Source organism: Rhododendron vialii, chromosome 4a (assembly GCF_030253575.1).
Source record: "Rhododendron vialii isolate Sample 1 chromosome 4a, ASM3025357v1".
Lineage (NCBI taxonomy): Eukaryota > Viridiplantae > Streptophyta > Magnoliopsida > Ericales > Ericaceae > Rhododendron > Rhododendron vialii.
Genome location: NC_080560.1, coordinates 36,157,229 through 36,301,407, shown reverse-complemented (window position 1 = coordinate 36,301,407; position 144,179 = coordinate 36,157,229). Strand labels below are relative to the sequence as shown.

The 144,179-nt window shown below is 41.6% G+C and overlaps 6 protein-coding genes, 3 long non-coding RNA genes and 1 other non-coding gene across 11 annotated transcripts in view; 3 read left to right on the top strand and 7 right to left on the bottom strand.

The window, feature by feature from the left end:
- Positions 1 to 38,208: 38,208 nt before the first annotated feature.
- LOC131324093 (L-arabinokinase) lies at positions 38,209 to 77,323 on the top strand. The gene is made up of 29 exons (XM_058355920.1): positions 38,209 to 38,468; positions 40,586 to 40,693; positions 40,953 to 41,021; positions 41,221 to 41,304; positions 41,532 to 41,608; positions 43,517 to 43,583; positions 45,595 to 45,652; positions 45,777 to 45,844; positions 48,830 to 48,892; positions 51,316 to 51,369; positions 51,460 to 51,562; positions 51,646 to 51,755; positions 51,854 to 51,973; positions 56,489 to 56,545; positions 58,635 to 58,807; positions 58,931 to 59,099; positions 60,286 to 60,369; positions 61,367 to 61,492; positions 64,617 to 64,747; positions 64,824 to 64,905; positions 65,971 to 66,058; positions 66,325 to 66,368; positions 66,460 to 66,555; positions 66,645 to 66,721; positions 67,430 to 67,627; positions 69,784 to 69,949; positions 71,851 to 71,922; positions 75,250 to 75,453; positions 77,037 to 77,323. The coding sequence occupies exons 1-29, from the start codon at positions 38,361 to 38,363 to the stop codon at positions 77,157 to 77,159; spliced, it is 2,979 nt and encodes a 992-aa protein (XP_058211903.1). The 5' UTR covers positions 38,209 to 38,360; the 3' UTR covers positions 77,160 to 77,323.
- LOC131324095 (uncharacterized) lies at positions 55,171 to 55,875 on the top strand. Its single transcript, XR_009199227.1, has 2 exons — positions 55,171 to 55,311; positions 55,345 to 55,875. It is a non-coding gene; the product is annotated as an uncharacterized LOC131324095 (long non-coding RNA).
- LOC131324094 (uncharacterized) lies at positions 72,020 to 75,243 on the bottom strand. Its single transcript, XR_009199226.1, has 2 exons — positions 73,889 to 75,243; positions 72,020 to 72,262 (listed from the first exon to the last, which is right to left on the bottom strand). It is a non-coding gene; the product is annotated as an uncharacterized LOC131324094 (long non-coding RNA).
- A 3,038-nt stretch (positions 77,324 to 80,361) lies between the features above and the next one.
- On the top strand, positions 80,362 to 91,766 carry LOC131324092 (uncharacterized). The gene is made up of 4 exons (XR_009199225.1): positions 80,362 to 80,456; positions 80,538 to 80,649; positions 81,101 to 81,219; positions 86,959 to 91,766. It is a non-coding gene; the product is annotated as an uncharacterized LOC131324092 (long non-coding RNA).
- LOC131324940 (small nucleolar RNA snoR100) lies at positions 88,198 to 88,305 on the bottom strand. Its single transcript, XR_009199523.1, has one exon. It is a non-coding gene; the product is annotated as a small nucleolar RNA snoR100 (small nucleolar RNA).
- Positions 91,767 to 95,208: 3,442 nt separating the features above from the next.
- Positions 95,209 to 96,076, bottom strand: LOC131324091 (early nodulin-75-like). The gene is made up of 2 exons (XM_058355919.1): positions 95,904 to 96,076; positions 95,209 to 95,813 (listed from the first exon to the last, which is right to left on the bottom strand). The coding sequence occupies exons 1-2, from the start codon at positions 96,073 to 96,075 to the stop codon at positions 95,464 to 95,466; spliced, it is 522 nt and encodes a 173-aa protein (XP_058211902.1). The 5' UTR covers position 96,076; the 3' UTR covers positions 95,209 to 95,463.
- A 10,583-nt stretch (positions 96,077 to 106,659) lies between these two features.
- On the bottom strand, positions 106,660 to 107,709 carry LOC131324090 (proline-rich 33 kDa extensin-related protein-like). The gene has a single exon (XM_058355918.1). It carries the CDS (start codon positions 107,637 to 107,639, stop codon positions 106,905 to 106,907), a length of 735 nt encoding a protein of 244 aa, XP_058211901.1. The 5' UTR covers positions 107,640 to 107,709; the 3' UTR covers positions 106,660 to 106,904.
- A 5,460-nt stretch (positions 107,710 to 113,169) lies between these two features.
- Positions 113,170 to 122,212, bottom strand: LOC131324089 (repetitive proline-rich cell wall protein-like). Of its 2 annotated transcripts, XM_058355917.1 has the most exons (3): positions 121,466 to 122,212; positions 113,771 to 113,872; positions 113,170 to 113,569 (listed from the first exon to the last, which is right to left on the bottom strand). In XM_058355917.1, exons 1-3 carry the CDS (start codon positions 122,147 to 122,149, stop codon positions 113,387 to 113,389), a joined length of 969 nt encoding a protein of 322 aa, XP_058211900.1. In that variant the 5' UTR covers positions 122,150 to 122,212; the 3' UTR covers positions 113,170 to 113,386. The 2 variants fall into 2 exon arrangements, with proteins under 2 accessions (XP_058211900.1, XP_058211899.1); XM_058355916.1 differs by having other exon boundaries at positions 113,170 to 113,872.
- A 4,573-nt stretch (positions 122,213 to 126,785) lies between these two features.
- Positions 126,786 to 130,575, bottom strand: LOC131323960 (proline-rich extensin-like protein EPR1). Its single transcript, XM_058355794.1, has 3 exons — positions 129,867 to 130,575; positions 129,438 to 129,501; positions 126,786 to 127,002 (listed from the first exon to the last, which is right to left on the bottom strand). The coding sequence occupies exons 1-3, from the start codon at positions 130,573 to 130,575 to the stop codon at positions 126,786 to 126,788; spliced, it is 990 nt and encodes a 329-aa protein (XP_058211777.1).
- A 13,070-nt stretch (positions 130,576 to 143,645) lies between these two features.
- LOC131324088 (uncharacterized) overlaps positions 143,646 to 144,179 on the bottom strand; it is a 1,159-nt gene continuing 625 nt past the window's right edge. Inside the window, exon 1 of the mRNA XM_058355915.1 lies at positions 143,646 to 144,179. This exon is cut by the window's right edge and continues 625 nt beyond it. Coding sequence (XP_058211898.1) covers positions 144,081 to 144,179 — 99 coding nt within the window. The 3' untranslated portion in view covers positions 143,646 to 144,080.

Here is a 144,179-nt window from a genome sequence, read left to right as displayed (position 1 = left end):
GGGCGGACCACTTCCGGGGATATAAATGTGCTTTGGGTTTAAAAAGACATTGACTCGCGATAACCCTCAAAATCGTTGCAGAGCCAAAGTGAGAACCTACGGGCTCTTAAGGGTGGATAAGCATGATTGGGCCAGTCTAGAAGCTGCACTGGGCCTGGAGGCCCAACCAAACCATCGCGCAACATAGCCACTCCGTCGCGCGAGTGTTATCTGTTCAGGCCTTGGTCTGTCAAAAGCCCAGACCCGGCCCGGACCTGCTTTCTTCCATACCATCGACGGGGACGCTACAGAAACTGATATTCAACGGTTTCAAAACTTCGAAAACTCTCAACTCCTCTCAAACTCTCCAAACCCTAACTCTAACCCTTTGATTTCTTTGCGAAAATCGAAAGGAACCCACGTACAAACACTCACCCATGGCGGAACACGGCAATGGTGGCGGTGGAGGAGAGGCAGTTGGTCGTCGAGAGGACGAACCTATGGAGGTCGGTACAAGAGAACAACAGCAGTTAGAGGAGGCCACGGATACTGGTGCAATGGCCACGGGCGGCGGCGATGGCGTTCAGGGCCACGAGCAGGAGGTGGTTGGCGAAGAAGATCGTCGCGCGACGCAGTCAGACCGTCGCGCGACAGTGGAGGTCGGGGCCGTGACTGCTGGAGTCGTGCAACTGGACCCGAGCGAGGCCGTAAGTGGCTCGGTAGTAGTTGGTGGCACTCCCGAGGGTGTAGGCAGTGGAGGCGCCGAAGATGACGGCGCCGGGCCAAGTGAGACTCCGTTAAGGGATCCGGCAAAAGGCAAGGGTGTGGCGGCCGAGGAGGAGGGCACCGCAGAGGTTCCGGAGGAGGAGGTACTGTTTCGGTCGGGGGCCACGTCATCGGGCCACAGGCCGATCACAAGACAGGATCTTGCGGAGTTCCTGAGCGACGATAGATTAGCCCGGCTTCTGGAAGAGGATCCCATGATTGGGGCTGCCGTGTTAGAGGCTCGAGAGGAGCGAGAGCGGGAGATAGCCGCTTCAGAGGCTACGGTGAGGGCCGAGAGGGCGAGGGCCGCTGAGGAGGAGGTTTTGAGGGACGCGGAGGCCGAGGAGCGGGTTGGAGCGAGGGGGCAGGGACCCAGAGTGACAGCAGTGTCAGAGGCGGAGGGCTTGACTCGCGCCCCATTTTCAGCAGTGGGATACAGGCCACCAGTTCCACACCTGTTTGTACCGTCAGGTTTCCGTCAGGTTTTGCGGCATACAGGCCACGGCAAGCGGAGTACGACTCCGAGCTTGTTCTGAGAGACCCCGATACCCACATTTCGAGCAGCTGGGCTGAGGTAAATTTCTGATAATCCCTTATTTACTTTTGTGATTGCCATTTTAATACAATGCATGCTGCTTACGGATCGACAAACATAAGATGATCCTTTGAAGTAGATACGAATAGTGACACTATAGTTTCACGTTGAATGCCATGCATGAGACATAATAACTTGAACCAACCATCTACTGCCAAGTTGTATTGATTACCTAGAACTTGAGAATGAAAGCCTCACATGCTGATATATCTCCTGTTGCTTGTTTCCGTGTCTAATGCAGGAGAGAGCGAGACAGAGGGACATCCGGGGTTTCGGGGGCGCCTGTAGTTCTTTGGCGTTGTACCAGGGTTTGCCGGAGGGGGTGAGGCAGTTGGTGGACATGGCAGGTTTTGGGGAGTTCATACATACCCTGACTCGGGCCAGGAATGACCACGCGGTCTTGGTTGCGCTTGCAGAGAGATGGAGAGATACCACCAACACTTTCCACCTACCGCTCGGGGAGATGACAGTGACGCCTATTGACTTCGCGGCGATTACTGGTTTGAGGGTTGGAGGCGACCCTATCCCGTTTGACTCGGGCATTCAGGAGGACGAGGCGGCCTTGGAGTGGTTCTTGGGAGAGGTACCCAAGGTTGAGGAAGGGATGGCGAGATATGGCCAGTTCACGAGATACCTTGCAAAGGAGGTGGCGACTGAGCAAGAGGCGGAGCAGATGGCCCGGGCGTACCTGTTGTACCTTTTTGGTGCCACCCTGTATCCGAACAGGCGCAGCAAGGTCCACCTATCGTACTTGCCTGCACTGAGGGATCTGAGGACGGCCTCACGCTTCGACTGGGGAGGAGCTGCGCTTGGTGCGGCTTATGGTTTCATGGGGGACTCGTCGAGGACTGAGATGAGCACTGCTGGCTACTGGCGGATTTGGGAGGTATGATCATAATTGAGTAAAGCACATTTTCCATTATGTACTTATCTGTTTGAATACATAAACTGCTCAAATATATTCCTGCATTGTACTAATGATTTGAACCTTGATAACTGTGTAGCTCTGGGCCTATGAAGTTCTGAATATGTGCCGTCCAGTGACAAAGAGCCTGGACTTGGGGATCCTCCCACGTGCTCATATCTGGAGCAAGAAGAATATGGGAGAGAAAAGAGGGCGAGGCGACCTGAACGGCTTCAGGGTATACCTAGACGAGCTCCGACCCTCACAGGTATGACACGACTTCATCAAATATAAATATGCGTCCCTTTTATTGCTTTAATGCTGTCGCTGACCGACGTTTGCATTGCTTGCTTGCGCAGGTAGAGTGGGATCCTTGGAAAGTGGCAGAGTCAGAGCCTGAGTACTTGGCCAGGAGTAGGGCCGTGACGGCGAGCAGAGTGCTGCTGGAGTCGGCTTTTGGTTGGCAGTGGTACTTGGGTGACCGAGTGACACGCCAATCACTGGGCCATGCAGGGTTCCAGGTGCCCGGACCGCTTCCACCACGGGCCTCACACACAGGGGAGTACACGTTGGCCGAGCTAGAGATCTTCACGCGGCCTGACACCGACTTGACACGCTACCTGCGTCCCGGCATGGACTATGCAGCCTACCAGAGGGAGCGTTTGGCGGGGCCATTGAGAGTATGAGAGTTCAGGGAGGTCCGGAGTCAGGCCCGCGAAGCTGCTGAGGAGAGGAGGGCCGTCACTGCGAGGCAGAACAGTGGTGAAAGTCGTGCGAGGCGGGGTCCGAGTGGACCTGTGAGAGGTGGGCCACCAGAGTTGACATGGCGTATAGCTGTGGTGGATTCTCAGGGCAATCCGGCCGAGCTACACCTAGTTCCTGCCAGAGTTGAGCCAGCGCCTGTCACTGTGCCGGTAAGGCATTGTATCCTTCATTATTGTACTTCCATAAAAATCTTGAAACATTGCTCCATTGCTCATATTCAAATTATTCTTGCAGGTGCCCAATGAGTGGGCGAACGAGGCCGTTCGGCGTATGCTTGCATTGGAGAACGTGATAAGGCGAGCGGCAAGTGGCCTGCCTTTGGATTTGCGCTACCCACTACCGGCAGCTCAGAGATCTCAGGTATATCCTTCAGAGAAACGATACATTCCCGCATTCGATACTTGACATATGCATGCTTTGCTCGATACATAGCGTACTATAATTGCCGTCAACTTTGAAATTGATTGTACGTGCTTGCAAACATATGATGCATAGAATGTATACTGAATGTGCAAAATTTTACAATGCAGACACAGGGGCGGGCGGCTCCTAGGAGGAAGAGTGCGAGAGAGCCTCCACAGAAGAAGCTAGCAAGCAGGACTCCTGCTCCTCCACCTACTACTAGACCACAGACACGGGGCGTACAGCCACCCGCCGCGAGCGAGGAGGCGGCCCGAAAGGCCGTGGCGCGCGCAGAGGAGAGGTATCAATTGAAGATGCGCCAAAGGCCCTTGCAAGACGAGCCGGTCCGCAAGAAGCGGCTGATCCTGCCCGAGGATTCTGAGGAGGAAGAGGAAGAGGAGGGAGAAGAAGAAGAGGAGGACGAGGAGGCGCCTGACAGCAGCGGTTCGGACGACTCAGCCGATGATCCTGGTTTTAGACAGGATCCTAGAGAGAGAGACGACGACGGAGATGGCGACTGGTTCGGGGAGGACTGAGGGCTACTAAGAAGCCTCATTTGTCTTTCCACATCTTTGATTTTTGCTTTTGGGCTTGCGTGCCCGCGTAGATAGATGGAAGGCCGGAGTGCCTTAGTTGATACTTGATACATGTTTTTGGGGCCTGTGCGCCTTTTTGATTTGATGGGCGAGTGTGCCCGCACTGACATGATAACTTTGAGCGGCCGAAGCGCCGTACGCACAGTAGTCTTCTTTACTTTGACATGGATAGATATGGATTAGCTATAAAATTTGCATTTTCAGTTCATTTTACTCTTGCAATGAACTTAGAATAAATAAACGCTCGCCACTAATACCATGCTTGCATTGATAATGTACCGAGACTGCTCACAAACACACACATACGCACATACATAATTGACTCGGTGGAAAAACAGAAATGCACCCCGGGATACGATCAGGATACGAGGATACGAAATATAGGACATTCAAAAGCCAAGACCCAGAATATTTTAACTTGGGTAAAAAGAACACTTTCGTGAGGTCATGTATATACAAAATGGCCTACGAAAGCCGACGGATTCGAGAAACACCTCCCGAAACGCAAAATTGCCCAAAATCCTTACGAAGGACACAAAAGGGACACGAGATGGGAAGACATGACTCTATTATGTCCCGGACTGAAACCGACACCTCCGTACAGTCACAATAGATCACCATGACCTGTACGGCCTGAGAGAAAAGGACACGCCCCTCCAGAACGAGTTTCGACCTTCCGAAACACACATTTGGCCTTGAAACGAGCCACCGAGGGTTCAAAAACCTCGTTAAACGTGATATCTCGAATCCGATGCTTGGATATGGTTGCATATGCTCACATTGACTTGCCGGAACCACAAAAGTTGCAAAAGTACCCTTGGAATAGGACGCGACCAAAATTGGACAGTAGCTGGTGAAATCTGTCAAAATGTAGGCTGAACCATCGCGCGAGGGAGTGAGAATGTCGCGCGATGGAGTGGATGTTTCTTACTCGCGCGATGGACTGAGACCATCGCGCGATGGTTGGGCCGTGCCAGGCCACCTTATTTTGACCGTCTCAGATTTTTGGACGTCTAAGCCTCGTCATCAACCTTTAACTGCTCAGAGTACTTCAGGGGAGGGGGGCAGTGCAGAGATGCCCTCACTTTGGAGAAGAAAACGCCACATGGCATGGATGTTTGTACTGGGAAGGGACGACACTCTATGCATTCTGCCTATAAAGAGGCCAATATTCTGCAAATGAAAGGCATTCCTCCCATAGTTTGAAAGTCCCACGAGGAAGCAGAATGGCAAATAATCTTCCGGCCTTGATTAGCCCTTGGCTCACGGCCTTTGTTGCCGGAGATTGGTTGTCATTCCGGTTTCACGGGCTGGCCGCATTCCGTTTCCTGCGCAATGTGAGGGTCCGTCCTGAGTTTCTGAGGGCAGCCCTACAATTCTGGGACCCAGAGGTTCACGTGTTCAGGTTTGGGGTTAACGAGCTGTGCCCAACCGTGGAGGAATTCCAAGCATACCTCCAAGGAGTTGCCTCGAGCATGATTGTCGTGCCGCCTTATAGGAAGAGTATGCCAAAGCTGTTACAGTCAAGTCTCGATATTACTAGAGGAGCGGCCGAAAGTTTGCTAACTGGAGGGCAAATCAACATCATGCGCCTAATGGAGTGGTATGGGCCAGAAGGGGACGTAGGGAATATAGCCGTGCAGGCTCGACGTCGATTTGCCCTGGCGATCGGCGTGTTGGCTGCTTATTTACTGGTATCTCCAAATGGGCAAGTCAACCCCATGCTGGTGAGCATCGCCGCTCAAATGGGCGCCCGAAGAAATGTGGTGCCATTGGTTCTGGCAGAGACACTCATAGGTTTGGATTTGGTTTCTTCCGGCCAAACAGACGTGTTCGGCGGTAGTCCACTACTACTGCAGGTTAGCTTAGTTCTCACTCAGCTCACCTTTTTTCGGCTTTCACACGTTCTGTTTTTACCTCATCTCTCAGCTAAGGCTATATCGAAGCTTCTTACTTGTCTTTTCTCTCAAGCTTTTATGTAACTTCTCACTTGTTTTTCCACTCATGCAGCTCTGGTTATCTGACAAATTGGGATTGCTCACAGCACCGGAAGCAAATTGGCATCATCTGCCCGGTCGAATGCATCGGCGGGGTATGATCTATCCGGAAATGACTGTGCATCAATGGTGCGCATTTATGAGAGAAATGCTGCCGAACGAGATCACATGGCGGCATGAAGCTTTAAACATTCCAGATATGGCCCTGAGTTCTGCAGGATTCGAGAGAGTAGTGATAGCTGGGCTGACCGCTTTCACATTCTACATCCCCGGACGCATCCTTCGTCAGCTAGGAATGAGCCAAGGACTCCACCGAGCTGGGACTGAAGATTTCCAAGTCCCCGCTTTCACTGCCCAGAATCTGAGAGGGTATGAGCACGACTGGGGCCTGCGGCAACTCAGAGGAGCTGACCCAGACTTTAGTACGGAACTTACGCATCGATATCAAACATGGCTAAGAAGGGAAATCGCAAGCAGGCAAAACAACAATTGACTCCTGACGGACCTTGATGATCTAGAATAAACTGTGAGCCTGTTAAGGCCTCGAGCACTTTATTCTGTTTTCATGCTTTAATCTTTTTAAGACTGCTCAGCCTGTATAATAGAAGTTATAATTTGAATAAAAATGAAAGTTCGAGAGTTTTCCCCTTTTGATCCAAGTGTTGAACCGCCGTGTCAACCAAGTATCGAGCCAACTCCTGGTAATGGGAAACCGTGGATCAAGTTGATGGATTGTGACCGAATCTCACAGAGAGATTGCCTACGTATCCCTTTTCAGAGAATCAGGTCAGCACGTAGTTCAGGTTAAGGTTCACTCGAGTATTTTAACTCTCCTTTTACGCTCTAAATTTTGCCTAGTGCCGCCACTTCGGGTTTTCAGCCTAGCGAGCTTTGATTGATGCCTATTTATTTTTGCCTAGACCGCCTTCTCAGGTTTTCGGTCTAGCAGGCTTGCTCTAATTTTTGCTTGGAACCGCCCACCCTTGTGGTTTTCGGCCTAACGAGCTTCTCTCAGGGATAGTATCGTTTGAGTTGATCCAGGTTAACCAGAGAGCTGAATTCGTTGCCGTCAAGATCAATGAGCTGAGCCGCTCCGCCAGAAAGGATGGTCTTGATGATGTAAGGTCCGGAACGTTTGGGTCGAAACTTGCCACGGGGGTCAAAAACTGGTGCCCGAATCTCTTTTGTAACCATGTCCCCTTCAACCAGGTCTCTAGACTTCACTTTTTTGTTGAACGCCCGGGCAATTCTCCGCTGATACCCCTGAACATGATACAGGGCCCGAAGCCTCCTTTCATCGAAAAGCATGAGTTCAACAAATCTCCCACTGAGCCATTCAGATTCCGATAGTTCCGATTCTACCATGATCCTCAAAGATGGCACCTCAAGCTCTATAGGGAGAACTGCTTCCATCTCGTAGACCAAGGAATAGGGGGTTGCCCCCGTTGATGTCCGAATCGACGTTCGATAACCCCAAAGAGCTAAAGGCAGTTGCTCGTGCCAGTCCCTGGCGGACTCTGCAGACTTCTTGATGATTGTCTCGACATTTTTGTTGGCCGCTTCAACTGCACCATTTGTTTGGGGACGATAGATCGTTGAGTGATGGACTTGGATCTTGAATTCTTCGAAGAGCTCCAGGACCCTGCCTTTGAAATGACTCCCGTTGTCTGATACGAACGCTTGCAGAACCCCATATCGGTAGATGATGTTTTTCCTGATGAAGTGAGCGACTTGAACCGCCGTTAGGGTTTTATAAGATTCGGCCTCCACCCATTTGGTAAAATAATCTATCGCCACAAGGATAAACCTATGACCATTTGATGCAGACGGTCTAACCATGCCGATGACGTCGATACCCCATACAGAAAAAGGCCAAGGCAAAGCCATGCCAAATAGGTTAGAGGGTGGAACATGCATTAGATTAGCATGAATTTGGCATTTGTGGCATCGCCGCACATAATCTACACACTGAGATTCCAAGGTAGACCAGAAATAACCCTGGCGCAAGATTTTCCTAGCCAGCATGACGCCGCTCATGTGAGGGCCACAGACCCCCTCGTGGATCTCCTCCATGATTCTGACGGCCTCGGCCCCGTTGACACAGAGCTTGTGCATTCCGCAATGAGACCTCCTATATAACTTTCCCCCACAAATAATGTACTGGGCGGCTATCCTTCGCAATGCAGTCTGATCCTTCTTGGAGGCCTCAGCCGGATACGTGCCATTCTCGACGAAATTCCATATGTCATGGTACCAGGGTAGGCCATCATCGACATCATCGATGGCGTTGACGTATTGATAAGCGGGGCGGTCCCGCTGTTCGATTAAGACTGGGCGGAGTTTGACTCCCAAAGGTAATTCGACCATGGAAGCCAAAGTTGCGAGTGCATCGGCAAACCGGTTCTTCAAACGAGTGACATGGGTGAAAGTCACTTTGTTAAAGCAAGGAATTAGCCCCTCCAAATCCTGATGATAAGGTTTCAACCCCTCTTCACGTACTTTCCAGTCCCCATTGGCCTGAGATACAACAAGATTAGAGTCCCCGATGACCTCGAGTCTTTCTACACCGAGCGTGAGTGCAGCCTCCATGCCCACGATACAGGCCTCATATTCAGATTTGTTGTTTGTAACATCGAAGTTAAGCTTGAATGCAAGCGGAATATGAGAACCATCGGGGGCGACTAGCAAAACCCCGATCCCAAATCCTTTTTGATTGGCCGCCCCATCGAAGTAAAGAGTCCAAACGTCTTCGACAACTGTTAGCACCTCCTCATCTGGGAACACGAAATCTGCATCTTCCGGTCCATCAACAGGGTGATCAGCCAAAAACTCAGCGATGGCTCGCCCCTTTACCGACTTTCTCGTGACGTATTCGAGATTGAATTCTGCCAAGAGGAGCAACCAGCGTGCTAACTTACCAGTGAGAGCCGGTTTCTCAAATAGATACTTGAGTGGATCCATTCGAGAAATCAACTTCACTGGGTAAGCCAGCATGTAGTGTCTCAACTTCTTGGAAGCCCAAACCAAAGCCCAGCACGTTTTTTCCAAGGCGGTGTAGCGCTCTTCAGACCCAACCATTTTCTTACTTAAGTAATAAACGGCCTTCTCAACTCCCTGGTCACCCTCTTGAGCTAGCAAGCATCCCATGGATGTAGAACTCACAGATAAGTATAGAATCAAGGGCTTCCCGGGCACCGGTGGCATCAAGACAGGCGGGTTTTGCAGATAGCTCTGAATGGACATGAAGGCCGCCTGACATCTGTCCGACCATACGAACGGGGTGTCCTTCTTGAGTAGACGAAACATCGGCTCGCAAGTTAAGGTTAACTTGGCGATGAATCTGCTGATGAACTGAACCTTCCCCAAAAAGCTTCGCACTCCCTTTTCAGTCTCTGGTGGCTTCATTTCAAGCACCGCTTTGATCTTGGACGGATCAACCTCAATCCCACGCGAAGTGATCATAAAACCGAGCATCTTACCTGCTGTGACCCCAAAGGTGCATTTCTGTGGATTGAGACGCATGCAAAACTTTCGGAGCCTCTCGAAAAACTTCCTCAGTACAGGGACATGCCCTTCCCGAGTTTTTGACTTAGCAATCATGTCGTCTACGTAGACCTCAACCTCTTTGTGCATCATGTCGTGCAGAATGGTCGCAGCGGCTCTCTGGTAGGTGGGACCAGCATTTTTCAAACCAAACGGCATGACCAAGTAACAATAAGTCCCCCATTCGGTGATGAAAGTCGTTTTCTCACGGTCTTTCGGCGCCATAAGAATCTGGTTATATCCGGAGAAACCATCCATGAATGAAAGCAGGGCATGGCCCGCCGTATTGTCCACCAGTACATCGATATGTGGCAGAGGAAAATCGTCCTTGGGGCTTGCCTTGTTCAAATCCCTAAAGTCCATGCACACTCGAATTTGTCCATTCTTTTTAGGAACTGGAACAATGTTGGCAACCCATGTAGGGTATTGAGAAACCATGAGAAAACCGACGTCGATCTGCTTAGTGACCTCTTCCTTGATCCTCTGCACCCAATCTGGTCTCATCCGCCTTAACTTCTGCTTCACAGGTTTAGCATTTGGTAGCAAGGGGATTCGATGCTCCACTATTTCTGGGTCGATGCCGGGCATGTCTTGATGAGACCACGCGAAGATGTCACTGAATTCTGAGAGCAGCTCTTTGAAATCGTGATGTTCCTCTGGAGATAAAGTGGAGCCCACCTGAACCATTCGGGGATCATTCTCGTCTTTCAAGTTTATTAAAACTATTTCTTCTTTTAACGGCTGAGCATGCCTTTCGTCTTCCCTCTCGATGAGGGCACGGATTTCCTTGGGAATATCCCCATCGAAATCTATCCCCTCATCGTCGGGGTCGACACAGTTTATATAAAGATCATTCAAGTAGCCAGAAGAGGATTCCTTCATTTCATAAGACCCTGCAGGGTCGCCAAGTACAAGGGAATCAAACTCAAAATAAAAGCCATGACGTGGAGGGCCAAGAGGCACAAACTCCGACTCAGAGCTAGACTTAGACTCAGACGACTCAACAGACTCAGTGTCAGACTCTGATACATCATCAATGCAAGTAAGGCGCGGTTTGAAAATGCAATTTTTAAGGCTACCCTTTGCTTCTGTGATGAGGGAGAGGGGATCCTTGAGATCGTCGGAACCGAGCATGAACACTTCGGCCTCTTCAGCTTCCTTGGCCAAACCCACCTGGGAGAACTCATAAAACAGCTGCTCCAAGCTCCCGTGATCAAAAGACATCAGCCAATCAGTTTTCAGTTTAGGCTGGCTGAGCTTCCTCTTGAATTCCGTCCTTGCTGGTTCTTCATCACTGGAGGACCAAGTGTCATCAGCGAAAACCTCAAACCCAGGCAGCAAATCCCCAGTGACTGAATCGATAAAAGGCTCAGGTTGTCCGGTGTAGACGTCATTCCCCACTTCGCGCACAAAGTAGCTGTCAGGTTCACCATAAAGAGATCGAGGTTTTCCCGTGCATTTCCTTCTTTTGGCATCCTTGGCAGAGGAGGGGTACCCCAGACCAAAGCGGCCGTCGCAGGAAGGAAAGGCAGGGAACTCCGGGATCCCTTGTTGGTGAATCCCAAGGCCAAGACCAGGTAGATAGGACATCCTCCTCATGATGTCTAAAGCAACAGAGCTTATGATGAAGTCCCCATCCACGTTGATAGCCAAAATTGACCCAGAAGTGTCGAAAGAGAAACCCCCGAGATCAACATCTTCCTCGCCGTGTGCAATCCCCAAAACAGGCGTGCCATCTTCCTTAAGCGGGCGAATGCTCGAGTCCCCGCAAATAGTCAAAGTTCCAGTAGGGAGTCCCAACATAACCTTTTGGTGAAGAGTAGACGGTACAGCCATGATGTCAGATCGGTGAAGCCACGGCCTTCCCAGCAGAAGATTAAAGGTGGCGGGGATGTCGACCACATGGAACTCAACATCCATCTCAAACCCCTCAGCGTCAAGTTTGAGCACGAGCGTGCCCTCGACCACGCGACGAGTGCTGTTGTATGCCTTAACAGCCAGATTGGAAGGTGCGAAGTCTTTCTTGGCCAGTCCCAAACGGTAAGCCACTCTCAACGGGCAAACATTGATTGCCGATCCGTTGTCGATGAGAACAGTGGAAATCCAGAGTCCTTTACACTTAACAGTGATGTGCAAGGGGCGATTGTGATCAACCCCTTCGATCGGTAGATCCTTGTCGGTGAAGACCACGGTGTGCCTAGAAGTAGGCGGGAGAATTATAGATATCATTGCTTCAGGCGTGACATCCGGTTGGATCTCAAGGCGAGAGAGAGTGTGGCAGAACTTCTGACGATGTTCGCGGGAGGAACAGATTAGCCCCCAGAGTGATATAGCAGCAGGAATCCGCTCCAGCTGCCTCTGAATCATGTCATCATTCGGGGAGCTAGGAGGCGCCTCAAACGGTGCAGACCTTGAGAATGCAGAAGGTTCGCTCCTTTTGTTAGAAGAATTGGACGAGCTCCCAGCCTGAAGATTGGAAGGCTGAAAAATTCGTCCACTCCTCGTAACGTTGAGAACGTTCTCTAAAGAGGGTATCGCTTGAAGGTCTTGACGGTCATCCCAAAAATCAGCAGGGACCTCCCCCAATTTGCGTTTTCCTTTGTCAGAAGGCAGTGGGGCTACAGGTGCTTCCATGCATAGATCGAGGTCTTGAGCTAAATCGTTCCACAGCAGCGACTCCCAGAAATCTGGCTCCTTAACAGCTACAGCCTCCCCAATGGGCTCCGTGTTAGCAATGAATGGGACGTCCCGGAGTCCCCAATCGGCAAGAGAGCGGTTGACAGTCCAAACCTCGGACCCAACTTGGATATTAACCACATCATCAACATCCCAGAGGTCTGCTGGCGGAACAAGGTCCGTAACCATAATGTTGTGATCTTCCTCGGTCGGATAAGGCGGTGCGGGGCGCGAGAGTTCCTCACTAATGATGTAGAATGTAGAGTCGTACTCAGTGTTAGTTACAGAGCCGACCAGCCTGTCAAGAGTAGAAGGGAGAAAGCATTCCCCCAAGACGCGAGTTTCCTCCTGAACGAGTCCCTCTTCTATGGACTGAATCTCGTGATTGGGCAGAGCATATCCTTGAAGAGGATTAAGGTCGAACTCTAATGGAAACTGCCACGCGGGCTCAGGATCCCAATAGTACTCCTCCTCAGGCAGAACGGGTTCAGGCTGTTGAAAAAGCATGTTCAAAGAGAATCCATCCAAAGGGTCAAGCATGCCTGCCTCATAATTAGCCATCCAGGCGTCATACCAAGCATGGTTAAATGGGACATATTCGGGGTTCTGGGGGAAACCGTCTAGCTCTAGCTCCGTCCATTCATTGATTATGGGGGCTGCATAATCATCATTATCGGCGATAGCCCATCCTACTGCTTGCATATCAACCTGCCGTTCCGGTAGAAAAGGGACAGCAGACCTAAAGCGGCTTATCAAATTCGGAGAGGAGTTTGGATCCGTCACATCAAAATACGGGCTGTCCAAGGAAGAAACAGAGTTGAGCTGCACGGAAGGAATGGACTGATGAAACAGGTCGCTGATGGAGGCATTGAACACAAACGTTCCATTCTGCAGGCGTGCGAGAGGCACATCGGGTTTGGACGACTGTCCTTCTTCAAGATGGATGTAGAAAATCTCAGCTTCGGGCTGAGAAGGGATGGGCACGACCGGCCTGGGTTGGTTTGTTGAGGTTATATGGTCAGTGGGGTTGAATATAGTGGAGCTAGGGTTGATATAAGTGGAGCTGATGGATATTTGGTTGATGCGGGGAGCAGCATTGTGCTTTGGCAGGGAGTTGGAGAGGATGTTTGGTTTTTGGGTTGGTGGAGGTGGAGCGTGGAGAGTTCCTTCATCTATGAGATCCTGGATCGCATGTCGGAGACGGAAACAGGAGTCCGTAAGATGTCCAGCCCCTTGGTGGTAGGCACAATAAAGGTTAGCTTTGAAGTTGGGTGAAGGGTTCTTAGGCAGAGGAGTCGGGTCAAGGGGTTTCAGATGCCCTGACTGGATTAACTTCTCCATGACAGATGACAGTGGAGCTTCAAACGCGGAGAAACTGCGGGACTGACCGCGGAGCCGGTTATTTTGTGGGGTTTGCACCTGGTTAATCTCAGCGACGCGATTGGTTGTATTGGAAGAGGAATCATTAGTGCCGCTAGTTGCTGTGTTGGAAGATGTCCCACTGCCAAACAACGCATTGGTGTTTCCTGAGTAGACCCGAGGCTTTGGTTTCGAAGGGTTAGAAGACTACCCTCTTGACAGAATCCCTCTTTGTAGCGCATCCTCGATGGCCATTCCAGATTCGAAGAAAGTATCAAAGTTCGAGGAGGCTTGGACAAGAACCAAATGCCTAGCATAATCAGGCTGAAGATTGCGAGAGATGATTCGGAGCTGATCTCTCTCACTCGGGCGATCGGTCATCTGAGCAGCCTTCGTCCTCCATCTTTTGACAAAATCCGCGAAGGATTCCTTAGCTTCCATTTTCGTGGACTCAAGCTCTCGGGTTGTCATCTTGAGCTGGGAGTTGTAACTATACTGCGAAATAAACGCAGCACCGATATCCTCCCACGTCCTCCTTTTAGCGATGTCGAGCGACAAAAACCAGTGAAAAGCGGGTCCTGAGAGAGTCTGAGGGAACAGCTGGGACATCGCCTCGGGTTCAACAGCCAAGAGTTTCATGGCGGCATGGTAGCCATAGAGATGAGTCTTCGGGTCGCCACTCCCATCAAACTTGGCGAGATCAGGCATTTTGAACTTGTCGGGGAGCTTAGCATTGGGATACAAACAAAGGCGATCTAAATCAATTCCCCCGGCACTGATCTTTTCAGACTTGGACACAGATTCCTCCAGCTTGACGATCTTCGCCATGAGAGCAGTCATGTTAGGATCCAGAACGGGTCTTGCCACAACGAGATTCAGATTCGCTGCCTCCGGGTGAGCCTCTCTCGGGTTGGGCTGAATTATGATCCGCCCCGCATGGTTAGGGTCTTCAACAAAGATTGGTTCCGCATGGTCGTCCTCATCGACCTCGCCTCCCACTTCTGCAGCTGGCGGAAGACGAGTGTTGATAAGATCATTGAGCCTAGTGAGGTTTGCATCAGTCTGAGCACCCCTTTGCTGCATGGTGGTGATGTTGTTCTGGATGTTCATGAGCATGGTTTCGAGACTCAGTGGTTGCGGATGATCTGCCATAATGGAGGTCTCGGATGAACTTGACGAGGACGGGGAGGTTGGTGACGCCGGAGATTCAATTTCCTGGAGAACTGACGGTGATCCTGATTGTAAAGTGGCCAAAAGGGAACACGGAGAGTCTTCCGTTGTGACTGACTGAGCTTGCAACCTGACTAGCCTTTGAACGGAATTCTGATGCAGACGTTCCCAAGTGGGTTTGGCTTTCTGCCTCGATACTTTCCTTGGTGGCGCAATGGTTCAGAATTCTGCTTTGCTTTGCTATAAGAAAAGGTTCGATAAGGGCCCTGCAGCAACCTTACTCTAAGCAAAAGACTTTAAAGTGATAATGCAGCCATCGTCGTCAGTGTCGCCCTTAGACTCTAAGACTACAGACGAGTCTGTCTCATGATGTTTGGACACTGCCAAAATCCTCGGATTTCTTTTTGAGAGCGTATCCTCGTTTGAATCGAATAATACTAAGAGATGTCAAAAATAGCCTAAGCCTCTGACTTTTCCGTTCTTGAAGTTTCAACTTTGAACTTGGAATAACTCGGGGTGAATGACGTGATACCTTAACCGGGGCGGCGTAGGCAACACAGTGCCATAGCCTGAGCGGTGTACGTGCTGCGCACGATAACCAAGGTGGTGTGAGCATCACGGCATTCTCTTCGTTGTTCCTTGTTTTCTGTTTGAGACTTCAATCGGGATACGGCCAAGGACTTAGAAAGTTTTGATTTCCCAAAGTCTTGTTGATCCTAGGACTTTTGAAAATCTAACAACATGCACCGCGAAGATGCATGACTCTTCATCGGACCTGGCAGCGTCCTAATAAACATAAGACAGACTCGAAAGAGAGACAACCTAGAAGCCGCCCTAAACATGCCCCTACGCAAAACGGTATGTATGTACAGTGCATGCGATAGGGAAAGTAGTAACACGTAGACAGTATATGGGGGTTAGATGCAAGTAGATCCTACCCTGCAGGTACCTGTCCTAGTTTGGAGAGTTCTAGTGCTTTGTACGTGCAAAGGCTGGTTTTGGCTTGTAACGGGTTCCTCGGACTAGAGCCAAGATATACCTCCTGCTGCCCGCGTAATCGCTAAGCAACAGTCGAACGGTAGAATGACTCATCATCGTCGAAGGTTGTTGGTCATTCGGGGTCCCCGAGCTCCGGTAAACCGTGCCGGATTGCCAAAACGATCCAACGAGGTTTATCCCACATCGATGCAAATGAAGATGCTAAAGAAATTGATTAATGAAATAGAATCGCAAATTCGCAAATGCCTTTTTTCAAATTCGGCTCACTTTATTTAGTCAATGCTTAGAAGAAACTACATAAGAGAACGAACGGAAAAGTTCCAGATTGATTTGGCCGGACACGAGGTCCTGTTAAATCACCACTCCAACCTTCGGCAGCGCGAAGCTCACCGTTTCGACAAACTTTTGTGGGATCGTTCTTCAAGTGTATTGAAATCTAAGCATAGACAAATATTGGTTCGATCCCCAGCAGAGTCGCCACTGTGGGCATGCGATGCCCGTTTTTCGGAATTTTCGGATTCCGAGTCGCGAGGCAAGGGGCCCGGGTCGAGGGAGCGCGTGCGGGGAAAGCAAGCGCTCGCAAAATACAGAGTCGCCACTCGGGTTTGAAGGTTCGGCACCCAAGGAACCGCATTTCGAAGCACTTGCTGCGCTGTTTGATTTGAAAAAGTTAAGGAACCAGTCCGTCATAACCATATCTGGGTTCGGGAGCCAGGTTACGAGAGGGGAAGGGTTTTATGGCACCCCTCTCGCCCAATCCGGAGATCGGTCTCTATTTAGGCATTTGCGAAAAATGTTTGTTTGTGATTCTGTTTGATTAATCAATTCTTTAGCCATTTAGGGCGGGGGAACAGTTTAAGGGATTAAAACTGTAACAGTTTGCAAGACGTGATAGATAGCATGGATGAGTGAGATGACAAGTAATAAATGGAATGGAGTTCAAAACGTCGATCATACATCAAGACAGCGCTGTGTATGATTTTGGCACAAACGAACAGCCAGCTTGCATGCGTGAGTTCATCCGCATGCAAGCAAACCATCGCGCGACATAACCATATACTCGCGCGAGTATTGACGCTTCACCAATAGTTTGAATTTCACCCCCTTCTGGGCTCTGGAAGGACCAGTGCTCACCCAGGTGCAAACCAAGCAGTTTATAGGTACTTGAAAGTAAATAATATTACAACAAACAGATGGAAATATTATAAAAACGCAACCCCTAAACAGTGGGGGTGTCTAAACAGAGGCCAAGGCCAAACTGCTCATGCAAGGGCAGTCCCTGGAAGACAGAGAACCATCGCGCGACAGAGTGACACAGGCGCGCGATTGTTCAGACTGGACTTCCAGGAATTGCTTTGCATACTTAGGGCTCTGAGACATGTTCAGGAGCATCCCAAGAGCATTCCAAACCAAGAGGTGTTATAAACTAAGCTAAACAATGATTTTCAACATGCAAAACAGCAAAGCAGTGAGCTAAAGCTCCTTAAAAGACTTTAAAAAGACTACAAACACAATAATAAACTTAAATACCAGGGGCCCTTCCCCACGTGGTCCAATCTCACGCAGACAGAATTGTCGCGCGAGTATATGGGACCATCGCGCGAGGGTTTCCCAGGTAACAGTTCTTGAAACCCTGCTAGCTTTAGGGCCAGGACTGGTATCGATTACCAGCCTTGACCCTGCCAGCCCCCCTCAGGGGTTCGAACAGTGAGCAGAAAGATATTATACCTTTGCTTGAGTGTCTTGGAGATGGCTTGAATGATGAGATGGTGAGATTTGGAGGGTGATTATGTGGGAGTGAGTGGGGTGTGAGATGTTTGTGCTTTGAGTTTTGCCTTCTTCTTTCTTGGAGAGAGATTGGTAACCCTTTGCAAGGAAGCATGGGGGGGGTATTTATAGAAAAAGGGGTTAGTTGGTGGCTAGCCAAGGCCTTGTAACCAGCCAACAATGCTGGTTACAATTGCTTGGTGGAGGAGTGGGTGGCAAAGGTGATGGGAGAATGGGGGGTGAGGTGGTGCAAGGGGAGCCCCCCCAGAACGCTGTTCAGCCGAGAAAACGGGGTCACATAGGCCTGTAGCCCCCTGACCACCACGCAATCTGGGTGAAAATGACAGGTGTTGACCATCGCGCGATGAAGTGAGAGCATCGCGCGAGGGTCCAGCCAACCCCGCGAGGGTCAATGGTCAAAGCTTTGACTTTGACCACCACCTGGCAAATGGACCATCGCGCGAGGGTCCTAGTGTGTCGCGCGACATTCAAACCAAGGTCCAGGTTCTGATTCAAGGGTTTAAGGGCTAAGAATGGGTTCCTCACATGCCAAACTCAAGCCATTCCAAGTTCTCGAGACTGTTTTCGACCTGATTCATCATCGGGGAATCAAGAAACCGAAGAACAAAGTAAAACGATCGGGAAGTCAGATCGAGGTGTCTACAACCTTTGCCACCCCACTTCTCCACCAAGCAATTGTGACCAGCCTTGTTGGCTGGTTACATGGCCTTGGCTAGCCCAACCAACCCATTCTTCTATAAACCCCCCCCCCCCATGCTTCATTGCAAAGGGTTACCATTTTCTCTCCAAGAAAGAAGAAGCAAAGCTCAAGCACAAACATCTCATACCACACTCTCTCCCATATAATTACCTTCCAAGCCTCACCACCTCATTCAAGCCATCTCCAAGACACTCAAGCAAAGGTATAATACCTTTCTGCTCACTGTTCGAACCCCTGAGGGGGGCTGGCAGGGCCAAGGCTGGTAATCAATACCAGTTCTGGCCCTAAAGCTGGCAAGGTTTCAAGAGCCGTTGTCAAGCACTCCCTCGCGCGATGGTCCCATACACTCGCTCGACGGTTCTGTCTGCGTGAGATTGGACCACGTGGGGAAAGGATGCTGGCCTTTAAGTGTCCTGTTGTGTTCATAGTTGCTTTCAAGTCTTTTTTTAAAAGTATTAGTTCACTGTTTTGCATGTTAAAAATCATCGTTTAGCTTAGTTTATAACTCCTCTTGGTTTGGAATGCTCTTGGGATGCTCTTGAACATGTCTCAGAGCCCTGAGTATGAAAAGCAATTCCTGGAAGTCCAGTCTGAACAATCGCGCGCCTGTATCACTCCGTCGCGCGACGATTCTGGGTTTTCTAGGGACCGCCCTTGCATGAGCAGCTTGGCCTTGGCCTCTGTTTAAATACCCCCACTGTTTAGGGGTCGTGTTTTAACAATATTTCCATCTGCCTGTTGTAATATTGTTTACTTTCAAGTACTTATAAACTGTTTGGTTTGCGCCTGGGAGTGCACTGGTCCTTCCAGAGCCCAGAAGGGAGTAAAATTCAAACCATTGGTAGGGCATCAATGCTCGCGCGAGTGTATGGTTGTGTCGCGCGATGGTTTGCTGGCATGCAGATGGTTTCACGCATGCAAGCTGGCTGTTTGTTCGTGCCAAAATCATACATAGCACTGTTTTGATGTTTGATCGATATTTTTGAATTTTATTTCATTTATTACTTGTCATCTCGCCAATCCATGCCATATCTTATCACATCCTGCAAACTGTTACAGTTTTAATCCCCGATTAACTGTTCCCCCGCCCTAATTGGCTAAAAATTGATTAATCAAACGGAACCGCAAACATTTTTCGCAAATGCCTAAGTAGAGACCGATCTCCTGATTGGGCGAGAGGGGTACCATAAAACCCTTCCCCTCTCGTAACCTGGCTCCCGAACCCAGATATGGTTATGACGGGCTGGTCCCTTAAACTTTTTCAAATCAATTAGCGCGGCAAGTGCTTCGAAATACGGTTCCTTGGGTGTTGGACCTTCAAACTCGAGTGGCGACTCTGTATTTTGCGAGCGCTTGCTTCCCCGCTCGCGCTCCCTCGATCTGGGCCCTTGCGTTTTGGAATCCGGAAATTTCGAAGGGCACGCTGCCCACATCGTCGATGGAGGATTTTGGGACGTTCCATTTGTTACCAACCCAGGGGCACCCTTCGAGGAAGAGGCTACACAGGATCCTACCTTTTGGGAAGGGCTAGTTATGGAGGATTTGGAATGGGACACAGCTCTGGGAACAGACTCGTCTGCAACGGTGGCGTCAACGGACAAAGGAAAGCGCAAGCTGGAAGAAGTACCGGCCGATCTGTGGGATTCCGTTGACTCATCTTCTTGGTGCGATGTGGCCAACGTCACTAGGAGCGGCCGAGTGTTTCAGCCATCCAATCTCCAGGCTGGAAGCTCGTCCAATCCGCCCGGTCAAAAAACCACCGCTCCTGCTGCTCAGAGGACTGATCCGCTCTTTCCGAATGGGGTTCCAGAAGAAGACGCCATTTTGAAACAGCTCGAACGGATCCCGGCCGCTGTCTCTATCTGGGGTTTGATATCGTCATCAAAGGAGCATCGTGAAAAGCTGTCCTCCGCGTTGGCCCGGCTCACAGTACCGATCGACATCACTCCCGAGGCCATGATTGCCCTCGTGCTGCCACTTCTCTCTAAGCACTCCGTCACATTCACCGAAAGGGATCTGCCCGTCGAAGGAACCGCTCACAACCGCCCACTGCACATCACCGTCAAGTGCCGGGGACATTGGGTGCCAACCGTGCTAATTGACAACGGCTCGGCCATCAACGTTTGCCCAATGAGGGTTGCCTATCATTTGGGGTTCTCAAAGAGTGACCTAACGCCCTCCAATCTGGCCGTCAAGGCATACGACAGCACTCGCCGCATGGTGGAAGGAACTCTGATGCTGAAACGGGATGCTGAGGGCTTCGAGATGGACGTAGAATTCCACGTGGTCGATGTCCCTGCCACCTTTAACCTGCTGCTGGGCAGGCCATGGCTTCATAGGGCCGATGTCATGGCAGTACCTTCACCCCTGCACCAGAAAGTCATGCTGGGGCTTCCTACCGGAACTTTAACAATCTACGCGGACTCTGGGATCCGCCCGCTCACAGATGACGGTACACCTGTCTTGGGCATAATGCACGGGGAAGAAGACTCGGACTTCAAGGGATTCTCTTTCGACACATCTGGCTCAGTCCTCGCTATCGCCATGGATGATGACTTCACCATAAGCTCAACTGTCCTCGAAATGATGAGGAAGATGTCATTCATGCCGGGCCTAGGACTCGGGGTCAACCAACAAGGGATCGCTGAGTTCCCTGTCTTTCCTTCCACCGAAGGCCGCTTTGGTCTTGGTTACACTCCGCCGGCCAAAGGCGCCCAAAAGAGGAAAGACACGGGAAAACCTCGAACCCTTTTTGGTAACCCCGACAGCTACTTTGTGCGAGAGGGAGGAGGCTCTGCTTATTCGGGACAAATAGAGCCGTTTTGGGACCCGGAGACTTCCACTTGGCTGCCGGGATTTGAAATCTTTGCTGCGGACACCTGGTCCGATGAGGAGACGGCCGAAGAGAAGCTTGCCAAAGGGGAATTCGAGAAACGGCTGGGTCAGACCAAGGAAGAGTTTGATTGGCTGAAGGCTGTTGATCAAGGGGGTCTGGAGATGCTGTTCTCCCAAGTAGGTTTGGTTGGCAAGGGCGAAGAAGCTGAAGTGCTGATGCTCGGGCCCGACTCCTCAAATGCTCTCGAGGATCCTACCTCTCTCATCGTGAAGGCACAGGGAAGTCTCAATAACTGCATTTTCACTCCGCGTCTAACATGCATTGACGATGAGTCTGAATCTGACACAGAGTCTGTCAAGTCTAAGTCTAGCTCAGAGTCGGAGTTTGTGCCTCTTGGCCCTCCATGTCGTAGCTTTTACTTTGAGTTCGAGTCTGTTGTACTTGGCAACCCTGTGGGGTTTTATGAAATGCATGATCCTACTTCTGACTACTTTGCTAGCTTCTATATAAACTGTGTCGACCCTGACGATGAAGGAACAGACTTCGACGGGGACATCCCGGCTGAGTTGCGTTCCCTCATCGAAAAGGAAGACGAAAGGCGTGCTCAGCCTCTAAAAGAAGAAGTAATTTTTGTAAATTTGAAAGACGAGGATGACCCCCGCATGATGCAAATCGGTGCAAATCTATCCCCGGAAAATCATGCCGGAACAATCGAGCTTCTCAAAGAATTTCCCGAGGTTTTCGCGTGGTCTCACAAGGATATGCCCGGCATCGATCCTGAAATAGTGCAACATCGAATCCTGTTGGAGCCTGGGGCTGTCCCCGTCAAACAAAAACTCCGCAGGATGAGGCCGGATTGGGTTCAGAAGATCAAGGAAGAGGTTACGAAGCAGATCGATGCGGGATTCATAAGGGTTGCAGAATACCCCAAATGGGTCGCCAACATCGTGCCTATCCCCAAGAAGGATGGAAAGATCCGAGTCTGCGTCGACTTCAGGGACTTAAACAAGGCAAGCCCCAAAGATAGTTTTCCCTTGCCGCACATTGACGTGCTTGTGGACAACACGGCGGGGCATGCCTTGCTCTCTTTTGTCGACGGATTCTCCGGATACAACCAGATCTCTGTGGCGCCCGAGGACCAAGAGAAAACGACGTTTGTCACGGAATGGGGCACTTACTGCTATGTGAAGATGCCGTTTGGATTAAAGAACGCCGGGTGCACTTTCCAACGGGCTCAAACAACCCTGTTTCATGATTTTATCCACAAAACCGTTGAGATCTACGTCGATGACATGATCGTGAAGGCAAAGGAGGAAAAGGACTATCTTCCGTCACTCAGGCAGTTTCTTGAAAGGCTTCGCAAGTACAACGTGCGTTTGAACCCATAAAAGTGCGCATTTGGGGTCACGTCAGGCAAAATGTTGGGATTCCTGATCACCGCAAGGGGGATTGAAGTGGATCCTTCCAAAATCAAGGCAATTCTCGAAATGGAGCCGCCAAGGTCTGAGAAGGGTGTGCGAAGTTTTCTGGGGAAGGTCCAGTTCATCAGCAGGTTCATCTCCAAACTAACTCTAACCTGCGAGCCGTTATTCCACTTGCTCAAAAAGGGGGTCCCGTTCGAATGGACGGAGAAATGCCAGGCCGCCTTCGAGTCTATTCAGAGATATTTACAGAACCCACCGGTACTGATGGCGCCAACGCCGAGTCGACCTTTGATTCTCTATCTGTCCGTTTCGTCAACAGCCATGGGATGTTTGCTAGCACAGGAAGGAAGCAATGGGGTCGAGAGGGCTGTGTACTATTTGAGCAAGAAGATGGTGGGATCTGAGGAACGTTATACCCCTCTAGAAAAGACGTGTTGGGCGCTAGTTTAGGCTACCAGAAAGCTTAGACACTACATGCTAGCCTATTCGGTGAGACTGATTTCTCGGATGGACCCTATCAAGTATCTGTTCGAGAAGCCTGCACTCACCCATAAGCTAGCGCGTTGGTTGCTTCTGCTGGCTGAGTTCGAACTCCAACATGTCACGAGGAAGTCTGTAAAGGGGCGAGCTGTGGCCGAATTTCTAGCCGATCACCCGATTGACGGCCCGGAAGACGTGGATTTCACTTTCCCCGACGAGGAGGTCCTAACTGTGGTCGAGGAAGTATGGATGCTCTGTTTTCATGGGGCTGCTAACCAGAAGGAATTTGGGATCGGAGTGTTGTTGATCACGCCCGCCGGCGCTCACATTCCGCTCGCTTTCAAGCTGAATTTCGATGTTACCAACAATCAAGCTGAGTACGAAGCCTGCATCGTCGGAATGGAAGCAGCCATTGCTCTAGGGGTCGAGAAGTTGGAAGTAATTGGCGATTCGAACCTGGTGGTCTCTCAAGCCAACGGAGATTGGAAGGTTCGTGAAGAAAAGCTGAAGCCTTATCACCAAGACTTGGAAGAACTGATTCCTCGCTTCAACAAGGTGACTTTCACCCATGTCCCACGCTTGAAGAATCAGTTCGCCGATGCTTTGGCGACTTTGGCTTCAATGATCGAACTTCCAATAGGTGTCAAGCTGCGGCCAATTGTGATTGAACAGAGGGACTTGCCTGTTTACAAGTACATCAACGCCATTGATGATGTCGATGATGGCCTACCCTGGTACCATGACATTTGGAACTTTGTGGAGCGTGGGGAATTCCTACCGAGGCCACGAAAAAGGATCGGATTGCTTTGCAGAGGTTGGCTTCTCAGTACATCATCTGTGGGGGAAAACTGTATCGAAGGTCGCACTGCGGGATGCACAAGCTCTGTGTCAACGGCGTCGAAGCAACAAGGATAATGGAAGTCTGCGGGCCTCATATGAGCGGCGTCATGCTCGCTAGGAAAATCCTTAGGCAGGGCTATTACTGGTCCACAATGGAATCTCAATGCATCGACTATGTCCGGCGCTGTTACAAATGTCAAATCCACGCGAACCTGTAACATGTCCCTCCGTCTAAGTTGTATGGCATGACTTCACCATGGCCGTTCTCTGTTTGGGGCATCGATGTTATTGGGATGATCAAACCGTCTGCTTCAAATGGCCATAAATTCATACTAGTGGCGATAGACTACTTCACCAAGTGGGTCGAAGCCGAATCCTACAAGACGCTGGCAACGGTTCAGGTTGCTCAGTTCATTCGAAAGAACATCATTTACCGGTACGGAGTTCCTCAGGCATTCGTATCCGATAACGGAAGTCATTTCAAAGGAAGGGTTCTGGAGCTCTTCGAGGAGTTCGGTATCGAGATCCACCATTCAACGACCTATCGCCCACAGACAAATGGAGCGGTCGAAGCTGCAAACAAGAATGTCGAGATGATCATCAAGAAGACTGCCGAGTCTGTAAGGGATTGGCACGAGCAGCTGCCTTTCGCCCTTTGGGGGTACCGGCCGTCTATCCGCACTTCAACTGGTGCAACTCCTTTCTCTTTAGTCTATGGGATGGAGGCAGTACTTCCCATCGAGCTTGAGGTACCGTCGTTGAGAATCATGGTCGAAAGCGGTCTTGAGGAATCTGACTGGTTAAGCGGAAGATTTATCGAGCTGATGTTGTTTGATGAGAGAAGGCTCCGGGCTTTGTATCATGTTTAGGGTTATCAGCGTCGAGTTGCTCGAGCATTCAACAAAAAGGTGAAGTCTAGGGGCTTAGTCGAAGGAGACATGGTTACAAAGGAGATCCGGGCCCCAGTGTTCGATCCCCGCGGGAAGTTCAGACCAAAGCGATCCGGGCGTTACATCATCAGGACCATCCTATCCGGGGGTGCTGCTAAGCTCATCGACCTCGACGGCAACGAATTCAACACCCTAGTCAACTTGGATCAACTCAAGCGTTATTATCCCTGAGAGATGCTCGTTGGATCGAAAACCACAAGGGTGGGCGATTCCAAGCAAAAGTTAGAGTAGCCTGCTAGACCGAAAACCTAAGGAGGCGGTTCTAGGCAAAAATAAATAGGCAAAATTCAAAAGCTCGCTAGACCGAAAACCTGAAAGGGCGGTTCTAGGCAAAAGTTGGAGCGTAAAAGGAGAGGTAAAATACACGAGCGAACCTTAGCATGAACTACGTTCTGACCTGATTCCCTGAAAAGGAATACGTAGGCAATCTCACTTTGAGATTCGGTCACATTCCATCAAAACTTCGATCCAGGTTCGGCATTTTGGGTACACATCACAGTTTAGGAAGGTCGAGCATAAGTCGAAGGCTGCATTGAGGAGAATCAGAAAAGGGAAAACCCATCGTCTCTTAACTTTATTGCAAATTACTATTTCTAATACATAAGCTGAGCATAAAAGCCTTAAAACAGTGAAGCGTGAAAAAAAACAGAACAAAATGCTTAAGAAGCCTAACGGCTCGCAGTTTATTCTAAGCATAGCAGAGTGGCCCGGAGTCAGTCAATATTTTCCCTTGCATTCACATCTGCTCTAAGCCACTGTCTGTAGCGGCTCCTTAGCCCCGTTGCGAATTCCGACATCTCAGCCTGGAGGGCTCTAAGGCCCCAGCGCCTCTGGTAGCCGTTGAGTGTTTGGGCGTTGAAATTCGGGACACAGAAGTCCCCAATATTAGTACGGTGATTCTCTTGAGAGGCGCCCAGCTGTCGAAGGACACGGCCGGGAATGTAGAAAGTGAAGCTCGACAGTCCTGCAATCACCATCTTGTCAAATTTGTCAGAATGGACAGCCATGTCCGGGAGGTCCAGCCAGGGGCACCTCCAGGCAATCTCGTCAGGCTGCATTTGCTGCATGAACTCGTACCAGCCTTCTGTGTCCATGTCAGGGTAGCGCATCTCCCTTTGATGAATCCTCTTGGAAAGAGATTCCAGCCCGCCACCGGAGGATGCAATAGATTCAACTTGTCCGACAGCCACAACTGCATAAGAGAAAAGACAAGTAAGAAGTCAGATAAAACCTGAGCGAAAAGACAAGTAAGGAGCTAGGGAGCAGCCTAAGCCAAGCGTCGAGGTAAAATGAGAACGTTTGAAAAACCGGAAAAAGGTGAGCCGAGTGAGGTTACCTGAAGCAAAAGCGGGCTCCCGGTGAAAACGGCCGACTGGCCCGTATACACCAAGTCCAAACCCGAGAGTGTCTCAGCCAGGACCAAAGGGATCACGTTCCTTCGTGCCCCCATCTATGTAGCAACGCTCACCAGTGAAGGGCTAACCTGCCCGTGGGCCAGCAAGAGCAAATAGGCGGCAAGCAAGCAGATTACCAAGGCGAATCGGCGGCGCGCCTGAGCGTCATCATTATCCAAATCGCCGTCCGGGCAGTACATCTCAATCAGCCGCATGATATTCATTTGGCCACCCTCAAGGATAATATTCGCCAGGCCCCGGGAAATGTTGAGTGAACTGGCCAACAGTTTAGGCATGCTCGCTTGGTAAGGCGGAACTACAAGCGTAGGGGACGAGTAGGTCCGAAGGTACGCCTAGAATTCCTCGACAGTGGGGCACATCTCGTCGTCGCCAAACCGAAAGACATGGACGTTAGGATCCCAAAATCTGAGGGCAGCCCGCAGGAGCGTCGGGCGGAGCGGCACATGTCGAAAAAAACGAAACGAAGCCAGGCCGTGATATTGGAAATTGAGCCAATCGACGCTTAGAAATTGCGCCAACCAAGGCCTAAGCAAAGTTGGGAGGGGGTTGTCCATGGAGAATGTGAAATATATTGAGGAAAAGAGGAAATGCAGCCGTGAAAGGATCTCAATACCTATGCCTCTGCTTTATAGGCCTTGGCCTTTCCTTTCCATCACCAATGAATCATTCAAGCCTTATGCTAGCTTCCAAACCATGCACCTGCAAAGGGCACTGCCTTCTGGGAGCTCAGAAACCGTGTGCAAACCGTGTGGGGGTAAAAACAAAGTGGCCCCTGAAAAAGGACAGTTGGTCAGTCAAAAGGATCTGGCGTTCAGAAACCTGGCGTACGCCAGTTTACAACTGGCGTGTCCGTGTCCCCCACTTACTGGCGTACGGGTCTCAACTTCTGGCGTACGCCAGTAGGTTTCACTAGAAACCAGTTTGCAGTAGCTACTGCCTCCGCATGGTCATTTTCAATTCCGGGGCTGGCTTTGGCTGTTTGTTGGTTCCTACAAGTCACAAACATCATTTAAGACTATGGTAAGGCGTCGGATTCTAAAAGCCATGCCCGATGAAGATTTTGGACCATCGGTGGCCCATTTCAAGCTAAAATCAAGGATACGGGAGGTCAAAACTCGTTTCCGGGGCTTTTGCCAAGTTTTGTCATACCATACATGTTACATAGGCCTTATGTGACTGTGTGGGGGTGTCGGTTTCGGTCCGGGACCTTATCGAGTCTTCTTTTGCGTCTTATGTCCATTTTTGCTGCATTTTTAGCTTTTCTTGGTATTTTCCTCTCGTCAGGGCAATTTTGCCGGTTTTGATGGTTTGTGCAAGACTCTATACACCTATGTCACCTTTTACAAGGGTCAGTTTCTTTCCCCGGGGAGAATCTCGGAGTTCGGCCTACCGGCGCCCAAAACTCCCGTATCCCCCGCGTGTCTGGGATACGTGTCGTATCCTAGGACTTTTCTGTCCATCTTTTCTTCGAGCTAAGTCAATTGTGTGTGTAAACAAAGTGTCTATTGTCGATTCAGAGCATTCATCAATGCATGTTAGATATTAGCGGATATTTTGTTCTTTTCCTTTACCAAGTCTCACCAAAGTAATGGAAAACGATAAAACAGAAAATGCATATGTTATATACTACTGTGTCCAAGTGTAACGGTGGAAATGTATCAAGTATCAAACGGCATAACGGCCCAGGTAGAACTAAAAGTATCAGGGCACACACGCCCACAAAATCAAGAGGCACGCAGGCCCTGTCAAAAGCACCAAGTATCAAAGTATCTACTCAAAACGTCAAAGTATCTGGCAAAGCAAACTAAGGCTCGGTGATAGCCCTCAGTCATCAAAAAGGTCCTCCTCGTCGTTGTCGTCCTCGTTGTCCTCTACCTCTCGAGGGTCTATCCAGAACCTGGGGTCGCTCGCTGAGTCAGAGCCGCTGCTGAGGGACGTCCCCTCTTCCTCTCCTTCCTCTGCTTCTTCCTCCTCTTTCCTTTTCTTCTGTGAGGGTCCCTCGGCAGGCCTCTTCTCTGCAGGCCTCTTCCTCAGCTCTCGGCGGAACTGGAGCTCCTCGCTAGCCGGAGTGATCTGCACTCCCCGTTCCACCCTTGCCGCTGGCCGAGAGGAGCTCGAAGCTGCCTTCTTTTCTGGAGGAGGCCGCATGCTCTTCCTCTTAGGAGCCGCCCTAGCTTGTCCCTGCATGGTCATTCAAAGTCATTTAGCATACATTGTGCATATTGTATATATTGAAATGCTGAGTGCAAGAAACGTCAAAAAGCAATTCTAGTCAAAAGTAAAAGGGAAAGTTATACCTGAGGCTGCTCAGCGGGAGCCGGAGCTGGAGGTGGGTAGTGCAACTGCAAAGAAGCGCCGCCGGCTTTCCTGTGAAACTCCTTCTCCATGGCCTTCATCAGGCGAGCTGCCTCCTGTACCCATTCTATCGGAGCCTGTGGTACAGTTTTGGGGCAAAATCAGAATACAAGCCAAGTGTACATACTGAAAGCGAAATACGGAAACTACAAAGGGATAAGGAATGTCTTACCGGCCCTGTGATCTCTGCTGGGTCTGTCCTGGCAGGCTCGAACCGAACTACGGCCTCCTCTCCTTCCCCGTCCCGCACTGCTAGAGTCCAAGAAAGCCGAGGCAGCCCAGTCGCTGTGGCATAGTCACTCCTCTCTCTCGGCCGAGCTGCCCTGCTCTCTCGGCTCCGCCTCTCCTCGCCAGCCTCAAGTGCCTCACTCTGCACGGCAACATGCTCTAACACTCCAAGTGGCCTCGCCAAGCGCTGCCTCCTATAAACAGCATAATCTCGCTCGGGCCTCAGAAAAGCAGCAAGCCCGGGCGGAACAGTGAAGCGCCTCAGCTCGGCCAGCGTGTACTTGTCCGTGTGAGAAGCGTGAGGAGGCAGTGGCCCTGGAACCTGGAAGTCGAGAAAGCCCAGTGACTGCCGTGTCACCCGGTCACCCAGGTACCACCGCCACCCGAAGGCCAACTCCAACAGCACCCGGCTCGCTGTCATCTCTCTGCTCCGTGCTAGGTACTCAGGCTCAGGCTCGGCGTTGCTCCATGGGTTCCACTCTACCTGCAAGACAATGGCACAGATTGTAAGGCATCAGCGACAGCATTAAAGCAATTCTAAGGGCAGAATAATCAACTTGACATGTTGCTTACCTGCGTGCCGGACAGCTCGTCAAGGTACGTCCGGAAGGCTAGGAGGCTCCCTCTCGACTTCTTCTTGCCGCTATACATAGGGCCCCAGATCATGGCGTGGGGGAGCATCCTCAGGTTCGAACATTTGTTCTCCGGAGGGTACATCTTCAGCACCTCATAGGCCCACAGCTGCAAATGGTCAGACAATCAAAGCATCAGAATACAGTGTACATGCAAATCAAAGACGAGTACAAGAAAGAGAAAGCAGGAAAATGAATTACAAGCTGTGTTTGTTACCTCCCACACTCTCCAGTAGCCGGCAGTCGCCTTCTTCCCCCGTGAGAACGCCCCCATAAAACCATAGCAGGTACCCAGAGCTGCTCCTCCCCAGTCAAATCTCGAAGCTGTGCTCAAGTCATAGAGGGCCGGCAAGTAGGACAAGTGCACCGTGGATCGCTTGTTCGGGTACAAGGTAGCCCCGAACAAGTACAGCAAGTAGGCTCTCGCCATCTGCTCTGCCTCCAACTCCGAGTCCGGCTCCCTCCCGTGCAAATACCGTTTGAACTGGTCATAATGGATGGTCTCCGCCTCACTCGCTGGCGCCTGCCCTAGGAGCCACTCCAGAGCCTCGGGATCCCTGTAAATCTCTGAGTCAAACGGGATAGGCTCTCCACCTACCCTCAAGCCCGTGAGCGCTGCAAAGTCAGACGGGGTCACCGTCATCTCCCCAATCGGCAAGTGGAAGGTATTTGAGGAATCCCACCACCTCTCGGCCAGTGCTGTCAGCAGAGCGTGATCGCTCTTCACGGCAGTCAGCGTGAGAATGAACGGCCGGAACCCTGCAGCGTCAACCAGAGCCCTGACTCGCTCGGGCAAGCTCCGGTATAACTCAAGTGAACTTTCTGGACCTCCATGGCCCCGAGTGTTGGCTGCTCCCCTCTGCATGACAAAGACAGACGACAAAAGGAGTTTCATCAGTAATTGTAACTCAAGCAGTTAGTCGAATTCAGAATTTCAGAAGTAACTCTATAGTCGAAACCAGTATCATGAAAGTCGAACAAAGCTACCGAGCACTCGCGTTGCTTTACCCAACTCTGCTATCAGTCGAATCAATTCAAAGGCATTTCTCAGACAAGTTCCGAGCCACAAGGCCTTATTTCTTTCGAGGTACACCTCTCAGTCGATTTCACAAATGTTCTGCTATCAATGTGGTCGATTCAAACTACGGGGCACGCCATTCGGGCGTCCAACATGTCATGGCAATCTACTTAGTCGAGTTCAAGTTCAAAGGACCATCTTATCAAGTCGAGGCCACTTATGATTGATTCGAGTTCGGCACTAACGGTTTTGTCGAAGTCATGGGCATTCTACAAGTCGATTCAACTACTTCAAGTGTTACATCATTCAAGCCAAGTTTCGGAGTCGAGGCATGCTATTCAAAGTTCTACTTTCTCAGTCAAGTTACAGTTCAGGGTTCTAGTCAACATGCACTACAAACTAAGCTACAACAGTTCAAAACTATGTATTCGTACAAAAGACAAGGCATGCATATCAAATTGAATTCAAAAGGGTACCTGCGCCCAATCCACGGACAGGTGTCTCTGTGGGTCTCTCAGTATAAGCTCTGCGTCGTAGCTCTCCCTCAAAGGTGCAAGGCTCTCGACCCCAGACGGAATGAACAAGTGTGGCTCGGGCAAAGCATAGGTGGCCGCATCAAACCTAGCACGGGGTGCTAGCCGTATGGACTCTGCAAGCGTCACTGCCCGCTCGAAAGACCACACCTCCCCTTGGGCCTCCTCGGCCGCCTCGGTCTCACGCACAAAAGCCTCTTCCTCGGCCCTGGCCCTCTCGGCCTCCTCTCTTAGTCGCTCCTCCTCTTGGGCCCTCTCCACCTGCCGGAGCCTATCCTCTCGCGCTGCCAACACTGCAGCCACAACCCCCGGGTTCTCCCGGAGCAAACGGCCGAGTTCCTCCTCCGACACAAATTCGGCAAAATCCCCCCAAGAGATGGGGACATGCGCCGAAGACCCTACTGCCGGCCTGAACTCAACCTCTCCCACGGGTACCTCTCCGGATACGCCCTCCTCAACCACGGGACCTTTGCCCCTTGCCGGATCTCTCACCTGTGCCTCCGGCTGGCCTCCATCATCACCACCGTCGTCACCACCACCACGGCCATCACCGCTGGCCCCAGCCGAGCCCAGGCCTGTCACCACCAAGCCTTCTACACTGATCCTAGCATCCAACCGACGAACCCGTGGGCCCACTATCACAACAGAACCTGGCGTACGCCGTATCCCTCCTGGCGTACGCCCCTCGCCGTCGCCACCCGCCTCTACTGCATGATCACCACCGTCGCCACCGCTGCCTGCAACCACTGCACTGACACTCGACGAGGGTTCGCCCGTCGTCTGATCGTCGATTCGAGACTCCGGAGTCTCAATGCTACCCCGTGGCCGATTTCCCTTTTCGCCGGCATTACCATTGCCGCCTCCACCACTGGGTTCTGCCATAGATGAGTAAAGAAGCATGGGTTTTGAGAAGGATGAGAGATTGAGTGAGAGTTTGATGAGTGTTGAGAGAGTTTTTGGGATTTGGAGTTCAAAACTGAACAAATGGCGGTTTCTGCACTGGTTCGGCAACTCATACGACGTAAGAGGGCGATTGGGCCGGATCTGGGCCGGGTTTGGGCTTGGATCTGTGCATAAAGTGGCGCACGCCAATATTACTCTACCGTACGCCAGTAAGTCCTGGGCCTCAGGCCCAATTCACGCCTTGTACTAGAATTCATCCTCAAATGAAAAGCCCAACTCATTCTGGGGAGTTTTGGACTCATCCCCAAGCAGAGGCCTGTCCAATCTCAAATCAACGGCGATCCCCTCGCCCAATTTCAAAATCAACGGCGATCCACTCGCCCAATTTCAAATCAACGGCGATCCACTCGCCCAGTTTCAAATCAACGGCGATCCACTCGCTCAATTTCAACTCAACGGCGATCCACTCGCCCAATTTCAATTCAACGACGATCTACTCGTCCAATTTCAAATCAACGGCGATTCACTCGTCCCATTTTCAAATCAACGGCGATCCACTCGCCCAATTTCAATTCAACGACGATCTATCCGTCCAATTTCAAATCAACGACGATTCACTAGTCCCATTTTCAAATCAACGGCGATCCACTCGCCCAATTTCAAATCAACGGCGATCCACTCGCCCAGTTTCAAATCAACGGCGATCCACTCGCTCAATTTCAACTCAACGGCGATCCACTCGCCCAATTTCAATTCAACGACGATCTACTCGTCCAATTTCAAATCAACGGCGATTCACTCGTCCCATTTTCAAATCAACGGCGATCCACTCGCCCAATTTCAATTCAACGACGATCTATCCGTCCAATTTCAAATCAACGACGATTCACTCGTCCCATTTTCAAATCAACGGCGATCCACTCGCCCAATTCAATTCAACGACGATCTATCCGTCCAATTTCAAATCAACGACGATTCACTCGTCCCATTTTCAAATCAACGGCGATCCACTCGCCCAATTTCAATTCAACGACGATCTATCCGTCCAATTTCAAATCAACGGCGATTCACTCGTCCCATTTTCAAATCAACGGCGATCCACTCTCCCAATTTCAATTCAACGACGATCTATCCGTCCAATTTTAAATCAACGACGATTCACTCGTCCCATTTTCAAATCAACGGCGATCCACTCTCCCAATTTCAATTCAACGACGATCTATCCGTCCAATTTCAAATCAACGACGATTCACTCGTCCCAATTTCAAATCAACGGCGATCCACTCTCCCAATTTCAATTCAACGACGATCTACCCGTCCAATTTCAAATCAACGACGGTCCACCCGTCCGAATTCAGATCAATGACGATCCACCCGTCCAAATTCAAATCAACGATGGTCCACCTGTCCAATTTCTAAATCAACGACGATCTATCCGTCCCACGGTCTTCTTCCCCCAACAGAGTCGATACTTTTGCAAAAGGATCTTTCCCCAGGAGAGTTCACATTTTGTGATCTGTCCGTCAAGAGAACGAAGCGGCGATCTATCCGTCCAAACTTCGAATCAAACAGGTCCTTTAAAAATCACGTATTCTGAATAGCCTCGAAGAGGGTGTCTAGAAAAACCTTTGACGTTACTTATCTCCAGTCAATGGTGCTTCAAGTGCCGTCAAAGGGGGGCTTCTGTAGACACCCCATTCTGGACTGTCCAGATAACGTTATTTGTCGATTTTTTATTCCCCCAATGATGATTATGGTCGCAAACAGTCTAAGGACGAAGGTGCGTTTGAGCTCTGAGCGTCCCAAACCCCTTTCAAACCCATTTCAAACCCTTCAAACCAGAGCCAAACAGCCCCAGCAAAACCCAACTGGCCTACGCCAGTGCCTTGGAGGCATATGCCAGTTATCTGCCATGTGTCAGTCATCGAACGTTGACCCAGTTAAAAGTGGCGCACGCCAATCAATGTGTGGCGCACGCCAGTTAATGTGTGGCGCACCCCAGTCAAATCAACTTTATTCAGCCACATGCACGAGACTTTTGTGCCACCCTGACGTCGGCCACAGTAGCCCCTGATGATTATATCGTCCAGGCCGTCCCCCTTCTCTCCTACACCCCCCATCAAGGCAAGTCCAATGCATTTAATGCATGGGAGGCTCCCTTCCTCAAGCAACCAGCCAAATAGGGCCTTAGCACCAGACTGATCTCAGTCTCTCTCCCCTATAAATACCCCCCTTTGCATTCATTTGCAAGGGGTTAGTCTCATTAAGAAGAAAAATCTCTCTTCCTCCTTTTTTCTTGCTCTTCACCTCATTTTCTTCCATTGAAAGAGGAAAGCAAGCAATCCACTTCCATACACCCTACTGATACCCAGTCTCTATCTTAGCTTCCATCTCCAAGCTTTAAGCTCAAATACCACCTTCAATCCTCAAACAAAAAGGTATACCACCTTTGTGTTCTTTACTGTTTTCAACTCCTGAGGGGAACCAGTAAGGCCCAGGCTGGTAAACAATACTAGTCTTGGCCTTAAACTGGTAAAATACAACGATCGTATGAGGTGAAACGTGGCGCACGCTAGTTCTTTTATGTCGTACGCCAGTCATGGCGGTGCGAGCACAACTGGCGTGGGGAGCATGGATCACCGTTTCTGTCGTTTTATCTTTCTGTCAATCACCCTTGCATGCTAAATAACCAGTTTACCACTTTTTGTGTGTTTAGAGCTGTTTAGATGTAGTAGTTATTGCCTACTCTTTGCTTGTTTAAAAGGCCTCTAGGATCCTTCTGGTCATGTTCCAGAGCCCAGATGATGCAAAGCCAAGCATTGGATTAAGGTCAAAGTGGCGTACGACTATCCATAAGTGGCGTACGGCAGTTTGGCCCAAGATCCAGTGGCTGGCCCTTGCATCTTAAGCTTAATCTTGGCCTCTTTCATGCCCCCACTCTGTTTAGGGGGTTTCTTGTCTATTTTCGTGGCTTCAAGCCATTTCATCTGTCTGTAAATATATATTCTGCTTTATTTAACTGTGTGGTTTGTCCTGGGTGTGCGCTGGTCCCTTTCCAGAGCCCAGAGGGTTGAAAACAAAGACTGAGCAAACAAACAAGTGGAGTACGCCAGTTGTATGGTGGCGTGCGCATGTTCTCACAGCATGCAGTGGCTCGGCCAGTGCATGCTGGCACAGAATCTGTTCACATCCCCACAGGGCAACGTACTTCAAATTATCCAGTTTGCTCAGTGCTTGTTCTCAATCTATGTTTAGCATTGCAATCAAGTCATCCATAAACCATTTTGCCACATAAATCTGCAACTTGTTATAGTTTTAACCCCCGTTAACTGTTCCCCCGCCCTAACTGGCTAAAAAATGATCAAATGAGAGAAAAATGCAAACGTTTTATAAAATGCCCGAGTAGAGACCGATCTCCGGATTGGGCGAGAGGGGTGCCATAAAACCCTTCCTCTCTCGTAACCTGGCTCCCGAACCTCAGATATCGAAGGTGACGACGGACCAGTCTACAAGCCTTTTTCAAAATCAAACAAACGTGGCAAACGTTTTCGAGTTCGGTTCCTTGGGTGTTTTCACCGCTAAAATTCGAGTGGCGACTCTGAATCGAAGCGTTTCGCCGCGCTCTTCTAACAAAAAGGGCCGCACCCAAATTTTGCAAACTGAATTTCCGGGGGAGCGTGCTCACAGAAGTCAACTGAATCACTACTGCTACTAGACTAAGGGGTTGTTTGATAAAACTGAAAACTGAAAAGTTAAGTACTGAAAACTGAATGCTTAAATTTTTAACTGAAAAACTGTTTGATAAATATATTAAATACCGAATTAAAAAAATGATGAATTAATTTTGTTCAAATTCTCTCTTAATTTACTAACAGTCACAATATACTTATGGTAATAGTGGAGGAGTGATGGAGGTGGTGGTGGATGTGGTAGAGTGGTGGTGTAGTATTGGTAGTGGTTGTGGTGGAGTGGTATGTGGGAGTGGTGGTGGTGGTGGTAATGGTGGTGAGTAGTAGTGGTTGAGTGGCGATAGTGATGATGGTGGTGGATTGGTGGTAAGAGCGGTAGTGGTGATGTAGTGATGGTAGTGGTTGTGGTGGAGTGATGGAGCTGATGGTAGTGATGTGGTGGTGGTGGTGGAGTGGTGTAGGAAGTGGAAGTGGTGGTGCTTGTGGTGGAGTGGTGGTGGTGGTGGTGGTGGAGTGGTGGAGCTGGTGGTGGTGATGTGGTGGTGGAGGAGTGGTGGTGGTGGTGAAGTGGTGGAGATGGTAGTGGTGGTGGAGGTGGTGGTAGTGGTGGAGTGGTGAAGGTGTTGGTAGGAGTGGTTGTGGTGGTAATGGTAGTATGATGATTGAATATAAGTACACAAAACTTCAGTCAAAATTAAGTAGCTCAAAGTTACTTAAATTTTTTCAACTTTTTAGCCTATATTTTAAGTGGTACTTAATTTGTTAAGCAATGTAAAATGTGGTTATCAAACCTACTGAATCACTTATTACGTAATTGATTCAGTTTTAAGTGCTGTATTTAGGTTATCAAACAAGCCATAAAAGAAGTTACAATTTACTTATTTTTTTGATCGGCAAAGAAGTTGAAACTTTTCTAACAACCTATACTTCCTTCTATTCATCAAATTAAGAAGATCTCTAATAATCTTTGAAAATTGTTACAAAGATTAAAAAGAACCGAGGCAACAGACATCACAACGCCAGTAAACATCCCAACTATTTGCCAATAACTTTTCAAATATGAAGCTACTTTTAGGAGCAAAATGAAAAAAATAGCTACATTTTTTTCACAAATTTTACAAAACGGGCACTTATTAAAAGACAAATCCGAAATAGAATACTGAACTTTAATAAAGGGATGGTGGGAAATAGAATACTTGACTCTAATAAAGGGATGGATGGGTTACTGTCTAGTAGCAGTGGTTCATTTGACTTCCTCTTTTTATTCTTGGTGTAGTTTTTGATCATTTATACCGTTATGATTCTCCCTGTTTAATAGCAGCATCTTATCATCAATGAAATAAAATTCGACCTTATCTTTTCTGATTACTTGAAGGAATGGAGTTCCTTTTCTGGATTAAACTTTACTCGAAATGGATATTCTGTAGAATCTATTCCCACGTAGTTGTGGATTTGTACAGTGAAGGCAGCATCTATAGTGGGATGGTTGCGAAAGATGCATTTACGTTGTACATTATATTAGCATCTCCAACCAAAGACGTTAAATTTTATTACTTGGCATGCCAAGTGAGTGAATTGTCGCTTGAATCAACTACGTACTCCAACTAAAATAAAAGATTTACAATCAAGATTTCTCATTTTGTGATCTCGTGCGCTATCAGAAGTTCTTCAGAGAGTGCATAAAATCTCGTGGGCTATCAGTATACAATCAGAGACGCACTTTGATCCTCGGATATAACAGAGTATTTGACATTTCTTCTCGATCTCATGTCAAATTTCGCATGGCAAGCCAAATTTTTTCTTCCTTTATTTTACTCACCAAAACTTACTAAAATGAAAGATAACCATATTAAAGGGAACATAGACTAAAATAACAATTTGGCATATTAATTTCAGTGGACAATTTAAAAAAGTCAAGTTCTCACGTGTTAAATTGCCACATAAGTTTTCATTTTTTTAAATTGCCACATAAGTTTTCATTTTTTTTTGCTGAAAAGATGAGCCTTCAAAAAAATTTAACCTCACAAAATTTGAAACCAAGATTGGAGATGCACAATTGCACATTTATAATATTTCCCTTGTTTTGGCGGACGGTATAGGGTCTAAATCACATTAAAAAAAGTCTATTAAAAAAATTCCAAATTAGTATGAAAACACATGACAAATTGATTATTGGTCAGCAAAGATAGGGTGCTGCTACAGGTACATACACTCATGTACATATACCACGTACATGCGCACTTTAGACCCGTCTCGGGTTCTAAAAAAATGATTCGAGTCGCTCATTTTGTTCAAAATAATTTGTTTACGGTCTCTGTAAAAAATCAATCCAATATTGGTACAGACGTTAAGAAACATCGAACTTTTGCTATAGAATCCAGGCCTGAATTCTAAAGTAAAGTTTAATGTTTCTTAAATGTCTTTACTGATATCGGGTTGAGTTGATATTTTACAGAGATTATAAACAAATTATTTTTAAGAAAGTGAGCGGCTCGAATATTTTTTTTTAGGATCCAAGATGAATCTAAAGTGCGCATGTATACTTGATATATGTACATGAATGTATGTACCCATGGACTTCTCGGCGAAGATAGGAGCAAAAAACAAGAGGGCAAGTGGAGCCCAAACAGACTCAAAACGCTGTCGTGTTGAAGCAGCTCCTGCTGGCGAATCCCTCTTTTTGCGTATAAATCCAATCTGTCCGTTGAGACTTGAGAGAGACAGAGAGAGAGAGGGAGACGCGGAGAGAAAAACGGAGAATCGGAGACCGCTCGGCATTGAAAATCTTCTCGTGAGAGAGGGAGGGAGAGAGGGTGAGAATGGGGACCGAAGAAGGAAACGAGCAAGTCTCGGCATCAAGGAAGCACCTAGTGTTTGCCTACTATGTCACTGGCCATGGCTTTGGCCATGCCACTCGTGTTGTTGAGGTCTCTCTCTCTCTCTCTCTCTCTCATACACTGATTTTCATGTTTCTTTCCTATCACTTGATTGATAACTTTTGGTGTTTATATTTATTTTATTTGTTTCAATTTGGAAGTTTAGTAATGGTGTCTGTGATTCTTAGTGATCCCGCCTAATTTGCTTCAATTTTGAAATTTTATTTGACAGAATCCGTAGGTACCGTAGGTTAGTCAAGAAAAGCAATTTCCCATGCCCATAATTCCAACTGTGTGCTGGTTTTCAAATAATTGGGAAAAGTTGAATATGAATGGAATTGATGAGGACCTTTTTCAATATCGTACTTCAGTAGGATTGGTTTCCCGGGGAAAAGTTTTCCTTTTTTTCTTTTTTTGCAAAAATGGTAGGAGTTGTATTATATAAGAAAACAGCCAAATACATCGAGGTTGGATAACGTCTCAAAGGGAGTAAATAACCAAACAAGAGGCCGATTTACCCAAGATCACCCACTAGAGCCTCGCAACCAGGCTTTGCCGGCTGATCGGTCATGACCGACCTCCGAACAGAGAGAGTAGCACAAACCCTCAACTGCGGCAAAGACAGCCAAACGAACACCAGAAACCGTAGACCGACCTTCGAATAGAGAGAGTAACACAAACCCTCAACTGCGGCAAACACAGCAAACGAACACCAGAAACCGCACACGGGAGGGAAAACTCCCATTAAAAGGAGAGAACCAAACCAACAAAACCCAAAACAAATGAAACCAAAAAGAGACAGAAAAATAAAAAAATAAAAAAAACACGGCTGAGGATGCTATTGTCGGAAGCCACCGCACTGGATCCGTCGACTTATTCGCTGGATGAGTAAAGCCAAGCCATCCCATCTTCAAATCTTCACCAGATCAGCCCATCAAGGCCGGCCAAGCAGATGGAGGAAGGAGGTAGAGGGTGGTGGGGGAGGGGGGGAGGATGGAGGCGGAGGGTGGAGGGGGAGGGGAGGTGCAAGTGGAGCCCGACAAGGCTAGGAGGTGAAGAAGAGGGAGGCCGGAGGAAGGGGGAGGTGGAGGTGGAGGTGGAGGTGAGGAGTGGCGTCCACCCCCACCCCCGAAGAAAACCCTAGAAGGAGAAAAGTTAAACTGATTGCGAAAGTGCATTTTTGTTCAGTTATCTTGGTAGTAAAACAGAGGGATAATTGGCGATTGGTGAATTTGCTGGAAAAATAATGGTTGTATAAACCATGAAGTGTGAAAGAATATTATAGAGTTTGATAAATCTTAACATTAGTTTAAAAGTGGCAGAGCAGTTCAAGGCATTGCACCCACTATTTAGCTCGTAAATCTGAATATGTCTTTCACAAAGCAGGTTGAAGGCCACAAGCTAGCTATCCTCTGCAGAAAGTTTCACTCACACTCACTTTGTTGTTTGCATTTGTTTTTGATTATTTATCTACTCAATTTTTTCTTCTTCATGTGGGGGCTTGTTGAACAAAATATGTCAACGAACCATGAAGTGGGAATGAAAATTAGAGTAGGAAAGACCTCTTGGATTAGTTGTTCTTGGAGTTGTGTCTATTTGTTGACACCTGTTCAGATAAACTTTTGTGTCACTTTGTTTCGTGACTGTTCGGAGTAGTCACAAATTACTCTATGAGTATCGTGTTCCTCATTGATTTTGGGAGTAGACTGTATAGTTTTGGATTGTAGTCCATACATCCTTTTGAGTCTTGAGTCTTCATATGAGAGAGTACAAAACTTGAGTTGGATTGCCAAGCCCATCGGATTGGCATGCGGCTTCAGTGGGATATCGATCATTCTATTATGGGAGATAGACATTCAAAGATTGTGTAAGCACCATAGTAGGAACATATCTTTTGTAAGGACATAGTGTTGCCGCTAGCCTTGATCACCATATCAGTTTTTAATGCAATTTCTAGGTTCTATCTATTCATGAGTTTATCAATTTCAGTTTCATTGTTTCATACCGAAGTTTCATATCACAGTAACCCAAGAAGTTTGCAATTTTTGCTAATAAAATCTGCAAATTGGTTTTTGATTCATACTTGTTTTTACCTTAGGAGATATTGGTTTTTTGGATTATGTTACTCTCTATTTGTTGTTTACTGGTTAGTCTCTTGTGCTGTTTAGGTAGTTCAACACCTCATATATGCTGGACATGATGTTCACGTAGTAACTGGTGCACCGGACTTTGTCTTCACAACTGAAATCCAGTCTCCTAAACTGTTTCTTCGCAAGGTCTGTCTTTTGACTGCTTATGTTGAAAGAATCTGTCTTTTGTATAAAGTATTCAGAGTAAGGAAAGAAACTTTTCAACCTTGATACTGAAGAACAGACCTATTTCTTTATTGTCAGCTTTTATCCCTTAACTTTGTGTCTTTTATGCACTTAAGGGTTGCTAACCTTGTAAATCCTGAAACCATTATTTTGACACCTTGTGTGCACATATATTTCTTGTAAGCCTTCCCAGTTATAACAATTTATATTTGGGACGCAGTTGGTACTAGACTGTGGAGCTGTCCAAGCAGACGCTTTGACAGTGGATCGCCTTGCCTCTTTGGAGAAGGTATAGATGTTTCTGATTATAAGACCTATGAAAATTGTTCTCATCTATTAATTATTAGAATTAGTTAGAAACTAGATTGTTCTTTGTGGATTCTTCTTCTTTTCCAGCTAGAAAGTTATCTGTAATTTCTTTGTCACTTCCCTGCTTGCCTTGCTAATGAGTTTTTTTTTCAATATTTATGTGCATGTGGCTAAACCAGTATTCTGAGACAGCTGTAGTACCTCGTGCTTCCATTTTGGCAACAGAAGTGGAGTGGTTGAACTCCATCAAGGCTGACTTAGTGGTAACTAGATGCTTTGTGCCTTATGAACCATATTTGGATTTTCCCTTCCAATTATTTTGACCGTCTAGTTGGAAAGGGTGACTTGAGTACATAATTGAATATTAGTGCACTTTGAAAAGTGAATTTCTGCTGTAGTGAAGTCTTTTCTTTGTACGACTGGAGAGAAATTTTGGTCCACTTGAAGCTAGGTCCTTATGTGATGTTTATTAGTATTCTTGTGCAAACAGGTTTCAGATGTTGTTCCAGTTGCATGCCGAGCAGCAGCTGATGCTGGTATTCGGTCAGTTTGTGTCACCAATTTCAGGTAGCTTGTCATTGTTAGCATTCTTTTTTTGCTTGATTTAATGATAGAAAAGTATCGATGTATTCTCAATTTATCACCTTTAGTGTGGATGCAACGTTTGTAAGTTCATGAGGAAGTTGGTATCAAACACGATTTATTTAGGGGAAGATGCCTATTTTGGATAGTGGAAAGGAGACTTGATCGTTATAGTGGGACAAAGGATTTCCAGTTTTCCTGTATTTGGTGGCCCCCAATAATGGTTGTCAGGGGATTCTGTGACTTTTGGGTCAAAACTCAAGACTTTCAGTTTCCCTAATGGGTTTTCAAGTTTTTTTTCCAAACATGTAGGAGTTCAATCTAACTTTAACCGGGTTGAATTTTTATATTTACTGGGGAAGCGACAAATCTTCGAGTATGCTTTATAATTGGTGGCATCAACTACTGATGTTAACTAAGATTGGTGTGTATATTGCCATCGTCGAATTGTTCGTTTAACCTTGGAATGTGTCTTTAGCAAAACATGTAAGTTTGTCTGACCTCATACAAATTTAGTATTTTGAGATGTTGAGATTCCTGACAAAGATCATCTGGTATTTAAGATGAGAAGAGAAGATCCACTCAGGTTACTTGTTTCCCTGATATAATTACTCCAATCATACAACATGGCTTCGCTGGCTTACGGTTTTCTTGATTATGTCCACCTCAACTGCTTACCACATTCCACCTAAAATTGAGGAGTACTTTCGTTTTCTCCTTCTACACTCTTGATTGACTAAGCTTATCGAAGGAGATAACCAGGAAGAAAGGGAATAAATTAATCACCCAATCTTGCTTAAAAATGGATGCTATCATAAGCTGCTGGCTCCAGCTTTCTATTACTCCCTCCATCCCATTTGTTTGTCCAATTGTCGAAATTCGTGTCTTTCAAAAATATACTTATATCTTACATTTTATAATATTTTTTTATGATTTTGAAGATTTTGTATAATAAAACTAATTGAGATCTATCAAACAAGATCCATATTGCATATTAAAAACATTACGAATTGAAAATTATAGACAATTCTTTGAGAGGTCAAACGCTCTCAAAAAGTCAAAAAGGGGACAAACAAACCAGGACGGAGGGAGTATAACATAGAGGGTACAATTGGCATTGGATGCCCTTAAATTTTTGAAACTGGAGCAACTTACGTGATGAGACTGGATAGATGTAGTTATTTTGAGGTATCCATAGAAATTGACTGGGGTATGCCATGTGTCATTTCATGGATTCTTGGGTACAACTTACCCCTACAACTCTTTTGGTATAGCTTTTTCATTCCATTCTAGAAAAGACTCACGATGTCTGAGAGACAGTTGCAGAATGACGATGAATATGAGGTCCTCGGTTGTTTGGAGAAGCACATTTTTAAGGAAATATGCTTTATTAAGGTTTTTTGGGTATCATATACTTCTAATTACAGTGTAGTGAATGTTGTGGCTAATTTATCTGTTAGCTTGAACTTCATATCATAATTGCTTCGGTTTCCCTGAGGGTTCCCTACGGGTTTCTGCAGCTGAGATACACTACCTACTGATATGCAAGTTATACTGCTGGAGAATATGATTTGCAATATCAAGCTGAGTTTAGCAGTATTATGTCTTAGCTTCCCTATCGTTTTTTTGTCCACATTCTGTCTAGGAGTAATCCTATTTACTTCCACTTTTAAGTAGTTGTTTTCCTCTTCTATCCAATATAGGCTATATTTTAAGGAGGTTTCAAAGGTGTATTTGCATCTTGAATTCTGATCTCATGTGTAAGCCAAACAGATGTACTTTGAATGTTTGTTAAATACGACGAATTAGCCTGGCCTGCGTACTCTTGTCCTGTTGATAAAAAAGGAATATATGATGGTGTTATCAATTGAATTAATATTTTTTCCTCCGTAGTTGGGATTTCATCTATGCAGAGTATGTGATGGCAGCTGGTCATCATCATCGAACAACAGTCTGGCAGGTGGTCCTTTATTTATCTTCTTGTGTTGCGCGTTTATGTTTATTCAGATCTTCATTCATCCTTTTCTGGTGATAACTGATACAGATGGTGCATATTTAGTACCCTTTCTGGTGATAACAAATTTGTTTCCATGCAAGTTTCTTTCCTTGATTAGTCTTTTCTTCATAGCATAATGGCACTTCAATGGGATAGTTAAGCATGTACAATGGTTTTAGTGGCTGGTGTTCGTACCACAACGAAGAAGTCTTTTTGGCCAGAAGGAAAGTGTCTAGGAGTCCATGGTAGCTTTTGCATGATCTTTATTCACATTTACACCAAGTTAGTATGCCACTTGACGGTTGTTTCTCCAAATTTTGTACTTGATGGACATGAGTGTCTGTGTTTAGTGATTTTGTATCCTAGTTGTTAGGAGCTCTATAGTATTAGTGAGAGGGTATTTCAGTGATTTTAGAGTACGACGATGAAGATCTGACAAAGGGTCGACTACGTACGGCTGCGGTGGGTATGGTGGCTGGTTAGGGTTTGGTTGATGCTCTGATACCATGTTATGAAAGAGAAGAGTTTAAGGTGTCAATTAACCCTAATACGCAAGCGTTATTGATATCCTATACTGTGAGAGTACAATGAACACATACATAAAATGACTGAAATACCCTCTCACTAATACTATAGAGCTCCTAACAGTAGTCATATACTTACTATTCGGTCACCAAGTATGCCGTTCGACTTGTCCTACTCATACATGTGATTAATTAGGATTTCGGTTTAGCGGTGACAAAATTGTGTAGAAAATTTTTACAATGCAAAACTCTATTTAAATGCAGATTTTTATTTAATTAAAAATAAATTGAGATTGATAAATTTTGTTTTGTTGTCATATACTTTCTATTTACTCACAGATTTAAGTAGATTTTTGCTTATATTGGCTATGCACGAATGACCAAGTGCAACAATAACAAAGAAAAATCAAATTATATTAAAAAATATAAAATTTTAGTGTATATATATATATATATATATATATATATATATATATAAGTTAGGTTCCGGTGAGGGATCCCTCATTTTATTAAAATGCGGGACTCCCCTTCCCGATTGAATTTCGATGATCCGAGCCGCTCAAAGTTATCAGAACGTGATTTTAAGGGTCCCCGCAAGAAATCAGCAAAAAAAATGACCGGGAAGGGTTTCATTCGAGCAGTTTTCATTGAACGGTTCAAAAAAAAACTGCTCGGATGATGCCCTTCCCGATCATTTTTTTTGCTGATTTCTCGCGGGGACCCTTAAAATTACGTTTTGCACACATTGAACGGTTCGGATTTTCAAAATTTGATCGGGAAATGAAAGTCCCTCATTTTGTTAAAATGAGGGATCCCTCACTTGAAAATTCCTCTATATATTTAACCCAATGGGCTCGCATGAACCCCCGCAAATACTAGTAAAGCCACTTAAGTTATACGATATTACGATTGGAGTGAAGATTTAGATGTATTCCATCGTAAAAATAAGGGAGAAAGAGGTAATATTTGTTGCTCTTGTAAAAAAAGAACAGTACTCTACCTGTTACTATTTTTTTTACACCGCTTTAAGTTTTAGATTCTTAAAACGTCAAACTTATTTGGGGTGGGATTATTTTGTTTTGTTGGGCTATAATATTTTGTGTCCAAATTTAGTTGGACTTTCATATTTTAACCTTGCACGAGTAACTTAGTGCCCACAATACTAAGGAAAATTGAACTTATACAAAAAATTAAAAAATTTCAGTGCATTTTTTGAACCTCTGGAATAGCAGTGGAGCCGCCTCTGATTAATAGTCATACAGAGATGGAGATTCATATTCTTCGAATTGAATATGGGTTTATGTGAATGTGCTTGGCCCTTGTATGGGAATGGTCTTTGGTTGTGTTTGCTAATTATTTCATTATCTTCTCTTTTTTCGTCGATTATTGTTCTTTTCATTTTTAAGTAATAATCGGGCATATTCATTTTTGTTGGCTGATGATCTGTACAGATTGCTGAGGATTATTCTCACTGTGAATTCTTAATTCGTCTCCCCGGATACTGCCCAAGTATGTTGTTTACTATATTGATCAGACACTGAACATCTTTTTTTTTGTTCAAATTTCTCCACGCATCCAGTGATGGGAAGTTCGAATGATGTTCTTTCTGCAATTTGTTTCCTTAACATTGCAGTGCCTGCTTTTCGTGATGTGATGGATGTACCTTTGGTTGTGAGGAGGTTGCACAAATCCCGCAAGGAGGTTTGACTATTCCTATGTCTTTTCCATTGGTATGCTAATTCAATGTGTAGGTTTGATGATTCTGGTTGCTCATGAAGAATATCCCACCTTGAAAAACCAATGATCAAAATTGGTGACATTACAGCTTTGCCCTTCTATTTTGAAGTTAATTGATGACTCAAAAGAGGAACAAAGAGTAATATGGAAACTTAAAAGTAATGATGGGACATTGAAGCTTACGAAGTATAATCACTATGTCTCGTTGATAAGTTGGATTCTGCAAAATGGGCCAACAAAGAGGGACAATGAAGTGTGTAGAGTCACTGTAAGAACCTACTAACTCATGAGAAGAGGAAGGATAATCAAAGGGGAACACCATCAAATCCCAAAATCTTGGGATGAAAACTCTCTAAGAGTATCAACAAACTTGTCATTAGCTAGTCTAGCATGGTCAACAAACTCACTAGAGCTAGTATGAGACAATAGACAGCCTTTAAGGGAAAAGGATGCCTCAACTCCACAATTTTGCAAATGAACCAAATCTGTCATCTCAAACTCTAGAAAAAAGATGTTTCACCTTTGCAATGACAATATAGTCCAAGCCAAGTAGTAATCATATTCTCCACACTGCACCGATAATAGCACAATGACCACCAAATGCATGATGATTAAAATAGCAGAATCACTGAGTGCTAGGATGAAAACCAACCTGCATAACTCAAAATGCTCAATTTATCCATGAAGAGACTTTTTAAAAACCGCAAAGGGCTCAACGCAGTGTCAAAAATAACAAGCGCTGTGAGACAGCCTTAGAGGAGGAAACATACAATCTTTTCACTAAGATGCCCATTGAGGAATGTGTTCTTGATATCCAATTGAAAAAGGGGCCATTGATGTACTGCATCGACTCAAATCAATGTGCAGAAGAATTGTTCTTGCGAGAACGAACCAAAGGGATAGAACTTTAGAAGGGACATTCGAACGCAAGGGTTGAAGTAAACTTCTCACACAACATATTTTCTTAAAAATGGTCAACATTAAATCCCCTTATTGGAGGGGAGCTATTTAGGAGAAGGATAAAGTTATGGGAAATGCAACACATCCAAAGTCTTAGATACATGATTATAACATCTATACCCTTTCTGTGTATGCCATATCCTAAGAAGATACTCCCTCCGTCCCTAAATAAATGTCTGGACCGAAAACCTATGCCTTTAAAACATGCATTTTTTTTTTGTTCAAAAAATTGAAATAAATGCATGTTTTTTCCAATCTTTTTCAAATTTTGAACCAAAAAAATGCATGTTTTAAAGGCCTAGGTTTGCGGGCCGGACATTTAATTAGGGATGGAGGGAGTATCAGACTTGTAATTAGGAACCTGAACAACCAATTCCTTGTATTTTGATACCAACCAGAAAATCCCTATGCCAATAAATAGTAGGAATAAATGAGATCTATCTGTTTCAGTGATGTGCCTATTTTCTCTTCGGCCTACGGATTTGTGTTGATGTGTTTGAGCACAAGGATTGATGAATAGCACCCAAATGTATTTAGAAATCTATTGATATGGTTAAGATATTCTCCCCACCCAAATATAAAGGAGAATAAATGTAAAGTTACAAAATTGAGTCTGAACCTTAGTAGCAGGATCCTTCTAAAATGGGTGCGCTCCCTAGACGGAACTCGAATCAGCGATCCCAAGAGCTCACTCCTCTAAAGACGGGAGCTTGCTCCTAACTAATATGGGAGCTTATCGGGCCGTTAAGGCAGTTATTCTCTTACTTTTAAGGGAGTTATGCTATTGTGAAAATTAGAATATGAGAATCATATTTAGTCAAGAAGTTTTGCAAATTGAGAATATATAACTTCCAATAATTACACTTTAAGATCGGAAAATTTTTCAGTTATCACTTTTCCCTAGATTCCCCCTACTTCCAACATTTTTCTCTCTATCTCTCTCCACTTATTACCCCTACTATTTTTCAAAAAATTTTTCAAAACACAAACCAAACAAAGCATTAAGTTTTTAAAGTTATTTTTATATAATCTATATACGCTCCTTAGCCGCTCCCAAACTTAGGAGCTTCTAGGTGCCTTCGCTCCCCGCACCCGCTCCCGCTTCGTGCTACAATGGGCTGAACCATAGAACAAAAGCTACGACATGGAAACTAGTCAGATTTTTATGACCTAAGATATGCCCAAGTTAATTAATACGGAACATAGTATGAAGATTGACTTTCGGTGGCTTTTGACAAGCCCCCCACGCATCGATATGGCTTAAAAGAAGGGAGACGTAGAAACATATTCACTTTTAGCTAAAGGCAAGGTACATGTTTTGGAAAAAATTTCAGCTGGGCTTGGTCCATTTTCGGTCTGGGCTTGGCCTGCTCTTAGCTGTTTGTTGTAGATTTGGGTTTGAGACCCATAGGTTTCTGGGCTTGGCCCAATGGGTGTAATGGGGCTTTGCCCCAATGGGTTTTTTCTTGGGTTGGTTTCTTGCTAACCTAGGGTTTGGGTCTCGGGTGGGCATAAGACAGTTCTTAGCTTTGCTTAGGATTTGATGCTATCATCCCTTGTCCTTTTAATCTTTGTAACAGTTTCAAGGAATAAAAAAAAAATTGCTGTAAAAAAAAATTGTTTTGGAAAATTTATGGATGACTGAACAGTCCTAACCTAGACAACCAAAGATGGACTGAAAGGGGAATTTTGATCTAGACGAAATAAGGATAATGCTGGCAAGGAGGATGCCACACGAATATGGAGTCGTTGGCAGCTATAGTTATGGTTGGGGCTCTGATACCATGATACAAAAGAGAGAAACATAATATTATTGCATTATGGCAACTAATGTGACACTGCACAACTACATTAATGAATTAAAAGGAATCTTTAGGACTTGCAAGGGACAAGATTACCCTAAAGTAGTGAACATGCAACAAACAATTCTACACATATCACATTTTATTTGCTGTTTTTAGTTCCTTAATTTTACCTTTGGTATTCCAGGTGAGGAAGGAGCTTGGTATTGGAGATGATGTGAAGGTCGTTATCCTGAACTTTGGTGGTCAGGTGCGTTATAGATTAGTTGTCCAGTCCAGCCCATGCCTCTGTAACTGCTTTCTCTGTTATGCTTCTTTCTTAGGTTAATCTGCACGTGAAATAGGTGTATACATAATGTTGTAAAACCTGTGATCTCGTTCTTACTAGCTGCTGTATTAGACCAGTTACTTTGAATCAGTACATAAGTCCAACGGCAAATTATATGGTCTGCTTGATCCTTTTCATCCATTAGTCTTTCTGTATCAAAGAGTGAGTTAGGTGACCAATTGTACAAATCCGTCATCTTCCAGTCTCTATTGAGTGGATGAAGCTGGTGTCTATTGGTCTAGGGTGGGTGAACTAGCATTGCCTCTTTCATTATATTATTTTATCCTCCCTCTGTGTGAATTTGTGGGTGGGTGGGTGTTGAGTGGATTTTCTTGTTTTAGGATTATTACTAGTGCAAATGCTCCTATTTCAGTTTGTAACTTTTGACTTCAAATGGCATACTATGCCCATATCTTAAGACGATATATCTGCTTTGTAACTATTTCCAACTGCTTATGAAAAATCACTTGATTGATGCACAACTATGGACTAGTTAGGCAGTTTATTTCTCTGTTTCTTTCTCAAGCATTTAGTAGCCAATTCAACACATCTGTATTGTAAGTTAAACTAGTCAACCGTTAAAATGGAGAGATGCAAATGCTAATGAAGAAAATGCCGAGTGGGGCGATGACCATTGGATCTAGTCCAACAAATCCCGGCACTTTGAAATGAATGATTACCAGATGCTACTATTTGCTTGGGATTCAACTGATTTGAATCCACAACATATGGATTTATGTAGTTCTGGTTGAATCTGCGTTCTATGGTGGCATGGATGAACATTTTCGTGTTTAGTGATGAGAAACTGGAGGAGAGTGAAATGTGGAAACACGGGGCCAAGGAGCAGGGGATGAAATGATGGGGGCTACTAGGGCTCTTGCTTTGCTTCTCTTTTAATTCATAATAATGCAACCGCATTCCCATTACATGTAAGCATAAGACTTGAAAGGACTAAAAGAGACATTAGGCTTTATAACAATTACGAAGGGACATGGAATGAATTTTAAGTTTAAAGTTTAACACATACACCACTCTTTTGGTGCCTGATCACCATGGTCTCGGATCCACAACATGATCTCTCCACCCATGGAACCTACCAAAGGTCTTCACTTATAGGAGCGATGAATCATAGTAGTGATGTATCCAATCAGAAGGTTCTATGATCTATGGACTCTCTCTGAGTGTGCAAGCCACAAACAATCTTCCATTTTTGTTCTATGGACAATTATTATTATTATTATTTTTTATAGAGGAGTGCTTTGGCAGAACGGCCTGCCTTTCACGATATCTCACGCTCCTTAAAGTATCTCTTCTGATATAGATGGAGCGCTGTGACCCTTCTTGCAAGTGTTTTGTAGTACAAACTGCTGCGAGCTTGGTTTTGTTGATAGAGGACAGCTTCAGCGGTTTACGGAATTTATAAAATGAGTTGTGTAGATTGACTTCTTGTAGGGACGTAAATTTAATGTGTCTAATGGCTCCACTTCTCGTGCTATAGACACATACGACTTAAAGTGGAAGCCAACTATACTTCTTAAAATCATCAATTTATCCTTGACAGATTTGATGTATACTGAAGTTTTCCTTTTCGCTTGGACGATATGGCAAAGTGACGTTCTCTTTATATTGCCACCAAACTCAATAGACAATAAGCAATTTATATGGGCCACTCCTATTCTTTCTTTGCGATTGCTGAGGTTAGCAATTCATTCTTCACAAGTTGCAAAATATTACAACTCGCATTACTCCTACTGTCCTACATCTCTTTTGGATTATATTAAGGTTTGGTGGATAGACGGTACATACATAAAAGATGTTACAGGTGTAATCATATTGTAACTGTGTTTACTGTTTACTGGCCGTTATGGGTGGTGGTGACCGTGCATATTGTTACATCACTGCGATAAATAGTGGTAAACTTGTTACCATCTCATCTAAAGGCTTAAGCATTTAGAGCAAGAGATGATTATAACATCACCATGTGCGGCCAGGTCCCACCGTAAGTAGGCCAAACACTTGAGAATATTCAATCGGTAGGTAATGGGATGTGAACACATGATCTTGTACCTGAGGCTGTTAGAAACATTGTACCATAGTTATTTATTGCTTAATAAGGTGAAAGTAACTCCCTATCTGATTCTCAACCTTCCTCATTATGCACTTCAACATCACAGATAATTTTATGTTCTTTCATCAATAACTAGGTATTGGCTCATTTGTTCTTTCTACTTCACGTCGTTTTTTTCCCTTTCAAAACCACCATATTTGTCCTTTTGCTTTGCCTGTGGATCTCTATCACTTGGTGGATTTTATTGGAGCCTTGTATTTCTTTTTGCCATTTGCAGCCAGGAGGTTGGAATTTAAAAGAGGAGTGCTTGCCTTCGGGGTGGCTGTGCCTGGTATGTTTTGTTGTTATCATCCATTTCTAGCCAGGATGTTGGAGTCATGATCCATGCTCTCGCTATTAAGTGCTTTTTTCTGTTGTTCAGGTTTGTGGTGCTTCTGATGACCAAAATCTTCCTCCAAATTTCATAAAGCTTGCAAAAGCTGCATATACACCTGATCTCATAGCAGCATCTGACTGTATGCTTGGTCAGTAAGATTATTTTAGCTAATCCGGAATCATTAGAGGAAAACAAGAATTAGAGCAGCCTAATCATAAGTTCTTGTTTTAGGGAAAATTGGGTATGGCACTGTCAGTGAAGCCCTTGCATACAAGTTACCATTTGTCTTTGTACGTAGAGATTATTTCAATGAAGAACCTTTTCTAAGAAATATGCTGGAGGTACAATTAACTGCTGTCTTGGTTTTTCTTTGGCCCAATTGGCCATTCAGTCCTTGGTGTGATTGATAAACATTTGATAGTTGTCAATGTATTAACAGTACTATCAAGGTGGCGTTGAGATGATTAGGAGAGATTTACTAACTGGGCGCTGGAAACCATACCTTGAACGGGCAATTAGTTTGAAGCCATGCTATGAAGGAGGCATCAACGGTGGTGAGGTATTCTGTTCTTGCTTTGATGATACTTAAAAACTTCATTATTGCATCTTTAAATGTTAAAATCATTTAGAGACTAGGGAGGTGGAACACGTTCTATGGAGTGTCGGGTTTTTTGTTTCTCAATTAGTATTTCCTCTACGCCAACGTTTGTTTTTGCTAACAGTGAAGCATTAAAATTCGTAATAGATGTCAAATTCAAAGGAGGTGAAACCAGCGCAAGTTGGCGTAGCTGATGTAGCAGCAGTAAAAGTTTCAGATTGAAACTGCGATGGAATTATATCATACCACAACCAATTTTGGCTTGCCAATTAATTTTGAATCTATCTGACACAAAATGGAGCTTAGTGGCATGTTAATATTTTGAATGAATGTATGGGATTTTTCGTAGTGGTAGTTAAGATAGCAGCAAATTACCTCTAAGGATAGAAAAGTGCATGTTAATTCCCAATAAGGATGGAATCGGTTTTTATTTACCTCTAAGGACGACCTCATTATGAAAATTATCGTTTTACCCTTCAATAAATACAATTTTATACTTCACTATTTTTTCATCACCTAGCAACTTTTCCGGCCGGCAAAATTTCACTAATTTTCACAAAAAGTTAGTGAAATTCACTAATTTTGAAATTTCACTATTTTCACAACTTGGCTTCGGCCTCGTGAATTTCACTAGCTTTGAGCTCGTGAATTTCACTAGCTTTGAGCTCGTGAATTTCACTAAGTTTTACTAATTCTGAAATTTTGAACTCATGAACATTACTAGCTTGGAGCTCGTGAATTTTATTAGTTTCAAGCTCGTGAATTTTACTGGATTTCCAAACACAACAATCGTGAATTTTATTAGCTTCGAACTCGTGAATTTCACTGCGTTTAAAAACACAACAAAATAGTGGATCTTGTTAGGAATAGAAAATTTCATTAGCTTTGAGCTCTTGAATCTTACTGGATTTCATTAGCTTTGAGCTCGTGAACTTCATGAAGAACTAGTTTCACTCACACAAATCATCGATGATGATTGAACACTTCACGTGCACAACCAAGTATACTCTGAAGCAAAAAATTAACCCGAAAATCAATACAAATTCCAATGTATTCCTCCAGAGAAAGTAACAATTACACTAGTTGATTAGATTTAGTTTCATCACTGACGAACCACATCTAATTCCTTTGTCTCCTCCTCCTCTTTCTCTCTCTCTCTCGGCCTGCAAAAAAAGTTGAAATTATCGGTGGTGTCATCTAAATCTACTTCGTCCATCGAAGAGAGGTTAGCATAGATTGAAGAGAGGTCGATCAGAGCGAAAGGGTTGGATGCGAGAGAAAGGGAGAGGAAAAAAAGAACAATCGAAACAAACTAACCTTACGACGGTATAGTGGAGAAGGAGTGAGAAGGCGAGCCAATGGATGCGAGATAGGAGGCGAGCTTGACAGCGGTGGGTGGTTGCGAGCTTGACGGCGGCGAGCTTTACAGCAGTGGGGTGGTAAGGGGTTTTTTGGTGGAGAGAGAGAGAGAGAGAGAGAGAGAGAGAGAGAGAGAGAGAGAGAGAGAGAGAGAGAGAGAGAGAGAGAGAGAGAGAGAGAGAGAGAGAGAGAGAGAGAGAGAGAGAGAATTTGGGAGAAAATTCTTGAAAAATCCTTTTTGGTGTATTTTGCTGTTGGCCTGGAGTTTGCGGAAATAAGGGCCTCTAAGTTGGACCGGCCCGTACTTTTCCTGATAAGATAGCACAATGAAAGTGCTGTATTAACTATTTAACAAGGTTGTAGAGAATTTTGGAAAGAGAGTTCAGAAAAATTCTTGAGGATTCTTGTTAGTTCTAGAGGATTCTAGAAAGTTCTTGAACAATCCAGAATGTAGGAGAAAATGTAGCATGTCTTGGAAGGTTCTAGAAGAGAAGAATCTCAAAGAATGCAGAGTGTGTTCCAAAGGATTCTAGAATGCTTCAACACTCTTAGATTTGAAGAGAAATCAACCATGTACATACTAGTGTGGAATTTTTGCAAGACTTGTAAGGAAGTATTTGTGTAAATATCAATGTTCTAAATGGCGCTTGGCGCTAGTAGGGCAGAGACCCACCTCCAAGCGCCAAGCCGCCTAGGCGGCCCCAAACAATTCGGCGTTTTTTTTTAACAAACCATCATCCAATCAAACTATATTCTATGTATCCATAATGCAAGTTCAAAGTTTCTGTATTTTTGATTGAGGTTTTTTTTTTACAATCTGTCATAATCTGTTTTTTTTTTCATTCTATTTGTCGTTATACAATCTGTTTTTTTTTTTTTAAATACCCAAAAAAAAAAACTCAATCAGAAATACAGAAATTTCAGAAAAACTCAATCAGGTATGTACACTTCTGAAAGCTCTCTAAATCAGGCAGATCACTAAGAGAGAGAGTGAGAGATAGAGCGAGAGAGAGAGAGCGACTCAGAGAGCCGAGAGAGAGAGAGAGATTGCACCGAGAGAGAGAGTGAGAGACAGAGCGAGAGAGAGAGAGACATACCAGCAGGAGAGAGAGAGAGAGAGAGACGATGGCGTCGACGGGAGCTCTGGTCGACTGGAGTTCTTCACTTCCCGCCTCTGAAGCTCTGGAGTGTGGAGTGACAGGAGTGTTGAATGGGGATGTAAATGTAATTGTAATATATATAGATATGATTTTGTAAAATTACATAATAAGCCCTTTTAGTTTTTGTACTTTTGATCCTAGCCCTTTTAAGTTAATAGTATACAATTTAGGCCTCCAAAGACGCCACCAAGGCCGCCAAAAGCCCTTTACCCTAGTAGAAATTAATCTAAGACCTTTACCCTAGTAGAAAACAATCCATGTATATGTCCTAGAGTTTTTTTAATTAGACATGGACTTGAACCTTTAATGAAAAATCTAAGACCTTTACCCTAGTAGAAAATAATCCATTGTATTTTCTTTGATGCACTTTCTTTTTATTTAGCACTGTTGATATCTTTACGCATATATATGACAATTGTCATTGTGCATTCGGACCTTGATTGAAAGTCCATGGAATTTCACCCCTTGTGCGTGGGTGACCCCACTATGGAAGTGAGACTCTGGTGACTTTAGTGCTCAGGTTGAAGGGAATGTTTCCGGTGCGCCTGGCGACCTTCACCAAATTGCCATTGGGAAAAGTTCTCGGGCACCAAGCCATGGTGACGCAGTGACGCGAAGTAACTTGGATCAAATTGGGCTATGGGCGCCCCTAGATATTTTGGCAATTGATACGTGCTTTGCTATGGTTCACCAAGATTATTTGATGGTATTGTGTGTCTCCACCGCTGTGAGATGATTCGGTGGTTCCTGAAATATTAGTTATGGTTGGAACGTGTTCTTGTATGACCACTGGTATAGAGTTACTCTTCGTAGGCCATGGATATTTTCTCATTACCAATTAATTTGAAAATTTCCCACGTTCATGTCTTTCCGTCACTGAGCTTTGTGCTCATGCCGGAAGTTCTCAGAGAGTTTGTAGAGGACTTTGAAAATATTTGGCGGACCTCAGGATTTGCATGACTTTTGAAGGACAGTTGACATATGCAACACATGTTGATATAAGTATTTTGTTGTAGGCTTGCGTGTTCCATGGGGCAAGGCTTCTTGGTTCACTACTGGTCATGTCTCCGGAATTTGTGACAATTAATTTTAGTAAAATTGAACTAGTGGCTGGCCTCGGAAGCAATTTGGACAGATCCGGTAAATTGTAAAGAAGCCATTTTTATCCCTTTAAAACTCATTTTTGGCCTTAGCTGAAATTTGGGGAGGGGTTTGGACCAGAATAAGGGGTCTTTATAGGAAGAAAAGTATCTTTCATATAAAGTTAAAAGTCGTTCAAGTGCAGCGCTTATAAAAAAATCTGAAACATATGCATCATGCATCCATCTTCCAAAAAAAAAGAAACCGAAACATCTCAAACATTTCTCAAAACATGCAATAACATATTAAACATCCATTTCTTACAAAAAGAAGGATAGCTAAGCATTTTTCAACAACTTAGAGTTTCTGTCGCCAAATAGAAAGTACGTCATCGTCTTTTACACATTCCATGGCCAAAATTTCACATACTCACATGCCCATATCAATGACTTAAAAGCCATTTTTTCAGATAATTATTGTTGAGTTTTATTTTTAACAACTCAAATGGCAACAAATCATTCCGTGTAAAATGAAACTTTTAAGAATGGCTCCTTAACATTTTAGGAGAAGATGGACAACCTGTTGTGAAGATTGACAGCCAACACCTTTATGCCGACTTAATGAAATAGAGAGAACTAGTTGCCGTTTGAAATTTCTCCATGGGTGATCTTCTATAATGGATTTTGAAGCCTATTTTATTGTAGCAATATAGATTTATTGCCGAGCATAAGCCAACATTTTACTGGTAGTTTGTTGCCTATGTTATTATCTGAGAAGTTAGAGTTTTTTATTGAGTCATGAGCATCCCTATCATGGTTTCAGATGGTTTCCACCCTTTCAAGTGTACCTTACCTAATATGGATTGTCAATCAATCAGGTTGCAGCTCGCATTTTACAGGATACTGCTGTTGGAAAGAACTATACTGCAGATAAGGTGAGCAAATTTATTTATCTGTTGCATGGCCACTTTGATTTTGTATTTTTGTTTTTCAGTTTCACTTACCTTGCTTCTGATGATATGGATGTGGACCAGTGGTAAATCAGTCCGCAGTTTATAGAAGAAGGAACTACTATAAAAGCTGTATTTGACGTTTGACACGAAGTGTGACATAAGTGTTATTCTCAAGTTTGTCTAATCGTGAATGGGATCAAGCATCGGGTTGGCTTTTTTGCGAATTGTGAATCAATTGGAACCAGGAATCATAACAATTGGTCAAAATTTGGAAATAGATTGGAAAATGTATCTACGCTTTTGTTTAATTAAGATACATTGTAATTAAGCTTAAACCAAAATAGAAGTTTTTAACTAAGTTTGTTATAAAAGATATAGGGCCTTTTTTGGTTGTCGTCCTTTTGTGGAGTGTGTGGCATTAGCTTGATACCCTCCTTTTATCTTGATTTATAAGCTAGGATGCACCGACACGGACACGGACACCGACACGGACACGGACACCGAAACCGACACCGGGACACGGGAATTCTAAAAAAATGGGGACACGGACACGGAGGGGGACACGCCACGTGTATATTTATTTATTTATTTATAGCACCCAGAAATTTAAAAAAAAAATAATTTGGCCCCAAATTTTTTTTAAAAAAAAATTACAGTTTGGCCCCCAATTTTTTTTTAAAAATTGCAGTTTGGCCCCTGCCGTGTCCCCATCGGTGTCCCCACCGTGTCCCCAGCGGTGTCCCGCCGTGTCCCCAGCTGTGTCCCCCTCAAAATTTAATATTAAAATATGGGACACGCCACGTGGCGTGTCCCGTACGTATCTCCAAGGTGTCCCGCGGTGTCCCCGTGTCCTGACACTGCGATTCTTCGACTTCTAGAGGTGTCGGTGCTTCATAGTTTATAAGACTCAGTTAAAAACAAAATCCTTTTCATTAGTCCGAACTATGGTTTTGTTTGCTTGAAACATACATGCAAAATGCTAGTATTGGATGGAGGAATACCTTTTGATATGAAGGCAGGGATAAAGTGGTAATATTGGAAATAAATAGCTTTTGATTTGAATTAGAACATCCCGTTAAAGAGTTGGAACTATCGAAATGGACTAATATTGGAAGGAGGGAGGCAAAAGTTATGCTGCCCCATCAGACAGTATATAAAAGTGTGACTCCTCTTGGTCTAGTGAGGTTAGAAGCGTTCTATCAACCTCTTCTGTCCATTCATGTATGCGTTCTTTTCCCTTTTCTTGTGAGATTCCATGACAGTGAGTGGTGGAGGACATTGGCGATGACATCATGTACCTATGGGCAACCATCAGTAATACATGAAAAGCAAGTTCTGGTTTCGCTTTACTTTCCTTGTACTTCTACCAAAGAAGTCAGGAAATAAAGTTTCCTTCTTTAGTTTCCTTTCTTTCCCTTTACATATTCAGCATCCCATATTATTCTTTCTTAGTTTCACATCCTTATCTACCATTTTGCATAATTGGTGACTTTCTTGCATGCTGTTCCTTTGTCTTCTCTAGATCTCTGCTAAGACTTTGTAGTTGAAGTCGCAGGTATTCACATTTCCTGTAGTTTCACCGGAAAATAAGAATTATTAATCCTGATGTCACCAGTTCACTATACGACATTGGCAACAAGCATCAATGGTCCAATTTATGTCAGCAATAGAATTTCGAGGTTGCTCGTGTCAAGCATCGGATGTAGTTTCAGATTTCCATACATCCTAACTTAGAAATTTAAATTAAGTCAATGACTAACTGCACTGTGCAACTTTTGCATGGATTAGGCATAAAAGTATTCTGATTTATTCTTCATTCGTATACATATAACATGATGGTAACTTCAAGTTACTTTCTGCAGATTTAAGTTGCGATTAGCATTTATTTTTTGCTTCATAAAGAAACATTTGGATGTGTCATTTTAGGTAATACTGTAGTTTTATCTGTCCAAAGTCTTGAAAATAGTTTGTGATACGTGCAATCGTTTATAGAGAGTACTGTATTGCCAATGAGAAACTGTCCAATGCCCTTATTTACATCTGAATCGATTTCTCTCCCCATGGATTGTAGCTTAGTGGCGCAAGGAGATTGCGGGACGCTATAGTTCTAGGGTACCAATTGCAAAGAGTCCCTGGAAGAGATATTTGCATTCCCGATTGGTATTCGAATGCTGAAAATGAGTTTGGTCTTCGCACTGGATCACCTACTGCTGAAATGACTGAGACAAGATCCCATATAATGTCGTGAGTGTGTATTTTTTTGTCTGCGTTAAACTTTTTTAACGCGCTTAAATTGAGAACACTTTCAATGAAATGCTGAATGTGAACTCTTTTTTTTGGCCCCCCTCTTTTTTTTTTCTCTCCTAGTTACACGGAAGACTTCAACATTCTTCACGGAGATCTTCAAGGTCTTTCGGATACAATGACTTTCTTGAAGAGCTTGGCAGAACTTGATGCTGTCTACGATTCTGGAAAGACTAAAGAGAAGCACTGGATGCGTGAACGCATGGCTGCTGCTGGCATCTTCAATTGGGAGGTACTTTTTGCCATTCTGCTAAAACTCACTCTGTTTTCTAACTTACTATTGTTTGGGTAGTTCTGGTAGCAATTTACTAGGTGATCGGAAACTTGTGAATTGGGTCTGGTGTATTTTGTTTCAGTCCCCTTGGAACTACAATAGCAGGATCACCCAAAATGGATGCTTAGGTATTTGCATGTGAGGGAATATGTCTTAAGCAATGCACATCAGGTTGCAGTCCGAAAATGTTCAATGATATATGGGATGAATTTATTATTTTGCTTTCTTTATTTCAGCAATTCTGCATGTGTGGGCGATAAGCATACAAATTAAAATTTGAAAATCTATTTTAAAAGAAGCCTTCATAGTTGTGGTTGTTTTCATGCAGGATGTTAACTTCTTATCATTTATTATCGTCTTCTTTCTCACTTCAATTCTCAATTTTTTTCCCAGGACTGGTTGGGTTTGAGTAAACATAGCGTTCACTTTCTTTCGTCAGTTGATCTTTTTTATCAACATTCATACATTTATAGGAAGAATAAGTGATTCTATTAATTGTATTTTGTTATTAATATTTCCTTTTTGGTGTATTATAGTAGCTTTGGCATATTTTCATTTCATGTTAGGATATTGATTTATCTCTACTATTTGAATAGACTATGTAATAATAATTTGTCAAGGGTGGTGTTGCAGTAGTAAGAACTATATTGTACACGCACACGCACACACACATGTTGCATTATCTACGATTCAGTCGAACATTATCTTGAACCAAGAATCTTCAAATCTCTGGTGGCATTTGTTCTACTGGCTTAGTTATTACGGCTGTATAAAGTTTTGAAATCTGGTTTTACTCATCTCATGAATACACATTGTTTTAGGCTCTTCCTCCACCTCTAGAATTGATTGGGTGGCCATAGTTGTCGCATCTCTGGGAAGATTTACAGACCACGCTTTTGGTTTAGACGTGCATGCTCAAAGCTTTACAGCCATCTTGTTTCTACTTCGAACCATAGCAGATCCCGTCCATCGTCGTGGACTTCTCGGGGATTCATGATATTATACACACTTATTTGATTTTTTAGATCTTCATTTGTCGGTTTGGCATACTTATTTATGAAATTGAAGGGTATACACAATCATTTTTATTTGAATTTTTTAAATTTATTTAGATGTCTCACTGAAGAGCTTTAAACATATATAGGAAGAGATTTTTGTGGCAAGAGCACCAGGAAGATTGGATGTTGTTGGAGGAATAGCAGATTATTCTGGAAGCCTTGTCTTACAGGTGAGTTTCTTGTATTTTCTAGGTTGCTTGATTTGGTCTTTCTACATAATCGTTGCTATGGGTTCAATTCACGGAAGTTAAATATTCTCACGAATGGAACATTTAAGGCCTAGTGTTTGACATATCTAACAGTGAACGGATATGTGTAAAAGTAATTCAGGTGTCAAAAACCACATGGGATGCGTAATCAAGTTGGCCTAATAGTGAGGGGATTAAAATTACCAATTCCCCATGGTATTCCATACTTTGTGGAATTTCACATACGGGAGATATATAATCCTGACCGTAAATCCCCTTGAAGTTATAGAGAAAAATATCATATTCAATTACTCTACGTTTGCGAGCATGATGGCGTATATGTAGTCATAAAACCAAAGAACTTGAATGCCAATCTCTAAAGACCATTTTTAGATTTTTGTCTCCGTAACTCAATGGCTCCATGGGCTACATTGGCTTTCGTGATGATGAATGCCTAGATGCTTCATCTTTTGTAAGTGAGAACATGGAAGGTAATTTTCTCCATGTGTCTATGCTTAAATGTTTCATTAACTCAAGAAAGATGACTCTTGTTAGTTGTGGCTTGTTATTATTATTGAAAAAAGCCCAAGAGACGTGCTAAAGATAAAAGCTCAATTGTTGGGTCGTTAACCTCAACCAATGAATGTTTTAATAAACAAAACAAACACCAAGATAAAAGATAATTCACATGCAGTTCTCCATTATTGCTATTCTTGTTTTCTTTGGTTTATGACATCTCATTTTCCTCTAAATTTAAAGTTGTTCTTGATGATTGAAAACTCATGAATTTTGACTTTATCGTATTTGTACTTGTAACTTGCTCAATGGAGTGATATTAGGTACCGGTGATACTTTCGTGCCATTCACCATATTGGACATAAATCATAACAATCTTGATATTTGTGAGCTGATTAAAAAATCATTTCATCATTTTGTTATCTTTCATTTTTTCTATAATTTTGTGTTAAATACATCGCAGATGCCTATCAGAGAGGCCTGTCATGTAGCTGTCCAAACAAACCATCCGAGTAAACACAAGCTGTGGAAACATACGCAGGCTCGGCAGAATGCAAAAGGACAAGGCCCAACACCTGTGCTGCAAATTGTGAGTTCTAGTCCTACAATTCATTTTTGTTCTTTCTTTTTGATTATTTCATTGAAAAGACAACTAGTTGGAAAGTATTGAATGTGTAAGGGGAAAAATCATCTTATGGTAACACAACACTCTTCGAGATCAATCTGCACGTGACAATCTCGTCGGAACCCCAGTACTTGCAAAACAAACACGGTGAGTGCACCTTTGCCTCTATTCGGCAAAGTCCCTCCGATGCCTAACTTAATATCACGTATGCTCAAAACCCTAACTTCGTAAGGATGATAGTAATATCACAATTGCATAGAGCGTACCTTTGCTTCTAGGTTTTACTTCGTATTTATAGATTCCGCGTAACTTGTTCTCCAAGCACCCTAATTCGTTTAGGAAACCCTACCTCGTTAGGAATCTCTTTCTATATGGAATTTGTTCCATATTATGACTTAATCTTTGCCCATTATGGTAGAATATATTACTCCCCTATTCGTGGGATCCACCCTTATCACGTAAGGAACTTTTTCCAGAACATTCCAGAATGACCCAGCAGCCCACCTTGTTGGTCGGCATAACTCGGTCCACACTCATATGGTTATTACATTTGCTTGGCTACATTGCCGAGCAGCATGACACAAGAACTTTGGTCGGCCTTACGTGCCCTGATGCGGTACTATCTTGCTGCCACGTGTTTCTCTTTTACACATCCTCTTGTGATGCTCCCAACCTGCCACGTGCCTCGTACGTTGGTCGGTTCTATTCTTTACGGTGCACCTGCACATGGTGCTATGTATAGTGCACGTGCCTGGGCTTGATTTCCCTTGCTTGGGGAAAACCTCACTACATGTAGTGATGATTCTTCATGTTGGATAAACTCTTGTTCGCCAAAAGGCAGCATGATATGACGTTGCACCAAATAATTTGAAGTGGATTTGTTATGCCGCTACATCACTAAAGCAATCTAGTTTATCATCTCACCGAAGAAACTTTACTCCCGATAAATAGAACGCTATATCTGGAACAATCAAGCTTCTCAGCGTTCACTTTCTATTGTGTTTGGACACCTCATCTTACATTGGTTTCCCATGTTGGATTTGTAATAGACACAATATATGACCTTTATGCAGAAGACCTTCAATAGATCATGTCTTAAATAGACCCCAAATCCAAATACATGACCAGTTGTGAACCAAGGATTCAATCCCATAGAAGATATGCAAAGTGTCATACGGAGGTCACAACATCATTGGATCCACAAATTTTTTCAGAGTCCACTCCGATCAGTCTCCAAGAAAAACATATCTGCGTTTGCGTTCAACTTCAGGACCTCAAAATCCAGTTAGTGGAAAGCTTGACATAGGAAAAAGGAGAAGATAGCGTACAAGTAAAGGCGATTAGTGGAAGACTAATGATATGTTTGGTTTCTCAAATTGCTTAAACTAATGTGGCCTTCTCCTGTTTATAGGCTTCCATGCCTGCCCAAGAATATTTTAGAGCATGTATGCGTCAACATTCCAATGGGGTGGGCAAGCTTCCTAGATTCTTCCTCCACCTTCTTACTTAAACATTCTATTATGTAAGAGGACATTAAACACATAGAATGCTTCTCCAAAATCTTCTACATGAGTTTCCACTACTCTAGAGTATGGTAGATTTCTCTTCAACTCTTCAAGATGTTTTGGAACATCTAGAATCCTCAAAACACCCTAAGTTCTTTGTGGTTTGTTGCAACGGTTTTAACTTTCTTGGATACTCTAGAACCTTCATAAAAAATTCTGGTCTCCTCTAAATTGGTTAGAAGTTTCTCTACCCCTCTTGAACTTTCGCAATCCTGTTGATGTATATCACCTACGAACATGCTAATGTGCTAGCCTAACTACCGTTATCAAGATACCCAACATCCATCCCTAACTTACTAACATGCCACTACCATTATGTGTCATAAAGATTTTGTCACCAAGTATTAAGCCAAAGTAGGCCACGGTTAGCACAAGAGCGGTTGATCAGTGAGCTATTACACACTTTTTCAATGGTGAACTTGTACATTGGGCAGAAGAAGCCTAATAAATAACTTAATTTTCTTCTGTTACCTTTTTTGATGTTTGTAAAACTCGAATAGCATGTTTCTGGCCATTTAACGTCACAACATGGAACAATATTTTATGAGCCTTGTTTGGATTGAAAGTTGAGGTTTTTTGGGTTTGGTTTTTGGGGTAGTGAGTAGAGAGAGAAATTAGAGTAATAATTGAAGATAGGGGTAATGAGTGGAGAGAGATAGAGAGAGAAATGAGAGTAATGATCGGAGATAGGGGTAATAAGTGGAGAGAAAAATGAGAGTAATGACTGAAAGTATGGGTGATGAGTGTTTTTTGAGTTGCAATTTTTTTTCCAAGTTTGAATCCAAACAAGGCATAAAATTAGTCCAAGCAAAAGTATCTTTGAGTTTTAGAGCTTAAAACATTCACGTCTGCTAAAGCTGGTTCCAATGCCTACCCCTCTTTATTCTAGATACTGTTACACCTTATCTGTCAGACTGTTACTGTCCTATATCTCGATAGAACAATTTAAAACCATGCAGTAAAGGTATATGGGGTACCATTCCAACTCTATATCAGAATCAGATAGTTGTCTGTTGAATATCTGAAAGCCTTGGAAGAAGATCATATTTGATTGCGTACAACAGTTTGTGGCTTCTTTCGTGGATACTTGGATAGAGGTCCCATTTTATTGAATCTCATTTAATTTCAAGCATATCCCCTAGGAATAGCATTCTCGTGATATTGTTGTACTCGATGGGATGTATTCTAATGTTACAGTTGTGTCTGTCTACCAAGATAACTTTTGCATACGTATCTAGATGCCTGGGATTTGGGTTTTACGGTGTGAGGCGCGTAGACATACTCCTGCACCTGGTACTCATGCCCAAGTCCCATGTAACATAAGATTCTTTTCATTCGTTTGGGGAGCTGCATATATCATTCTCAAATTATAATAGGAAATCACATAATGAGGGACCTTAAGATTCTTGGAGACAGCTGAAAAGCTGCTCAAACGAACAATATTTGCATGGAATGTATGTGTATTAGTTAATTCTGTTGCTTCTAGTTGATCTCTTACTTCATCTTATATTTTGGCAAATCAGGTGTCATATGGTTCAGAGTTAAGCAATCGTGGTCCAACATTTGACATGGATTTAACAGATTTTATGGATGGAGGGCAGCCAATATCTTTTCAGAAAGCAAAAGAATATTTTGCCCGAGATCCATCGCAGAGGTGGGTTACTTTCTTGCTTTTTATTTTTCAGATATATCGTACTTCATATCCTCTACTTATCTGGTTCCAACTTTAGATGGGCAGCATATGTTGCAGGTGCAATTCTGGTTTTAATGACAGAACTGGGCATGCGCTTCGAGAATAGTATCAGCATGCTGGTACATGTCTCTCCCTTTTCAGAAAGTATACTGAACTTAACTGTGCCTAATGCTAGGAAATCTTTTAGGCATCAACATCCGTTTCTGTTGACAATCGAGCAGTTTAATTATGTATACCTTGCATATTTACCAATGTTAAGCATGATGTTAATGTCACATTAGCACCCTTAATTTTGAGATGATTGAAAAAGGATCTATGGAGCAACGTTCACTTGCACAAACAACCAAGGATGCCTTTCTCTTTCTGAATTGGACAGGTTCCAACTCTCGGCTTATACAATGCTTGGAGGTCATCCTCATGCATCCCAAAACTAGGAAACAAATTGAATTCAGAGGAAGATATGTTGTTTCCATACATGTGATACTTGATGGGGATTTTGATTCACCTCCACCCAATGTTATGCACTCGGATATGTTGGAATGTGTCCCACATCACCTGGATATGCCCCATTTGTGCTGGTTATAGGGCCCCAGTTTCCCTCTTCTTAACATCTGAGTTTTTCCCTCTTCTTAACACCTGGGTTTTAAGGAGTAATGTGGGCTGGGCTTTTCAACTGGGTAAGGGGTGCGCTTATATATTGGCTGGAACCCTCAAACTTTAACTAGATTGTATACAGACTCGGGAAACAAGGGATCATAGTTTCTATGATTCTAGATCCATTTGGCCAAATAAAATTCTGTAGATAACATGAGTCTTAGAAAAGACACTTTACTCATTTTATAGTAGTAACGCAACAAAATTTATGTACGATGCCAATGTTCCATGTAGTTTATAAAAAGTCTACAATGTGAAGTTTGGGACATGTATCCCAAAGGTGCCAAGTGTTCGTTATGGCTTCCATGTTCCAGGCTTCCTGCTTAATTGAGGAAAGGATACTTTTATATACTACACCATTTTGAGAGTGTCACTAGTCTAGTGCAAAGTTTAATTGTCATTTCAGATAACATTTCAAGCCTTCATATGAGATAAATATCGCTTGCTATTTTCATAGACGGAATCGTCAAAATTTTAGTGAGGATGTACCATTGATAATTTAGCATACTTTTTTTTCTGTGAACTTCCAGGTTTCTTCAGCTGTCCCAGAAGGAAAAGGTGTATCTTCTTCTGCTTCTGTGGAGGTTGCTAGCATGTCTGCTATTGCTGCTGCTCACGGTGATTACAATAGTTCCACTACATCACTTTAAATTCTTTGATATTTGATTGCTTTTTTTGGTTAGCTACTTGATTGTTATTTCATGTTCTGCAATTTCATTTTGTTCCTTTTGGGGTTGCAAAGGTAGTTATGACAATATGAAGAGCTTTGAACTTGGGGGGCATTTTCACTCTAAAATAGGGGGTGCGTTGTATATGAGCTTACAGATTCACAAATGATTGAACTAGCGAACTAATTGAGTGGTACTTTCATATACTATTTGAAGGATTGGACATCAGCCCCAGGGAGCTGGCCTTGCTCTGCCAAAAGGTGGATCAATTTTGTTCACTTTTCCCCCCATGTATCATTTCTAACAATTCATCTGCAAAGTTCATTTCTAAGTTAACAAGTTATTTCATAGGTAGAGAATCATATAGTTGGAGCTCCGTGTGGTGTGATGGACCAGATGGCTTCAGCGTGTGGTGAAGCCAACAAACTTCTTGCTATGATTTGTCAGGTACGTGTCATTGCTAATCTTAGAACAGGTCTACTGAAGTTATTTTGATGAGAGGACTCTGGCCAAACTTATGCTTGATACCTATGCAGCCTGCTGAGGTAATAGGGCTTGTGGACATTCCTAATCATATACGATTTTGGGGAATCGATTCTGGAATACGACACAGGTACCTAAGTTGGTGTATTTGAGGAGTGATCACAAATAATTTCATTGATGCTTTACTTTTTTTAATTCTTTTACAACATTAGTATTTTCTTTATGCTGGTTTATTGTTGATAGTTGAAAGGATTTACCTCTGAAACTTGCTAATTATTTGTCCTCTTCGGATCCCAATTTTCTTCAGCAAAGCTTCCATGCTTCTCCATTCTTTTTGTTGTGCTATTCTTCTTCTTTTAGACGAAACTCTTATGACTAACTAGTGGCCTGCATGGCTCAACCTTGAATAATAACCATTATTCACAGGCACGTTGAGAATCTGTCTTTTCTTGTATTTCCGTTTCATTATGGTCTTTGTATTTCTTTTTTTTTTTATGATCTTGAAGGCTCACACTGCATTAGTTTTGGACCTTTATTAAGAAAATAACTGCTTTCTACAAGAGTTCCTCCTCTATAGTTTGCTTGGGAGCAGAAGTCCAATAGGTCATTAACAATGCCGCTGTACAAAAGCTGAGGGGTATCACAATATTCGTCATATCCAAACTTATTTTCTGCTCCATGTTTTGAATGAGTATCATGTACTTCTCAATGCATGTGTTATCCCCTTTCCTGCTCCACAGAAAGAGGAAAATGGTTAACCAGCTTACTTTTCTTCTCTTATTTTCTGATTTATACCCTCAACAACTGTGATAATTGGATTTTTTTGTTTTTTTTGCAGCATTGGTGGTGCAGACTATGGTTCTGTAAGAGTTGGGGCGTTTATGGGTCAAAAGATGATTAAGTCTGGTGCATGTGCACTGCTTACCCAATCATCTTCTAGTGCAAACGGAAACACTGAAGAATTGGAAGAGGGTGCTGTTGAACTACTCCAAACAGAGGCTTCATTAGACTACTTGTGCAATCTGTCACCTCACAGGTCAAAATATTAAATCTTTTAGACATTGTTTCATTCATTTGACCGAATGCCAGAATGAAATGGTTATTTCGTTTGGAGTACCCATTCCCATGTTTGGTTAGCTAGAAAGCAATGGAATCCATATTCCAAGCGGCATCACCGTTGATCTACATGCATTCAAGTGGGGTGCTCAAGAATTTTTCTTACTTTTTTTCCTGATGTGTTGTGACCAAACTACCTCATAATGAAAACCAAAACTGTTAGGATACCGCTAAACACATCTTTAACTCTTGGGACATCCTCTCTTTCTGTTCCATGTTATCAAAAACGTATATTTGCTCCAATATAATAAAGAAAGACTCATTTTGGTGAAGCCAAGTTTGCTGAGGCCATTCGAACATTTTCATTCCAAAAGGACCTAATGAAGCAAAGATATGCATTGGTTCTTCTTATATGATATTAAACGAAAGGATAAAATAGTATCACAACATAAAGTTGCATCTTCGTTTTTAACAGACTTAGTATGCGCATGCTTTTTTCCGGTAACTTAGATCTATATTAGGAAGAACAACTGCCAAGGGGGAACCCCTCATATTACAACCAAAACAAAGACAAACAACGTATACAAGATAACAAAGAAATCAGCATATTGAGAAACTATACAGCCAGGAATCAACCAATTTTTGCAAAGCAAAGAAGACAATCTGAAAACTTTGAGATTCCTGCTTTGAGAAGTTTTGATCCTGACTTGTAATTTTATTTGACTAATGATAAAGGAAGGAGGTATTGGAATGCCTTCGAACATTTGATTATTTCTTTCTTGCGATAGGAAGTAAACAATAGCAGCTAGAGTTAGCCTTACACGCATGTTTAATGATAACCTTGTCAGTTACTCATCGTCATGTTTTGTGGCAGTTGGACTTCAAAGAAAGGGGGCCCAACATTTGGGAGTCGGTTTAATCTTGTCTTCCCTCAAGTTACAGTTATTAAATTACCTCAACCCGTAGAAATCGTTTTCTTTCAAAGCCTGTTTTTTGATTCATTTGGAACATCCATTAAAGATAATGGGGATGGCAACGAAGAGTCAGAATAATGTCAATGACAATGCAGACTCTTTGTAATCAACCGATGATTCCATTTTGTTCCTTTAACTAGACCAGAATATTCTATTGCAATATAGAGAGATTCTTTCTATGCTCATCATACTAGGTGGTGGTGGTTTTTTTTTTTTTTTTTGCAATGCTTGAAATTTGTTGATGCTATAATTTTATTACTAGGAATTACGTTATTCTCCTTATTTCTCTAACTACATAATTCTGAGTTGCAGGCGCCATGCGTGGGCCCCATTATCTAGTACCCCTAGCATTGGGGGACTCACTCTCCATGAGTGAAACTTCCCATTTCATCTCTCTCTCTCTCTCCCTCTCTCTCTCTCTCTCTTTATATATATATGTCCCAACCAAACCAAACCGAACCTTGTGTCCCAATCAATTGGGTTCGGCTATATGAATCCTGTTTTTCCATTGAGCTCTGTCTAGGGCTACCTCTTCACTTAGACTTAGTAAGCCCAAGTCCTTCCGTATCACATATCCAGAGAGGGTGAAGTGCATACGTATATGGGTAGCTAGCTACCGGAGCCCACACGTCGTGTGTGCAGCTCTGAATTTTGTAGACAAATGTATTATATTTTGCAAATTGTGTTAACTGTTAAAGACATATGGTTCAATGGATAAAGATCTAGCCATATAGTTATAACCTCGTGAAATACAAAAATATCAAATGTGATGAGCAAATAAACAATTACGCTAGGTACTATGTGTGTGTGTAATCTGATAGAATGTTTAAATCTAGTTGGAGGAGCAAATAGAATCATTTGTTCCCAATGTATTCATTGAGTTGCAGAAACTGATTAGAACTTCTGTCTTTCCTATTCTCACTCAAATGCTTATTTTACACTTACAGCTGGTAGAATAGGATTTGCTATTCCTTTGTCATTTGACTTCACCCATACCAATCTCAATAACTTCACCTTTCCTATTTGTTTATGTATTAACTCCCTTTAATTTCCGCTTGTAATCTTTGTTTTAAAATTTATCTAAATGGAAAGATTATTTTCAACGGTCTAAAGTTAAATCTGGTATTTGAATTCTATTGTTCTTTGCTTTTGTATGTTGCAGATATGCAGCTCTTTACTTTAAAATGCTTCCAGATTCTATTCTTGGTGAGGCCTTTTTGGACCAATATTCTGATCATAGTGATCCAGTCACAATCATTGACAAAAAGCGCACTTATGGAGTTAGAGCAGCTGCAAGACATCCTATTTATGAGAATTTCAGAGTCAAGGTTTGTAATTCTATGTTGGGCACTTTTTTTGATGGTTGGCTTGGGCCATTGAATCTACATTGTGGGAGTTATTGCTCTATTTATCCTTGTTCACTTGAAAAGAATGTCGGGACAAACTATTGCCCAACAAATTCCAATAAATAAAGCAAGAAGGAAAGCCAAATTTTTTAATTTACAAACGTGCTTTGTTTTTCCATTTTAAATACCTTTACCGTTAGTTTATTTCAATTTCATGTAACACTATGAATCTATACATTACTTGTTTCTTGTTTCTTGTTTTTGGTGAGAAGGGACAGTGTTGTGTCCACAACCGGACCATAAATGCTATTTGTTGTCAAATATGTAGTGGTGAAAGAATTTTTCAACAAGATGTATTAGAAGATGTATCAAACCTAACATCTTGATTTATCCTTTTGAGTCATTTTCCTCTCTTTCCTTGCCCATAGGCAACATTATATAATGTGACATAAAAATTTTCTATCGTTATATACCGTTGGAGCTTATTTCCTTAAAGTTCATTAACATAAATGCTGTTATACTTTTGTTTCTGGGCTTAGTTGCAGGAATCTCCTCCTGAGGGGAACGAATCATCTTTAGAACCTCTTTTTGCGAACCACTAACCACCATCAGATTATTAAGAAACTAAGTCAAATTTATATTAGTATTTCGCACATACTTAATATTCGTTAATGTTAAAAATTATTTCGTCCAGTTGACATACAATCTCCTATATGTTTTCAGAGTTGAATGCATATGTTTGCAGTAAGCGAAAATGAAATCTTTCTATGTATTTACTTGCATGCGATACGGATGCTCCAGTAGGTGATCCCAATCTAATTGGACCAATATCATAACAACTTAACCTTTTGGCGATACTGATGATCAAGCAATATTTGGATATTTGCAATGTTTTTGCTCCCACATGTTTGCTATTGTGATACCGTTCTTTGTATATTTGTCACCTTATTTGTCTATTTAGATGTCCACGTGCAAAGCACGGTCACAGACTCACACATGATAACTAATATAGTAGGTTGGTTGATAGACATTGTTGAGTCCATTTCTTCACAAGTAATGCTTTTGGACAGCAAATCTAATTCTAGGAGTTTTTAGCTTGAAGTCTCTATTTTTCTTTTTGTTCGAGGATTTATCTTCTTGAACTTCGCTTGTTTGTTTGTTCTTTTCTAGTGTGAGTCAGTGTGTGATTTCCTTATGTTGACTTATCTTCTTGAACTTCGCTTGTTTGTTTGTTCTTTCTAGTGTGAGTCAGTGTGTGATTTCCTTATGTTGGTCAGCATTACGTTTGTGCAAATTGTGATTGCTGATAATTAACGAGAATAATTTTAAAGGAGGGTGAACATTACCCTCCTTGTGATTGGTGGAAATTGTGTGGGTCCTACCACAAACTAACTCATTATCATTATTCCTTATTGATTCCGTGAACCCTACCCAATTTCCACCCATCACAAGGAGGGTAATGTTTCTCATAAGGGTTCCTTCTCATAATTAACCTTTTAAAAAGGGTAATCACTTCTCGCCATGTAACCAGAAATGATTGGTCAAATACTCAATAGCATAAATCATGGTCATGGATATCAAATTATTCATTGCAAGCCTGCAGTCCTGTGATCCACCTAATACTTCCACTCTGCATAATTCATAGCTGGAGGAGCATTCTGTGGTTCTAACCATCTGAGGCTCACTCATAATTACCAAAATGTATAAGTGCTCTCAACTTCCTGTGCATCATTGCAAAATGAGAACCATATAAATGCATAAAATAACTCTAGTCTTCCTTGGTATTTTCCCTATCCATCATCCTCATGTCTAGGTATTTCATTTTGAGTTTGAACTTTTTGTAACTGATGTGGCTTACATATCATATGATATTTGTTGTGTAGGCCTTTAAAGCTCTATTAACTTCTGCTGCCTCAGATGACCAACTAACTGCTCTTGGAGAATTGTTGTACCAGGTACTTTTCAACTATTTAACTACTTAGGCTGACGCTTGTTACATTTCTTATCAAATTATTCTGCTATGAAGTCTAACAAATATTGTCACGCCCTCGATTTTTAACATAAATAACAATGCTATTTTAAATACGAATCCTCACAATAGTACATACGGTACCCCAAATTACAATACAGTTTCTGAATCTCACAAATCTGTCAATTGATACAGTATTCCAAAATAGAGAGAATAGTACAATGCAATTTAATTTACGATGAAAGACAAGTACTTCAGAAAATAACTTTAGTCTGTGATGTCTGCATGCACTTCACACCCTCCAAGACTATGTTCCTGTAGTGTACCTGAAAATGATAGGTTGAGCTACACTAGCCCAGTAGAGAAATCTATACTCAAGTTATATGAAAATGCGATGAAGTATGCACAAAGAGTGAAAGAATTCGATAAGTGAAAGGAGAAACACAAGTTTATCACAACGAAAGACAGACTACGGCCAAAGAGTTCCAAACAATTTGTAAGTATTCCAAACCGTTCACATGTCATGTAGAAACATTATTAAAATCACATCAATCAAACGTACTCACAATAGGTTCGCAACCATTTCGACACTTCTCACAATCTCAACCACTCTGCATTTCCACCCCTTGCGTTGCAGTCTGCATTTCCATCCCTTGCGTTGTAGTCTGCATTACTACCCCTTGCGTTGCATCCATTTCCTCATTCCAATTCTCAATTACATTCACTCGAATCCCAACAATCACACAATCCCTTGAACAAATACTTCTCATAATCTCATAACGCAATAAAGCACGTCAATCAAACCGACCTATAGGTTTAACACACATCGACAATCACATTTCAACGCATTCCAAAAAATCAATCATAATAGAACATCAACTGATAAAAGAGTATGCGCCTTTTTCTCTTAGTATATCACAATATCGTATCAACCTCCTAACAACTCTACAACATGCTATCCGCTAATATTAATATTTAGACCTCATGGAACGAGCGCCAAAAGAGTTTGAAGAAACCTGAACGATCAACGAATCATTAGAACTTGAGTAATCAAGCTTAGGAATGATTTAACGATGCTTAAAATGGATTAGAAATGATCGAAAGTCAAAAAAAATGGATGAACGAGAACTAACGGACCAAAACTGTCCCAGCGAGCAGTCAGTGTTCGACAATTCGTTAAAAATTCCATACTCAATATTTTTCAATGATTCCAACGCCAAAAGATCACCAACTTACCAATCTTTAAAACCCATAAGGACCCACCAATAGCGTCATTTAACCATAACAAACAATGAAAAACGCAGCCCAGTGCGCTGCCCAGATTTTCAGATTTTAGTTCAATCTTCTAAAAATCACTATAAATCGAGTTCTTAATATTTTTGAGTGATTTCAGTCCCAATAGTTGCACGATTGAATGAAGCTTAAAAGTCACGAAGGAACCCTTGTCAAATCTAGACTCCAAGGGTGGTTACACGAATCTGTCACGCAGCATGACAGATTGACACACCTCTACTCAAACGATCATAACTTTCTGTGTACTAAGAGTTTTAAGTCGATTCCGGTGGCAAATGAAAGCTAACTTCAAGACCTTCGAACCGATATAAAGTTTGTATAAAACGGACATCGGACGAGAAAGTTTTGGCCGATCGAAGTGGGCTGAAACCCAGAAAACGAGACAGATTGCAGACCAGTATTCTAAAAATCACCATAAATTCAATTTTCAACGGTTTCGGGTGATTCCAGCGGCATTAGAACGGGCTTTAAGTCTACTCTATTTCATACGAAGGAACCAAAATTCAATTCTCAAATTAAGAAGGCGTAAAACCCCGAAAACAAAGGCCCTGTTCTGCAGATTCTCGGAAATGGAAGAAACAACCTCAAACAACGAAACAAGGCACGATCGGGGTACATAAACACCGTATAAACGCATAACAAGAGTAAGAAATCCCTACCTCATGGGTTTTGAGCAAAACCCGACCCTTTGACCGAGTCAACCGAGCTCCAACGACGTCCGATCATGAATTTTCTTGGATATTCGGAAAGCCCGTGTTTCGTATAGCAACTTTAATTCTTGAACTTCGTTCGGAATCACGCTCTAAGGTGAAGAGATCGAAGAGAGAAGAGAGGGAGAGTTTTGCGGATGGAGAAGAGGAGGGAGAGATAGCCGAGAGTGAGGAAGGGGGAAAATGGGAGAAATTATTCTCCTGGGAAAATTAATGGCATGGGGAGTAATCCCATGCTTCCACCCCACACACACACACATGCACCTCTCGCACAATTATCCTTATATCCTCCCACGAAGAAGTCACACCGAATATCCGCACTGTCTATCTCGACGGGTCGTACGTTCATAAAAGAAAAATACGACCTCAAAAATACGGATCTCTACAAATATGTTAGTACTTAGGAGGTTCCTTAAGTTCATGAGAAGCACTGTGTTTTGAACATGTCATATGGTCTATCATCTGAAACACATAACTAGTAGGTCCCTTAAGTTCATGAGAAGCACTGTGAACATGGCACAGGGTGTGTCGTCTGAAACCCAGTTATGTGCATCCAGTGGCGGAGTTAGGATTAAGAATCCCGGGGGGTCGAGTCATTGCGGAAAATTTTTTAACATCACACATCTCTCTATTACTTACTAAATAAGTAAAAGAAAAAACTAACAATATACTTGCATTCCATAGTCAAAGGATAAGCCAAAAAATATTTTTCAAGATTGATTATCCATCAAAATAGAACAAAAGTAGTTTAATAATCTATCAAAGTGAAACCGACATGTTTTAAAATCTCCAAAATCATCTAGGATTGATTGACGCTAAAATAAATTGCATCGCAATTTCCCTTTCTATGTATACAATCACCTGTCTGCTGGAATCAAACATTCAAACTGATTCAATTGAGCAATTTCAAGCTTATTCAATCAAAGAACAACATGAAAAGCAGTAGGAGTCGCCAGTTCGTAAGTCCTAAATCAATGGAAGCAGAAAGGGCACCGGGCCCCTTAATACCTCTGCCCCTGTGTGCATCTTTTGTGGATGAAATTTTTACAGTTGTTATCATTCACAGTTTTGGATCAAACCCTTGATTAACTTTGTATCCCAAAATGAGAATGCATTTTGTGTCTCCCGAGCTTAGTGGCAGCTTTGCATCAAAAATCTTTTAACCTGCATTTATCCATTCACAACCAAGTTCTACAATCATGCTTTTGGGACTGCAGAACAGTTTTTGTGGTTGAAATTTTCAAAAGGAACCTAAAACATGAAGGCAAAATTGATGGTAGCTGTTGTTGATGCACTACTTTGGTCTGCAGTGTCACTACAGTTACAGTGCTTGTGGACTTGGCTCGGATGGGACAGACGGGCTTGTTCAATTAGTACAGCAAATGCAACAAAAGAAAAACTCCAACACTGAAGATGGAACTTTATATGGAGCAAAGATCACTGGTGGTGGATCCGGTGGGACAGTTTGTGTCATTGGTAGGAATTGTCTTCGGAGCAGCCAACAGATTCTCGAGGTAAGTTTACACATTTTACTCAAAAAGAATTTGTAAAGACATGTTATTTTATAAGATTTTCTACATGCTTTACTGAAGGTTATTGGTCTGAAAACATCTTTTTAGTTATTTCATGCATGTGTAACCCAGAAAGGTGTTTGCTCAAATAAATAAATAAATAAATCAAAAAGGTGTGGTTTTAGTCGATGTATTAGGAAAGCTTCCTTCACAAGGTTAACTCTGAGGTGAAATACATTAGACCTGATGCTATATTTAGTACATTTATAAAATAGTCTCTTGTAGTGCTATATTGAAAGGCCTATGGTAAACTTTAGCCAAACTTTGTGTAGCCTAAAAAGAATGATTTCTGATTACCGTCAAATATTTTTGTAACTAGTCAATAATTCCTAACATTTTGTTGTGTACCACACACTCATTCGTAATTGACCAGAATAATATGTGACAAATGCCAGTAAAAGTTGTAACAATTTAACCGAAAACATGTTTTACTAATCGAACGATAACAAATGGACAACACACACATGAACTATAAAATTCGTAAATAACCATACTTATGATAAATATGCCTAAGTTCACTATTTTACTTTACATACTTATTCACAACTCCACCAGGAAAAAACGTAACATGAATCAAAATACTTGTACTGAACGAAAAAAAGAGAGTATATCACATCAATATGGTACACACCGTGTGTACCATAGTTTTCTCCATATTGCTGTATATCTAAATAGTCTATAGAACCAATTGCTATAAAGAAAAGGCATTCTCTGGTATCTACAAACCTCTAATGATTGCTTTCTATAAATTAGTGCGATTCAATTTGGACAAGTGGTGAGCAATCTCATTCATACACACTACTTGGTAACCATAGCTTGGATTTTTCTACCTCAACTGCGCAGATACCTTTGCCCTAACTCACGAGTACCCTTCACTAACTGAGGAGATGCCCCTCATTCGTGGTATTTTTTCGTATCTCGTAATCAAAAGTTTGAGGTTGAATTAGTAAAAATATGTTAAATGATAAAATAGATACAAATTTATCATCAACCTGATGGCTTTTCGTATATTGAAGGCAATTCACCACAGTACTTTGGAATCCTATTAAACATGTCTTTCTCGAGGCTAGGAGAATGAGAAGTCAAAAAAAAATGAGGAGACTATAAAGGGATTTGGTAGACCTGGTTGGTGATATAGAATTAGAGCAATGTGAAGGAGTAAATAAGTATCAACGTCAAAGAGCTAGTAGGAAAATAAGTTCCGAATCCATAGATGAAGTTAGTAGTTCTTTTCTAAAGCTTAGTGTTGCACTTTTGCAAAACACCTTCACAACCATGGATAAATTGCTCTCATTCATTCCTATCTCCACCCAAGAGCGCCGTGTACCTCATAGTAGGTGTCGATTTATTGGGTGGGTGTTTTTATTCTTCATCCCTTGCCAGACATTGCCGTAATCTCTTTAAGTGTCTTTTAGTTCAATTTGCAACAATTGGAGCACTACTTTGTGAGCGAGCTTTGTTATTCGTATTCGTTTGTACATATCTTTTGGGACATAATGGCCTCTTTGCAATTTGAATATGCACAGATTCAGCAGAGATACAAAGGTGCCACTGGCTACCTGCCATTTCTTTTTGAAGGTTCGTCTCCAGGTGCTGGGAAGTTTGGGTATCTAAGGATTCGTCGCCGGCACCCTCCTAATTTTAATTGAATCTATTGCTAAGAAGAATGTTTATCCTATTGGAGATTGATATCTTATTATTCTGGTCTCCTTTTTGGGTACCAGTTCTGAAATCAATGTTGAAACTCCACCTCAAGTGGTGGTGAGCATTTCACAGTTGTGAATATTTAAATAAAGGTTGGTACTTTCCCTCCTCTTGCTGGTTTGTTTGGTAAATCAGCACCAACTTTATTGCTTACAAATGTTTGCAACAAGGGCGGGCTTATAGATTTGGGAGCCACTTCCATCGATACATCAATGCTAAAAACAAACCGAGCATTCTTTGCTAAGTGATGGACTATTCAATTAACAGCATCAGTTGTTTCTCCACTTCTCTAAAATTGAAACATTATCTGTTATCCTCTAGGACACTACTAAGCTGACATAGCACATGATGCGCCGCAGATGGCTTGATGGCATCCCATTGTGTCCTGTCCCGAAGTAGGAATAGGATACTCTCCGGTTCCCAAAAAGGGACTGGACAGTTCTGGTGATGTGTGATAAATATGAATTTTTGCCTTCTCTCCAAGGAAATGAAAGCCATCCCTGATGTGTGTGTTTTCTTTTCCTATCAATGGAAACTGTCCCAATCTTTGGCAAAAACAAAAATGTTTGCAACCATGGAAAAAACGGATTAAGGGGAGAGGGGGGACGAATCACCCTCTCTGGACGATAACCATATTGCTCACCGTAAAGGATAACGGAGTACGATGCTGATCTTTTTCTTCTTCCTTTTTCGTGGATCAAGATACAGATCTAAACTATTCAATGTTCTACCGTTGTTTTCTATTTGTAAAATTACCGTTGTTTTAGACTTCTTATGTTGAACTTGAGAAGTTAATTCACTTCTCATTCTCAACCTAAGAAGTTGTATGGGATTCCATCCAACGTGTTGTTGTCCATCGTAGCGGTGGTGCCAGTGTGTCTAACAATACTTCTCGTATTGGATGTGAGAGTCCTCTCTTCTTAAACCTGAGAAGTTTAAAACAACGATAATTTTATAAATAGTTTGAAAACAATGGTAGAACGCTGAATAGTTTAGAAAACTACGGTACTTTCATAAAAAAAACTCGGGGTCGGACTTGGGGACTCTCTCTCTAACCTCTCTTTAGGTTGGAAAGAGAAGCTCTCAAAAATTCTCTCCTCCAACAATTTTGTTCTCCCATCTAGTCTAGCGTTAAAACCCATGGCAAGTGCCAATTTATCCCAAAAGGACTCGACTCGAGCATATGCTTTGCACAAACTTGTAAATGACATTGCACAAACTAATAAGCCTAAATTCAGTATTTAACACATATCCTTCCATTGATCTTGCCATGTGGATGCTGGAAATTATGAAGAGTGAATGTATCCTGAACCGTTCACTTCATATAGCTCGACACGTAGAACAACCCCATAGAAAATCAAGTTGATCGAATATTGGTAACCTCATGAACGAATAACGTTTTCGAGCCTGATTTTTCGAACAATAATAATAGCTTTGTACGAATGTGTTTTTGCGCACTGAGTTTTCGACTTAATTTTTTTACGTGGTTGTTTTGCACGTCAAGCTCTACAAAACGAGTGGTTTGAATTCCATTCTGAGGCTTGAGACAGTGCTTCAAGACATAGCAGGCCCCTGGTTCCTACGATGTTACGTTACTTTGAACATTAATTTTCCATTCACTTTAGTCATCAGTCATTAGTGCTTCAAGAATACCAATCCAACAAAAATTTTACTCTCATAACATGGTGTCTGGCTCCACCTGAAACCAAAATAATGGGAGAAAGGGGAGGCCCGGCCCGGCCAATCGCGGCCGGATCGTTACTGTCATGCTTGTTATACATCTTTTGCATTAATGTTACACTAGTAGCCATGCCTCTGGTCATTGAAAACAGAAGTGTGGTAAGAGATAATGCCATTGCGTGTTGGAGAGGGGAAAACACCAACGAACCTTGCGATTTCAAAGTGAATGTTACCCGGGGGGAAACGGTTACAGTCGATGTGCGTCCGCCGAAGAACGAATATGATGGGTTGTTCTGCTTTCTTGGCTTCCAAAAATGGACCATCCTGCTAATAGGTTACAAATTAGGTACCAACGGGGACGTGCTCGATATGAGGAGATGCAGGGACAAGTGCGTGTTACGATTCTTGGACGAAACTGCACAATGGTTGAATGAGGAGAATCAGAAGTGGGAGCGGGTGGGATCGTCACCGGATATAGGATGAACTGATTAATTTTCTCAATGATGAGAATTAGAACCGGGAAAGATTTCTTGTTTAGGCTGAAAATGGTGTTCATATACCAATTTATGGAGTACGGGATTTGAAGTGTTCTGTCTCGTTACTTGCGTTCAGATAGGATAGAAAACATAAAGGGATGAAAAGATCGAGTGAAAGAGAAATTGTGAAAGAGTGTACAAAAGAGACGAAGTTGTTTTCTTTTTCATTTTTTTTACGTGTATTGATAAGAGAATTATGTTAAAAGATCAATTTTTACTTTGGGCAAATTCTCTCCGACTTGGGCACATTTGTGACATTTTTTTTTACCGGGCATTGAGTTACGGCCAATTTTTTTTGCAACTCACAATTGCCAATTACAACCCATTAGAAAAACTAATAAATTTTAGGACAAAAATATCCTCATGTAGAATGACAATTTTGTCCCTACAATTACTATATACAACCCACTCACCTAAAAAACTACTCCTTTGATAACCCACTCCTTCATCTCCTTCCTTCTTCGACCATAAACCGTGTATCTTCCTCCCTCCTCCTACACTACGAAATACGAATCACTCCTGTACTCCTTCTCTCATCTCTTCCTCAATGAAAAACCAACTAATGGAACACTCTACTCTCCTCCCATTTAAGAAATGGATCTGGGGTTGGGAATAGAATTGGCCTTGCATTACTCCCATTACTCCCGAGAAGTTCTTTTTCTTTTTTGCCAATATTGTACTATACATCTGCGGGAGTTAGTTGAGAATTAATATGTTAATTTACAATTAATTTTAGAATTTATTCATAATTCTGAACCCCAAATGATTGTGACAAAGTTCGAATCCTGACTTCCGACAAGAAGAAGAGCAGAAAATACCAACAGGGGCTAGAGCCCATCGGCAAACACTAACCCAAAATTTCTAACGTGCCAAACACTTTTTGTATTTTACTACTTCGGAATAGAAAGACCAAACACAACTAAAATCCTTCATACGGTTAGAGGTTTTCGTGCCCTACGGACTACGGCGCAACGTGCTCTCTCACTCACCCCAACGGTCACTCTCTCTCTCTCTATCTCTCTCTAAGTTCCATCATTGCCCCAGTCGTCATAGTTACTGCTTTCAAAATATGCAAATAGTTATATTCTTCTTTCAAATAATTTGCAGAACCCTCAAGTCTTGACTGCTGGAAGAAGACAAATACTAGTGATCAGGTATTCTATTGGGATTTTCAGATATCGCGAGTTGTTGTGCATGCCATAGTTATCTTGAATTAATGGTGCGATTCTTGAATCGTTGTGTATTGTGTTGTGAAAGAAGCGTTAAGATTTGATAACATGTACTTTTTTGAGATGCTTATTCGTGGTTGCTTTTCTTGTCTTTTTAGTACTTTTTGCTTGTGTTTTCATGCTATAATGGAGTACTAAGACTAATTGTAGTTTTTTTTTTAATTTTGTGCGCATCGCAAAAAAAAAAAAGATCATTAATCTAGGTCAAACTCATCTGTAATTGCAAGTATCGGATGAGTATCTGAAAAGTATCCTATACTTTAAAACTACAGAAAATCATACTTTTGTGATATGTATTTGCAAGTATTGGAGGAGTTTCTAGAAGCATCTGTGCTTCATAGTAATAGTATGTTGATGGATACTGTAACTAATGATACCTCATTCTCCTAAGACTTATCATTCTGCAAATTAACATTAGTAACCTTGACATTAATTACTTAGGTTTGATGATGATTCGCGTTCTTGGGGTTGTTATCAAGAGGAGCTAAGGAGAATCATGCAGTGACCAGAAAGGGAAGATAGGTGAAACCTCCACTCGATGAACAATGCCAGATCTTACGGTAGGCTTTATGTGCTATGATGGTATAACTTGAGTACCGCAATGGCGTTGCTATCGATTCTTTTTATTGAAATCTTTTAAACTGTTTCATTCAACACATGTTATGTTTTCAATACATAGCAACAAAAATAGATTCCTGGTGAACTTCGAAGTTTGTATGAGAAACATATTATGCATGTTTATGTAAATTGCTAAGAAAAGCCTATATCGAGCACAAGGTGGTTTTCAGATTTTACATCCATGTTTCAGGCAACTTGGAGCCTTAGGTTCTATTTTCTTTTTGTTTACAAGTACAAACAAAATTTCAGCATATAGAGGAAGTAACCATCAATCAATTTGGTGATATGGAATGCATTTTTGAATTTTTTGAAGTGATGCCGTATGAAAGTGATATCCAGCCTATAGTTAAAGGTTTTCGCATAAGGCCTAAGCGAATGCTATATTTGATGCAAAACCATGCTTAATGTCTCAGCCCTACCGCTTGTGAACTCAAACGATGAGGGGAATAGGGACCAATGGAATTAGCTATTAATATGGAAGACCTCTTTCTCATTCATGAAGTGGGGATACAACCTCTGAACTGTAGCTCTTATTTCCACCAAATAGTCTCCTTCATACACTTTTATCTTAGAGATTTTGTTTTTGTTTTTTTTCCCACAAACTAACCCTAGATGGTGGTGCATCAGGTTGTTTGGGCGAGTTTTGTAGCTGTAGGCCCAGAGTTTCAGTATACTTACCAAATGACGCCAAGGTGGTGGTGATGTTTTTAGTGGCGGTCTTACCCATCAGTGAGGTATGGTCAATGAGTTATCTTCATGGGGGTTTTATTAGTTGGGGTTTGCGACTGGTTTGACTGCATCGGGTATGCGCTACGGTAATCACTAGTAAGTTAGGGAGGGAGTAATGAATACATCACCCCAATTGACAACCCTTGCAAACTATAAGCGACTTATAAGTGATGGGAGTTCCTTGGTGCTTCTTTATAGAAGATTCAACTGATTCAAACATCATCAAATGTTTGGATCTGTCTATGTATTAGTCTAGATGGCCTCAGCGTCTTAGTAATGATCTTTTTTGGCAATTAAAATTGGGACATAAGTTCTAATTCAAAGGTTCTATGTGTTGACTTTGGGGCATGGTGGCTCCCCTCTTCATCAATTACACATGGGTTTGCCTCACACATGGAGTGTCCAAACAAGTGGACAGCTTGGTGCTATCCATTCCCATCCACCGTACTAATTTTGTCTCTAATAATGCATTGAGCCATGGCTATAGCTCAGGCCTTGTGTAGTTTGCATCTGGAAATAGAGATACCAGTGAGGACTAGTGGTAGTAGCAATGTGGGAGATACTGTGAGAGAGTGGTGGGGTGAGAGACCTCTTTGTAAAGCTTCCATTGTCTGAATAATTGCTCCGGTTTACCCCCGTGGAGTACCCGAGTTTGGGAAACCACGTAAATACTTCGTGTATCTGTGTTTGGTGTGTTTGAGTTTGTTGGTTTCGATCCCTTTGGGCACAACACTACTATGCTTTTGTGATTTCATTATATCGAAAACAATTTTTCCCGTAACATATGATGTGGGTTTAGCTATGGCAGCAGGTTGTTTGGGCAAGTTCCGTAGCTATAGGACCTAAGTTCCAAAATCCTCTGCCATATGATGCCGAGGTGGATGGTGTTGGACATATTCATAGCAGCATATGCATGCATACATACATACATATTTGCATACATAATATGATGACATATGCAAGCATCTATATACATACATATATATATATATATATATATATATATATATATTATGTAAGTATATTACCGCTTATGTGCAAGCATCCATATGTGTGTATATATTATTAAGTAGGAATTAATTCTGTTTCCATTGGTAGCTGACTTTTGGTGGATTATGGTTAGTGTAGTAGTGTTTGCATTTTTGATTTTACAATGCAAGTATGCATACAAATATATACATATATGTGCAGCTATATTTGCCATGTCCACGGCAGTGTACATGGGCGCCGCCCCCGCCCCGCCCCCCCCCCCCCCCCCCCCTTTTTTTTTTTTTAAATTTTTGTGTCTGTATCCTTGTCCATATCCGTGCTTCATAGCCTTAATATCTGATCAATGACCTTTTCCGTGACCTTATGCTTTTTTAATAGCTAAAGCAATAGTTTTTTAAACTACATGATAGTGAAAATTTACGTACTAAACGTGAGATGCTGTTGTGCGCATTAGAAGGAGGTGGCCGATTCAATGAAGGTCTTTATTTCGAACTATTCTTGAAACAATGAAATCTAAGGGGAATTGATGGAGCATGTCTTCGTGTATATTTGTGTTGAGGCAATTACGATTTACGAGGAGAGCTAAAACTTTGGGAACTAGAAATCTACAATAAAATGTTAATGCCATAAAAAATTTCTTCACTTGTAGAGCCAATTATTCCTCTTTCTGAAGATATTCGTAAATTGTTATGACGGTTGACGGATTCTTGAATGGAAGAGAATTAGAGAACATATGGGAATAGGAAAAGATAGAAAGGTTATCATTTATTCATAACAGGAGTATGTTATTTCAAGAGTAGCTCTTATTACTAGACACGCTTTAAGAAAGTAAGGAGGGTTGGAGCATTTTAACAACGGGTGGCGATGCCTCTGGCATGGACACTATTGGTGTTATGGGCCCTAGGGGAGTCGGGGTGGGGTCATTACTGGTGATGGTGTCGGTGCTGGCTTGGGTGGGGACGTCGGCGTCTTTCGGTGCTTGTGGTGTTTATGCTTATGCTTGTGACCAGGTGAGGAAGGTGTTGTTGCCTCTGGGCTTGTTGGTGTTGGTGCAGGTGCCTTGTGTTTTTTTATGTTTGTGGCCCTTCGAATTATGCTTAGCTTCTGGTTCCTCATCCAAGGATGGTGCCGCTGATGGTTCTTCATGGTTGGATGGTGCCGCCGATGGTTCTTCATGGTTTGATTGACTATCAAACCAAGCAGAATCAGCAGTTAGATCTGATAGCTGCTCGTCATCAGCAAAAGAGAGGTTGGTGAGAGCAGCTAGTCAAAGGAAAGACACTAGTAAACTATGCAACAGTACTTTTCATCTTTAGGATGTGGGTTGTGGAGGGTTAAGACTTAAGACTTTGATGCCCTTTTTATAGGGAGCATGTGAACCTCTAACTTAATTACATGACACATCTACAAGAGTTCTTGGCCATGATGGTGGATCCCACAAGATTTGATATTGAAATTGGTTCAGGTGCAGGTCAAACTTGTTCATTTAATATTACAATGTAATTAAATCTTGACAATCCCTATCGAATTTTTTAGATTCTATATCTTTAGTTCCTAATATTTTCCCCCAGTCTAGAATGCTTAAAATTAAAAGTTCCAGTACTGTTTTTGAACCCTGCTACATAAATAATCGAAAGCGCATTGTTAATCTAAGTAGTCCTCAATGACCAATGCTCACAAACTCTATTATAATGCTTATGGGGTTTTTTGATGACTACGAATTTTTTATATTCAGCTAAATATTGTGATTGAACTCTAGTAATAAAGAGGTATTGGTTCCATGTATAATTGGAAGGCAATGACCCATATTTAATGAAGATAGTTAATGAAGTTTTTTTATTCATAGATTTTGTGAATTCACAAAGTCTATGAGAATCCGGTAGAGGATTAATCCCATCTTAGACTACTGTTGTTTGTGCAATTGTGAGGAGAGAGAAAAATTTAATACCTAGAAAACAAAGATTATCCCCATCCAAGTCAGTTGTGATTTGTGGTTAGAGTTATTATTGTAATTTTCCTAACATAGGTATAGTGATCTTAGTTTTGAAGTGTTTTGTCCAACCTTGAACTATTTCTTTGGTAAATTTTTTTTTTTACCATTGTGTCGTGGGCTCTATGGAGCACATATGCGGACTTAGGAAAAGAAACACGTATGGGACACCAATTTTGAAAAAAATATAAATACTAACCGACGGGGGATGACAAAAAATAGGTATATATATGTCGAAACTTATATTGTGTATTTGTCTACATATATGTATCTGTGGTGATTGTTACCTTTTATTCTTTAAACACGATAATTTAAGCCCAAATGCAAGTTTTGAAAATTATAATGGACCTATATCGTGTGCCCACTTGTGTCTAACTAGAGATACATGTGTGTTGACATTTCCCTTACCTAAGATTGATACAATTAAATTAGAAAAGCAGGAATGTCCCATATTTTTTGCGATGTGTCCAAAACTGATCTGATGACCTCCAAGGGTCAATTATTGGACTTAACCCTGGCTGCGTACATCAATCCTTCTCTAGACCCTGCAATGGCGGGAGCCTCGTGCATTGGGTTTGCCCTTTTACCTTGCTAAAACCCCGACTCCATGTTCTCCTTAGTATTCAAAACCTAGACCTCATTTGAGATGTGCAATTAAGTTCAAGGATTATCTTATTTTAAGCACAGTTTGGTTAACTCTAAAAGCCAATGTTAAGGTAATGTATCTTCAACACGGGTCAATACGAAGTAGGCCGTTTATGTAAAAAAAAAATCCTCAACAAAGCTAATTAGATGAGTCTAGCCCTGTGATTTGATCACAATCGTCTTCCAAAAGATGGACGGAGTTTTATTTGTGATGATAAACTGTAAACGTTTGAATTTTATGCAATTAAATGGCTATGGTTATCTGATTAGTTTAATTTTTCGCATGAATGATTTTCTGGTTAGGTTCTACCAAATGATGAGGTCTAATGATTAAAGTTGGCCCACTATTGGAGAAAAACTCCATTACCATAGTGATACTAGCTAGTAATACTGCATCATCATTGACAAGTGGTATCAACGTCCAACAATAAGACTACATCTAGGATAGTGAACTCTAATCACTACATCTGCATAGGGGGTTGGCTATGAAAACCTGGAATGTTACATTGGATAGTGATATCATGCGTCAATGATGATGTAGTATCGCTGGCATCGATATCTCATGAATCACAACGAAACAAATTGCCTTTATGGCAGAAAACAGGGAATATAATAGCTAGAGAGTTTTGTCCAATAGCCTCCAAAGCCTAGCTTTTGATATCATGTCAAAACATCTAAGTGAAAACTGATAGGCTAAGACTTCTTGAATTCATAATTGCATGTACTTCTTGAATTTTCTATGTGAAATAGAATATGGCATGTTAGTTGACAAGAAAAGTAGCTTTCATTTATTTTAAATCTAGAATCGAAATTAATTCTTATAGAGGACCAACATTCATTTTTGTCATGTCAAGAATTTTTAGATTTTCCAAAGTGTGAAGTCATATCAGAGTGATATCCTCTTGGAATTTAAAGGTAGAGAAGGCCTAACCTTTGAAACGGTCATTGAGTTTTTTGTGAACGGGACCCTATATTTGATGAAAACCCATAGCTTAATGTCTCAAGCTTAGCTCTTCAAAAATCAAACAATAAAGGATATGGCTGTTATCAACAAGGAAAATTGTTACTATTATGAGTATTATGTTTGTTAGAGCTTGTCCCATAATGGTTAATTATAACCTCCAAAAACTAGTATATGAGCCTGGACGGCCTCTCCACTCATTGGAAGTTGGTTATGAGTTTGATGTTTTAACATGGTATTAGAGCTAGGCTTTGGAGGCTTTTGGCCAAGACTCTTATTGTTTGCCACATTGTTTGTGCCATAAGTGCACTTTGTTTCGTTGTGCTCCCAATTTTATGGATCTTTTGTTTACCTCTCCACATGCAGGGGATTGTAAGAGCTTGTCCTGCATTGATTAATTATAAGCTCCACAAACTAGTAAATGAGTCCGAGCGGCTCCTCTAATCATTGCCAATTGGTTTCGAGCAGTGATTTAAGAAGCGTGCTTAAGCGCGAAGTAGACGAGGCACGGGTATGGGACTTAATGTGTAGAAGCGTAGTGCAGATGGCGAAGTGCAGGTGAAGCGCGAAAAGTGCGTGCTTCGGGACTAAGCCTAAGGCGCATGAAGTATGCTTAACCATTAACTGTAAGAAATTTGTGAATTTAATCAGAGCTGTACATTTTTTTAAGTGTATCTACCTCTAATTGATATCCAATGCACGAGATCAAAGTTTCTAATGAGACCAAAGCACCAGATAACAGGTTTTATAAAAAGCCCTAATAGTTGAATAGGATCTTCCACTGGCACTTCTTCTCCTCTTCGACTGCATTGACCTTTCCTTTGACTGAATCAACTCTTTTTCTGTGATGCCTCTTTCAATTAGACCGCAATTCGCCTAGTATTACCTCATCATGTTTCTAATTTTTAAAGCTACACATTCAAACTTCAAAGATTAGTTTTGATGGAGTTCTTTTTCTTATTTATTTATATGGTTATTTGAATGTAATGTATGATTATTGACGTTGTACAGTTTTGGACTTCAAAGTATGGTACTTAGCTTCTTACATATGCTGTAGGCCGAAAGTTCCCAAAAAAAGAGGTCTTATACGTCCTTGAGATATGGTTAGTGACTATTCTTCATAAGGTTAGTCGACTGGTGTCTATGACAGAAAGAGTTGGGTATGTCATATGTGCTACTGTAGTAAGCAAGGGTGGGAGAAATGAAAAACATAATTCCAAGTAGCTACACTGTAAGATGCATCTTTGCTATGTTGGAGCCTTGAAAACGATACAGGACTCGTAAGTGGGGGGAGTCCCTTGGTGCTCTTTTATAGAGAAGTAGACGGATTAGACATGAGGTTTTGGAGTTTTTAACTGCTAGGGTAGATGGCCTTGACCTCTTAGTAGTGATCTTACCGGCAACTAAAACGGGCAATTAAGTCGACATCTCGTATAATGTTATAGAACAATTACCGAACCCATCTCTTTCCCAATTATTGGGGTTATGGAGGGGAGGATTGAAGACAGACCTAACCTTTGGCAATATATGCACAAAGTGGCTGTTCTTTGAATACCATTGAAATAGTGGCCCCTTAGACCTCCAAGAACCAAGGAGCTAAAGGGACGTTTTGCTGCAGAACCATGCTCTCAAATCAAAGTCGAAAGGTATCAGAGAGGGCAGGCCTAGAGACCCAAATCAATTTCTGTGCACAGTACCATGCTTTCTTCATTCTAGTATAATGAGGACAACGAAACTAAACGTGGGATGTTGTTGTGTGTATTAGGAGTTGGCCGATATTCAATGAAGGTCTTTATTTCGAACTGTTCTCGAAACAAAGAAATCTAAGGGAAATTGATGGAGCATGTCATTGAGTATATTTGTGTTGAGGCAATTACGATTTACGATTTACGAGGAGAGCTAAAACTTGGTAACTAGAAATCTATAATAAAATGTTAATGCCATCAAAATTTTCATTGCCTGTAGTGCCAATTATTCCTATTTTCGAAGATTTTTGTAAATTGATATGACCGATTCTTCAATGGCAGAGAATTAGAGAACACATGGGAATAGGAAAAGATAGAAAGTTTTTCATTTATTGATAACTGGAGTATGATATTTCAAGAGTAGCTCTTATTACTTGAAACACTTTAAGAAAGTAAGGAGGGTTGGAGCATTTTAACAATGGGTGTCGATGCCTGTGGCATGGACACTGTTGGTGTTATAGGGCCTAGGGGTGTTGGGGTGGGGTAATTGCCGGTGACGGTGTCGGTGCTGGCTCGGGTGGAGACGTCGGCGTCTTTCGGTGCTTGTGGTGTTTATGCTTATGCTTGTGACCAGGTGAGGAAGGTGTTGGTGCCTCTGGGCTAGTTGGTGTTGGTGCAGGTGCCTTGTGTGGTTTATGCTTAGCTTCTTTTTCCTCATCCAAGGATGGTGCCGCCAGTGGTTCTTCATGGTTGGATGGTGCTGCCGATGGTTCTTCATGGTTTGATTGACTATCAAACCAAGCAGAATCAACAGTTAGATCTGATTGCTGCTCGTCATCAGCAAAACAGAAGTTGGTGAGAGCAGCTAGCCAAAGGCAAAGTACTAGAAAACATGCAACAGGTTTCATCTTTAGGATGTGGGTTGTAGAGGTTTAAGACTTGGATGCCCTTTTTATAGGGAAGATTTGAACCTGGAACTTAATTCACATGACATCTACAACTATCTCTCTGGCTTTTGTATCATGCAAGACTTGTTGGTATCATTAAAGTTGGTCTAGGTGCAGTTGAAACTTGTTTGCCTGTTAATCTAATGTGATCCTAGTGCATTTAATGTTACAATGTAATCAGATCTTGACAATCCTTATCAGATCTTTTATTGATCCTGACTTTTCAAATCCACGATGGAAATCGATTATTTCTCCTACGTAGATCCCAATGTTTTCCCCCAGTCTATGTTGCAGAAGTTCGAAAGTTCCTGTAATGTTTTTTCACTCTGCAATGCATACATAACTAAAGTGCATTGTTAACAAAGGTAGTCTCCGATCACTATTGATGAAATACCTAGTTTCATGCTTATCTGGTTTTTTAATACCTTTCAAATTTTAAATTCAGCTAAATATTGTGATTGAAAAGTAGAGATCAAGAGGTATTGGTTCCTATGATAATTAGAAGGCAGTGCCCCATATTTAATGAAGGTCTTTAATGTGTAGATTTTGTGAATCAACAAAGTCCTAGGGACTATAAAACATGCAACTGTTTTCATCTTTAGGATGTGGGTTGTGGAGGTTTAAGACTTCGATGCCCTTTTTATAGGGAGCATGTGAACCTGCAAACTCATGCACATAACATCTACAAGACTTGTGGTATCATTGAAATTGGTCTAGGTGCAGGTCAAACTTGTTAGCCAATAAATCTGATGTAATCTTACATTTAACACTACTATGTAATCAAATCATGACAATCCTTTTCAGATTTTAGAGATTCTATATGTTTTGATCCCAATATTTCAAATCCAGTGTTGAAATGAGTTATTTCTATTACGTAAATCCTAATGTTTTTCCAAAATATATAAAATTAAAAGTTTACTTTTTTTTTTTTTCACACTTCAATGCAAACAAAATTAACTTGCAATGTTAATCTAAGTTGTCCTTGGTCACTAAATCATAGTTTTATGCTTATGCGGTTTTGTTATATTTACAAATTTTAAATTTCTACTGAATATTGTAATCGATAATTAGAAATCAAGAGGTATTTGTTCCTATGATAACTAGGAGGCACTGCCCCTTATTCATGAAATTCTTTAATTTGTAGATTTGTTGAAATAACAAAGCTTATGAGACTCCAATAGAGGGTTTCGATCGGGGGAGGGGTGGCGCCCCCCCGCCCCCTATTCCTCTCCTCCTCCCATCCCTACCGCTCGTTGTTTGGTTCTCTGGCCTAGTGGTTCAAGCGCTAGGTTGTCGGCGAGCGGGTTACCGACCTTGGGTCGATTGGTCTATCTTGGATGGTTCCTTTTTGTCCTTTCAGTCTCTGGATGCTTCTTGGGCCGACGGTGGATGTGGTCGCAATAATCGGTGAGGGCAAAGGTGGGTTTTCTGGCATTTTTCTTGCTAGTTTTTTTTCTCTCTCTCCAACCGGTTTTTCCAGTAGGTTTTCCAGTCTAGGTCTTCCTTAGATTCGGCTGTGTACCAGTCTGGGTCTCCCCCAGATCCGGTGGGTGTGGTAGGTGGGCGAATAACTGAGTTTGTTTTTGTTTTGGTGGTTGTTGTGTGGTGTTCGAAATTTGAGATCTGTCGCCGCCGTGGTTGTGTGGGCTAGTTTTGCTGCTGCTGTGCCGCCCACGCCGTCTATCGTGCCAGCAAAGAGTTGCCCTGGAGTGGCGTCCGTGCTGTGATTCCAAAGGCGTGCCAGCGCTTCGTTGGTGCTGTTTTCCAATCAAGAGCAGACTGGTGTGCCAGTTTGGGTTTCTGCTTCCGATTGACGATTTCATCTTGCACTTACTTCGGGTTTAAACTGGGGATCCTTTTGGATCCTCTACTACTGAGTCACTGACGGGTCTCTCATACCGGCACTTAGTGTAGGTTTGCTTTGGCAGGGTTTCTTTGAGTCTGTAGCTTGTGTACTTTTAGCAGTAACTCGTGTATTTGATTTAATAGTTTTGGTTCATTCCTGTACATTGTGTTGAAATCTTTTCCCTTTGGGTGATGAATGAATTGCTTGACATTGATAAAAAAGAAAAAGAAAAAGAAAGAGAGAGAATACAATAGAGGATTAATCCAATCTTAGACTAGTAGTGTTGCTAGGGGGGATGAACATTTAATAACTAAAAATCAAACTTTACCCCATACAAATCAATTGTCATTGTGGTTAGGGATACGGAAAATTAATTTTTCACTCCACTTTCTTATAAATGCACTCCAAAATTTTTCCTTTAGGCCCTGTTTGGATGCCGGATTTGGAGGCCGCCGCCCGGATTTCATCTCCTGGTCCCACTCATATTCGGTCTTTGGTTGCATTTTTGGGAGGGTGGATTAAAACACTGTTGGGACTACAAATCCACCTCTAACAGTATTTTGGGTGGATTTTCCAAGCGGAGCTTCACCCCTATCGTTGGCAAATCTGGGGGATTTGGGACTCTTTTACCCCTTTAAATCCACCCTCACCCCCACACAGTGTTTTACGAAGAAGAGAGAGAGAGAGAGAGAGAGAGAGAGAGAGAGAGAGAGAGAGGTACCTCACAGAGCTTGTCGGCGTCGGAGAAGAGTGGGATTGTGTCGTTCAAGTCGGCGTCGAAGAAGGAGTTGTACCTCTGGAGTGGTTTTTTTGGAGGAAACGATAAAAACGAGGATTGTGTATATCTCACATATATATATGATGGGGCCCATGGGGTATATATGAATTGTATTTTTAGCCATGAGGCCCATAACTGTGTATGTGAATTGTAATTTTTTTTATAAAAATAATTCACTTTTCAATTACATTTTTTAAAAATTTTTGGAAAATAATATTTTTTTCTAATAAATAATATGGTTTAGACATTTGTAAAATAAAATGAATTTATTTTATGCCGTAATTAATGATAAATATGTATTTACTTTAATTATAATTAAGTAAACGAATTTTGATGATTTAAAAATCTAAGTGGGGGCAATTTAGTCATTCAACATCTAATTCCATCATATCCACCTTCTATATCCTCCTCCTCAAAAAACCATCCAAATACCTCGTTACAAATCCACCCTTCTTAAGAGGTGGGGCCACATTTCTTAACATAGCACTCCTCATTACTATCCACCCTTATTCTATATTCACCCAAAACAAATCTTCCATCCAAACGGGCCATTAGTGTCTGGCAGTCTAATCTTGGTTGAGGAGTTTTTGTTGACCTTAAGATATCTTTTTGTATGGTTTCCATTCCATTTTCTTTTTTTGGGTTGGCTTTAAGAAGCACACATATGGATGCAGCCAAGAACACGGATACGAAATCAGAAATGGGACACAAAAATTTTGAATATATGGAAACACGAACATGACAGGGGACGACTAGTGAGATTTATAAGTGTTGAGCCAAGCTACAAGTGTACATGCATGACGCTAGTGGCCTTGGATGGCCGGATGCGTACGTGGCTCGAAAACTGTTCAAGTTGGCGGTCTTAAAAATTATGAAGTTCCTATCGTATAGAAAATAATTATCTAAGAATAATCTTGGTCTTACAATCTGAAAAATATCTGGGAAAAAAAATCCCGAAAAGCAAATTCTAATGTCAGTGTCGCTTCTCAGCGCTTGGAAATCCCCTTTCGTCCGAAAACTGCAATGTTCGTTGGAACTATTACCCGCGTATTCTAAGGCTTCAAATTCCTGACAAGAATCATCTTCAAAATCACAAATTATCTCGGAGTAATTCACAGTGTTGTTCGGAAATTAAAATTTATGTGTTGGAACTTATTGTTTCAATTGCTCTCAATTGCAGTTTTATAGTTTGTAGACATTGTTGTAAGAGAGGGAGACAAGTGTTAGGGTTTGACTAACCCTAATATACATGCTATTGCATATGGTGTGTGAGACACTGAGACACCTGAATTCATTATTTATCAAATCTTCTTGGTCTATCAAACATGACTCGGTATCATTTGTTCTCACATTACAACCTTTATCATGTTCGTTTCATCTCCTCAAAGCTTGGATCCACACTACTCTGGCGTCCTGTTGAACATTGCCCCAGGCCCACATTCCATGTGTCTCCCTATTACTGGACTTGCCAGAAATGGGTGTAAACAGGATGCCAACTGAAGAAACCCTATGTCCAAATGGTAACAAGGAATACATGAGAAGATCATAATTTGTATACTACTTTGGAAGATAGTTTATTCCATTTTGTCCAACATGTGTGCAACGTGCCTTTCGGTTACTTCTGCACTGTGATTTAGCTAGGAACATTTGGATTCAATACTTAGTATTTGTGGAGGACCGAGTGTTCATGTCCTGTTCTTTGAAAGGATTAGTGAATAAGTGGAGAAAATCATAAGGGAGGCCATATTTTTGGCAACCCCTGTGGACATTGAGGATAGTTGGAAATAATTTTGCAGTCGTCAACAAACTAGTTACACATTGTGTGAAGGCACCAGATACAAGTAAAACACAGTAATGAAATGTTGTTCTGCAACTATTGGTGGAGCCAGGTATTACGTTCAGTAGGGGCAACCATTGATCTCAATGTTAATCTATAGATAATTAGCTTTAATGAATTTTTCTAACTACACTTCATTAGGTGGTGGTCAAGGTGGGCATAGAGCCATAAAATTTGGATTCTCAAACACATTTTAACATTTGTCAAAATCAAAACACTCTTTACGCCTGTTATGTTCTTTTCGAATATATATTGAGGCCAGATACCACCCATTAGTGGGTGGTTAGTATTTTTCTATCAACCAAACCCTTGTTAAAGAACTTACTAGTAAAAATTACTGCTCCATTATTTCCAACTTGCTATGTTTAGAAGAATTAAGGGTTTTGAGATTTCGGGGAACCTGAGAGATGCGTCTACATAAAAAATTGACGGGCAATTATTGTCTAAATGCCAAAAAAAGCAAGAAATTCCAGTGGGGGGATGTGCCCCTGCTGGTCCTATGCTCCATCCGCCACTGACTGCAAGAAGACTGATTGGAGTTAAGTGTTTTTTTCTTTTCTAAAAGGGGCAGAAACTGAATGGCTATGAGTTGAAGACTTGTTGTGGCGTTATAGATGGACTGGTGTTATTGTTCTTTTTTGGTATTCTTTGTGTAGTTGTTGCCTTCCCAATTGTTTACATACACACCTTTTGACCACAACTCTGGTCACAATTGCGTCTTGAGCCGTTCGATGCATGTGAACCCATGTGCATCAAACGGTTCTGGACGCAGTTGTGTTTGGAGTTGTGGTCGAAAGGTGTGTATGTAGGAGTCCTCTTTGAACAATGTAGTGTGGAAATGTAACTCGAAACAGGTCAGCTGAATGCCTGGAAAATTTCCTCTTCTGTTTGTGCAGTGAGGGGAAAATGGGAATGCATTGAATTTTGGCTAGATGATGTAGCTATATCTCCGGCCTAAAGGTTTGGCATGAGAAGCATACTAATGAATTGGATGTTACGATTAAGGAAATTAACATTAGTCCACTTGGTAATGTGGATTGAGGATTTAACATTACCTGGGGTAACATTACAAAAATGCTATATACAGCTCATACAGTGTAAAATTTACATTGCAACATGGATTTCAATTCTCTGAGATGCTATGTGCCTACAGCTTTCACCGATTGAAAATCCAGGACAATCAGACACCTATTAATCCATATGATTTGAACTTTGCCTTTGCTGTATAGTCACACCTATAATGAATCTGGTCAATAGATTTCATTTCATAAGCATGTTTGCCGGTTTTGCTAAGGGTGCAATGAACTATTATCATTGTGATTATGGTAAACAGAAGGTTTCTTTTGGTATGCAGTTTCAGCAGGTGATGGTGTTCAAGGATTATGCATTCTTGTCCTTCATAACTTCTTCCTCTTTTGTAATCTTGTTGCCAACCAATAGACCTTCCCCCTGGTTTCATCCTTTTTTATTTTTATTTAGATTTAGATTAGTAGGTCAATGATAAGCTGATGCAATTCTCTCCATTTTCTGCCCTCTTCAACCTTTAATCTTATATTCCGCAACATTGCTTCAATAGAATACTAAGAGAATGCAATACATAACCTGATAACCATCTCTGCGGTGCTACAAGCGCAGACCAGGAATGTTACAATGGCGGCTCTAAAAACATGACAATTGCACCTAGTAGTGATGCTCATACAGTGGCACCTGACTTATAATCATCATTTAGATGAGCCGGTAATGGCTCTTATTTCTACATGAGTAGTAGTACAACACACTCAATTGGAATGGGGTGGTGATTTAGGCTTGTGAGGGCCATATGGCTTCTTTGATGGGCCCGACATCGGAGGCATCACCTTTCGTGGTGGCTTTCCAAAGTCTTGAACATTTTCCATCAGATTGTGTCCGGGGTAATGGCCTTGAGTCGGTGGCTTCTTCTCCGGTGGTGGCTTCTCTCCCATTTTTGGTGGCTTTTCTTCTCCCTTGGGTGGCATGCCCATTGGTGGTTTGTGCTCTGGTGGTGGTTTCTCACCTCCTTTGGGTGGCTGTGGCTCACCCATTGGTGGTTTCTCTCCTCCCTTGGGTGGCTCACCCATGGGTGGTTTGTGCTCCGGTAGTGGTTTCTCACCTCCCTTGGGTGGCTTACCCATTGGTGGTTTCTCTCCTCCCTTGGGTGGCATACCCATTGGTGGTTTGTGCTCCAGTGGTGGTTTTTCACCTCCCTTAGGAGGCATATACGTCGGTGGTTTGGGCTCATGAGGGGGTGGCTTAGGGTAATCACCAAATGAGGGAGTGGCGAGTGCCACCATTGCTAGTAACACTAGTAAAAAGTATTTCAGAGACATCTTTGAATCAAATGGTAGTGGTGAAATTCTAGTTGATAGTGCCATTTAAGGTTGGTTTCCCTTTAATTTATAGTGGTTTGGAGCCTTTGGCGGAGTGACACGTGTCACCATCTTAGGCTTGTAATTGTTTTTTTTTGGGATCATATGGTCCAACTACGTTGAGATATTTGACATTTGGACAGTGGGCGCCTACCAGCTGAAAAAAACAAACCTTCTTTACTGCATGTTCATTCTCTCTTTTTTTGAAAACAAACTTCTGTACCTGATTTGTGTTAGTAATACTGGGCTTATATTTCGTGGTTTTAACATCAAAAGTACGTTTGTTCACATAAGGGCACACTTAATCTTAACATCAATCAAGGCGCAATTGCGGAATGGGGTACAGAAATACCAAGTGCAACTGATATATTGCTGGACCAGATCAAAAAAAAGAAGAGCTGATATATTGCTGGTATATCTAGTGTGCACTCAGTAAAACTAGCCTGTGTCGTAGTTGTATAGTTACGAATTCGGTATCGTATGAACATCCATATGTTGATTCTGGGATTCCCTGACAGCATAGTAATGCAATAGTGATCGAGTTTATGTATCGATTTGTGTTCAGATTGGAGTTCCTACCCTTGTAAATGAAGGGAAATACAGGCTATGAATGGAGCAATGCAGACATGGAAAAGTCTCTGTATGACACCCATCAACCTCTCGATGGAGTTTTTAACCATTTTGTAACTCAGTGTCTTATAAACGAAGACTGTTTTGCCAGCTGAGTATGATATGATACTTATTTAATTGGAGATGTACAACGTTGTTTTGTTGGTCTTCAATTGTCTTATCCTTGCAAAACTCATTTTTTCAATCTGTATTGGTTGTTCTATACTAATGTTTTCGTGTCGATTTCGACCGAGGCGAATTTTTGCGGCTTGCAAAAGTTGAGACCTAAGCGCGAAACTCACACATGGTCTGACGGTACTGCTTTATTCCATCGGGATAAGAGGTAGCAGTTCTGCTCACTGAAATTGTGCTGATGATATGCAAAAGTTTAGGCCATCAATTCTTTATACAAGCATGGACTTCTCAAAGCCTATTTCCATTGGAGGAGATCAAATTTTTCTCTGGAAGACTCTTCTGATACTAAGATGGATGAAGGTGTAACACAAAGCAGTTGAAATTAAGGGACAAAATTACTCCATTCACATTGAGAACGAGTTTTTCGAGTGGAATTTACTTCTTTCGTGTTAGGAGAAAGCTATGGTATACTGATGTGAACTATAGAAATATTACCCTTTTTCTTTATGTTAATGTCTTTGATAAAAAGAACTCGTCACTTTAATTTCACGGGTCCCTTAGAGTTGAAAAGGTTGAAATTCCGACCTACAAAGAGATGTAAATCCAACAATTGCACTTATAATTTGTCCCCCTCCCTGCATCTGCTATGGTCCGCTTTTTTTTTTTTTTCTTTTTCCCCCCCTTCAAAATGGTAAAAGCTTCTTTGATAGGAAATACAAGTACACAAGATATTCACCTAAAATAGGATTATCTAAAAATAGCATTCGTCCTTGATCAAAGGACTAGAAAGCCACGAACCCTTCTCGGGCCCAGACCATTACTACCTGTCATAGCCAAAGAATTTGTCACCCTATTTGCACTCCTACGCATAAAATGAAACTCACACTGATTGAAAAAACCAAAGCACCCATAGTAGCGAGACCGGCAAGCCAATTGATCTAATTCGTCATTGGACCGCCGCACCACCACCACCTTCTTTCATTAGGAAACCATTACCACCACCACGTTTAGAATTTGAATCGGCACCTCAGTGATGGAGGGAAAGCTGAGAGAAAAAAGAAAGAAGAGATAACATGTAGAAACTCTCAGATCTGAAATCGAGAGAGAAATTCTCACTTAAAAGGAGTTGTTGAAAGCGAAAACAATCACTATGAAGGAAGGAAACACTCATCGAGGGAAAAATCCTCTCCTCCCACCCTCGCATAAGGGCAGTGAAAACCTAGAGGAAGGAGGAGAAGGTAGAGAGACGGCTAGGGTTTATTTTGAGAGACATGCTCTAGGTTACAGAGAGAGTTCCTTTGGTCCTTGTTTTTCATTTACCCCATATTTAGGTAAGACTTTTGCAAACATTAGCCAATAAAATAGAAGAGACAAACTCATCTTTGGCGGTGAAGCTGTGTCTCAAATTGAATTTGACTCATCTATTCTTAATTTAGTCACATCCATCTTATTTTCCTCGGTAAAAGGGTGGACTAAATTGAACCAGCAACCAGCATAGCGATTCCCCGATCAACTGGGGAATCCACTTGACCTATCTATTTGTCACCACGTCACAGGCTCTGTCACCAGATTTCCACCGAAGTGCAAGTTAAATTGGAGCCCCCTCTCCAAAGTATCAAACTCAAGACGAGTAGGAGAGGAGGAACCTTATGTTAGTTGATCCAACCACTTGAACTTTTGTTGGGATGAGTTTAGGGGAAAATTTCAAAAAAACCCCTGAACTTTCTGACAACTCGCAAAAAAACACCTGAACTTTCACTATTAACAAAAAAACACCTGAACTTTCTGACAACTCGCAAAAAAACACCTGAACTTTCACTATTAACAAAAAAACACCTAAACTTAGCATTCCGTTAACAATTAGACCCCTGCCGTCCAATTCCGTTAGTTTGTAACGGATGGAGCTAACGGAAGGCGTTAACTTTTTTTTTTTTTACTTTTTACATTAAAAAATTACTTTTAACTCTTTTTTTTTATTGGTATATAAATATGCAATAAAGTTCTTTTTTTCTTATTATTTATCGAAAATTACTTTAACCCTATTTTTTATTTTCAAATTTTACCTTTCCCCCCTCTCTCTCTCCCCCTTTTTTTCTTATTAGAATCGACTCCACACCACCAATTAACCCCACAACCAACCGCCTAAGCCTTAGCCACAATTTCAGAAATTCAAAAGTTCTTTTAACCTCCTCTTTGTAACCTTTTCGTTTTTTTACTACTTTTACTTCCAAAAATTACTTTTAACTCATTCATTTTTTAGTCATAAATAAATATGCAATAAAGTTCTTTTTTCCTTTCTCTTTTTCAAAAATTATTCACCCCCATTTTTTAACTATTACGGAAATTATTTTAACACCCCCTGCTTCCCCGCACCCCGCCCCGTTTTTTTTTTTTTACTTTCAAATTTAACCCCACAACCAACTGATAGAGGAATTTTGGGTTTCTCCAAACTGATCGGTGGAGACAAGAGGAGGGAGGATTTTCATCAGTGGAGAGAGAGAGTATTTGAAAGTAAAAATGGGTCTTAAAGTTATTATTATTAATAGTAAAGATTACAGTTAAAGTAATTCTTGATAAATAATAAGAAAAAAAAATTTATTTCATATTTATTTACTACTAAAAATAAAGAGTTAAAAGTAATTTTGGAAGTAAAAAATATAAAAAACAAGAATGCTGAAAAAAAGGAGGTTAAAAGCAATTTTGAATTTCTGAAATTAGAGCTAGAGTTTTGGCAGTTGATTGGTGGAGTGGGGTTAAAATTCTAAAAAAAAAAGAGGGAGAGAGAGAGAGAGAGAGAAGGAGAAAGGTAAAATTTGAAAGTAACAAAAAAGATGTTGGTTAAGGTTATTTTTGTAAATAGTAAAAAATAGAGTTAAAGTAATTTTTGATAAATAGTAAGAAAAAAAAAAGAACTTTATTGCATATTTATTTACCAATAAAAAAAGAAAGAGTTAAAAGTAATTGTTTAATGTAAAAAGTAAAAAAAAAAAAGTTAACGCCTTCCGTTAGCTCCATCCATTACAAACTAACGGAATTGGACGGCGGGGGTCTAATTGTTTACGGAATGCTAAGTTTAGGTGTTTTTTTGTTAATAGTGAAAGTTCAGGTGTTTTTTTGGGAGTTGTCAGAAAGTTCAGGTGTTTTTTTGTTAATAGTGAAAGTTCAGGTGTTTTTTTGCGAATTGTCAAAAAGTTCAGGGGTTTTTTTGAAATTTTCCCTGAGTTTAGGTGCGCTAAGTTTTTGTGAAACATGTGAACACACGCAACTTTCTTTTAAAGAGCGAGTACAAGAAGCCCATATGGAAGGATCGACTTATTGTGAAATGTTTGTGTTCGGATCTGTATAAAACATCGCTTGTAATTAAGTAACCCCCCCCCAAAAAAAAAAACATTGCTATGATGATCACATTTCGAAAATCACATAATGAGTCTTCAGTGAGTTAGTAGAGTACATGACAATGAGAGCTGTTAGTCTAATTGACTAATTCATGCAAACATAATACATCACATAATATCATGCATGGATGTGCTAACGAATTAGAATCCCACATCCTTTCATGTCACCCTCATTTGGCACAAAATGTTATGCGCCACGATTTCATTTCCCAATTCAAGCCATTTGTTTGCTAATTGTATAGATCTACTAATCATTTATGCAAATGATCAGGTTGATCGGATGAAGATGATGACTCGATCTAATCGTATCGGTATTAGAATCCACATCCTTTCATGTGACCCTCATTTGACACAAAATGTTACACACCGTGATTTCATTTGACGATTCAAGCCATTCGTTTGCTAATTGTATAGATGTACTAATTATTTATGCTACAAATCAGGTTGATCGGTTGAAAATGAAGGCTATATCTGTTAGGAATGCCTTGTATTCTTTAGTCCCACATTGGTTAATTATGTTGTTCCCGTTTTTGTAGCCTATTATAAATAAGGCTTTTGGGGTACTTCTAAAAATTATCTTTTGGGCTTTCATATTGTGGCCTTTCTAGAGTTACGGATTATAGCCGGCTCTTTGTATCTCTTCTTCACGTTGGTTAGTGAATCCTCTCTCTCCTCGCCCGTGGACGTACCCATCTTGGGGAACCACGTACATCTTGTGTCTTTGTGATTTCTTGTTTAGTTTTCAATTTCTCGTTCTTAGCTTGCATTCATAGCGTTCGTTACAACAAACTGGTATCAAAGCCTTAGGTTGCAAAAACTAGGGTTTCGTTTCCGATTGTGGCTATGGCGGCTAAATTTGAGATTGCGAAGTTTGATGGGCAGAGCAGCAGTTTCAGTCTTTGGAGAGTAAAGATGAATGCTCTGCTAACCCAACAAGGATTGCACAAGGTTTTGTTAGGCAAGACTAGTTCTGGAATCAGAGAGGAAGATTGGGATGATACGGATGCCAAAGCTCTGAGTTCTATTCAGTTGAGTCTGGCAGATGACGTTCTTCGCGAGGTGGAAGAAGAAACTTCAGCAGCAGGAATTTGGCTGAAGTTGGAAGGCATATATATGACGAAGTCGCTCACCAACAGGTTATATCTCAAACAACGTCTTTATACGTTTCGTATGCGAGAAGGTATACCTGTTAAAGATCATTTAGACGAGTTCAACCGTATTATTATGGATCTGAAAAATATTGATAGTAAAATTGAGGATGAGGACCAAGCCCTAATTTTGCTATGTTCTTTACCACTTTCGTATGAGCACTTTGTTACAACCCTATTGTATGGCAAAGACACGATATCCATGGAGGATGTTAAGGCCAGCCTATATTCGAAAGAATTGAGGAAAAAAGTGTCAGGTGAGGGTGATGCACATGCGGAGGGTTTGTTTGTTAGGGGAAGAACAACAGAAAGGGTGGAGTCGAGTAATAGGGGAAGATCCAGATCATCAGGTAAGAAGAAGGGAAAGTGCAATTATTGCAAGAAACCCGGGCACTGGAAAAGTGACTGTTTAAAACTCAAGGAGAAGGAAAAAGAAGACCAGAAAGGGGGTAAAGTAATTGCTGGAATTGCTGAAAGTTCAGATGAGTCAGATAATGTGTTATCAGTTACAGAGGGCGATTCTCGCTCTAATACCGAGTGGGTTCTAGATTCTGGATGTTCATACCATATGTGTCCGCATAGAGAGTGGTTTTCTACTTATGAGGCGGTCAATGGTGGTACAGTTTTGATGGGCAACAACATGGCCTGTAAGACTGTTGGTTCAGGAACGATTCAGCTTAGGATGCATGACGGTATTGTTAGGACTTTATCTGAGGTTCGACATGTTCCAGATTTGAAGAAAAATCTTATATCCCTGGGTGCTCTTGATTCTCATGGTTGCAAATTCCTCGGTGAAGGTGGAGTTTTGAAAGTCTCAAGGGGTGCATTAGTACTGATGAAGGGTCAGAAGCGTGGTAACCTCTATACACTCCAGGGCAGTACAGTTATAGGTGCTGCAGCAACAGTTGCTTCATCCAAGGTTTCAGATTCAGACTTGACTCGTTTGTGGCATATGCGCCTTGGGCATATGAGCGAGAGGGGGATGACAGTTTTGAGCAAACAGGGTTTGCTATGTGGCCAGAAAATTGAGAAACTGGATTTCTGTGAGCATTGTGTCTACGGCAAGCAGTGCAGGGTAAAATTCAGTACAGCTGTTCATCGCACCAAAGGCACGGTGGATTATTTTCACTCGGATCTTTGGGGTCCCGCAGAGGTAACTTCTAAAGGTGATTTTCGATATTTTATGAGTATTATAGATGATTTCTCTCGTAAGGTTTGGGTGTATATGTTGAAACATAAGAGTGACGCTTTTAATACATTCAAACAGTTTAAAACTTTGATTGAGAATCAGACTGGTAAGAAAATAAAACGTTTGAGAACTGATAATGGTATGGAGTTTTGTCTTGGCGAGTTTGATAGGTTCTGCAGTGATGAGGGCATTGTGAGGCATCACACAGTGAGAAAAACCCCTCAGCAGAATGGTGTGGCTGAACGAATGAACAGGACTCTTTTGGAGAAGGCACGTTGTATGTTGTCCAATTCCGGATTGGGCAAAGAATTTTGGGCTGAAGCCGTTTCCACAACATGCTATTTGGTGAACAGGTCTCCGTCGACTGCTATTGAGTGTAAGACTCCGTTTGAGGTATGGTCAGGTCATTCAGCTGATTATTCTGTATTGCGTGTTTTTGGGTGTCCAGCTTACGCTCATGTGAATGAGGGTAAATTGGAGCCACGAGCCAAGAAGTGTATTTTCTTGGGTTATGCAGCAGGTGTCAAAGGGTACAGGTTATGGTGCTCTGATGATTTGAAGTTTTTGATCAGTAGGGATGTGACTTTTGATGAAAATTATCTGATTAAGGGGTCTAAGCAGGTTGATGATACAGTTCAAGAACATAGTGTTCCAAAGCAGGTGGAGTTTTTGGGTGAATCTTCCGACTCAGGGAAGAAGCACATTGAGAAGCCAATTGAAGAGGAGTTCAAGAGTTCAGACACAGAGGTTGATGCATTAGTTGAGCAACCACGCACTATTGCTAAAGATAGGCCAAGGAGGGAGATTCGGCCTCCTGAAAGGTATTCGGCTTATTCTGAGATGGTGGCCTATGCTTTATCAGTTGCTGAAACAGTTGAGTATGAGGAGCCTTCAAGCTATACGGAAGCTATTTTGAGCGCTGAGTCTGCACAGTGGTTTGTTGCTATGAATGAGGAGATTGAGTCTCTTCAGAAGAATCAGACATGGGAGTTAGTAGAACCGCTGAAAGGGAAGAGGATTGTTGGATGCAAGTGGATCTTCAAGCGCAAACCAGGTATTCCAGGGGTAGAAGACGCTCGATTTAAAGCTCGGCTAGTGGCGAAAGGATACAGCCAGAAGGAGGGTGTTGACTACAATGAGGTATTTTCACCAGTTGTAAAACATAGTTCCATTCGCACTTTACTTGCTATTGTTGCATGTTATGATCTTGAGTTAGAGCAACTTGATGTCAAAACTGCGTTTTTGCACGGCGAGCTTGAGGAACAGATTTATATGCGTCAGCCTGAGGGATTTGTTGTTTCTGGTAAGGAGGATCACGTTTGTTTACTTCGTAAATCTTTGTATGGCCTCAAGCAATCCCCTAGGCAGTGGTATAAGCGGTTTGATACTTTTATGATAAGCCAGTCATATTCAAGAAGTGAGTATGACAGTTGTGTATATTTTCGAAAACTTCCAGATGGTTCATTTGTTTATCTACTGTTGTATGTTGATGATATGCTTATTGCTGCCAAGAGTGTGTCAGAAATCAACAGGTTGAAACAACAGTTAGGTGGTGAATTTGAGATGAAAGATTTGGGTGCGGCAAAACGTATTTTGGGTATGGAGATTTGCAGAGATCGAGTAGCTGGCAAATTATTTTTGAATCAGAAGTCTTATGTTCTTAAAGTACTTGAGCGCTTTGCCATGCAGAACTCGAAGCCAGTCAGTACCCCTTTGGCAGCACACTTTCGACTTTCAGCTGAGTTGTCACCAGAGTCGGAGGATGAGGAGAAGTATATGTCTCAGGTTCCATATTCGTGCGCAGTTGGGAGCCTTATGTACGCCATGGTATGTACTCGTCCTGATATTTCACATGCAGTTAGTGTCGTTAGTCGTTATATGGGGCGTCCAGGAAAGGCACATTGGGAGGCTGTGAAATGGATACTACGGTATTTGTGCGGAACTGCAGGTGTTGGTCTATTGTTTGGGATTGTCAATTCTGGTGATCATGCTGTTGGTTATGTTGATTCGGATTTTGCCGGTGACCACGATAAGAGGAGGTCTCTGACAGGTTATGTCTTTACTCTGTCCGGAAGTGCCATTAGTTGGAAAGCTACTTTACAGGCTACAGTTGCGCTGTCTACAACAGAAGCGGAGTATATGGCCATTGCTGAAGCTGTGAAGGAGGCATTGTGGATGAGAGGTTTGCTTTGTGAGCTTGGTCTTGCACAGGGTGTGAGTTCAGTATTTTGTGATTCGCAGAGTGCTATACATTTGACTAAAAATCTGATGTATCATGAGAGGACTAAGCATATCGATGTCAGGTATCACTTCGTTCGGGATATCATCTCACAGAAGCAAGTTGAGGTGAAGAAAGTGGGTACGGCAGATAACCCAGCAGATATGTTGACTAAACCGGTTCCGGTTGCCAAGTTTAAGCATTGCTTGGGCTTGCTTGGTATTTGCAGTTGATCGCCCCTCGGGGGCATTTGGCGAGTGAGAGGTTAGAAGGGGATAGCTATATTTGGTGATTTGGTTCAGTGGAATTCAAGTCAAAGTGGAGAATTGTTAGGAATGCCTTGTATTCTTTAGTCCCACATTGGTTAATTATGTTGTTCCCGTTTTTGTAGCCTATTATAAATAAGGCTTTTGGGGTACTTCTAAAAATTATCTTTTGGGCTTTCATATTGTGGCCTTTCTAGAGTTACGGATTATAGCCGACTCTTTGTATCTCTTCTTCACGTTGGTTAGTGAATCCTCTCTCTCCTCGCCCGTGGACGTACCCATCTTGGGGAACCACGTACATCTTGTGTCTTTGTGATTTCTTGTTTAGTTTTCAATTTCTCGTTCTTAGCTTGCATTCATAGCGTTCGTTACAACAATATCTAATCGATTATATTGGTTATAGGGGAAATGGACACTCAACACGGACTGCCAATTCTTTTTTAACTTGTTTAGGTGGATATTGATGTCTAGTCAATCTGATTTTTTGCATGGATGATTGATGCATACATTGAGACCTGCGAAATAAATGAATCGGATCCTCAGGTATCACCTTGGTAGGACTTCTTTTACATTACATAACTGTCATATGAGAGGATCCATGCTCCACAAGGTATGATCAAGTAGTAATTAAGAGCACTATTGTATGGAGTTATGTTAGACGGAGATACCCAAGGATTTGTGAAGTAATTAACTTTGGTTTTTTCAACTTTTTTGGTATTTTTCGTTGTTTTATATTAACTTTTTTCAATTTTGGCCAATGTTATTATATTTTTCGATTCCTCTCGTCAGGGCTAACAATATGGTGTAAAAATTGGACCTGAATCTTGTAAAGATTAAAAGAAACCAACTAAAAAAGACTGCCAAAAAACTCCTGAAAAGCTAGCCAAAACTCACCCTTGGATTCAATCCATGGATTTTACTTTGGAAGTGTCCGGCTACTCTGGTCTAGTGTTTCTTCGTTTCCCATTTGTTATGGCGACCTCAATAGGTTCTAGAACGGAGCTAGTACAATTACTATTATTTTGATTAACTAATGGATTTCTATTTCATCATAATTTCCAGGTCAAGAACAGATTGATTCAGAAAAGCAATATTTTCTCCGTTCCAAAATGGATGGCAAGTTTTTTTTGGCATTTCTGTTTTGTCAAAACAAATTTGTACTGTTACTTTTTGTACAATTTCAAAATATTTTTTAATAGAACTGATTTTATCTATCAGCCCCCAGGATTTAGTTTGGTACTCAAAGTTTAATACCTGCTAGGCTTCGAAAATTCTCAGGTTTTATCAACTCACCCGGTTTTATTCGGGCCCTGCTAGCTCCATTCTAAAATGTGACCAAAGAGTAATCAAAATATATGTCCTTCCGTGTACGTGGTGAAATATGACAGTGATAAGAATGCATGATACATAGCAATAGTACTGCCAGGAGTGCAATGTGTTTTCCCTCACACGTTACAGTCATGTGTGTTATGCACCCGAATAGAACGAAGAATTATGCAGTGTTCCTGCCTAAGGCTCCAGGAGCGCTAAATAATTCACTCGAATATAGCATAAAACTGCGGTTGGTGCTTATTACTCTGTTCTGATTGCAGAATCGAACAAAAAGAGACAATGCGAACCGGTGGTAATCTATATAATAGATGGAAGAGCTAGATAATCATCTCTGCACTATAAAACACACAGAAAGGAATATGTATAGGTGCTAATAATAAGCACCAACGAGTACAGAGGACACCGCTACAATCGTGGATAGCTGACACAAGCCTACCACCAACACAAGCTGATCATATGACTGTGACTCAAAAACTAAAATAAAATCTGCAAAGCGAAGCATGCCTCTTATTTCTATACGATAACCATAGATAAACGAGGTCACTAGTTGGAATGGGGAGGGGTTGGAGGCTTGTGTGGTGGCTTATGGGGGCCATATGGCTTCTTCATGGGCGGCAATGTCTTTCGCGGTGGCTTGTGGAAGTCTTCAACATTCTCCTCCATCAGGGTGTGTCCTGGGAAATGCCCATGAGTTGGTGGCTTCTTCTCTGGTGGTGGCTTCTCTCCCTTTTTTGGTGGCTTCTCTCCTCCCTTGGGCGGTATACCCACTGGTGGCTTGTGCTCTGGCTTTCCCGTTGGTGGTTTGTGCTCTGACCCTGGCTTTCCCACTAGCGGTTTGTGCTCTGGCTTTTCCAACAGAGTGTGCCCATGAGTTGGTGGCTTCTCTCCCTCTTTTGGTGGCTTTTCTCCTCCCTTGGGTGGTATACCCATTGGTGGTTTGTGTTCCGGCTTGTCCACTGGTGGTTTGTTCTCTGGCTTTCCCGTTGGTGGCTTGTGCTCCGATCCTGGCTTACCCAATATTGGTGGTTTGTGTTCTGGCTCGCCCATTGGTGGTTTGTTCTCTGGCTTTCCCGTTGGTGGCTTGTGCTCCGTTCCTGGCTTGCCCGTTGGTGGTTCGTGCTCTGGCTTTCCCATTGGTGGTTCAGGCTCTGGTCCTGGCTTACCTATTGGCGGTTTGTGCTCTGGTTTTCCTATCGGTGGCTTTGGGTAATCAGCAAATGAGGGGGTGGTGAGAGCCACCACCATAAGTGACAACACTAGCAAGTATTTGAGAGACATTTTTTTTCCTGAATCTAACAGTGAGTGGGATGGTACTTGGTGAAGGTGCCATACTAAGTGAGCTTTGGTGGCCTTTTATAGTGGTTTGGAGCCAATGGTGGAGTGACACTTGTAACCATCTTGGAGGTTTAATTGCTTTTGATCCTATGGTCCTACTGAGTTGAGAAGTTTGACAATTTGCAAACATTGGGGGCCTACCTAGCTAGTTTTCCTTGTGATAGCAATTAGTCAAGTAGGGTCAGTACTCCTTTAATTCCTCTGCATTGTTCTTTGCTCCTTGGTTTGTATTCCTAGCTTCAGGTTATACTTAAAGGCTTAGCATCAAAAGTCAGTTTGTTCACATAAATAGGACACTTATCCTTCCATTTATCAAGGCCTAATTGCGGAATGGGGAATAAAAACTTACTCATATACATACATTGTAGGTATCATCACTACTGTCATCTCAATTGAAAAAATTTACGTAGTTACATTTTTGGATAATCCATGGAGTGGTAGTGACGATACCTGCGTAATACGAATTCTTAAAAACCAACTTTTCTAGGTCAGAAAATTGTTTTTGGCTTAATAAGTTTCAGAACAAAAACTATGTAAATTCAGTATCCGACTACTTAATGTTGGGATTGGTTCGTCGTGATTAAGTCAAGATGCAGATAAGCTTGTTTGGACACTTTGAGCTAAAATCACTCGGTCACTTTTATGCTGCAACAAACATTCAACCGAGAAACTTTAGCAAATTAGCTACAATCTATGCAATAGGTATTTTTCATCATAAGCAATGGATTAGGTCATTTGGGTATCCACGGTGAATGATTCGACTACAACATGCACGTACTCTTCTGAATTTGTCATGCATATAGATAAATAGGCGTATAACGTATAAAAACAGAGTTTTATTAATCCCCAATTTTTTTTTCTTTGTACCAAAATTGTAGTGTATAAAACTTATGTACCATGTGCAAGGTACAAGTCCTTTATACACTTGAAATCATTGAAAAATTGTCAAGTGGAATTTTATTTCCTTTCAGTTATGGAAATATGTGTTGCATGGTACGTAGCTAGAGCTAGAGTCATGACTAGTTGACATTTGCATGAGTTCCCACGTACATTGACCCTTCCACCATTTCCCATTTGTGATGGAGTACGATCTCACACTAATATACCTAACGAAACATTAAATTTGAAAGGCGTCGTTTTCCTCTCGGGCTTGATTGGATGGTATCCGAATTCTCTGTGAGGATCTGCCTGTGAGGGTTTTGATAAGAGAGTGTCACCTATTATGCCAAGATATCCAACGGTGCAAAACATGAAAATGCGGGTTGCCTGTAATTTTGTGTTGTGCTCTTACGACGTCGTTCAGATAGACGGAGCCCAAACGGCCAGAATATTATGTCTTCTTCTTTGTTTTCAGTTTCCATTTTCAGCCCAAAACCCTGTTCTCAACCAGGACAGCTATGTCCATCCACCACAAATTCCACAAAATCTCAGTCTTCTCCTTCATTTTCAGTTTCCAATTCTAATTTGGTTCGAGGATTTGAAACTTTTTCTTCCCTAGATTGAAAAGTGTACGTGAAAAGGAAGAGCAACAAAAGCCTCAATTTTAATTTGGAAAAAAAAAAAAAAAACTGAAAGAAAAATAGAGGGTTTTGATTTGCTGAAAATCAGAACCTAGGAGGAAAAAGAAAGGAAGATAACTTAGGCTTTGGTTGAGGAGAAGAAGAAATCGGAGAAGAAGAAGATAGCAGTTGTGGGTTTTTTCTCTGGGCAGCAGAACTGTAGTAGTACAAGAATTGAGAAGAAGATAACGATTGAGGTTAACGGAGAAGAAGAACCTTTTCCCACCGTTAGAAAATTATCCCATAAAACAGTGTCGTTTAGCTTCAAAAGGAGGAGTACCTATTGTGACCATTGAATCTCCTCATTAATGTGTTGGCACTCTCTCGTCAAAACCCTCACAAGATCCTCACAGACAAATCCTCATAGAGGATTCAGATCCGATTGGGTGATGGATTAGGCGAGCCGATGAGAGCTTCTGGGCGGATGAGGGCCTGATTTGATATTTTTACCTTGGTTTGGCAGGAAACCTGACACCCGATTACTTTGTCCCTTTCTACTCTTGGGATGATTTAATCGGGCTCATTGGATATTTTTAGTCTGGACGGATGAGGCAGTCCATAAACGATTGATACTAAATGTCACCGGATCACATGTGGCTTCAACACTCTTGTAGGCATTTTAAATTCCAAACTTTTCCAGGGAACTGACAATCACCGTATGTCAACATGCACAATATCGAATTCAGTAATATTAATACAACTTCTGTACTTGATTCATGTTAGTAATACTAGGCTTATATTTCGAGGTTTTAACATCAAAAGTAAGTTTGTTCACATAAGGACACACTTAATCTTAACATCAATCAAGGCGCAATTGCGGAATGGGGTACTGAAATACCTAGTGCGCGCAACTGATGTATTCTTGGACCAGATCAATAAAGAAGAAGAAAAGCTGATATATTGCTGGTATATCTAGTGTGCACTCAGTAGAACTAGCCAATGTCGTAGTTGTATAGTTACGAATTCGGTATTGTATGAACAGCCATATGTTGATTCTGGGATTCCCTGATAGCGTAGTAATGCAATAGCGATCGAGTTTATGTATCGACCAGTGGGTTTTATGTGGCATTAGGATCGGTGTTTATACCCTAAAAAATGAAGGGAAATACAGGCTATGAATGCAGCAAGGCAGCCGAGGAAAAGTCTCTCTATGACACCCATCAACCTCTCAATGGAGTTTTTAACCAATTTGTAACTCAGTGTCTTATAAACGATGACTGTTTTGCCAGCTGAGTATGATACTTATTTAATTAGAGATGTACAACGTTGTTCTGTTGGTCTTCAATTGTGTCTTATCTTTGCAAAACTAGTTTTTACAAGTGTTAAAACACAAATCTTAATTGGTTGTTCTATACTAACGTCTTCGTGTCGATTTCGACAGAGGCGAATTTTCGCAGCTTGCAAAAGTTGAGACCTAAACGTGAAACTCACACATGGTAAGACGGTACTGCTTTATTCCATCGGGCTAAGTGGTAGCAGTTCTGCTCACTGAAATTGTGCTGATGATATGCACAAGTTTAGGCCATCAATTCTTGATGATACAAGCATGGTCTTCTTTCACATTGAGATTGAGAACGAGTTTTTCGAGTGGAATTTACTTCTTTCATGTTAGGAGAAAGTTGTGGCATACCGATGTGAACTAAAGAAATATTACCCTTTTTCTTTTGTATGTTATGTCCTTGATAAAAGGAACTCTGTCACTTTAATTTCATGGGTCCCTTAGAGTTGAAAAGGTTGAAATTCCGACCTACAAAGAGATACAAATCCAACAATTGCATTTATAATTGTCCCCCTCCCTACTTCTACTGTGGTCTTGGTTTTTTCTTTTCTTTTCTTTTCATAACATAACATAATGGTAGAAGCTTCATTGATGGGAAATACAAGTACACAAGATAATCATCTAAAAATAGCATCCGTCATTGATCAGAAGACTAGAAAGCCCAGAATTAGGGTAGCTTTCTTGGGTACAAGCACCCAGACCATTACTACCTATCATAGCCAAGGAATTGGTCACCCTATTTGCTATCCAACCTGATTAACTTTGGTGATGGGTCCGTGGGTTCTTATGCATCAACGGTTGTGGTGCCTAGCAGTTGTGACTGCGGTAGGACAAAGGGACGTTGAGCTTTAGTTGCCAGTAGAAATCTTCCATCTTCCTCTAGCCATAGCCAGGAGTGGACCGATGGCCTCCATCAATGCAGTTGTCAATTTTGGCATGATCTTTAATATTTTGTTATTGTTTTCGTTTGTTTAGTTCTTATTTTGTTTGGATCTTTTGTTATATTTTCTGTTGTTGTTGTAGTTGTAATCTTTTTGTTTTAATATGAATGGGATGATCTTGTTCGTAAAAAAACAAAAAACAAAACACCTATAGTAGCGAGGCTGACAAGCCAATCGATCTAATTTTGTCATTGGACCACCACCAGCACCACCTTCTTGCCTTAGGAAACCATCACTACCACCACGTTCAGAATCTGAATCGGCACCTCATTGATTAAGGGGAAGCCGAGAGAAAGGAAGAGAAGAGATAACATGCAGAAACTTTCAGATTTGAGATTGAGAGAAAATTCTCAAGGATAAGGAGTTGTTGAAAGCGAAAACAATCACTATGGAGGAAGGAAACACTCATCGAGGGAAAATCCCTCCCCTCCCATCGCCGCATAAGGGTGGTGACAACCCTAGGGGGAAGGAGAAGAAGGTAGAGAGACGGTTAGGGTTTTTTTTAGAGAGAGATGCTCTGGGTTACAGAGAGAGTTTCTATGGTCCTGGTAAGACTTCTGCAAACATTAGCCAATAATCCGAAAAAGTGGTAGTCTTATTTCTTCAACAGGAGGAATTCATTTCGCTTTTGGAAAGAATATCGAATTATTTCTTGACTTCCTGGAAAAAAATAGAAGATACAAATTCATCTTGGACGGTGAAGCTCTGTCTCAAATTGAATTTGACTCATCTGTTTTCCTTAATTCACTCACATTGATCCATGTTCTTTATACCTAAGGGTGGACTAAATTGAGCCAGCATAGTGATCTCCCGATCAAGCAGGGAATCCACTTGACCTATTGATCTGTCACCGCGTTACGGGCTCTCTCCCCAGGCTACCAATGAAGTGCAAGTTAAATTGGAGCCCCCTCTCCCAAATATCGAACTCAAGACCAGTAGGAGAAGAGCAACCTTATGTTTGCTGATCCAACAACTTGAGCTACCACCTCGGTGGTTACTCAATCCATGTTGGGACGAAAGTCTTTAGCAAACATGCATGTGAACACACACAACCTTCGAACCTTCTTTCAAAGAGTGAGTACAAGAAGCCCATATTGAAGGATCGGCTCATCGTGAAATGTTTGTTTTCTGGTCTATATACAACATCGCTTGATTGTAAGTAACCACAAAAAAAAGAAAAAAGAATTGTATGATGATCACATTTTGAAAATCATATAATGTGTCTTCTGTGAGTCCCCATCCTTTCATGTGACCCTCATTTGGCACAAATGTTACATACCACGATTTCATTTGACGATTCAAGCAATTCGTTTGCTAATTGTATAGATCTACTAATCATTTATGCTGCAAATCAGGTTGATCAGGTGAAATAAGACAGTGATAAGAATCGATGATACATAGAAATACTACTGCCAGGAGTGACCACATTAGGGTATTTAAATTTGGGTACAATGTGTTTTCCCTCACACGTTACAGTCATGTGCGTTATGCACCCGAATACAACAAAGAATTATGCTGTGTTCCAGCCTAATGCTCCAGGCCAGGAGCGCTAAATAATTCTCTCGAATATAGCATAAAACTGCGGTTATCACAACGTTACTCTGTTCGATCTGATTGCAGAATAGAACAAAAAGAGACAATGCAAACCTGTGGTAATCTATATAATAGATCGATGGAAGAGCTAGATAATCATCTCTGCACAATAAAACACACACATAGGAATATGTATAGGTGATAATAATAAGCACCAATGAGTACAGAGGACAACGCTACAATCGCGGATGGCTAGCCGACACAAGCCTACCACCAACACAAGCTGATCATATGACTGTGACTCAAAAACTAAAATAAAATCAGCAAAGCGAAGCATGCCTCTTATTTCTATACGATAGCCACAGATAAACGAGTTAACTAGTTGGAATGGGGAGGGGTTGGAGGCTTGTGTGGTGGCTTATGGGGACCATATGGCTTCTTCATGGGCGGCAATGTCTTTCGCGGTGGCTTGTGAAAGTCTTCAACATTCTCCTCCATCAGAGTGTGTCCAGGGAAATGCCCATGAGTTGGTGGCTTCTTCTCTGGTGGTGGCTTCTCTCCCTTTTTTGGTGGCTTCTCTCCTCCCTTGGGCGGTATACCCACTGGTGGTTTGTGCTCTAGCTTTCCCGTTGGTGGTTTGTGCTCTGACCCTGGCTTTCCCACTAGCGGTTTGTGCTCTGGCTTTTCCAACAGAGTGTGCCCATGAGTTGGTGGCTTCTTCTCTGGTGGTGGCTTCTCTCCCTCTTTTGGTGGCTTCTCTACTCCCTTGGGTGGTATACCCATTGGTGGTTTGTGTTCCGGCTTGCCCACTGGTGGTTTGTTCTCTGGCTTTCCCGTTGGTGGCTTGTGCTCCGATCCTGGCTTGCCCATTGGTGGTTTGTGCTCCGGCTTTCCCATTGGTGGTTCAGCCTCTGGTCCAGGCTTACCTATTGGTGGTTTGTGCTCTGGTTTCCCTATCGGTGGCTTTGGGTAATCAGCAAATGAGGGGGTGGTGAGAGCCACCACCACAAGTGACAACACTAGCAAGTATTTGAGAGACATTTTTTTTCCTGAATCTAACAGTGAGTGGGATGGTACTTGGTGAAGGTGCCATACTAAGTGAGCTTTGGTGGCCTTTTATAGTGGTTTGGAGCCATTGGTGGAGTGACACTTGGTTATCTTGGACATTAATTTCTTTTGATCCTATGGTCCTACTGAGTTGAGAAGTTTGACAATTTGCTAACAGTGGGGGCCTTGCTAGCTAGTTTTCCTTGTGATAGCAATTAGTCAGGTAGGGTCAGTACTCCTTTAATTCCTCTGCAGTGTTCTTTGCTCCTTGGTTTGTATTCCTAGCTTTAGGTTATACTTTAAGGCTCATAGCATCAGAAGTCAGTTTTTGTTCACATAATAGGACACTTATCCTTCCATTTATCAAGGCCTAATTGCGGAATGGGCAAGAAAAACTTACTCATATACTTGTAGGTATCAACACTTCTGTGATCTCAATTGAAAAAATTTACTTCGTTACATTTTTGGAATAATCCATGGAGTGGTAGTGATGGTTCGTGCATAAGGCTATAAACGAACCGAGCAGCTCGTGAGCTCAGCTCGGTTCGGCTCGTTCGACAAAGGCTCGACTCATTAAGAGAGTCTCGGCTCGATTAAAGAGACTCGTTTAGTAAATGACTTCGCTCGGCTTGTTAAGTCACTAGCCAAGCTTGAGCTCGATTTTGGCTCGTTTAATTAACGAGCTGAGCTCAAGATCAACAAAACTTGTCTTGGCTCGATTACAGCCCTGTAACATGCGTAATACGAATTCTTAAAAAGTAACTTTTATGGGTCATAAAATTGTTTTTTGCTTAATAAGTTTCAGAACAGAAACTAAGAAAATTCAATATCCAACTACTTAATGTTGGGATTGGTTCGTAAAGATTAGCCAAGATGCACATAAGCTAAAATCACTCGGTCACTTCTAAGCCGCAACAAACATTCAATATTAGAGCAACTTTGGCGACTTATCTTATAATCTATGCAGTAGATATGTTTCATCATAAGCAAACGATTAGGTCATTTGGGTATCCACGGGGAATGATTCGACTACAACATGCACGTACTCATCTGAACTTGTCATGCATATAGATAAATAGGATTATAACGTATAACAAAAGAGTTTTATTAATCCCCAAATTTTTTATCCTTGTACCAAAATTGTAGTGTATAAAACTTTTGTACCATGTGCAAGGTACAAGTCCTTTATGCACTTGAAATCGTTGAAAATTTGTCAAGTTGAATTTTACTACCTTTCTGTTATGGAAATATTTGTTGCATGGTACATAGCTAGAGCTATAGTCATGACTAGTTGACATTTGCATGAGTTCCCACGTACATTGACCCTTCCACCATTTCCCATTTGTGATGGTGACTAGAGTACGATCTCACGCTAATACCTAACGAAACATTAAATTTGAAAGGCGTCGTTTTCCTCTCGGGCTTGATTGGATGGGATCCGGATTTTCTGTGAGAATCTGCCTGTGAGGGTTTTGATAAGCGAGTGTCACCTATTATGCCAAGATATCGCAAAACATGAAAATGTAGGTTGCCTGTAATTTTGTGCTCGTACGACGGCTTTCAGATAGACGGAGCCCAAAGGGCAAGAAAATTATGTCTTCTCCTTTGTTTTCAGTTTCCGTTTCAACCCAAAACCTTGTTCTCAACCAGGACAGCTATGTCCATCCACCACAAATTCCACAAAATCTCAGTCTTCTCCTTCATTTTCAGTTTCCAATTCTAATTTGGTTCGAGGATTTGAAGCTTTTTCTTCCCTTGATTGAAAAGTGAACGGAAAAGGGAAGAACAACAAAAGCCCCAATTTTAATTTGGAAAAAAAAAAAAACTGAAAGAAAAATGAAGGGTTTTGATTGGCTGAAAATCAGAACCTAGGAGGAAAAAGAAAGGAACATAACGTAGGCTTTGGTTGAGGAGAAGAAGAAATCGGAGAAGAAGAAGATAGCAGTTGTGGGTTTTTTCTCTGGGCAGCAGAACTGCAGTAGTACAAGAATTGAGAAGAAGATAGCAATTGAGGGTAACGGAGAAGAAGAACCTTTTCCCACCGTTAGAAAATTATCCCATAAAACAGTGTCGTTTAGTTTCAAAAGGAGGAGTACCTATTGTGGACCATTGGATCTCCTCGTTAACGTGTAGGCACTCTCTCATCAAAACCCTCACAAGATGACAAATCCTCATAGAGGATTTAGATCCGATTGGGTGATGGATTAGGCGAGCGGATGAGAGCGTCTGGGCGGATAATCGAGGGCAGGCCTGATTTGATGGTTTTACCTTGGTTTGGCAGGAAACTTGACACCCGATTACTTTGTCCCTTTCTACTGTTGGATGATTAAATCGGGCTCATTGGATATTATTAGTCTGGGCAGATGAGGCAGTCCATAAACGATTGATTCTAAATGTCACCGGATGACATGTGGCTTCGACAATCTTGTAGGCATTTTAAATTCCAAACTCCTTCCAGGGAACTGGACAATCACAGTATGTCAACATGCACAATATCGAATACTAGGCTTATATTTCGAGGTTTTAACATCAAAAGTAAGTTTGTTCACATAAGGACACACTTAATCTTAACATCAATCAAGGCGCAATTGCGGAATCGGGTACTAAAATACCTAGTGCAACTGATGCATTCCTGGACCAGATCAATAAAGAAGAAGAAAAGCTGATATATTGCTGGTATATCTAGTGTGCACTCAGTAGAACTAGCCAATGTCGTAGTTGTATAGTTCCCAAATTCGGTATTGTATGAACAGCCATATGTTGATTCTGGGATTCCCTGATAGCGTAGTAATGCAATAGCGATCGAGTTTATGTATCGACCAGTGGGTTTTATGTGGCATTAGGATCGGAGTTTATACCCTAGAAAATGAAGGGAAATAGAGGCTATGAATGCAGCAATGCAGCCGAGGAAAAGTCTCTCTATGACACCCATCAACCTCTCAATGGAGTTTTTAACCATTTTGTAACTCAGTGTCTTATAAACGATGACTGTTTTGCCAGCTGAGAATGATACTTATTTAATTAGAGATGTACAACGTTGTTTTGTTGGTCTTCAATTGTGTCTTATATTTGCAGAACTCATATTTTCAAGTGTTACAACACAATCGCTTGATCTTAATTGGTTGTTCTATACTAACGTTTTCGTGTCGATTTCGACTGAGGCGAATTTTCGCAGCTTGCAAAAGTTGAGACCTAAACGCGAAACTCACACATGGTAAGACGGTACTGCTTCATTCCATCGGGCTAAGTGGTAGCAGTTCTGCTCACTGAAATTGTGCTGATGATATGCACAGGTTTAGGCCATCAATTCTTGATGATACAAGCATGGACTTCTTTCACATTGAGATTGAGAACGAGTTTTTCGAGTGCAATTTACTTCTTTCATGTTAGGAGAAAGTTGTGGTATACCGATGTGAACTAACTAAAGAAATATGACCCTTTTCTTATGTTTGTTATATGTCCTTTGATAAAAGGAATTCTGTCACTTCAATTTCATGGGTCCCTTAGAGTTGAAAAGGTTGAAATTCCGACCTACAAAGAGATGTAAATCCAACAATTGCATTTATAATTTGTCCCCCTCCCTACATATACTGTGGTCCTGGTTTTTTCTTTTCTTTTCTTTTCATAACATAACATAATGGTAAAAGCTTCATTGTGATAGGAAATAAAGCACACAAGATAATCATCTAAAAATAGCATTCGTCCTTGATCAAAAGACTAGAAAGCCAAGAATGAGGGTAGCTTTCTCGGGTACGAGCACCCAGACCATTACTACCTGTCATAGCCAAAGAATTGGTCACCCTATTTGCACTCCGACCTGATTAACTTTGGTGATGGGTCCGTGGGTTCTTATGCATCAGCGGTGGCGGTGCATAGCAGCTGCGACTGCTGTAGGACAAGGGACGTTGAGCTTTAGCTGCAGTGGGAATCTTCCATCTTCCTCCCGCCACGGCCAAGAATGGACCGGTGGCCTCCATCAACACGGTTGTCAATTTTGGCGTGATCTATAATATTTTGTTATTGTTTTCCTTTGTTTATTTCGTATTTTGTTCAAATCTTTTGTTATATTTTATGTTGTTGTTGTAGTTGTAATCTTTTGTTTTAATATAAATGGGATGATCTTGTTCGTCAAAGAAACAAAAAACAAAAAACACCCCTAGTAGTGAGACTGACAAGTCAATCGATCTAATTCGTCATTGGACTGCCACCGGCACCACCTTCTTTTGTTAGGAAACCATCACTACCACCACATTCAGAATCTGAATCAGCACCTCATTGATTGAGGGGAAGTCAAGAGAAAGGAAAAGAAGAGATAACATACAGAAACTTTCAGATTTCAGATTGAGAGAAAATTCTCAAGGAAAAGGAGTTGTTGAAAGCGAAAACAATCACTATGGAGGAAGGAAACACTCATCGAGGGAAAATCCCTCCCTCCTGCCGCCGCATAAGTGTGGTGAAAACCCTAGGGGAAGGAGGAGAAGGTAGAGAGACGGCTAGGGTTTTTTTAAAGAGTGATGCTCTAGGTTACGGAGAGAGTTTCTGGGGTCCTGGTAAGAGTACTTCTGCAAACATTAGCCAATAATCCGAAAAAGGGGCAGTCTTATTTCTTCAACAGGAGGAATTCATTTCGTTTTTGGAAAGAATATCGAATTATTTTCTCGACTTCCAGGAAAAAAAATAGAAGATAAAAATTCATCTTGGACGGTGAAGCTGTGTATCAAATTGAATATGACTCATCTGTTTTCCTTATTCGCTCACATTGATCCATGTTTTTTATACCTCACTAAGAGGGTAGACCAAATTGAGCCAGCATAGCGATCCTCCGATCAAGCAGGGAATCCACACGACCTATCGATCTGTCACCGCGTTACGGGGCTCTGTCACCAGGCTATCAATGAAGTGCAAGTTAAATTGAAGCCCCCTCTCCCAAGTATCGAACTCAAGACCCGTAGGAAAGGAGCAACCTTATGTTAGCTGATCCAACCACTTGAGCTACCACCTTAGTGGTTACTCACATCCATGTTGGGACGAGTTTAGGTGCATAAAGTCTTCAGCAAACATGTGAACACACACAACCTTTTTTCAAAGAGTGAGTACAAGAAGCCCATATTGAAGGATCGACTTATCGTGAAATATTTGTGTTCGGGTCTATATATGACATCAGTTGATAGTATGTAACCACAAAAAAAAAAAAAAAAACATTGCTATGATGATCACATTTCGAAAATCATATCAGGTGTCTTCCATGAGTCCCCATCCTTTAATGTGACCCTCATTTGGTACAAAATGTTACATACCACGATTTCATTTGACGATTCAAGAAATTCATTTGCTAATTGTATAGATCTACTAATCATTTATGCTGCAAATCAGGTTGATCGGGCGAAGATGATGACTCAATCTAATCGTATTGGTATTAGAATTCACGCATCCTTTCATGTGACCATCATTTGGCACACACACCACGATTTCATTTGACGATTCAAGCCATTCGTTTGATAATTGTATAGATGTACTAGTCATTTATGCTACAAATCAGGTTGATCAGATGAAGATGATGACTCGATCTAATCGTATTGGTTATAGGGGAAATGGACACTCAATTCTCTTTTAACTCGTTTACGTGGAGTTTGATGTCTGGTCAATCTGATTTTTTTGCATGAATGATCTATGAATACATTGAGACCTACAAAATAAATGACGGATCCTCAGGTATCACCGTGGTAGGGCTTCTTTTACATTACATAAATGTCATATGAGGGGATCCATGCTCCACAAGGTATGATCACTAAGGTATTAGTAATTAAGAGAACTATTGTGTGGAGTTTTATGTTAGACAGAGATAGCCAAGGATTTGCGAAGGGAATTTGCAAGGTTTATGTTTATTAGGGTGAGTTTAGCCTAACTTTGTTTTTTTTCAACTTTTTCGGTATTTTTTTTTCGTCTTATATAAATTTTTTCAACTTTGGCCTACGTTATTATATTTTCTGATTCCTCTCGTCGGGACGGAAAATATGGTGTAAAAATTGGACTCGAATCTGGTAAAGATTACGAGAAAACAACTGAAAAGACTCTGCCAAAGAACTCCTAAAAAGCTAGCCAAAACTCACCCTTAGATTCAATATACGTGGCTTTTACTTCGGAAGTGTAGGGCTACTCTGGTCTGGTGTTTCTTCGTTTCCCATTTGTGATTGCGACCCCAATAGGTTCTAGAGCGGAGCTACAATTACATCCATCGTCTGCATGCTATTATTTGATTAACTAATTGATTTCTGTTCCATCACAATTTCCAGGTCAAGAACAGATTGATTCAGAAAAACAATATTTTCTCCGTTTCTAAATGGATGACAAGTTTTTTTAGGCATTTCTGTTTTGTAAAAACAAATTTGTAATATTACTTTTTGTACGATTTCAAAATATTGTTTAATAGAACTGATTTTATCTATCAGCCCCAAGGATTTAGTTTGGTGCTCAAAGTCTAATACCTAGGGGCTTCGAAAATTCTTAGGTTTTATCTACTCACCCGGCTTTATTCGGGCTTAAACGGAACCCCTGCTAGCTCCATTCTAAAATGTGACCAAAGAGTAATCAAAATGTATATCCTTCCGTGCACGTAGTGAAATAAGACAGTGATAAGAATGGATGATACATAGCAATAGTACTGCCAGGAGTGACCACATTGGGATATTTAAATTTGGGTACAATGTGTTTTCCCTCACTCGTTACAGTCATGTGTGTTATGCACCCGAATAGAACGAAGAATTATGCAGTGTTCCTGCCTAATGCTCCAGGAGTGCAATGTGTTTTCCCTCACACGTTACAGTCATGGGTGTTATGCACCCGAATAGAACGAAGAATCGAATATAGCATAAAACTGCGGTTGGTGCTTATTACTCTGTTCTGATTGCAGAATCGAACAAAAAGAGAATGCGAACCGGTGGTAATCTATATAATAGATGGAAGAGCTAGATAATCATCTCTGCACTATAAAACACACACATAGAAATATGTATAGGTGCTAATAATAAGCACCAACGAGTACAGAGGACAACGCTACAATCGCGGATAGCTGACACAAGTCTACCACCAACACAAGCTGATCATATGCTTGTGACTAGAAAACTAAAATAAAATCTGCAAAGCGAAGCATGCCTCTTATTTCTTTACGATACCCATACATAAACGAAGTCACTAGTTGGAATGGGGAGGGGTTGGAGGCTTGTGTGGTGGCTTATGGGGACCATATGGCTTCTTCATCGGTGGCAATGTCTTTCGCGGTGGCTTGTGAAAGTCTTCCACATTCTCTTCCATCAGAGTGTGTCCTGGGAAATGCCCATGAGTTGGTGGCTTCTTCTCTGGTGGGGGCTTCTCTCCCTTTTTTGGTGGCTTCTCTCCTCCCTTGGGCGGTATACCCACTGGTGGTTTGTGCTCTGGCTTTCCTGTTGGTGGTTTGTGCTCTGACCCTGGCTTTCCCACTGGCGGTTTGTGCTCTGGCTTTTCCAACAGAGTGTGCCCATGAGTTGGTGGCTTCTTCTCTGGTGGTGGCTTCTCTCCCTCTTTTGGTGGCTTCTCTCCTCCCTTAGGTGGTATACCCACTGGTGGTTTGTGCTCTGGCTTTCCCGTTGGTGGTTTGTGCTCTGACCCTGGCTTTCCCACTGGCGGTTTGTGCTCTGGCTTTTCCAACAGAGTGTGCCCATGAGTTGGTGGCTTCTTCTCTGGTGGTGGCTTCTCTCCCTCTTTTGGTGGCTTCTCTCCTCCCTTGGGCGGCATACCCATTGGTGGTTTGTGTTCCGGCTTGCCCATTGGTGGTTTGTTCTCTGGCTTTCCCGTTGGTGGTTTGTGCTCCGATCCTGGCTTACCCATTGGTGGTTTGTTCTCTGGATTTCCAGTTGGTGGCTTGTGCTCCGATCCTGGCTTGCCCATTGGTGGTTTGTGCTCCGGCTTTCCCATTGGTGGTTTAGGCTCTGGTCCTGGCTTACCCATTGGGGGTTTGTGCTCTGGTTTCCCTATCGGTGGCTTTGGGAAATCGGCAAATGAGGGGGTGGTTAGAGCCACCACCACAAGTGACAGCACTAGCAAGTATTTGAGAGACATTTTCTTTTTTTTCTGAATCTAACAGTGAGTGGGATGGTACTTGGTGAAGGTGCCATTCTAAGTGAGCTTTGGTGGCCTTTTATAGTGGTTTGGAGCCATTGGTGGAGTGACACTTGTAACCATCTTGGAGATTTAATTTCTTTTGATCCTAGGTCCTACTGAGTTGAAAAGTTTGACAATTTGCAAACAGTGGGGGCTTACCTAGTTTTCCTTGGGATAGCAATTAGTCATGTAGGGTCAGTACTACTTTAATTCCTCTGCAATGTTCTTTGCTCCTTGGTTTGTATTACTAGCTTTAGGTTATACTTAAAGGCTTAGCATCAAAAGACAGTTTGTTCACATAATAGGAAACTTATCCTTCCATTTATCAAGGCCTAATTGCGGAATGGGAAAGAAAAACTTACACATACATTGTAGGTATCTTCACTACTTTGATCTCAATTGAAAAAAATTATTTAGTTACATTTTTGGATAATCCATAGAGGGGTAGTACAATACCTGCGTAATACAAATTCTTAAAAAGCAACTTTTCTAGGTCAGAAAATTATTTTTGGCTTAATAAGTTTCAGAACAAAAACTATGCATATTCAGTATCCGACTACTTAATGTTGGGATTGGTTCGTAGCGATTAAGTCAAGATGCAGATAAGCTTGTTTGGACACCTTGAGCTAAAATCACTCGGTCACTTTTAAGCCGCAATAAACATTCAACAGAGCAACTTTGGCAACTTAGCTACAATCTATGCAATAGATATGTTTCATCATAAGCAAAGGATTAGGTCATTTGGGTATCCACGGGGAATGATTTGACTGCAACATGCACGTACTCATTTGAACTTGTCATGCATATAGATAAATAGGCGTATAACGTATAACAAAAGAGTTTTATTAATCCCCAAAATTTTTTTCTTTGTACCAAAATTATATTGTATAAAACTTTTGTACCATGTGCAAAGTACAAGTCCTTTACGCACTTGAAATCTTTGAAAATTTGTCAAGTGGAATTTTACTTCCTTTCTGTTATGGAAATATTTGTTGCATGGTACGTAGCTAGAGCTATAGTAATGACTAGTTGACATTTGCATGAGTTCCCACGTACATTGACCCTTCCACCATTTCCCATTTGTGATGGTGACTAGAGTACGATCTCACGCTAATACCTAACGAAACATTAAATTTGAAAGGCGTCAGTTTTCTTCTCGGGCTTGATTGGATGGGATCCGGATTCTCTGTGAGGTTCTGTCTGTGAGAGTTTTGATAAGAGAGTGTCACCTATTATGCCAAGATATCCAACGGTGCAAAACATGAAAATGCGGGTTGTCTGTAATTTTGTGCTTTTACGACGTCATTTAGATAGACGGAGCCCAAACGGCAAGAAAATTATGTCTTCTCCTTCGTTTTCAGTTTCCACTTTCAGCCCAAAACCTTGTTCTCAACCAGGACAGCTATGTCCATCCACCACAAATTCCAAAAAATCTCAGTCTTCTCCTTCATTTTCAAATTCCAATTCTAATTTGGTTCGAGGATTTGAAACTTTTTCTTCCCTTGATTGAAAAGTGTACGGGAAAAGGAAGAACAACAAAAGCCCCAATTTAAATTGGAAAAAAAAAACTGAAAGAAAAATGGAGGGTTTTGATTGGCTGAAAATCAGAACCTATGAGGAAATAGAAAGGAAGATAACTTAGGCTTTGGTTGAGGAGAAGAAGAAATCGGAGCAGAAGAAGATAGCAGTTGTGGGTTTTTTCTCTGGGCAGCAGAACTGTAGTAGTACAAGAATTGAGAAGAAGATAACGATTGAGGGTAACGGAGAAGAAGAACCTTTTCCCACCGTTAGAAAATTATCCCATAAAACAGTGTCGTTTAGTTTCAAAAGGAGGAGTACCTATTGTGTACCATTGGATCTCGTCATTAATGTATTGGCAATCTCTCATCAAAACCCTCACAAGATCCTCAAAGATAAATCCTCACAGATCCGGGGTGATGGATTAGGCGAGTGGATGAGAGCATCTGGGTGGATGAGGGCCTGATTTGATGTTTTTACCTTGGTTTGGCAGGAAACTTGACACCCGATTACTTTATCCCTTTCTACTGTTGGGATGATTTAGTCAGGCTCGGAAGATATTACTAGTCCGGACGGATGAGGCAGTCCAAAAACAATTGATAAATGTCACGGGATCACATGTGGCTTCGACACTCTTGTAGGCATTTTAAATTCCAAACTCCTTCCAGGGAACTGGACAATCACCGTATGTCAACATGCACAATATCGAATTCAGTAATATTAATACAACTAACCACAAGAGCAATGCTAAAATTCACAATAAAAACTATATATGGTGGTGGAGAGGGCTCGGATGATTTTTGCAGATGGTCGATGGTGTCTGATGGAGATGATGGGAGCTTGGTTCTGCAGTGGTTTCTGGCGGCAACTTGGTTTTAGGGGGCGATGGTTTTAGGTTTTCTTGGTGGAGGGGTTTGGTTCAGTGGTGGATTAATGGGTGGCAATTTGTTTTTTGGAGGCAGCGAAGTCTTGGGTTCCTCGGGTTCTGACGGTGGTTCGGTAGTTTCCTTCAGTGGGGTGGCAGTTTGGGCATGGGTTTTTTTTTTTTTGTCTTTTGGGTGTTTGGGGTTTGTTGGTCTCGGATCAACACTTGGGTTTTGGGTAGTCTTGGAATTTAAGTAATTTTCATTTTCAATTGCCCTTGTCCTTTTAATCTTTGTAATCTTGCGGAAATTAATAAAATTTCCTTTTGCCGATAAAAAAAAAACTATATTACTTAACAAAAAAAAAAACCACTAACACTATATATATTACATTAAAACGGAACCAATCACAAACATATGAAATTCATGTCATGAGACTAATTGTGCATTTTTGGTTGTCTAAATACGAGACTAATTAGACTCCGGGTGTGTTCCACTAACAAAAATAAGTACTTATTTTTTTTTAATTAAAAATAATGTATTGCAAAAAAATGATCTGTCTTGTGAAATAAAAAATAAATATTTTAAAAATAAAAATCTTAGCGAAACGGAACCTCCAGCTCCCTGGGATTTAGGTGCACTACTACAAGCTGATCAGATTCATATCTGAACACGTTGTAGTTGAAAAGTTGGAAAATTTACAAAAGAAACGTGAATCACAAGGACCCCTGGGTTTGGGCATCCAATTAAGTGGGCACATGAGAAAGCAAATAAGTGTTTGTTTTTTATGAGGTTCCATGTTCGATTTTTTATAGAAGCTGATATTACAACCTTGTGGTCACTGGATTTGTTCGGTTGTTAACTTTAAAGCTCCAGAATTGATCGAGGTACACGCAAATTGACCCAAATATCCATTCATAAAACAAAATGTTTATCATCGATCACTTTGGCCCCCTCCCTACCACTGCTGTGGTCCTGATTTTCTATTTACCCTATCTTTGGTTAAAAGACTTTTCCGAACACAAACTTTTAAACCAATTACTTATTATAGTTGGCCGAATATGACGGTTCGGTCACGGTCACTACGCTCGACAGAAGGCCGGGTCTAGTCCCTAATTAAGTTCTACCTAGAACGATCGAAGCTCTGGCTGGGCTTATAGGCTCGACCTCAAGGTTCGACCTCGTCGATACTCAGATTAGCAGCTAAGTACTGTTGACTTGTCTTAGATACAAACTGACCCTCTACAGTTCGGCCCCTGTGGTTTAGTCACTGGGGTCGGCCATACTTCCCATGGTAGCCTGTCCACGTGCTCGTAACTACCTTATCCAGAGTAACGGGGATAACGTCACTCCAAGCAATTATGGATTGGGAAAGAAGGGGTGCACATGGTGTGACAGTTGGGGTTCATGATTTTATCCATGAAGGCAAGGGTGAAGGTCGAAGCGGTTACCTAAGCAAGCTTGGCACAAGCCCTAGCTTGGAGGACAAGATGACTGCATATAAAGGAAATGATAGAACCCTAATGAGGTACATGCTCTTCTCCACTCTAAACCCTAACACTTTCCTTCTACCTCTACACTTTCTGACTTGCTTGTCGGAGGGTTATCCCGGTAACCGACCGGCGTGGCCTTTTAATTGTGTGTTCCTTGTACAGATCAGGCGAGGAAGCTAAGCGTGAACAACAACCAAACCAAAGATCCAGAGAAGTGACCAGATTTCGATCGACAATTCCACACTTATTGTTGTATTATTTGATATGAAATCGCTTATAAATCCTTTGGACTTTAAATATACTCTGCCATGTTCAAAATGAAAATCTTGTATTTCCGCGACGTAATTTTTTTTTTTCCTTGTATAATTTATAGATGAAAAAAAGCTATCCTGTTCATTTTCCCATTTTTCTAGGAACTATTTAATTACCGAAAATACAAAGTAGGGGTAAAATGTTGTGGAATCTTGTCCTATATATGTTGGATTGAAATCCTGAAACTTTCCGAAATTTTTGCGACAACACAAAAGGTCTCATGCGATTTGGTTGTCGCGTATTAGGTTATAAAAGTCATTTTTGTCGGCGCTGCACGTGACCGCCTACAAGGCTACAACGGCGTTTCTCCGTTTCCCACTTGTGATGGTGATTGATGATGACCTTACCATATTCTGGAATAGAACTACAGTGACCAAATTCGGTTTGAACTCGATTCTAAATATTCCATCATTCCATGCCTCTAACGCACCGGACCAAAGACTCGGGATGCTGCCAAGTGGCTTTCGGCCATTTATTTCGGTATGGACGGGTCAGATTGAATTTGAGCACATGTAGATCTGAATTGTCCATTGCACAGTCAAGGTCCGAGCCATCGATTGCCGAGATAAACGATCGGACTGACCACTCTGCACCAGCACCATATGGCGGTGCCCCAAACTTATCTCTATCACACTTTCGTGTGATAATGTGGAACCCACACGAATGTGCGATGGAGAAAGAGTTTGGAGCACCACGTGACAGTACCCCATGAGCGTTGAATAATTTTCCGTACACATGGCTCCACACCTCAAGATTTGGAAGGGTTATTAATTTGGGAAAATGGAGTTATGTTTGCTTATTTTCGGGTCCTTTTTGAATGATCCAAACATTCACATTATAAAGCTCATTGATACCACAAAGTCGGTCAACAATCATATGATTTTGGAATGCATTTATTTATATCGGAAAAGAAAAGATTACAACACTGGGTTCGAGCCCATAGAACTCATTTATCTCAAGATACATATGTTTCGAAATTATATCAATCAGTAATCAAACGACATAAATTTTAATGTGATTGATATTCTCAATGAGCTTTGAACTTTGAACAAATGCGATCATCAAAAGGGGCAGAAAAGAACCTGAAAATACAAAAACTGAGTCGTCTCCCTATTCGTAAGTCATACCCTGCAGGCGGAGAGACTATTTTTGTGTTTCCAATTTTTGAAATGGAGCAAAGAAAAGCATATGCCCTCTCTTAGAGCTCATGAAGTTCAGAGCATCTCGTATTGCTAGGAACTCATCTCAACCGATCACCAACAGATCAAAATTGGTTAATATCGCTAAAAGAATACACTATATCGTTCTGAATTGGGAATCTGGCTGAAACACCGAATACTGTTTTGTCAAACGGGAAGCAGTAATGAACTGCTATGTCATCAGTTCAGTCAACGCTAACGTGGCAGTGAGTCAGTGACGTGTTCAACAATTGGCACTTGGCACCGATGTGAAAGATTACAGGACCCTCTTTGGTGGCATGGCAATGATGTGGCGGTGGCGTGTCGAACACGTATTGTTGATGTGCCGAACACGTGGTGCTAAGCTCGCAGCTCATTGGTGACAGGACTGGAGGACTAAAGTATCGCCTACGTGGCGTCTACATGGCAGTTGACTAGTCTTATTCCTCCAGCATCCCACAAGTGGATCTCACCTGATGCCATGCGATCGATCTTCTACGGACCTATGACCTAAGTTCAGATGCTCCCTGCAGCGTGGAAGTAAAGAGGCAAAGGGTTGGGCTATAGCCCAGTAAGACAAAAAAATTAGGGAAAATGACGCTGCATGATGTGTTTTGATAATTAATTTCCGCCATGGACATTCTCAGCATTAACAAATATTCTCAGCATGTTCTTGGCGAGTCTTAATTATCAAAACACGTCATTGGCCGTTATTTTCCCAAAAAATTATATGTTAAATTCTAGCCAATAAATATTAGTCCACTTCACTGAAAGAGAATTTATTGAAGATATCGATTTAGAATCGATAATAACTGATTTTTACTCTCTAAAACAATATAGGGCACAACTTCAGTTGGGTACAATTTCAATAGTTTACGTTCTTTTGTACTTTTTTGAACATTATACGTATGCATGAAAAAGTTTGCTGAACATTAACCATAAAACTCTTTTTGATTAGTCTGATCAGGACAAATTAAAATCCTGGTTCCGACTTGAATCCCCCACTGTCTCACCCACGTCCACACTCCCATTCACATAGTTCCAACTTCCATGCTACGCGTTCCAAACCGCAGCCCACTATCTAATTTCTGTCCCAACTCGGCTCTCCAATGTATGCATCATTTTTTTCCCCTTTTAATTAAATTGTTTTTCCAAGAGGACTACTCCATTATGATTTCCTTTTTTTGCAGATTAATTATTCAGTTTCATTATTTGAAAGGTATTTAGTAAGTTGGTATTGATATAGGATTTAAAACTAGTGTTGTGCCCGTTGAATACACAATAGTGGGAAAATCATCGTGAACTTTTTTTGGTTGTCTCGTACATCGAAATAGCACAACACTAGTAAAATACAAGTTTTGAAGGCATTGTTCTGGCTTCCACGCCAAGAATCCAGCAATCACTTATTTTCATTCGGTCCGGTACCTCTGTTTTTCACTCCCTTAGTCGTTTGCTTTGAGTTTATTAAGACTAGTTAGCCTAGCATAGGTTTAATTAATTCCAGTTTATGTAGTTTTCTTAAGCAACTTAATTTCTTTCCATTTTTTCTCAACTTGGACAATTTTAAGTCATCTTCGCTGAGGCAAGACAAGAACCTCTTGTGGTCAAACCCCTGGACGACACACATTTCTACGTTAGACGTCAGATCAAGGCGACCTCGCCTACTCAACAATGGATTGCATGCACGCTCGCGGTTAATCAACCGCTCAAGCCTAACCAGAATTGCACCAGCTTTTGCCACAAAGGGAGGGAACAATAATCAACCTTAAAAAAACAAAACCCGGCCATTGTATTCTTAACAGCCCGCATTAGTAGGAGATATGATAATGAAAAGAAGGAGTAGTAATCTTACATTCATGCCCACTTGCTACAGAGTACTTACAACATAGTAGAATGAGTAGATAAACCCACATAGCCAGCACAGAGGATGGTACTACTGGCAAAGACTGTATGGGAACAACGCCATTCACGTGAAACCTGAATTCTCCCCACAGTATATACAATGAACAACTGACCACACAAACAAACACCGTGCAACCGACAATAAAAGGATTAAAAAAAGACACGCAATTCATTCCCTAACCTTCTTTTATTCAGACATAGATATAGAAACACAGAAAGTTTCGAAGAAAATTGCACGACAAGTTAATGAGCGGCCCAAGTTGCAATTGGTGTTTTGGAAACCACTCATAGGATGAATCCGAGCCCCGCATTTTCTGCTCAACTTTCTCCGTTACTTTTGTATTTCACTCTCCTAGGGTTGGTGGCTTGTGTTTTGGGGGTGGTTTGGGGCCCTTTGGAGGCTTCTTACCATCTTCTACGGACTCAACATCTTCTGGGGTTGGTGGCTTGTTTTTTGGGGGTGGTTTTGGGCCCTTTGGAGGCTTCTTACCATTTTCTACAGACTCAACATCTTCTGGTGTTGGTGGTTTGTGTTTTGGGAGTGGTTTTGGGCCCTTTGGAGGCTTCTTACCATCTTCTTCGGACTGAACATCTTTTGGGGTCGGTGGTTTGTGTTTTGGGGGTGGTTTTGGTCCTTTTGGAGGCTTCTTACCATCTTCTACGGACTCAACATCTTCTGGGGTCGGTGGTGTGTGTTTTGGGGGTGGTTTTGGGCCCTTTGGAGGCTTCTTACCATCTTCTACGGACTCAACATCTTCTGGGGTCGGTGGTTTGTGTTTTGGGGGTGGTTTTGGGCCCTTTGGAGGCTTCTTACCATCTTCTACGGACTCAACATCTTCTGGGGTTGGTGGTTTGTGTTTTGGGGGTGGTTTTGGGCCCTTTGGAGGCTTCTTACCATCTTTTACGGACTCAACATCTTCTGGGGTTGGTGGTTTGTGTTTTGGGGGTGGTTTTGGCCCCTTCGGAGGTTTCTTATCATCCTCTACTTCTACGGCAGGTGGTTTGTGCTCTGGTGGTTTGTGGCCGGGATTAGTTGGTGGTTTGTGGTGGTCGGCTAGTGAGGAAGTGGTGAGAGCCACCACACCCAGGAGCAACACTAGGAGGAATTTGGTAGACATTTTGTTTGGGGCTAGAAGAGGAGGTGCAAAACTAAGCAGAAATGTGTGGTCTTTTTATAGTGGATATGGGCCAATATATCCTCGCCACGTAGTATATTTTTCAGGGAATTCTGTTTTTCTTTTTATAATGGGAGGCTGTGGAAAACCTCCAAAGTATGGTAGATGTTTTTTGCAATTTTGCATCATGGCTCGGTGATCCGTTCAATGAGGAGAATGTCCTATTGGTGCCCCACGTTTTGAAATACACACAAAAAGCCTCCTAGTGCTCTAATAAACCGTAAAGATGCAGGGCATCCTGATAGGCTTCACCGAGATCTCATCACCTTAATATGAACTGTGTTGAAAATTTACGAAATTTCGGATGAATGAAATTGGGGCTACCGGATCGACGGTCTCCCGAGGCAACCGTGCATGTCCTGGGTTCATTGTATCTAGACGCACCATAATCAATAAATGTATTGATGTGAGGATTCTATAACTTCTGTAACCCGTCCCCATGATGGTGTATTCACTTCCATAACCTCCCTCCATGATGGCAGAATTCATTGTGCAGAATTTATTGTGGGAGTTATCAGCAAGGGTCTTTGGCTATGTATAGGTGCATCCCATTTTTGTACAAGCACCAGCAAATTCACAACATTTCATACACTGATATTCGTTCTTGAGAGAGAGAGGTAGGCGGTAGTTAGTTCGCCAAGGTGGTCGACGGTGGTGTTCCGATGGCTTGCGATTTAGCCAAGCCAACCCTGGGAGGAAGACGCCAAACAAGATCCTACAACACCCATGGTAGGCGGCGAATCTTTCTTAAGGAGACTGTGGTATCACACAGGACTCGGTTTGATAATCTGGAAATTCAGTTTGTATCTCAATTGTTTCAATCTGTCTTGTACTTGTATTTTGTTTCGATTATGTAATTGTTATGTTATCAATGAAATTGTTCTCTGAATTTTCTGTATATGCTGAAATTTTCCCAACAAGCTGTTCCATTTATAGAGGGGTCCGAATTCTAATGAATATATAATCATGATAGATTCGTGCTACATTTTATTGTTGACACTGTACAGACTATTTATTTTATATAACAAATTTCAGCTGAGCAATAAACTAATCATATCCGATCAACTTAATTTTTCTCTTGGATTGATTTTCTTAGTGAGCTACACAAGCTAAACAGTTCAATCACACAGTGACGGAAATTGCTCGTCCAAAAAACGAAACCTATATTGTTATATATACTGTAGTTTGGAAGGAACATGAAAACAAAGACACATCCACACGACACCTATGTGTGTTATGACAAACTCGATGAATATACAAACACTGATATGTAATTGTTTTGGGTACCATGTAGCAGTACTACGAGGATCGGGTAATGTGAAAAATGTGGTCATGCATTTTCCACTATTAACATCTACAGAAGAGGGTACTACAAGAAAAATGAAAATTAGTGACGAAAAAGTGGCGACGAAATTTAATTTTGTCACTAAATGAGTATATTTGGCGACGAAAGAATAAATTCGTCACTATTTTGATAACTTTCGTGACGAAATAATTTCGTCACCAATTATGCCTGTTTAGCGACGAAAAAAATATTTTCGTCTCTAAAGGTACCCATTTGGCGATAAAATACATTTTTTGTCGCCGAAAGCTTAAAAAAGGCGACAAAATTATTTTTTGTCGCCAAAGATAATCATTTGGTGACAAAAAATATATTTCGTCGCCAAATGTGAGCAATTTAGTAACGAAATATTTTTTTCGTCACCAAATGCTTAACTTTGGTGACGAAAAATAATTTTGTCACCATTTTAACGCTTTCAGCGACAAAAAATATATTTCGTTGTCAAATGGGTACCTTTCGTGACGAAATTTATGAATTGCGCTTTGTCACTAAATGTATTTCGGACATAACTCTTTACTAAAATCTCCGATTGAGATAATTTAAATTGGGTTTGAAAATAACTCAATTGCCTACAACTTTCATGTTTATCAAAATTGTTAATTTTAATGTTTAAAGGTCCAAAATTACATTCGAAATATATTTTCATGTTAAACATACGTGTTATATATTAGATATTTCAAATATTTATTGAAAAGTGTGCAGTTGGTTGGAGCTTGCGCGAAAAACTCAAGGGACTCGGGTTCGAAACCCAGCAGGAGCAAGAAAGATGGATTTCTTTTTCCATATGAAAATATCTTTCGCAACGAAAAATTTCGTCACCGATTTCTTATATTAGTGACAAAAAATTTCGTCACCAATGTGACCCATCGGTGACGAATTTTTTCGTCGTCAAAAAGCACAATAAGTGAGGAAAAAAATTTCGTCACCAATTATTCACTTTTTGGTGACGAAATATTTCGTCATCAAAAGGCACTATAGGTGACGAAAAATAAATTTCGTCACCAGGTAGGAATCCTCGACAACCTTTAGTCGACAATTTTTTTTTCGTCACCTATATTATTTGTGACAAAAAACATGCAATTTGTGACGATTTTCATTCGTCACCCAATTGAATTTTTCTTGTAGTGGGGGCAGCCAGATGATCAATTGTATAGACTACATGTGAACTAGATTTTGAAATGAACCGGTGCGCCTGGCCCAATAATTGTGTAGCCGCACGTACGTGTGGTGAGGTTGGCTGATTCAACTCCTATGAAAAGAAAACACTGAGACTAGTATGTTTGATGGTTTGAGTAGAGGAGTGGTTCATGAAAGAAGAAGATTAAGTAGTAGTCAAGGAAAATTAGTAAAAGATTTATTGTATATATATAGAAGTCGCAAATTTGTTAAAAATTTAAGAACGAAAATGGTATGCACTCTCACATTTAACCACTAAAAAATACATAAAACTAGACTTTTTGTTTTAAGTGGGGCCATTATGGTTACACAATAAGAATGTAGTATGTTCGAATCTTACGGAGGCCAAACATTCAAAACATTAGGGCCACTGAAATTTGCTTTGTCGTAATTTTGGGACCTCGGACGTCCAGCTCTAAATAAAAAAATCAAAAATCAAAAGACAGAGGGAGGATTATCTGGACAATAATCTTTCCACATAACGGGTAGTATCCCGTGCTAGCTATATCTTTCTTTCTATTTTTTTTTTTTAACAGCGAAAAAATTTCATTAATTTTTAAATTATTACAAAGACTACTAGGACAACGAAAACGGCAACAAAGCACCCAGTCCGAGACCTAAAACATTGATTGGCAAGATGCCAAGGAAACGCTATTGAGACAAGCCCAAACACCTAAAAGCCCTACAAGACTACAAGCCCAAACACTAGTGATACAACATTTTGACATTGCATTTTTTACTCCATAGACACAAGTGTTTGTGTCGAACCCACCGCACTCGTGTCTATGGAGTAAAAAAAACAATGTCACAATGCAGTGTCTGTAGCATTGCTCGATCTTCGCCAATATGCGACGTCTTGATGAACTACTTAAAAGATACGGTGTCAAAATGCAGTGTCCCCACCAGTTGGAAAAGGGGACAACTGGCGAATAGGCAAAGGTCCTTCTCTGTCTTGAAGAATTCAATTCGGTCTTTTCTCGCTCTGGTAGTACTAGGTTACTATGATTTTCCACTTGTATGAAATCCCAGCGTTAACATACCAAAAGTAGTACTTAATTTAATCCACTACCTTGTCTTATACAAAACTTTAGGACAAATCACTTAGGATATAGATTAACAAAAAGCTCAAGTGGAGCGTAAAATCATTGGTCTGAATTAGGGTGGAAAAAGTTAACCCAGGATGAAAATATGGGAAGCTGTCAAGCATGCATGCTTGCAACAGCCGACCCTATCCCCCCCCTCCCCCCCCCCCCCCCCCCACTTCCTCCCTCCCTCCCTCTCTCTCTCAATCATAGCCACTGCAACTCCTTTTCTCCCTTTTCCCCCTCAGTGGGTTCCATATCCGTGTGCGATGGCGGGAAAAAAAGGCCATAGTACTATTCCGACTCTCTTTCTTTGTTTTTTTCTTTTTTTTCTTTCCATCTCTCCAGATTATGAGAGTTTTGTCTCTCGTTTTATGAGAGTTGTTATTTTTGTATTTGAACGAATTTTGTCTAAAGATTGGGTTCTCTCAATCGAGGCTGTTTCACAATGATATTTCTACACGATGTATTTGGTGGGGCAACTCCTGGTGACTTGGTATATCTGTAGTTCTTGGGAGTTCATTGGTGCGTTCATCTTTGGTTGGAGTGCATCTAATCATCTGGGCATATTTGGTTTCTTTTGTCCTTCATTTTGCACTTTTTCTCGTTTGAGATTCCCAATTAGATGTTAGGAATTAAGTTTTAAAAGTGTCGTTGTTGCATCAGGTCATGCCTGAGTTAGGATGAAAGACATCGATTACTTTGTGATTTACTCGTTTTGTATTTGTTAGACGATTAGTTTGGCTTTATCCAAGTTATTTGTAATGATCTCCATTTTGTAAGTGCCGCTGAACTTTTATCAATACAATCTTTCCATTTTTAACAAAAAAAAATAAGAAGACAAGCATGCTTGTATAGAGTGAGGGTTAAATTATCTCTAACTTCAATAGTATTTTTGTTTTATTTTTATAGAAATCAGTGAATGAATTACAATTCCAGAGGTTTTCAATTTACAGAAGCTCCTGTAACTGCCATAAGTTCTGAAAGAAGAATTTCAATGTTGGGTGGGCGGAACATTCAATTTTCTACTAATACAATGGAAAAAAATGCATATCGAAAAAATTATCGTGGATGTTTTTGATTGACCAATACTATTACAATGACGTGATCATACGTAATTAATCATACTTCGTATAATCTTGTGCATCCAGATTCATTACGGTATCCACTTGACTCGAAACGGGAGCTACAATAAAAAGTGTCGAGTAATAAAAAGGAGACCTCAATCAATATGCACTTAGACTGGTTTCTCTGCTTTATACATGCACTTGACAATCTCCACATAACCTTTTCTCAGAATAGAACAGGACACATTTTCTTTTACAAAGATCTTCATTTTGTCTCTTTAGTACTAGTATAATTACATTACACATTCGGAAAACGGGCGGTTCCGGAGACACTTAAAAAAACCCTTTAAATCTTAATTTCATAGTTCCCGATCAAATTTTGATGATCCGAGCCGCTCAATGTATTCAGAACGTGATTTTAAGGGTGCTCACTAGAAACTGGCAAAAAAACTAACCGGAAAGGGCTTGATTTGAGCAGTTTTTTATTGAACCATTCAATAAAGTTCAATAAAAAACTGTTTGGATGAAGCTTTTCTCGGTCATTTTTTTTGCTGATTTGGTAGTAGCATCCTTAAAATCACGTTCTGATTACATTGAGTGGCTCGGATCATCAAAATTCGATCGGAAACTTGAGGGGTTTTTTTTAAATATCCCCGGAACCGTCCCGTTCTGAAAATGGTTTTTTTTTTTTCTTTTCCCCTTTCTCACCTTGGAAGGTGACCCAGAATTAATCCACTGCCGACACATATAGTTTCAACACGTGTCCATCACTAAAAAGTTGTTGGTGTAGTAAGTAGCCGGGGCCGGTGAGACTTGTTGAAAGACAAATCACGTAAATGTCGATACATTTTTCATTTTGTTAGATTTCAGTTGCTGAGAAAAAAATGAGTAGATTTCAGTTGAGTAAATGTATAAATATCTCCATATATCGAAGTTACCTCTGAAAAGGTATAACTTTTAAAGTGTTATGTTAAATTGATGATGTTTCTATAAAATGTTGGCCGGATTTACGGGGTGAGACTTAAAAATGGATGAAGGGAATATCAAAATATGAGGACTCCCAAATCGTCACTACAACATGAAAGGGCTATAGCGAGGATTTAGTTTCCTCGCTAAAGCACCTGATTTCCTTGCAAAATGTATTAGTGAGGAAAATTTTCTCGCTAAAGCACCTGATTTCCTTGCAAAATGTATTAGTGAGGAAAATTTTCGTCGCCAGTTTTCCTCAATAAAACCTTGTCACAAAAAGTATTAGCAAGGAAAAAAAATTCCTCGCCTATTTGACGTGTTGCGATGAATTTTTTCCTCACTAAATGTTTTCATCGCATATACCATTTGTCGTCAAATAGGCTACAAATTTATTACTACAAACAATAGGCGAGGAAATTTTTTCCTCGCTAAACAAAAAGAATCTCAAAACAGAAGTTATCTCTTCGCGTTTTTTGCATCTCCTGGAAATCGAACCTTGGTCCTCTCCCATAAGACGCAAAACAATTACCAACCACACTATATTGTACTTTCTATGAAATTGGTAAAACTTTATTTATATATTATCTCTTTCACCACTCCAAATTAATTTTTTCGACATTAAATTTGGCCTTTCTACTTTTTGTAGTCTTATAGTGTCTGAACTTTATTTGAACAAGTTAATTTTTTGCTAACACAACAATTTTATCTAACTAACAACTTTTGAAGGACTAATAATGTGTTATTATTCTCAATTTTTGATGGAATAGTCTTAGCTTTTATGGAATGAGATTTTTGTCATCATAAACTTGAGATATATTTCAACAAAAAAGTTAGGGACAAAACAAATTTACCTCAGAGTGCCCCGAAAAGAGCAACTAACGGTTGAAATTCAGTTTGATGCATGAGACCCTATATATCAAAGTGAATCTCAACCACTAATTGCTTTTTTCGGGGTAAGTTTTCTTTGTACCTAGTACTAATATTTTAATATCAGATTATGAATAACAAGAGGCATCACCCTCATTTTCTAATTTTAAAAGTGAGTTTGATCTTCTTTTTTGGCCAAATACAAAGGGTATTATAAACTAGTAGTTTTTTTCATCATCGCTATAATAATATGAACAAAATTTATAAGTGTATATACACAAAAAAGAGGTGCTCGGATCAAGCACCCTACACACCTCGGATGCCGTTGATTCCCGCATAGGGCCCCTCGATTTTTTTTTATAGAATTTTTGGACGGTTCGGATCGGCCGTCCGGTGGCCGGAGACGGCCCCGCGCGGCCGGTCGGTACTCATAGCACAACTCATTTTTATGTAGATGTTCTGAAAATAGAATTGTGATGATCCAACTTCGAGATATTTTAAATACGACATCAGTACTTTAAGATGTTTTTAACTTTATCTTCTGTTGAGTTTTTTACTATTATGGAAAAAATCATCGATACCTACACTTCAAGATATCTTTCATTGCTAATTAGAATAAGAAAAGTGACAAATATATGAAGTTTTTTCACCAATTCAATGCGATTGGTGATGAAAACTATTTGTTCCCTTTTAACACTTTTTTATTTTAATATTCATAATGGTATAGTTTATTATGTCATACCGTCGTGATATTACAAAATACATAGGAATATAATTAATAGTAACTTATATATAAAAAAAGAATGAATCCTAAAAAAGGTAACGAAAGATTTTCTCATCAAAAAGTTACATTTGGCGAGGAAAAAGATTTCCTCGCAAAATTGGTTACATTTGGTGAGGAAAACTATTTTCCTCGCTAGAAAAGGCTTTTTGGCGAGGAAATTTGTTTCCACGCTAGAAAAGGCGACGAAATTGAATTTCCTCGCAAATAATATACTTTTAGCAAGGAAATTCATTTTCCTCGCTATAGCCCTTTCGTGTTGTAATGCGTTTTCATCAAAATCATATAATCCAACGTCCTTTCTTTTCAAAAAAAAAAAAAACGTTCTTTAAAAACAAATTTCTCGCCAATCATTGATCATTTAGGGTAAATTTCACTCTCTCTCCCCTTAAGATTTCTTACAAATGCAGCTACCTTTTTATGATTATTTAGAATATTGACATCTCTTGCTTTTATAATTATTGCCTAAAAATCACATGGATCATATATACCGCATTTGACACAAACCTCTGGGATGTCAATATATAAAATTTATCATAACAATTTTAATTGATGGTACTCTCTCTTACTTCAGACCTATTTACCATATATAGGATGAGCTCTATGATCTTGCAGGAGGAGTTCGGGAGGGACAACACGAAATACGTGAATATAATGCATGTCTGATTAACCTTTTGTTGTGATGTTGATATGTCGAAGGGCACCAGTACAATCTCATAGTGCATTTGGTGTACTAGAGGGACCGAGGTCACACATGAGCGGTTCTTGAGAGTTTTTGGACTAGTGACAAAGAAACGTTTTTTTTTTTTCCGCTAAGCAAAAAGAATTTATTAATCTTTATAAAGAAACGTCATTGATCCGAACCCTGTAAGTTAAACCAACCAAAGAATATTTATTCACTCAATTCACCACTATGTAGCATAATTTACATCCGAAGTAAGGGAATTTCAGAAACTAGAAGATATGGTACTAAAGGAAAACACTGTTTGCACAATAAACCTTTTAGTGACAACAAAGATAAGCTTGATTGCTGGTAATTTCATTTTGAGGTCGTGTTACTATTACTATTCTGTACTTCGTTTTTTTTTTTTTTGAAGGCAAAATATTATTAGGAAAACTTGGTAATAACTCATAAATTTTGACGCAAAAAATTATGATTGAAACTCATAAATTTTTTTTAACTTTTCCGATTCCTCTCGTCGAAACGAATCAATAAGTCACAAAAGTTTGACGCAAAACAAAAAAATGCAAAAAAATTTGAATAAGAACAAAGAAATAAGTCACTTAACTTTTTAATCCAAACCCTATGCGGGACTATCATGAGAAAAACTTATTCACGGCAGAACGTAATTTCATCAGTCCATTCGCTCAATCGATGGATAAGATGTGTTTTCAATTTTGACTGGTCAAAATAATTATTACCGGTCACAATTGGTTTTTAATTCGGACCGTTCAAAATATTTTTGGACACGTATAATTTAGCACAGAAGAATTGAGAGAGAGAGAGAGAGAGAGAGAGAGACCTGGTACCTTCATTCCCAGTGAAATTTGGTACCTTCATTCCCAGTGAAATTCGATAAAAAGATTAGAATTTTTGATGGGTTACTTTCATGACCCATTGGGTCATTTAAGTTGACCCAATTGATGCTCAATTAAGACCCAACTAATAATGAGTTAGTTAGGTTTGGACCTACTCTTGCCCAACTAATAAATGGGTTGGGTTGGGTGTATTTTTTAATTGATGGGTCTGAGTTTGTTAATGAATTTGGGTTCAAATTGCCACCCCTAGTAATAAGTACATCAAGTGGAGGAGAGGGGGAGACGCCGAAAATCAACCAATGGTTGATAGAAATCACCAAGAAGGACAAAGCCCAAACACACAGGTATGCGGCATTTTGTTGGTCGCGAAAATCCTTTGTGTGGATGCCCGGCCCCTCCTAATTTGGATTCTTGTCCCCCAACCGAGCATATCTCCAAGCCACTAGCTAGTACGTGATCCCATTGGCTTTTATTGCTAGTCAAAACAAATTTTGTGCCTTCCAAGGGGAGGGGCAACCCAAGCGGCAAAATGCCTCCTACCACTCCCGCACGGCAGAGAACCAAGTACAAGTCAACAAATGGTACCGGTGGATTTTATTTGGGACCTAAAGATTGAGCAGAAATTTGATTATAAGAGCTCTAGAGCCAAAAAATAATTATAACTCTTTAGGATAAAATGATCAGAAAAATAAGATATTTGCACTTGCTCAAATGGATTGAAAATTGGAGCACTTAATTCATATGGTTAAAAAAATTAAGTGTTCTAATTTTTAATCATTTTGAACCGGTGCGAAGATCTTATTTTTTTGATTATTTTATCCTTAAAGGTCATAATTATTTTTTGGCTCTAAGGCTCTCTTAATCAAATTTCTGCTCCATAAGATCTCAAATTAGTAAGTTAGTTTGAATAGATAGTCAAGATAGAGAGTAGGGTTGGAATACATAGATGAAAAAGTAAATAGGCAAAATAAAGATGTACCTTTTTTTATTTTTTGCTAGGTAAAGTAAAGAGTAGGGTTGAAGATGCTCTCTTTTTCCGTGTTCTTGCAGAAATAGGTGTATCTCGATCCATCTCGGATCACTCATTACAGGGCTGGCCTTTCACTTTTGGCCTCCACATTTTTTACAATTTAGGAGGCTCTGGTGTCCGTGGCTGGCTCGGAGCATTTTTGAGGCAGGCGACATACGGCGGGTTCACGATGGTCTGCGCGACAGTGGCGGCGTTTCAGATCCTGATCGATTGAGGTTCTGGGTGTTACATCGGCATTTCGGGTTTGGGAGTGTTTTAGGATTTTGTTGGTCTTTGACCAGTGCTTGAGTCTCGGGTACCTATAGAGATTAAGTAATTTTAATTTTCTTGTGCCCTTGTCCTTTTAATCTCTGTAATTTTTTAATTTGGTGATTAATAAAAAATTTTGCTGATAAAAAAAAGTTTGAGCTATAAAAAAAAAATCAATTAATCGGGAAATTCCAAGTTGGCCCCACTATAAGAATTTTCTCTCCTAAATGCCAAGTGAGTCTCGGTTTTTGGGTTCTTTGGCGATGCTTTCCACCATTGCTATAGAACGATTTTCTTGTAGAGGCATGTTTGAGCCCCGAGGCAAAAAAATGTACATGTCAGCGTTTTCCGTTTGTCTTGGAATGGAGATTGATGGTAGGGGGAACATTGATGTGCTTCTTGATTGTTCAGGTGTTTAATTGACATTTTTAAGAGGTCGGGTATATTTGCATGATTTGAGTGAAAGTTCAAGGTTTAAATGAATGTTTCCCTACATACCATGCGACGTGAGAAGTATGCATGAAAGTGGTAATTTTATTCTTTTCCTACTAACCAACCAAACCAAAAAATATTCCGGTTTTCGTTAGATTCTTAACATAACGTAAGTAGGAAATATGATTATGAAAAATATGAGTAATAAGTAGAGAGAAATAAATAAATAAAATTTATTCATGACCACTTGCTATGAGTACTTCGAACAAATTAACTACAATGAGTAGATAATTAAACCTGAATTCTCCCCCGCACGTAACAACATTGACCAACTGATCACACAAACAGAGACTCTGCTGGGAGTACTGACAATAAAGGATTAAAACACACAACTCATTCCCTTCTTTTATGCTATGCAGATAAAAAAACACAGATAGCTTCAAAGAAAATTGCACAGACAAATTAACGAGTAGCCCATTTTCAAACTGTAGTTGTGGAAAACCCACTTGCAGAATGAATCTGAGCCATGCATTTTCTGTGCAACTTTCTCTGTTATTCTTGTACTTCACTCTTCAGTTGAAGCTAGCCGCCATGCATATGCCCTCTCTTAGAGCTCATGAAGTTCAGAGCATCTCGTATTGCTAGGAACTCATCTCAACCGATCACCAACCGATCAAAATTGGTTAATATCGCTAAAAGAATACACTATATCGTTCTGAATTGGGAATCTAGCTGAAACACCGAATATTGTTTTGTCAAACGGGAAGCGGTAATGAACTGCTATGTCATCAGTCCAGTCAACGCTGACATGGCAGTGACGTGTTCTACAGTTGGCACTTGGCACCGATGTGAAAGATTACAGGACCCTTTTTGGTGGCACAGCAATGATGTGGTGGTGGCATGTCGAACACGTATTGTTGACGTGCCGAACAGATGGTGCTAAGCTCGCAGCTCATTGGTGACAGGAGGACTGAAGTATCGCCTACATGGCGTCTACGTGGCAGTTGACTACTCTTATTCCTCCAGCATCCCACAAGTGGATCTCACCTGATGCCATGCGATCGATCTTCTACGGACCTATGACCCAAGTTCAGATGTTCCCCGCGTGGCAGTAAAGAGGCCAAGGGTTGGGCTATAGCCCAGTAAGACAAAAAAATTAGGAAAAATGACGGCTCAGGACGTGTTTTGATAATTAATTCCCGCCAAGGACATTTTCAGCATTAACAAATGGTCTCAGCATGTCCTTGGCGGGTATTAATTATAAAAACACGTCATTTGCCGTCATTTTCCCAAAAAAATATATGTTAAATTCTAGCCAATAAATATTAGTCCACTTCACTGAAAGAGAACTTGTTGAAGATATCGATTCATAATCGATAATAATTGATTTTTACTCTCTAAAACAATATAGGGCACAACTTCAGTTGGATACAATTTCAATAGTACTACGTTCTTTTGTACTTTTTTGACCATTGTACATATATATGCATGAAAAAGTTTGCTGAACATTAACTATAAACTCTTTTTGATGAGTCCGATCAGGATAAATTAAAATCCTGGTTCCGCCTTGAATCCCCCACTCACCCACGTCCACACTGCCATTCACATAGTTCCAACTTCCATGCTACGGGTTCTAAACCGCGGCCCACTATCTAATTTCTGTCCCAACTCGGCTCTCCAATGTATGCATCATTTTTTTTCCCCTTTTAATTAAACTGTTTTTCCATGAGGGCTACTCCATTATGATTTCCTTTCTTTGCAGATTAATTATTCAGTTTCAATATTTGAAAGTGATTTAGTAAGTTGGTATTGATATAGGATTTAAAACTAGTGTTGGACCCTTTGGCTACACAATAGCGGGAAAACCATCATGAACTTTTTTTTGGTAGTCTCATGCATCGAATGGGCACAACGCTAGTAAAATACAAGTTTTGAAGGCATTGTTCTGGCTTCCACGCCAAGAATCCAGCAACCACTTATTTTCATTCGGTCCGGTACCTCTGTTTTTCACTCCCTTAGTCGTTTGCTCAACCCGTTTGAGTTTGTTAAGACTAGTTAGCCTAGCATATGTTTAATTTCCATGTAATAATTTCCAAATAGACTTTGTTAGTTCACTGAGAATGAAATCTTTCTTTTCGGTTTAATTAATTCCAGTTTTTGTAGTGTTTCTTAAGCAACTTAATTTCTTTCCATTTTTTCTCAACTTGGACATTTGAAGTCATCTTCGCTGAGGCAAGACAAGAACCTCTTGTGGTCAAACCCCTGTACGACACACATTTGTATGTTAGAAGTCAGATCAAGGTGACCCGACCTCACCTACTCAACAATGGATTGCATGCACGCTCGCAGTTTATAATTAACCGCTCAAGCCTAACCAGAATTGCACCAGCTTTTGCCACAAAGGGAGGGAACAATAATCAACCTTAAAAAAACAAAACCCGGCCATTGTATTCTTAACAGCCCACATTAGTAGGAGATATGATAATGAAAAGTAGGAGTAGTAGTCTTACATTCATGCCCACTTGCTACAGAGTACTTACAACATAGGAGTACTAGAATGAGTAGATAAACCCACATAGCCAGCACAGAGGATGGTACGTACTACTGGCGAAGACTGTATGGGAACAACGCCATTCACGTGAAACCTGAGTTCTCCCCACAGTATATAACAATGAACAACTGACCACACAAACAAATACCGTGCAACCGACAATAAAAGGATTAAAAAAAGACACGCAATTCATTCCCTAACCTTCTTTTATTCAGACCTAGATATAGAAACACAGAAAGTTTAGAAGAAAATTGCACGACAAGTTAATGAGCGGCCCAAGTGGCAATTGGTGTTTGGAAACCACTCATAGGATGAATCCGAGCCACGCATTTTCTGCGCAACTTTCTCCGTTACTTTTGTATTTCACTCTCCTGGGGTTGGTGGCTTGTGTTTTGGGGGTGGTTTTGGGCCCTTTGGAGGCTTCTTACCATCTTCTACGGACTCAACATCTTCTGGGGTTGG

What these genes read in the sequence shown, in the direction of transcription:
- LOC131324093 (XM_058355920.1), top strand. Translation starts at nt 38,361, where the DNA reads ATGGGGACCGAAGAAGGAAACGAGCAAGTCTCGGCATCAAGGAAGCAC. An exon ending in CTAAACTGTTTCTTCGCAAG is followed by an intron (nt 40,694 to 40,952) that starts GTCTGTCTTTTG and finishes TTTGGGACGCAG; the next exon opens with TTGGTACTAGACTGTGGAGC. An exon ending in CAACACCTGTGCTGCAAATT is followed by an intron (nt 61,493 to 64,616) that starts GTGAGTTCTAGT and finishes TTGGCAAATCAG; the next exon opens with GTGTCATATGGTTCAGAGTT.
- LOC131324091 (XM_058355919.1), bottom strand. Translation starts at nt 96,075, where the DNA reads ATGGCACTATCAACTAGAATTTCACCACTACCATTTGATTCAAAGATG. An exon ending in GTATATGCCTCCTAAGGGAG is followed by an intron (nt 95,814 to 95,903) that starts GTGAAAAACCAC and finishes CACCCAAGGGAG; the next exon opens with GTGAGAAACCACTACCGGAG.
- LOC131324090 (XM_058355918.1), bottom strand. Translation starts at nt 107,639, where the DNA reads ATGTCTCTCAAATACTTGCTAGTGTTGTCACTTATGGTGGTGGCTCTC.
- LOC131324089 (XM_058355916.1), bottom strand. Translation starts at nt 122,149, where the DNA reads ATGTCTCTCAAATACTTGCTAGTGCTGTCACTTGTGGTGGTGGCTCTA. An exon ending in AGCACAAACCACCAGTGGGT is followed by an intron (nt 113,873 to 121,465) that starts ATACCGCCCAAG and finishes CCACCAATGGGC; the next exon opens with AAGCCAGGATCGGAGCACAA.
- LOC131323960 (XM_058355794.1), bottom strand. Translation starts at nt 130,575, where the DNA reads ATGTCTACCAAATTCCTCCTAGTGTTGCTCCTGGGTGTGGTGGCTCTC. An exon ending in TGTTGAGTCCGTAGAAGATG is followed by an intron (nt 129,502 to 129,866) that starts GTAAGAAGCCTC and finishes GTTCCCATACAG; the next exon opens with TCTTTGCCAGTAGTACCATC. An exon ending in TCTACTCATTCTACTATGTT is followed by an intron (nt 127,003 to 129,437) that starts GTAAGTACTCTG and finishes AAAGTGTGATAG; the next exon opens with AGATAAGTTTGGGGCACCGC.